The sequence below is a fragment of the Phyllobates terribilis genome, unplaced genomic scaffold, assembly GCF_046119375.1.
Source record: "Phyllobates terribilis strain yellow unplaced genomic scaffold, ASM4611937v1 Scaffold_13__5_contigs__length_258822181, whole genome shotgun sequence".
In the NCBI taxonomy this organism is placed as follows: Eukaryota; Metazoa; Chordata; class Amphibia; order Anura; family Dendrobatidae; genus Phyllobates; species Phyllobates terribilis.
In genome coordinates, this window is record NW_027362773.1 from 138,976,453 (window position 1) to 139,120,631 (window position 144,179).

At 42.7% G+C, this 144,179-nt stretch overlaps 1 protein-coding gene across 8 annotated transcripts; it reads right to left on the reverse strand.

Annotated features, from left to right (window-relative positions):
• Positions 1–19,207: 19,207 nt before the first annotated feature.
• LOC141174073 (uncharacterized) lies at positions 19,208–69,066 on the reverse strand. 8 transcript variants are annotated; one of them, XM_073658719.1, is made up of 43 exons: positions 67,373–67,464; positions 65,984–66,001; positions 63,502–63,558; positions 53,370–53,432; positions 53,180–53,233; positions 52,826–53,081; positions 52,413–52,530; positions 51,220–51,310; positions 51,034–51,143; positions 49,908–50,124; positions 49,184–49,309; positions 48,960–49,077; positions 48,551–48,689; positions 47,290–47,400; positions 47,113–47,182; positions 46,888–47,028; positions 46,566–46,730; positions 46,281–46,375; positions 45,938–46,067; positions 45,538–45,793; positions 45,297–45,352; positions 44,059–44,159; positions 43,677–43,831; positions 43,433–43,571; positions 43,237–43,347; positions 42,964–43,143; positions 42,557–42,796; positions 42,204–42,360; positions 41,481–41,609; positions 40,623–40,767; positions 39,201–39,241; positions 38,487–38,852; positions 32,794–38,086; positions 28,499–32,631; positions 27,843–28,085; positions 26,832–26,930; positions 25,662–25,702; positions 25,303–25,431; positions 24,547–24,699; positions 23,566–23,694; positions 22,834–22,888; positions 22,476–22,608; positions 19,208–19,719 (listed from the first exon to the last, which is right to left on the reverse strand). In XM_073658719.1, the coding sequence occupies exons 1-43, from the start codon at positions 67,452–67,454 to the stop codon at positions 19,479–19,481; spliced, it is 14,886 nt and encodes a 4,961-aa protein (XP_073514820.1). In that variant the 5' UTR covers positions 67,455–67,464; the 3' UTR covers positions 19,208–19,478. The 8 variants fall into 8 exon arrangements, with proteins under 8 accessions (XP_073514820.1, XP_073514822.1, XP_073514821.1 ...); XM_073658721.1 differs by having other exon boundaries at positions 28,499–32,244; positions 32,488–38,086; XM_073658720.1 differs by having other exon boundaries at positions 28,499–31,938; positions 32,101–38,086.
• Positions 69,067–144,179: the final 75,113 nt, after the last annotated feature.

The window sequence follows — 144,179 nt, forward strand, 5'->3', positions numbered from 1 at the left end:
GTGTTAAAGAGAAAGAGAAGGAACCATAAACTTGATGACCAGTGGGAGAGAGAACCCTACACTGTGTTACAGTCAAGATTTGATAATAGGAAGACCTGCCTAATTAGTAGAGACGGAGGAAGAACAACTGCAATGGTATCAAGGGACCACCTGAAGTTGTGTCCACACCTGCTAAAGCCCCAAGAAGAAGAGCCTCTCACTGAACCGGAGCAGCCTGAGGAAGAAGTAATACACACTGAATTAGGAGATTTCCCAGCAGATTGGCCCCAAATAGGAGGAGCGGTGATAATACCTGTGATCCCCGTCTTCCAACAGCCAGAAGACCCTCCGCAGCATGTAGAACCTGTGAGTGCCCCACAAGAGCCTGCTCAAGAAGAATCCCCGGAAGAAGGATCCCCGGTGGGAGCAGAGCAAGAAGGCCCAGCTAATGGTACACTTGCCAGTCCCATGGAGAGGTTAAGGCAGTATTACAATCTACCCACACATAGAACTGAAAGGGTAACAAACACAGAAACCATCCACACTCCCGTACTACGTAGATCTACACGTAGCACCAGAGGCCAGGCCCCTGCTAGGTATAGTGAATAAATAGAAAAACCTACAGTATAAATAGTTTCCCCTGGGGTACATCATAATTGTGAAATTGCCATGTATTTAATTAATGTTTTGTTTTGCCTTGCTTATGGACAATATAGGTGACATGGACACTTTTCTATTGTATTTAGTTATCCGTAAGGGTTTATATAAAAAGACTCTGTGGCTGAGGACTGTGAGCAGCCCAAAAACTATTCATGTACATAATTGCACTCCCTGGAGTGCCTTGTTACTGACCACCAAACAAAAACCCGTTTGGCGTGGCGGAAGACGTGGTCCATCACCTGGATCACCTATGCCCTGCAGCCACGCCCAGGGCCTACGTGGAGGGTTTGCGGTCAGGTACCTCATGCTACTATGTACTTTTGGTGAAAAGGACACCAAGTTACAGGACTTGCTGTAGCCATATTGTAAATATTAATGTAATTGTTATTATTGTTGTTTAACTTGTTTTTGCAAAAATGCTTCAGTCCAGGAGTACTGAGTTTTACTAGGGGGGAATGTGACGCCCTGCTGCGCATGGTGCCACAGAACCCAGAAGGGTGCACGGACGGAATTCTCCACAAGAGGCCCTCACTACATGCAAACACCTCCACCTTCCACCTCATACCAGCAGAGGGAGCCCTGATAGGGATATATAAAGGGAAGGTGGAGCCAGGCAGCTCAGTTAAGTCTAGTCAGAGTCTACAGTTAGTTTTCAGAGAGGAGCACGCAGGCTGCTGTGTGAGGCAAGCTAGGCCTCCAGCAGTCCTGAAGCCTAGTGAGGGCCCCGAGCGTGGCCGAAGGCGAGTGGAAGAAAGGAGTGATAAAGGGGGCAGAGGAGCATACCAGGCTCACCCCAGTATATATACCGGACACCGAGTCTGAGCCTACAGGGACCCCTTTACACCCAGTAGGGTTAACCGGAATCCCAGGAGGACTACTAGTCCCTGGTAAACCTGAAGCTAGACACATACAGGACCAGGAACCACGAAGGCCCTGACGTCCAGGGAAAGTGGTTACCAACCGGAGGTCCTACTTCAGAGCAACAGGTAGAGAAAAAGCAAGACACATAAGCTAGGCACAGTTGCAGGCTGGCCAGGAACTTACACAGAGGCAGACACGGATCAGGAGGCCTTATACCCGCTCCCTGGGGAGAAGTCCAAAAGTGCGCCCTTCACCTAGAGTACCCTGGATCGTATCTATCAGCTGTACCAGTAAAGGTAACGAAGCAAAACCCCCTGTCTCTGTCAGTTACTCCGGCTGCGCCATTATATCTCTACCTGCACCACAACGCCCAGCGCACCCACCATCTATCTATCTACACTGTCCTGAGGCCCACTCTACCTGTGCGGAGCTGTACCATCTTTAGCTGCCTTGTCACCTGCCTCAGAGGACTACTGCAGTGCTGGTGACCTTCATCAGACACCACAGGTGGCGTCACGAATTCTCAGAACTTTTATTAATAATTGCTACCCCTTTTGTGCACTGTCCACCCTGGGCCAGCCACCGTGATACATATATACTGTCCCCCAAACAGTAAGGCCCACGGGGGCGCGACATATGCAGGATTCCCTCTGCGCAGTCAGAACGCGAGTGGCATTACCAGACAGGCTTTGGGTGCAGGTGGAGGACCGAGAGGAGGTTGAGGTGGCAGAAGCAGTGGAGGAACTTCTAGATAAAGATGATTGATGCACAACTCGTGGGGACGGCAAGACTTGGACAGCAGCCCCTTGTCCTGCTGTCACCATAGTTACCCAATGCCCAGTCAGCGACATGTAACGCCCCTGTCCATGCCTACTAGTCCAAGTGTCTGTGGTGAAATGCACCCTGTCACACACAGAGTTTCTCAAGGAAGCAGTGATGTTGTGTGCGACATGCTGGTGTAGCGCAGGCACAGCTTTCTTTGAGAAGTAGTGGCGACTGGGCATCTGGTACTGGGGCACTGCGACGGACATAAGGTCTCGAAAATCCTCTGTGTCCACCAGGCGGAAAGGCAGCATTTCTGTAGCCAACAGCTTGCAGATGGTGAAATTCAACCTCTAAGCTTTGTCATAGCTAGGAGGAAATGGTCTTTTATTTGTCCATATCTGATGGACCGAGGGCTGGCTGTTGTGCTTAGACGGGGTTGAGTAGGGTGTCCCCGGCAAACTGTTGGTCTGTGAGGAAGATGCAGGCGGACATGTTATGTTGCCTTGATCCAGAGGTGGTGCTCTCGATGTCGGAGAGCGCTCAACACCAGCAGGTGTTTCCACTTTCAAATGAACTGACGACCTGCCAATCACACTGGCTGTTGCGGGTAAAGAGGTGGCAGGTCTGCATCCAAAAACTTGTGTGACTGCTGTCCCCCCAGTCACATAAGATGAAGAGGCCACGGATGCACAAGATGGGGCAGACGGTGGTTGGCCCGGCCCGCTAGGCCGCATTTTAACACAGTGAGCATCCCACTGCAACTTATGCTTCATATCCATCTGACGGTTCATGCATGAAGTACTCAAACTATGGATTTTTTGGCCTCTACTTAGCTTTTGGTGACAAATGTTACAGATAACATGAGTTGGGTCATCCTTTGCGATCTCAAAGAATGCCCAGGCTATGCAAGGCTTAGAGCCCATGCGACCTGAAGAGCCACCATGACTTGTGGTCAGAGGCCGAGTTGTGGTTGAGGATGCAGTTGTTGACGTGTTTCCAGTACTCCGTCTCTGTCCAGGAAGGCGCAACCTAAGCTCATCGTCACTAGCATCCTCCTCCACCTCCTCTGCTGACCTCATCAACTGGCTGACTGTGGGTTGACAGTAAGTGGGATCTCCAACCTTGTCATCATCACCCTGTGTATTCTCACACCCGTCGTCCTCAGAGCCAACCTCTTCCTGCCCTGACCGAAAAGTCAAGTTGTCGTTCCAATCAGGTATCTGAGTCTCATCATCATCTTCCTCATTGTCTCCACCAACAGGAGTTACAGTTTGGGAACGAGGGTCTACATTATGCTCAGAACCTTCTTCATATGGTCCTTGATCCGACTCATAAAGATTCTGGGCATCAGTGCAGATCATTTCCTTGTCTGGATTCACAGAAGCTCTGGAGCAGACCTCTGATTCCCAGGTTATAGTATTAGTAAACAGCTCTGCAGACTCAACCATCTGTGTTACCCCATACTCAGACGGGCAGCTGGAGACTTGGGAGCTGTGAGGAAGCAAGTGTGATTGGGGTGACACCTCTGAGGACTGGAGTATTTGTGATGTTGAAGTTGAGGTGGAGGAGAGCCCACTTGAAGGAGCACTTGATATCCGTTGAAGCACCTGCTGATTTTGTGCCTCATCTGGAATTTGTAGCGATGGGCGTGTCCGTAAGAAAGGGATCATATCACATTGTCCACGAAAAGAAGTAGACATCTTAGTTTGGCTGGAAGATGGTTTTTCTTCTGCAGATGTTACTGTTGCTTTACCACCTACCCCACGGACACAACCTTTTTTTCCCTTTCCAACATGCCTATTCCCCTTTCCACCAGCAGCAGGCCTTTTGCCACTCATTTTAGTGGTTAACTAATTGGCAACTCTGTAATTGTTTGAACAAAAAATGATGGATGGAAACCGAGCAGAGCAGAGTGGTCAAACTGTGGTACTAGCCCAAAAGGATTGGCTGCGTTAGATGCAGTAAAACAATTTTATTAAATACACAGGCGGTGTAGCTTGCTTCACAGCTAGGCTACTCCAATGACTACCAGACACTGCTACTAGGCCCAAAAGGATTGACTGGCTTAGATGCAGTAAAAAATTGGTATTAGATACACAGGTGGTGTAGCTTGCAGCACAGATAGGCTACTCCAATGACTAACAGACACTGCTACAAAAGGATTGGCTGAGCTACCTTTCGCCAAATGCTGTGAAAAACACTTGTACAGCACTGGCACAGACCTGCCTGGCAAAAAGTGCTATGAACTGCTGTAACCTAGCCCTCAAAAGGGCTTCAATTAGAACTAGTCCCTACTCCCTAAACCTATCTTTCTATGTAACTGGAAATTCGCTCGCAATTCACACAGTTATACTGTATAGCGCCCAAAGCAGCAGCAGTGCCGTCTAACACTCAGCTGCAGCAGTGAGAAAATGGTGGAGACGGGGAAAATGGCTGGGTCTTATAGGGCAAGAACATGTGACATATACAGCCAATGACACATGCCCTTGCTTGTGTGAAAAAAAAGCACTTCGCTGCGTGTGTGCACTGCTGATAGGCTGACAGACTGCACCGCCCCACTGTAAATGCGGGAAAGAAAAAAAAAAATGGAGATCAGCATTATTTCTGCAGCGATCCATCCCCTGCCCCTCCCCCCGCCCACTGTACACTGAAACTGTCTATTAACATTGATTAACAGTATTATTGTGAAAAAATCCAGTTACGCTTTTGGTGCACGAACAGTTATCGAACATAACCTCGAACAGCCAAATTTTTTGCTAATCGTTCGAGTTCGTTGAACGACTCAAACACCGCCCAAAACAGCTCAAATTTGAGATTGGCGAACAGTTCGAGTCGAACACTGCTCATCTCTACTCCTAAGGGTACATGCCCATGATCAGGAATAGCAGCGTTTTGGACACAGCGTATTTTCGCTGCGTCCACACAGCTGCATTCTAATCACGCACTTAAATTCACATGTGTTTAGAGAATCTGCTACCGCAGCACCACGTGAACCCATCTGCAGCGGCCGCTGATGTCCGTTGATGTCACGTCAACTTCCAGATTTTAAGATGTTATGGTTAGTAGGGTTCTCTCTCTCTGTCTCTCACTCCTGTAGAGTGTTAGCTCTTATGATCAGCTGGGTCCTCTCTCTCTCTCTGTCTCTCACCTGTAAAGTGTAAGTTCTTATGGTCAGTGGGGTCCTCTCTCTCTCCTCTCATCCATGTGTATTTTCCCATAAAAATTACAAGCTTTCACCGTATTGAGATTTGCACAATTTTATTCAGTGAGAATCCAATTTTTTGGGAAAGTTGGCGAATTAGAATTTCAAAAGATCCACGTTTCTCTTCTCTCTACTGGTATTTTGGACAGTATCAAGAACCACTGGCATATACTCATTATACATTACCAATCCTTTTTAATCTGTACTATCCAAATATTTTAGTACTGCATTTCAGCCCACTGCCTTTAATTTCTCTGACATAATTCTAAACATATCCATATAAAGTATCCATATCGCTCATGAGCATCTCTGAAAACTGACTTGTGCCACTATGAGAGTCCAGTATCTTGGACAACCACAGAAACTGAAACAAAAATTCTCCAAAAACATTAAAAGGATTGAACTTCTACTGCTTTAGTGTTTCCTAAGATTCAAACATTGGTAAGATGTTTAACTACTTCTGGATTTCCCATTGACTATAAACGTCCAGCCGGTCCACACTTTTCTTTGCACTGATTTAAAACATCAATGCAGTATAAGCAGTTTGCATGAGATTGTGCAGCTGAGAGGGTGTTGAGCCGGCTATCAGACACAGCCAGACTCCCCACAAAAAAGATAAACATGGTTTGTTACCATATTTACCTGTTCAATCCATATAAGCTGAACCAGGGCTTTTAGTATAAAGATTGGGAACCACTGTCAGTGCTTCCTCCTCTGGGCCCAATGGTCATGTGATCACTTAGTGCTTTAGCTGCTGAATCTTAGGCATTAATATACCAGCAATAGTTACAAGAGAAATCACCAAAAAAAATGTATTAATATGTTAAAATGCTCCTACACAAGGTATTTTAAGACCTCATGGAGGGCACAGTGTATGAAATTAATGAAGAATTAATAAAAATTTTAAAAAAGCACAGATAAAAATTCATAAGTAAAAAAGTAATACTGAGATACTGATACTGCCAGTCTGAGTTGCTTTTTCTAGCCCCACCCCTTTCAAAAATATGTCAAATATATAAAATCAATTTCTACAGAAAGTGGAATGCAAATTAACAAGTTTTCAGCTGTTCTCTGTTGTTGTAAAACAATTAAAAATAGACGTGGATTTAGTATTCTTCTTTACTAGTGTTGAGCGAGCAATAAAATGCTCAGGTGCTTGAAGCTCGGGCCGAGCTCACCGTGATACTCAGGTGCTTGCCCAATGTTAGTCTATGGGAGACCCGAGCATTTTTGCAGCGGCACCCCCGGCAGTCTGTAGAAAGCCTAAAAAGTGCCCAAAACGATAGTGACAGTGCTCAAATGACATGGGGACAGAATGGGGATCACCCCAGGAAGCATTTCTGACCCCCAGGTCACTGCTGTCAACAACGTGGTCAGAGGTATTAAGCCACTTTTAAGGGCTCACACTAAAACGTTCAAAAACAAAACTGAAACTGCTTTCCTGTGAAATATGTTAAGGAACATCCTTTCCAGGGTAAAGACTTGTGTATAAGGTAAAATAAATAGCCCAAAACAAAAATACTCCTCTACACCTTGGGCTATGTTCACAAGTAGCATTTTTTATGCATTTTTGCACTTTTGTATTGCTTTCAACCGTGACAAATGCATTCACCGGGAAATGTCATTTTAGCATTTTACAATCTTATCTGGCCATGTGCTGTGTGACACATGCATACAGTGCTGAAAAGACACGGGAACAGCATGGGGAAGACCCCTGGAAGCATCTCTGACACCCAGGTCACTGCCTAAAAGTGTTCCCATCAAAAGTGATCCTTGCCGCATCAGAAGATGCAGACTTGCAACTATCCCCGTGCAAGTTCTTGTCCTAGGGCAGTGTTCAATTGTATCTCCCCCATTCCTTGCAATGCAAGCGCAAGTATGCAGCCTGCCACCCACCCACCCCAAGGCTACAATACGATACTGCTTGCTTGCACTTGAAATTGGGCCTTTTAGGCATGTGGAGGCGGAATCTGGCCACCTCGTCATGGCTGCGTCGGTGGCCTGGTATCCATACTTGGTCCCGAGCCGCCCCGCAGTCGAGTGCCCACACACGGTCCCCAGCCGCCCCTATTTGTCCCGGTGCACCTTATATACAAGCACACATACCAAAACATTACCTGTGCCCTCTCCAGTGCATTTAGTGGGAAGGACAGCCTAACCACAAACATGTGGAAAAGTGAATGGGGCCAGGGATGGTCCATCTCACTGATGCTTTGACACTGGGTTAATATTGTGGAAGCCGGGACACAGTTGGACACTGGGATGCAAAACGTCCTTCATACATAGAGGATTGCGGGTCCTGGGTCAATCAGGCTTCAACACAGAGTTCAGAAGGTAGACAGCAGCAGTGGTCGGCCTTCTGCACAATGAGTAAATTATTCTTGATCATGAGGCCATCCATCTCCTTAGCTTTCTGTTCCTTGGAATGCAAGCGCATGTATGTAGTAGTGGCTAGGCCTGAGGTGGTCAGCGTTTTGGCGCATATCCTAACTCTATGACTCCCGTTAAAACAAAGCTTCAGGTGATGAATGATGTATGAGGTGGTGGCAAAGGAGAAAGAGCAGGAGGAACAGGGACCATTTACATCAATATCAGGCCAGTCAACCACACATGTCTTGTAGGATATGTTTCTGTACCAAAAGGAGCGGTTCGGCTACACAGTTATAGGGCATGCAGTAAGTGCAATGCCTACCAAAAATTTCGAGGCCCTCCAATGCCCCTTGGAAGTGACATGGAGGTCAGAGGGCCTTAACTAAACCGTTTTTTCCATTTATAGCAACTGGGTCTTTGGTACACTGTTGGCCTAAGCAGTGAATGGAAGGCTTTCCAAAAATTATGAGGAACTGCAATGCACCTTGAAACAGACGTGGATTACAGCGTACTAAAAACCTTCTACCCATTATTGGGGAGTGGGTCTCCCTTAGTGTTCGCTTATGCATTGAAAAGCAAAAGCTGATTAAAATTTGGAGGTAATGCAATGCCCGTTGGAAGAGTCGTGGAGGTTAGAGGTAATTAAAAACATTTCAATGCCCCTTGGAAGAGCTGTGGAGTTCAGAGTGGTTTAACAAGACGGTTTTAATGCCCCTTGGAAGAGATGTGGAGTTCACAGTGGTTTAACAAGATGGTTTTAATGCCCCCTGGAAGAGATGTGGAGGTCACAGTAGCTTAACAAGACAGTTTTAAAGCCCCTTGGAAGAGACGTGGACGTCAGAGTGGCTTAACAAGACAGTTTTAATTCCCCTTGGAAGAGAGATGGAGGTCAGAGTAGTTTAACAAGACAGTTTTAATGCTCCTTGGAAGAGACGTGGAGATCACAGTAGCTTAGCAAGATGGTTTTAATGCCCCTTGAAAGAGACGTGGAGTTCAGAGTGGCTTAACAAGATGGTTTTAATGCCCCTTGGAAGAGACGTGGAGGTCACAGTAGCTTAACAAGATGGTTTAAATGCCCCTTGGAAGAGACGTGGAGGTCAGAGTGGTTTAACAAGACGGTTTTAATTCCCCTTGGAAGAGACGTGGAGGTCAGAGTAGTTTAACAAGACAGTTTTAATGCTCATTGGAAGAGACGTGGAGGTCACAGTAGCTTAACAGGACGGATTTAATGCCCCTTGGAAGAGACGTGGAGTTCAGAGTGGTTTAACAAGACAGTTTTAATGCCCCTTGGTAGAGACGTGGAGGTCACAGTAGCTTAACAGGACGGATTTAATGCCCCTTGGAAGAGACGTGGAGTTCAAAGTGGTTTAACAAGACTGTTTTAATGCCCCTTGGAAGAGACGCGGAGGTCAGAGTGGTTTAACAAGATGGTTTTAATGCCCCTTGGAAGAGACGTGGAGGTCACAGTAGCTTAACAAGACGGTTTTAATGCCCCTTGGAAGAGACGTGGAGGTCACAGTAGCTTAACAAGACGATTTTAATGCCCCTTGGAAAAGACGTGGAGTTCAGAGTGGTTTAACAAGACAGTTTTAATGTCCCTTGGAAGAGATGTGGAGTTTAGAGTGGTTTAACAAGATGGTTTTAATGCCCCTTGGAAGAGACGTGGAGGTCACAGTAGCTTAACAAGACAGTTTTAATGCCCCTTCAAAGAGACGTGGAGTTCAGAGTGGTTTAAGAAGACAGTTTTAATGCTCCTTTGAAGAGACATGGAGGTCACAGTAGCTTAACAAGACGGTTTTAATGCCCCTTGGAAGAGATGTGTAGTTCAGAGAGGTTTAACAAGACGGTTTTAATGCCCCTTGGAAGAGACGTGGAGGTCACAGTAGCTTAACAAGACAGTTTTAATGCCCCTTGGAAGAGACGTGGAGGTCACAGTAGCTTAACAAGACGGTTTTAATGCCCCTTGGAAGAGACGTGGACGTCAGAGTGGCTTAACAAGACAGTTTTAATTCCCCTTGGAAGAGACGTGGAGGTCAGAGTAGTTTAACAAGACAGTTTTAATGCTCCTTGGAAGAGACGTGGAGGTCACAGTAGCTTAGCAAGATGGTTTTAATGCCCCTTGGAAGAGACGTGGAGTTCAGAGTGGTTTAACAAGATGGTTTTAATGCCCCTTGGAAGAGACGTGGAGGTCAGAGTAGCTTAACAAGATGGTTTAAATGCCCCTTGGAAGAGACGTGGAGGTCAGAGTGGTTTAACAAGACGGTTTTAATGCCCCTTGGAAGAGACGTGGAGGTCACAGTAGCTTAACAAGACGGTTTTAATGCCCCTTGGAAGAGACTTGGAGGTCAGAGTGGTTTAACAAGACGGTTTTAATTCCCCTTGGAAGAGACGTGGAGGTCAGAGTAGTTTAACAAGACAGTTTTAATGCTCCTTGGAAGAGACGTGGAGGTCACAGTAGCTTAGCAAGATGGTTTTAATGCCCCTTGGAAGAGACGTGGAGTTCAGAGTGGTTTAACAAGACAGTTTTAATGCCCCTTGGTGGAGACGTGGAGGTCACAGTAGCTTAACAGGACGGATTTAATGCCCCTTGGAAGAGACGTGGAGTTCAAAGTGGTTTGACAAGACAGTTTTAATGCCCCTTGGAAGAGACGTGGAGGTCAGAGTGGTTTAACAAGATGGTTTTAATGCCCCTTGGAAGAGACGTGGAGGTCACAGTAGCTTAACAAGACGGTTTTAATGCCCCTTGGAAGAGACGTGGAGGTCACAGTAGCTTAACAAGACGGTTTTAATGCCCCTTGGAAGAGACGTGGAGTTCAGAGTAGCTTAACAAGATGGTTTTAATGCCCCTTGGAAGAGGCGTGGAGTTCAGAGTGGTTTAACAAGACAGTTTTAATGCCCCTTGGAAGTGACGTGGAGGTCAGAGTGGTTTAACAAGATGGTTTTAATGCCCCTTGGAAGAGACATGGAGGTCACAGTAGCTTAACAAGACGGTTTTAATGCCCATTGGAAAAGACGTGGAGTTCAGAGTGGTTTAACAAGACAGTTTTAATGTCCCTTGGAAGAGACGTGGAGTTTAGAGTGGTTTAACAAGATGGTTTTAATGCCCCTTGGAAGAGACGTGGAGGTCACAGTAGCTTAACAAGACAGTTTTAATGCCCCTTGAAAGAGACGTGGAGTTCAGAGTGGTTTAAGAAGACAGTTTTAATGCCCCTTTGAAGAGACATGGAGGTCACAGTAGCTTAACAAGACGGTTTTAATGCCCCTTGGAAGAGACGTGTAGTTCAGAGTGGTTTAACAAGACGGTTTTAATGCCCCTTGGAAGAGTCGTGGAGGTCACAGTAGCTTAACAAGACAGTTTTAATGCCCCTTGAAAGAGACGTGGAGTTCAGAGTGGTTTAAGAAGACAGTTTTATTGCCCCTTTGAAGAGACATGGAGGTCACAGTAGCTTAACAAGACGGTTTTAATGCCCCTTGGAAGAGACGTGTAGTTCAGAGTGGTTTAACAAGACGGTTTTAATGCCCCTTGGAAGAGACGTTGAGGTCACAGTAGCTTAACAAGACAGTTTTAATGTCCCTTGGAAGAGACGTGGAGGTCACAGTAGCTTAACAAGACGGTTTTAATGCCCCTTGGAAGTGACGTGGAGGTCAGAGTGGTTTAACAAGATGGTTTTAATGCCCCTTGGAAGAGACATGGAGGTCACAGTACCTTAACAAGACGGTTTTAATGCCCCTTGGAAAAGACGTGGAGTTCAGAGTGGTTTAACAAGACAGTTTTAATGTCCCTTGGAAGAGACTTGGAGTTTAGAGTGGTTTAACAAGATGGTTTTAATGCCCCTTGGAAGAGACGTGGAGGTCACAGTAGCTTAAGAAGACGGTTTTAATGCCCCTTGGAAGAGACGTGGAGGTCACAGTAGCTTAACAAGACGGTTTTAATGCCCCTTGGAAGAGACGTGGAGTTCAGAGTAGCTTAACAAGATGGTTTTAATGCCCCTTGGAAGAGACGTGGAGTTCAGAGTGGTTTAACAAGACAGTTTTAATGCCCCTTGGAAGTGACGTGGAGGTCAGAGTGGTTTAACAAGATGGTTTTAATGCCCCTTGGAAGAGACATGGAGGTCACTGTAGCTTAACAAGACGGTTTTAATGCCCCTTGGAAAAGACGTGGAGTTCAGAGTGGTTTAACAAGACAGTTTTAATGTCCCTTGGAAGAGACGTGGAGTTTAGAGTGGTTTAACAAGATGGTTTTAATGCCCCTTGGAAGAGACGTGGAGGTCACAGTAGCTTAACAAGACAGTTTTAATGCCCCTTGAAAGAGACGTGGAGTTCAGAGTGGTTTAAGAAGACAGTTTTAATGCCCCTTTGAAGAGACATGGAGGTCACAGTAGCTTAACAAGACGGTTTTAATGCCCCTTGGAAGAGACGTGTAGTTCAGAGTGGTTTAACAAGATGGTTTTAATGCCCCTTGGAAGAGTCGTGGAGGTCACAGTAGCTTAACAAGACAGTTTTAATGCCCCTTGAAAGAGACGTGGAGTTCAGAGTGGTTTATGAAGACAGTTTTAATGCCCCTTTGAAGAGACATGGAGGTCACAGTAGCTTAACAAGACGGTTTTAATGCCCCTTGGAAGAGACGTGTAGTTCAGAGTGGTTTAACAAGACGGTTTTAATGCCCCTTGGAAGAGACGTGGAGGTCACAGTAGCTTAACAAGACAGTTTAAATGCCCCTTGGAAGAGACGTGGAGGTCACAGTAGCTTAACAAGACGGTTTTAATGCCCCTTGGAAGAGACGTGGATGTCAGAGTGGCTTAACAAGACAGTTTTAATTCCCCTTGGAAGAGACGTGGAGGTCAGAGTAGTTTAACAAGACAGTTTTAATGCTCCTTGGAAGAGACGTGGAGGTCACAGTAGCTTAGCAAGATGGTTTTAATGCCCCTTGGAAGAGACCTGGAGTTCAGAGTGGTTTAACAAGACGGTTTTAATGCCCCTTGGAAGAGACGTGGAGGTCAGAGTGGTTTAACAAGATGGTTTTAATGCTCCTTGGAAGAGACGTGGAGGTCACAGTAGCTTAACAAGACGGTTTTAATGCCCCTTGGAAGAGACGTGGAGGTCACAGTAGCTTAGCAAGACGGTTTTAATGCCCCTTGGAAGAGACGTGGAGTTCAGAGTGGTTTAACAAGACAGTTTTAATGCCCCTTGGAAGTGACGTGGAGGTCAGAGTGGTTTAACAAGATGGTTTTAATGCCCCTTGGAAGAGACATGGAGGTCACAGTACCTTAACAAGACGGTTTTAATGCCCCTTGGAAAAGACGTGGAGTTCAGAGTGGTTTAACAAGACAGTTTTAATGTCCCTTGGAAGAGACTTTTAGTTTAGAGTGGTTTAACAAGATGGTTTTAATGCCCCTTGGAAGACACGTGGAGGTCACAGTAGCTTAACAAGACAGTTTTAATGCCCCTTGAAAGAGACGTGGAGTTCAGAGTGGTTTAAGAAGACAGTTTTAATGCCCCTTTGAAGAGACATGGAGGTCACAGTAGCTTAACAAGACGGTTTTAATGCCCCTTGGAAGAGACGTGTAGTTCAGAGTGGTTTAACAAGACGGTTTTAATGCCCCTTGGAAGAGACGTTGAGGTCACAGTAGCTTAACAAGACAGTTTTAATGTCCCTTGGAAGAGACGTGGAGGTCACAGTAGCTTAACAAGACGGTTTTAATGCCCCTTGGAAGTGACGTGGAGGTCAGAGTGGTTTAACAAGATGGTTTTAATGCCCCTTGGAAGAGACATGGAGGTCACAGTACCTTAACAAGACGGTTTTAATGCCCCTTGGAAAAGACGTGGAGTTCAGAGTGGTTTAACAAGACAGTTTTAATGTCCCTTGGAAGAGACTTGGAGTTTAGAGTGGTTTAACAAGATGGTTTTAATGCCCCTTGGAAGAGACGTGGAGGTCACAGTAGCTTAACAAGACAGTTTTAATGCCCCTTGAAAGAGACGTGGAGTTCAGAGTGGTTTAAGAAGACAGTTTTAATGCCCCTTTGAAGAGACATGGAGGTCACAGTAGCTTAACAAGATGGTTTTAATGCCCCTTGGAAGAGACGTGTAGTTCAGAGTGGTTTAACAAGACGGTTTTAATGCCCCTTGGAAGAGACGTGGAGGTCACAGTAGCTTAACAAGACAGTTTTAATGTCCCTTGGAAGAGACATGGAGGTCACAGTAGCTTAACAAGACGGTTTTAATGCCCTTTGGAAGAGACGTGGAGGTCAGAGTGGTTTAACAAGACAGTTTTAATGCCCCTTGGAAGAGATGTAGAGGTCACAGTAGCTTAACAAGACGGTTTTAATGCCCCTTGGAAGAGACGTAAAGGTCACAGTAGCTTAACAAGACTGTGACCTTCCAAGCAAAAGCTGCCAAAAATTAGGACGGAGGAACTTGCAATGCTGGCAACACGGACCACGGTCACCCTAGTGGTATAATGGTGGTGGAGGCTGAGGATAGGGGGAAGAGCAAAAAACAGCTGAAATGAGGTAGCGTATACCGAAATAACACAGTGGATTTGACTTTATGTTACTCTGCTGTCATTTGGTGGTGATGAGAAGTCTGGCCCAATCCACAGCTTGTTCATTTTGATAAGGGTCAGCTTGTCAGCATTGTCAGTTGACAGGCGAGTGCGCTTATCAGTTATAATTCCCCCAGCGGCACTAAAAACATGCTCCGATAACACTCTAGCGGCAGGGTAGGCCAGGACCTACAAGGCGTGCAGAGCGAGTTCATTCCAAGTGTCCAGCTTGGATACCAAATAATTAAAAGGCACAGAGGAATCACAGTGGACGCTGGTACGGTCGGCAAGGTACTACCTCACCATCTTTTGAAACTTTCCACTCCTTGTGAGAGTACCCTGCGCCTCAGGGCCTGTAAGCTGGGTGGGTCTCCGAAAGTGTTCCCCTGTCTCTGCTGGATTGGAGTTGCGACTCTCTCGCCTGTACACCTTGGTTGAGCAACGAACTGTGACCTCTGCCGCTAGCGTGTTCAGATTGGAATTTTTTTAACAGTTCTGCAGCAAGGGCCTTCTGGTACTGTCCTATTTTTATTGACCTCTCCACCTCAGGAATAAGAGAGTGAAAGTTCTCCTTGTAGCGGGGGTCTAAAAGTGTCACCAACCAGTAATGACTGTCACCCAACATTTTGACAACACGAGGGTCACGGTTAAGGCAGCATAACATAAAGTCAGCCATGCGTGCCAGACTGGTAACAGACAATACTTCCGTGTCCTCACCAAGATGACGACTGACCATGCTCTCCTCCTCCTCCTCTTCCTCCTCCTCCTCCTCCCCCTTGTCCTCAGGCCACTCACGCTTAACCGACAGTATGACAGTTGTACAGGTACTACCGTCTACAGTGCATGATACCAGCTCCTGTTCTTCCTCCTCCTCCTCCTCCTCCTCTCCCTCATTGTCCACCAGTGCCCGTTGGGATGAGATGAGGCTGGGCTGTGTGTAATCGCCCGCTACGGCTTCTTGATCCATCTCATCATACCCTGGCTGCAATGCCTCCTCTTTAATTCTCTGCAGAGTGTTGCAAAAGACAGACAAGTGGGATTCTGACGCTAATGATGGCGTCATCACCACTCACCATCTTGGTGGACTCCTCAAAGTTTGTCAGGATGGTACATATGTCAGACATCCAGGTCCACTCCTGAGGTCTTATGTGTGGAGTCTGACCTGAATATCGACGGCCTTGTTGCAGTTGGTACGCCACAACTGCTCTCTTCTGCTCACAAATCCTTTGCAACATGTGGAGGGTACAGTTCCAACGTGTTGGGACATCACACACCAGTCGGTGTGCCGGAAGCTGCAAACGCTGCTGCAACACAGCAAGGGCGGCGGAAGTTGTAGCCGACTTTCGAAAATGAGCTGACAGGCAGCGTACTTTGACAAGCAGATCTGGCAACTCGGGGTACGATTTAAGAAACCTCTGAACCACGAGGTTAAGCACATGAGCCAGGCATGGTAGGTGTGTGATCTCGCCTCAGAGCCGCCATCAGGTTACGGCCATTGTCACACACGACCATGCCTGGATGTAGGTTCAGCGGTCTCAGCCACAGATCTGCCTGCTCTTTCACAGCTGTCCACAACTCACAAACAGTGTGAGGTTTATCACTTAAGCTTATGAGTTTCAGCACAGCCTGTTGCCGCTTGGCTGAAGCAGTACTGCAGTGCTTCCAGCTTGTAACTGATGTGGTGATATCTGAGATGGAGGCTGAACATGAGGAGGAGGAGGAGGATGATGCACAGGAGCTGTACACTGTGGGGGCAACTCTGACTGACATAGGGCCCGCAATCCTCGGTGTGGGGAGGATGTGTTCCATCCCAAGGTCTGACTGGGTCCCGGCTTCCACTATGTTTACCCAGCGTGCCGTCAGGGAGATGTACCGTCCCTGGCCACAAGCACTTGTCCACGTGTCCGTTGTCAGGTGGACTCTCCCAGTAACTGCATTGTTGAGGGCACGGCAGATGTTTTTGGGCCGTGCTTTTGTAGTGCGGGGATGGCACACCGGGCAAAATAGTGTCGGCTGGGGACCGAATACCGAGGAACGGCCACCGCCATAAGGTTGCGGAAGGATTCCATCTCCACCAGCCTAAAAGGCAGCATTTCCAACGCAAGCAGTCGTGAAATGTGTGAATTTAGGACTGTGGCCTATGGGGCGTTGGCTGCGAATTTGCGCTTTCATTCAAAGGTCTGGGATATGGACAACTGAACGCTGCAGTGGGACATGGACGTGGACGTTGATGCTGTTTCTTGAGAAACTGCCATAACAAGTGAAGACTGAGAGGAGGGGGCATCTTTGCATGCAGTATGGACAGGGGATTGCCTTGCATGCACAACAGGGGTTTTCTTACATGCACAACAGCGGAAGAAGCAGTGGTGACACCTGCTGACACGCTGACACTGGTCGCGGACCCTAGGTTTCGCCCCACAAAGTCGGGTGCTTTGCTGCCATGTGCCTGATCATGTTGGTGGTGGTCAGGTTGGTAGTTTTGTCAGCCCTGCTGATGCTGGCCTGGCAGGTGGTACAAATGGCCTTTTTGGGGTTATCAGCAGAGTGTTTTAAAAAATTCCAGACTCTGGAAGACCTACCGGTTGTACTGGCAACGTCCCTCGTGTTGGTGTTACGGGGAGCGGTTGCCCGCCTTCTGTCTGCGGCCATCACACTGCTTCTTCCTGCCTGTTGGGGTACTCTGCCTCCCTCCCCCTGTGTGCTGCTGGCCTCGCTCTGCATGTCCTCCTGTCACATTGGGTCAGTTACCAGATCATCCACCACCTCCTCCTCTTCCACTTCCGCACCACGGTCCTCCTCCTCACTTTGTGGCAATTGTGTCTCTTCATCATCCACCTCTTGTGACAAATTGCCAGCGTCGCCTTCCTCTGGCCGTGGCTGTTCAAATTTTTGGCCATCGCTACATGGGATCTCCTCTTCCACCATTTCAAGTGGAGCAGGTGAGGGGCCCAAATATGGAAATGGACCAGTGAACAGCTCTTCAGAGTGTCCAACTGTGGGATCATTTGCTGTCTGACGACACTCAGCATGGTGGGAGGAAGGAGCATCAGGGTGAGGAGGAGTATGCAGTCGAGACTCATGGCTACTAACACTTGACAGTGTGGAAGACAGACTGGAGGTAGTGGTGCCCAGGTGACTGGAAGTATTATCTGCTATCCAATTAATAACCTGTTCACACTGATCAGTTCGCAATAGTGGTGCTGTTGTGTGCTTCCCTTGTCATTCGGTCAAGAACTTGGAGCAAGATGTGGCTGTTGGTTGTGGCACATATTCACCTTGGCCACGGCCCCATCCTCTGCACGCACCATCGCCAGAACGTCCAGTACCACGTCCCTTGACACGCACCTTGCCCATTGTAAATGAAGTAAAATAGCTTACACTCGCATTATCAATGGGAAAAGGAGATTTGAACCGTGGAAGAGGAAAACCACAGTTCTAATTATCTGGCCTACACCAGAATCTTTTAAACTGATATATTTGTGTCTCAACAGTCAGCGAGACACTGAAAATGTTTTTTTTTATGCAAGAAAGGCAAAAAAGTGGATAATACAGAGATTTGAACCGTGGAACTGCTAAACCACAGTTCTTGTTATCTGGCCTACACCAGACTCTTTTAAACAGATATATTTGTGTCTGAACAGTCAGCGAGACACTCAAAATGTTTTTTTTTTATGCAAAAAGGTGGATTACACCCAGATTTGAACCGTGGGAGAGGAAAACCACAGTTTTAGTTATCTGGCCTACACCAGAATCTTTTAAACAGATATATTTGTGTCTGAACAGTCAGCGAGACACTGAAAATGTTTTTTTTTATGCAAAAAAAGGCAAAAAAGTGGATAATACAGAGATTTGAACCGTGTAACTGCAAAACCACAGTTCTAGTTATCTGGCCTACACCAGAATCGTTTAAACAGATATATTTGTGTCTGAACAGTCAGCGAGACACTGAAAATGTTTTTTTTTATGCAAGAAAGGCAAAAAAGTGGATAATACAGAGATTTGAACCGTGGAACTGCAAAACTACAGTTCTAGTTATCTGGCCTACACCAGACTCTTTTAAACAGATATATTTGTGTCTGAACACTCACATACACACTCAATTTGGTTTTTTTGGGGGGGAATACCAAAAGGTTAATAAGACCGGCATTTGTACTGCGTCTCCTATACAACCTGCCTGCCTGCCTGATATCTGGGATGGATATTAGTCCTCAGAAGGACTGTTTGTTTGATTTGGCAGGCTTTAGAGACCCTACACTACCTATTTCGCACTTTATATCTCTCCCTAACTCAGCAGCACTGACCCTACACTGTCTGATCCCAGGCGACTGTGTCCAAAATGGCAGCGCCCGGTTTTAAATACTCGAGGTGACGCTGTGCGGCCAGCCAATCACTGTAATACCCACAACCAACATGGCTCCGGCATTACAGTGACTGTCTGGCAATCCCTGCATGTTCATTGGCTCTGTAAAGAGCGCCAAACATGCAGGGCGGAGACCTGAGCTCCTGCCCGAGTAACCCAGAAATACTGGGTGCTCGCCGAACATCCCGAGTAGTGAGATGCTCGGGTGGGTACCGAGCAGTGTCGAGCATGCTCGCTCAACACTATTCTTTACATTTTTGCCCAATATCAGCAAAAAAAAAATATTGTGAAAAACAGATAGTGATAATGGGAACGTCCAAAGACAAAACATTTTAGAGGCATGAAATGTACCTGTACTATAAAAATGTGCCTGGTTAGGAATTCATTAACAAGCTCTAGTTTTTGACAAATATGAATAAATACTTAAATAGCCCCAATTTGTCCAGTAACACAATGCATCTGAAGCATATGATTGCATATTGATTTTATAGTTTAATGACATACACATATACAAGGATTGATAAGCATTAGAAAGCAAGTAACAGCATAAAACTTTTTGCAAGAAATGCTGGATATCAAATTGCATATCCATTTATATGACCTTCACATGCCTCCTTCTATCCAGCATCAGACTATCGGGTAGCAGTATGAATACATTAGAAGGGAAATCATTAGGGAATTTTTGTCAAGTTGACTATTCAAAAAGCATTATATTGCTGCCTTGCTCTCTGGTTTCCCATTCATCTTCTTCTTCGTCGAGAGATGGATTGGTATTTCTGATTTATTTGCTGTGAATCTTGAATCTCACCAGATGCGACTGGTTCGCAGGTAGCTACTGAACAGCCACATCTAATCACATCTTTGTAATAGTGGGTCTTTCGCTGACCATTGGCACATAGCATTTCTACTTCTCTGTCAGCCACCTCCAGTTCTGTGCAGCAGGAACACTTGTGATCCATTCCTTGTGATACCGCTGAATACCTGAAAAGTCATATAGACAATGTTATTAACGTCGGCTAGCCACATAGTAACCATTGGTAGGCTTTAGAGTCAAAGCGAATCGATTCATGAGTACCAGTCCAATAGCCAAGACAGTAGTTTGTGGCTGCTGAATTGGAGCGGAAGAACCACCTCTTACCTGATGGCATCCATGGTTCTTCTTTTGATTAGCCAGCATGGTGGGACATCAAAACTGTGACATGACCCACATGCAACATCGCACCAGGCCAGCTAATAGAAAGATGAGCCACAGATATCATCAGATAAGAGGTGGTTCTCCCACTCACTTCCAACAGCCACAGACCCTGTCATGGTTTATGGACTGGGAAATGTGAATCGATTGGCATCTACTCTAGTAAGTGTCTAATTAGTTTTAGAAGAATGGGAGCAGAAGAACTGCCTCATATCTGATGGCATCCATGGTTTTTCTTTTGATTTAGCCAGCCCGATGGGACATCATAGTTGTGGCGTTACCCACACGCAACATTGCACCAGGCTGGCTAGTTAAAAGAAGAGTTGTGGATGTCATCAGATAAGAGGGGGTTCTCCCGTCTCCATCAAGCAGCCACAGACCACTGTCTTTGCCATTGGACTCAGACATGTGAATAGATTGGCATCAATTCTAGTAGGCTTACAATTTGTTGTAGAAGTGGAGCAATGATTTAGATTCCAAAAACTAAATATAGACCTCGTGCACTACCCACCCATATGATTCTACTCTATTAAATGTTGTCCTCTTTTAGAAGTAAGAGTCCAACGAATAAAAGTACTGTTTGAATTTGAAAGTATATGGAGGTATAGTAGGGACTAGTGATGACCCTTTCACCGAGCACATTTGGGTGCTTCCCGAGTGTCTTCAGCATGCTCGTATATTATGTTCCCTGCGTCTGCATGATTTATAGCTGTTACACAGCCTATACATGTGAGAATTCCCTAACAGGCAATCCTGGAATGTGTTTAGGATGTGTAACAGCCATAAATAATGCAGCTGCATAGACTCAAACATAATATACGAGCACGCTGAAGATACTAGGGAAGCACCCAAGCGTGCTCGGTGAAAGGGATAAACGAGCACACTCACTCATCACTAGTAGGGACACATGAAAGCCTATAATTCCCACATTATGACTCCCACATAAACTACACTATGTCATAATAAAGTCAAGTCATCTGAGCCTTATGGGGAATCTGTCACCAGGATTTGGCAACTCCATCTGAAAGCATCATAATGTAAGGGCAGAGACCCTGATTTCAGTGATGTATCACTTATTATACTAAGTGCTGCAGTTTTGATTACTACGTGTTGAAGATCTATCACTTCTCTGAATGCTGAGCCTGCTATATCTCCACTCACACTACTGATTTTCAGCTTTCTGTGTTCACTGTGCATAGGCAAAAATCTGCCAATCAGTAGTGGGGGCGTGGTTGGACTATCTGACAGATAGTTTACTATTTCTGTAGCGATAATCGCTGACTAATAAAACAGTGATTATATCAAAACAACACTAACAAGCCCAGAAAGTATATTTTTTTAAGCATTGCAAAGTATATACCACTTCTTCTTCAGGAAATAAAAAAACATGTCTATATGTTTTTTTTTATTTCCTGAAGAAGATGTTGGATATACTTTGAAACGCGTAGAAAAAAATAAAAGAAACCGTTATTTTTGTATTATCTCTGGCGTCTGATGTTTCTTCATCATTTGGCAGTGTGGATATGGACCACAAACTTTCCTTGTTTTTTCATGCATTTTTGGTGATATCACTTCCGCAGCCTAACAACCCTGGATCAGGTCAGCATATATCGTTACGATTTCTGACACTTGTCAGCCAGATAAGACCTTATTTTTGCACAATTTTTTCTCCTCAGCCCTCTTGTATAAGTCCAGTAAGTGACACATCGCTGGAATTAGGGTGTCACGGTGGTAACTTGCATGCGTTCTCAACGCCATGCAACTCACTGCATTCAGTGCTCTGCTCCTTCCCATGACTTAGGTCCCTGTTCTTGTCCATCTCCAGTGTGCAGTCTGGTGTTCTTGTCTCATCTCTCCAGTTTCTGACCCAACTTTATACCCATTGTTTCTGACCTCTCCATTCCTGACCTCAGCTTAGTTTTGTGAACCCGTGCTGCCTGCCCTGACCTTGGACCAACTGACTACACTTCAGTCTTCGTCCCTCTCTGTTCTGCTTTCTTACTTTGACTCGTGTGTCAACTGTTGCAGGTTTGGGGACTGTCCTGAAGTGAGACCTGGTGACTACCTGCAGCCAAGCCTATCCTCACCACCAGAGGCCCTAGTGAAAACCAGGTAGTCACTTAGTCACACCCGTCCGGGGTAAGCCCATACCGTGGTGCAGTGGGTCCACATCCACCTCCGTCACTCAGGGTCTCTGCCTCTACATCATGCTGCTCTCAGGTTAGGTTTCAAAAACCTGGTGACAGATTCCCTTTAAAACTGATCTTTTATAATGGATAATTATTATGCTGGCAAATCAGATATGTTGCTGCCACATACATCTATCAGATTTTTTCTTCGAGGGAAGCAATGGGACAATTTCAACAAATGACACATATATGAAGCTCTATTACTTGGAGGTGTTTTTTTATATTTTTCAAGTAAGACAATTCATTACAAACTCTTTTTAGGGATCATGTGTATACAAATATTATACCTTGTCTCTAATATTCAAGTCTTAACTTATATGGTTCATCCATGGCTGTATCACAGTCATGTCACTTACATTGATGTTCCCATACAAGGACCTCCGCAGTATGTGAGCTCCACCTCAACTTCGCAGTTGTCTTCCTTCAGTACTGTCACGTTCTTTCTAGAGCTGCAGTTTTCAACCACTGGTTTTTCTACTATCTGAACTTCTACAAAGGAAATAGAAATGGCAATTATTGACAAATATTCACTAGCCATACTCAATCTTACTTTTCTATTGCACGTGACACTTGATTTGGAGTACTACAAACTGTTGTGGGGTTATGTTTTTTTTAATGAGTTCTGTGGTTTTTACAATATAAATAATCTCAAAATGTGATAAGACTAGCATGTCGTTATATTCTATACAGCATGTGCTTCGCTATTTTACTTGCCTGTCTTATATGTGCATGTCTGACAGCAGCCATCTTCATCATATTTAACTGTGCCCTGTGGGGAAAAAAAAAAGAAAAAAATGTATTTTTTTATCTTGTCTATGACTATGTATTATAGCAACAAATGGTTATCTCAACGTTTTGTGAAATAAGTTAAAGGGGTTTTTGCGCAACAAAAAACTGTTAGTTAAAATGATGGCTATTCCAATATTCTCAGACTCCCATTTAATCACAGTGGTTATTTGAAAATGTGTGCTCCTCCTCTTTATTATACTGGCACTTAAAAAAAGTTTTTTTTTTAATATGATGGTTCATCAAAAAATGAAGACCTGAACACCTATGATAAGCATAGGGTATAAGGTCTGATAACCTGAACCCCTATAATAAGTATCAGATTTTTGACTACCACCAAGGATAGGCTATTAAAGTTAAATTCTCTTTTAATTCTAGCAAACCCATAGCCATAGAGTTGTAGGAGAAATGCTAATGATGCCATTCTCGTCCATTCCCCATCAACCCTACATCAAAAATGAAGAACAGAAGCAAGCAGGCACAGAGGCTAGGTGAGCATTTTTCTTTTTATAAGAGCTCTAAAAAATATTTTAATTTTAAATTGGGGGGACAGAATGAGTCAGGATACAGTAAAATACATGCACAATATATTTCAGACCTAATATACAATGACAACTTCCAATATATATGGATTGCAACATTGCATATAAATGATTTTACCTCCTCGCATTTGTAGATGTCCAGCTCTTGGCAAACCTTCTTTACTTTAGTCAAAACAGGTTTACCATCTTCCTCATCACACTCATAGTAGCTGCATGTGCTGCCTTCGGGACGATAAGTTTCTCCAATCTAAAAATACAAAAAAAGGTTGCAATGGAGTATATAAATTAAAAAAATGTCTACTCACTCGGTGTTGGTGCTGTGTGGCAGCAATTCTTCTGTGGTGTGACTTGAAGCTATGGGGGCTTTACCTTGCAGCATCTGGGTCGCTCCTCCTGCTAGTACGCTATTATTTTGGCAATGGTTGCCACATGGCACCTCACTTTAAAGGTTAAAGACCCAATCATAGGCTCCTCACGATGTGACAGTAGGCGTCATACATTCTGATCCTAACGTCAACTAAGACCTCATGTTCAGTTTTCTAAATTTTTGCTTAGCCACAATAGATAAATGTACATGTTTTGGATGTGCGGTCCATGTCTCTTTTTCTATACTTTTTAAAAACTATGTTAAAGGGATGATTCACTAAGGTGTTTACCCCAGAAGTCTGACGTAAAACATCTTAATAAGTTGCAATATTTTTGCCCAACACGGAAGTTGAACAAAAATATTACGACTTTTGGCATTAACACAATAGTCCCAGCCGGCTATGTTAATCTGGCTGCGGCCATCTGTCAAGTTCATGGAAAGTTACAGCACTTTTGTAGAGTAGCTTACTCCAGAAATGTACTCTAGTCTTTGATTGGAGTACATTTTTGGCAATAGCATGCACCTGTTAAGAGAAACACCTCATTCATTAAGTGGAGTGAGCCTCGTAATGAATTATATAAATCGTAGTCCATCAAGCCCGTTCATTAAGATTGGCATGCACAAAGCAGGTCTTAATGAATCAGCCACTAAATGCATCCAACTTAATAGGATATACTAGTTATAATTCTTGTTCAGCATACATAGATTTTAGGCTTGATATTTTTCACGTACCTGGATTAAAATTTGTGAGTCTTCCTCTCCGCTTTCTCCGTTTTGGCCAGTCTCTCCACTCTCTCCACTCTCTACCTTCGTTTTCTTCATGGTACATTGCTTGGGTACACATTCACCACAGCATTCACCTTCCTTTTCAGCATATTCAAAGCCCTAATGACAAAGCCATCAAAGTAAACTTTTAAAGTAAATGTTTTTCATCTTTTGAAAGAGATGCAAGAGCAAAGTGAAGATCGAGCATATGGCTGAACTTTCACGTAAGCGCTCGAAATCAACATATATCTCATATACTGTACTAATGCCATTTAATAAACTGAACTTGGGTAAAAATGGGAAAATTATGGATATTTGCAAAGGGGTCCTGAAGTTTATTTCTGCTTTTATGGTTGCAGTTATTAATGACACTTTATGGTGGGTGTATCAGTCTCCTTGTTGTTTTTTGGATAATATGGTGGCTGATACTTTGGTTAATTGAAACCATTGATGAAAACCTGGGATGGGCTGAAACGTCTGTGATTTGGATTTCCACATGTGCATTGAATAAACTTCAAAGCTTGTGAGTGTCGGGATTCTATTTTATCTACTGCTATTTCTTCGCAAGCAACACTGCGGAAAACATAGTGTCGATCCACTTTCTTCTTTCTTTTGGATACTTTGGTTAAAACTGATGGACCTTTCATCTGAATGTATGGTGTGATGCCTACTATACAATGCCATTCTCTGGTGTGCATAAACCACAATAATATATTTACTCACCTTCTCACAGGTCTCGTCACAGACAAGCTCCTGACATGTTATTGCATATAAACCAGAATCATCTTTTTCACTCTTGGAGCACTCACATTTCTGACATACATTCTTAGCTTGTGGGATGGTGGATCCAGGCTGCGCAAAAATACAGAATGCAGGTTAAGAAAATAGTTATAAATGTTGTGTTACTATTGGTGAACCCAATTTTAGGCTGTATTTACACCAGTTTACAAGCTCAGACACTTGTACACATCTACCCACAATGAAGACCAAATTCTCAGCTTAGGTCTTCGACACTATGCAGAATTGTTCCCAGAACATTGATAGAAAGATAAAGTTGTTGTATGTTTTCGATGTATGCAAACCTTATAAATGGTATTGTCTGCTACACAGACGTCATCAGGTTCTGGAAAAGGGTAAAAAAAAAAGATTATTCAGATAAATTATTCTCTCCCATATTTTTCAAATTTAGCCAAAAGTACATTCGTCCCCATCATATTGCATAATTTGCACTTATAGATATTGCAGTATAAAAGGAGTATGTCATCATACAAAGTACAGTGAATTTTATACTTTATGGTCTATAGCTTTCACAATTTGCACTTCAAAGTTTATGCATTAAAAAAAATATTTTGCAACATGGAAATCACCATGAAGTAGACTTTCTGGCACTAATTTATATCATTCCTAACATTTAGAAGGTAACTGTACTTTGAATGAACTTCGGAGAGTAAGTTGCCATAAATAAATAAAAATGTATGTATGTTCATGAGGAATAACTCTATTTATACCCATTACAAGACTTGTATTTTCAACAATTTTCCCTTCTTTAGGCTATAAATTTAAATTTTCAATTTACTCTGAGTTAGTGGGAGGAGACTATTTTTTATAATGTCACACATACGGATGGATTCCTGCCCTTCTTCTGTAGAAAGCACACAAACAAAAGCAGTAACAGCTTGAGGGAAATTACACAGCATTAATCAATGAGCTGATCATATGTGAATCCAGCTCTGGGATGAAATAAAAGACGTGTTAGAAAGCTCAGCACGATCTGCCTATGTCTCCCTCTGACTGCTCCCTAACTCTGTTCATCACTCCTCCTCTCTTGTCCATAGAGTATGGTAGAAAATGTAACCTGACATCACAGTAAGCTAGCAGTTAGTCTTGTCTGAGCAAGACAGAGATGATCTGATTTTTCTAAGTGAATTTTGAGCTCAGGAAGCGGGGGGGAGTAAGAATTGGCTCATAAGTGGAGAAAGAAGCATAATTCACTAATGAGATATGTTACAAACTTTTTTATATCCACCTGTACTATTCATTTATGCAACATTTGTTGAACATGCATTTACCATTTATGCATAAAAATAATTTTCTTGCCATCTATTAATGGTTTCAATGTAGCAGCAGAAGCTATTTTACTCTGCAAAAATGTCCTGAATAGTAAATGGAATTAATATCTAATTTTATCTAAAATTGTAGTCATATTTTTACTGTCTTTCATAATGAAATAGTAAAAAGTAAATAGTACATACCACATAAGATGGTTGCACAACAATCACCAGGCTGCATACGTGACACCACACGATATCCTGTACTACAGTTTGGCATTTGACATTCACAAGGTGCACATGCTGCAAAGGATACAAACATGTTCTAAATACATATTGAGAAAAAAAATTGCATTTAGAGGATTTTACAGCTTTCCTAATGTCGTATTTTCTTAGTGGCATATTTAGGAGCCACCATTGATCACATGGAATTAAATTTCTATAGTGTTTTTGACTTTTTATGAAGACTTTGCCAAAAGCGATTGTGGCAACTATTAATACAAAAGTCCTATAATGAAAAGTGTTAGCATTTTATACAGATCTTCACCCAGATAACACTCATCTAAATCACTATATTTAGGAACTAGGAACAGTAATTTGAAACAAATAAAAGAACTGTGTCTTCCTAATTATCTTTGATTTCATGACATCTTGTTTTGACAGGTTGTGATGTGGTATTTAGTCTACCTAACCAGAGTAGTGATGTGCAGAATCTAATAATAATAATAATAATAATATTAATAATTGTATTTATATAGCACCAACAAATTCGGCAGCACTTTAAAATGAGCAAGCACATGTACAAACAATAGAGAAATCACAAAGTAACACCGTTCAACAGTTACGGGAGGAGTGAGGGTCCAGCTAGCAAGTTTACAATCTATAAGCAAATAGGGGGGCTCAATCTGCAGGTAATGAGCATTAAAAACCTGTGTCGTTTTAATTATGGTGCAATTACTGTGCAATGGCTCTCTCCGATCCTCATGGGACAGTGCAGGAGTGTGATTATGATTAATTTAGGTTAATTCTGTATCGTTCTTTGCATTGTGTAACATTGATAAGAAGGATCCAATGTACCCCATTTTATTTAAACACATGCCACCCACAGTAATTTCATCTGTGTGTGAGCCTACAGAATTTTACCATGTATTAAAATTACTATTCTTAGTGGGCAGTGGTTCTCACGTAATGCCAGGTTATCAGGTTTGTACTTACTAGAATCTGTTGATGTTTCAGGTTCATATGGTGTACTACTCGAAACAGTAGGAGGTCTCCTGCTTGGTCTAGTCATTGTAGGTTTACTACTGCTGACATCCTTAATTGAAGTCAAATCTTCTGAAGTGGGTGTAGATTCTGTTGTGGTACATTCCCCTAAAGACCGTTCGATATGACATTCAGTGCTACAAACTGCATGGAAGACACAGCCTTGACTATCTTTTTCTTTGTAAATAATTTCACCTGAAACACAAATTGTAAAGCATGGTTGATGGTAAAATATGCAAACACATTGCATTTAATTTCCCTATGTTTACTATGTAGGTAGACCTTAAAAAAAAGGATGGATATAAATTAAAATGGTGTTCATGGTGTTCCAAGTAGGCTGTATATATTGTCCTTAGTAGAAAGGACCCTTGAAAAGACACTTTGTGAGTAAATACTGTTCTAGTGCAAATAAAAGACAATATATGAATGGCAGATTGCTGAATTTTCTGCATTGACTAAGGTCTAGAATGTTAAATTGGAAAATGTTATCATGCACTAAATATAAACTAATTAAGTTGAATAAAAAAAGCAATTCTAAATTTCTTTATGTATAGGAAAAAAATCATAAAAAACAAAGAATTAATTGTAATTAAAATATACAATCTCACCTGGATCATATATTACATCATTAATTAGGCAGAAACAGCTTGTGGTGTGAGGTGTGCCTTTGTTTGGTTGTTCACCAGTAGTTGGCTGTTCAGGAGAGGTTGTACTCTCAGATGATGAGGTTTGGCCAGGTGTTGTGCCTGTGGTTCCTTGTTCACCTGTTGTTGACTTTTCTCCAGAGGTTGGTCTCTCAGATGATGAGGTTTGACCAGGTGTTGTGCCTTTGTTTGGTTGCTCACCAGTTGTTGGTATCTCAGACGATGAGGTTTGGCCAGGTGTTGTGCCTGTAGTTCCTTGTTCACCTGTTGTTGACTTTTCTCCAGAAGTTGGTCTCTCAGATGATGATGTTTGACCAGGTGACGTGCCTTTGTTTGGTTGTTCTCTAGTGGTTGGACTCTCAGACGATGAGGTTTGGCCAGGTGTTGTGCCTGTGGTTCCTTGTTCACCTGTTGTTGACTTTTCTCCAGAGGTTGGTCTCTCAGACGATGAGGTTTGACCAGGTGTTGTGCCTGTGGTTCCTTGTTCACCTGTTGTTGACTTTTCTTCAGAGGTTGGTCTCTCAGATGATGATGTTTGACCAGGTGACGTGCCTTTGTTTGGTTGTTCTCCAGTTGTTGAACTCTCAGAAGATGAGGTTTGGCCAGGTGTTGTGCCTGTGGTTCCTGGTTCATCTGTTGTTGACTTTTCTTCAGAGGTTGGTCTCTCAGAAGATGAGGTTTGACCGGGTGTTGTGCCTGTGGTTCCTTCTTCACCTGTTGTTGACTTTTCTACAGAGGTTGATCTCTCAGATGATGATGTTTGACCTGGTGACGTGCCTTTGTTTGGTTGTTCTCCAGTTGTTGGACTCTCAGATGATGAGGTTTGGCCAGGTGTTGTGCTTGTGGTTCCTTGTTCACCTGTTGTTGACTTTTCTCCAGAGGTTGGTCTTTCAGATGATGATGTTTGACCTGGTGAAGTGCCTTTGTTTGGTTGTTCTCCAGTTGTTGGACTCTCAGATGATGAGGTTTGGCCAGGTGTTGTGCCGGTGGTTCCTGGTTCACCTGTTGTTGACTTTTCTCCAGAGGTTGGGCTCTCAGATGATGATGTTTGACCAGGTGACGTGCCTTTGTTTGGTTGTTCTCCAGTTGTTGGACTCTCAGACAATGAGGTTTGGCCAGGTGTTGTGCCTGTGGTTCCTTGTTCACCTGTTGTTGACTTTTCTCCAGAGGTTGGACTCTCAGATGATGATGTTTGACCAGGTGACGTGCCTTTGTTTGGTTGTTCTCCAGTGGTTGGTCTCTCAGACGATGAGGTTTGGCCAGGTGTTATGCCTGTGGTTCCTTGTTCACCTGTTGTTGACTTTTCTCCAGAGGTTGGTGTCTCAGACGATGAGGTTTGGCCAGGTGTTGTGCCTATGGTTCCTGGTTTAACTGTTGTTGACTTTTCTCCAGAGGTTGGTCTCTCAGAAGATGAGGTTTGGCCAGGTGTTGTGCCTGTGGTTCCTTGTTCGCCTGTTGTTGACTTTTCTCCAGAGGTTAGTCTCTCAGAAGATGATGTTTGACCAGGTGATGTGCCTTTGTTTGGTTGTTCTCCAGTTGTTGGACTCTCAGACGATGAGGTTTGACCAGGTGTTGTGCCTGTGGTGCCTTGTTCACCTGTTGTTGACTTTTCTCCAGAGGTTGGACTCTCAGATGATGATGTTTGACCAGGTGACGTGCCTTTGTTTGGTTGTTCTCCAGTTGTTGGTCTCTCAGACGATGAGGTTTGGCCAGGTGTTATGCCTGTGGTTCCTTGTTCACCTGTTGTTGACTTTTCTCCAGAGGTTGATCTCTCAGATGATGATGTTTGACCAGGTGTTGTGCCTGTGGTTCCTTGTTCACCTGTTGTTGACTTTTCTCCAGAGGTTGGTCTCTCAGACGATGAGGTTTGGCCAGGTGTTGTGACTGTTGTTCCTTGTTCACCTGTTGTTGACTTTTCTCCAGAGGTTGGTCTCTCAGATGATGATGTTTGACCAGGTGACGTGCCTTTGTTTGGTTGTTCTCCAGTTATTGGGCTCTCAGACGATGAGGTTTGGCCAGGTGTTGTGCCTGTTGTTCCTGGTTCACCTGTTGTTGACTTTTCTCCAGAGGTTGGTCTCTCAAAGGATGATGTTTGACCTGGTGACGTGCCTTTGTTTGGTTGTTCTCCAGTTGTTGGACTCTCAGATGATGAGGTTTGGCCAGGTGTTATGCCTGTGGTTCCTTTTTCACCTGTTGTTGACTTTTCTCCAGAGGTTGATCTCTCAGATGATGAGGTTTGACCAGGTGTTGTGCCTGTGTTTCCTTGTTCACCTGTTGTTGACTTTTCTCCAGAGGTTGGTCTCTCAGATGATGATGTTTGACCTGGTGAAGTGCCTTTGTTTGGTTGCTCTCCAGTTGTTGGACTCTCAGACGATGAGGTTTGGCCAGGTGTTGTGCCTGTGGTTCCTTGTTCACCTGTTGTTGACTTTTCTCCAGAGGTTGGTCTCTCAGATGATGATGTTTGACCAGGTGACGTGCCTTTGTTTGGTTGTTCTCCAGTTGTTGGACTCTCAGACGATGAGGTTTGGCCAGGTGTTGTGCCTGTGGTTCCTTGTTCACCTGTTGTTGACTTTTCTCCAGAGGTTGGTCTCTCAGATGATGATGTTTGACCAGGTGACGTGCCTTTGTTTGGTTGTTCTCCAGTTGTTGGACTCTCAGAAGATGAGGTTTGGCCAGGTGTTGTGCCTGTGGTTCCTTGTTCACCTGTTGTTGACTTTTCTCCAGAGGTTAATCTCTCAGATGATGAGGTTTGACCAGGTGTTGTGCCTGTGGTTCCTTGTTCGCCTGTTGTTGACTTTTCTCCAGAGGTTGGTCCCTCAGATGATGATGTTTGACCAGGTGACGTGCCTTTGTTTGGTTGTTCTCCAGTTGTTCGACTCTCAGACGATGAGGTTTGGCCAGGTGTTGTGCCTGTGGTTCCTGGTTCACCTGTTGTTGACTTTTCTCCAGAGGTTGGACTCTCAGATGATGATGTTTGACCAGGTGACGTGCCTTTGCTTGGTTGTTCTCCAGTTGTTGGACTCTCAGATGATGAAGTTTGGCCAGGTGTTGTGCCTGTGGTTCCTGGTTCACCTGCTGTTGACTTTTCTCCAGAGGTTGGTCTCTCAGAAGATGAGGTTTGGCCTGGTGTTGTGCCTGTGGTTTCTTGTTCACCTGTTGTTGACTTTTCTCCAGAGGTTGGTCTCTCAGATGATGATGTTTGACCAGGTGACGTGCCTTTGTTTGGTTGTTCTCCAGTTGTTAGACTCTCAGACGATGAGGTTTGGCCAGGTGTTGTGCCTGTGGTTCCTTGTTCACCTGTTGTTGACTTTTCTCCAGAGGTTGGACTCTCAGATGATGATGTTTGACCAGGTGACGTGCCTTTGTTTGGTTGTTCTCCAGTTGTTGGACTCTCAGACGATGAGGTTTGGCCAGGTGTTGTGCCTGTGATTCCTGGTTCACCTGTTGTTGACTTTTCTCCAGAGGTTGGACTCTCAGACGATGAGGTTTGGCCAGGTGTTGTGCCTGTGGTTCCTGTTTCACCTGTTGTTGACTTTTCTCCAGAGGTTGGTTTCTCGGACGATGAGGTTTGGCCAGGTGTTGTGCCTGTGGTTCCTTGTTCACCTGTTGTTGACTTTTCTCCAGAGGTTGGTCTCTCAGATGATGATGTTTGACCAGGTGACGTGCCTTTGTTTGGTTGTTCTCCAGTTGTTGGACTCTCAGACGATGAGGTTTGGCCAGGTGTTGTGCCTGTGATTCCTGGTTCACCTGTTGTTGACTTTTCTCCAGAGGTTGGTTTCTCAGACGATGAGGTTTGGCCAGTTGTTGTGCCTGTGTTTCCTTGTTCACCTGTTGTTGACTTTTCTCCAGAGGTTGGACTCTCAGACGATGAGGTTTGGCCAGGTGTTGTGCCTGTGGTTCCTGTTTCACCTGTTGTTGACTTTTCTCCAGAGGTTGGTCTCTCGGACGATGAGGTTTGGCCAGGTGTTGTGCCTGTGGTTCCTTGTTCACCTGTTGTTGACTTTTCTCCAGAGGTTGGACTCTCAGATGATGATGTTTGACCAGGTGACGTGCCTTTGTTTGGTTGTTCTCCAGTTGTTGGACTCTCAGACGATGAGGTTTGGCCAGGTGTTGTGCCTGTGATTCCTGGTTCACCTGTTGTTGACTTTTCTCCAGAGGTTGGACTCTCAGACGATGAGGTTTGGCCAGGTGTTGTGCCTGTGTTTCCTGTTTCACCTGTTGTTGACTTTTCTCCAGAGGTTGGTTTCTCGGACGATGAGGTTTGGCCAGGTGTTGTGCCTGTGGTTCCTTGTTCACCTGTTGTTGACTTTTCTCCAGAGGTTGGTCTCTCAGATGATGATGTTTGACCAGGTGACGTGCCTTTGTTTGGTTGTTCTCCAGTTGTTGGACTCTCAGATGATGAGGTTTGGCCAGGTGTTGTGCCTGTGATTCCTGGTTCACCTGTTGTTGACTTTTCTCCAGAGGTTGGTTTCTCAGACGATGAGGTTTGGCCAGTTGTTGTGCCTGTGTTTCCTTGTTCACCTGTTGTTGACTTTTCTCCAGAGGTTGGACTCTCAGACGATGAGGTTTGGCCAGGTGTTGTGCCTGTGGTTCCTGTTTCACCTGTTGTTGACTTTTCTCCAGAGGTTGGTCTCTCGGACGATGAGGTTTGGCCAGGTGTTGTGCCTGTGGTTCCTTGTTCACCTGTTGTTGACTTTTCTCCAGAGGTTGGTGTCTCAAATGATGATGTTTCACCAGTTGACGTGCCTTTGCTTGGTTGTTCTCCAGTTGTTGGACTCTCAGATGATGAGGTTTGGCCAGGTGTTGTGCCTGTGGTTCCTTGTTCACCTGTTGTTGACTTTTCTCCAGAGGTTGGACTCTCAGATGATGATGTTTGACCAGGTGACGTGCCTTTGTTTGGTTGTTCTCCAGTTGTTGGACTCTCAGACGATGAGGTTTGGCCAGGTGTTGTGCCTGTGATTACTGGTTCACCTGTTGTTGACTTTTCTCCAGAGGTTGGACTCTCAGACGATGAGGTTTGGCCAGGTTTTGTGCCTGTGGTTCCTGGTTCACCTGTTGTTGACTTTTCTCCAGAGGTTGGTCTCTCAGACGATGAGGTTTGGCTAGTTGTTGTGCCTGTGTTTCCTTCTTCACCTGTTGTTGACTTTTCTCCAGAGGTTGGACTCTCAGACGATGAGGTTCGGCCAGGTGTTGTGCCTGTGTTTCCTTCTTCACCTGTTGTTGACTTTTCTCCAGAGGTTGGTCTCTCGGACGATGAGGTTTGGCCAGGTGTTGTGCCTGTGGTTCCTTGTTCGCCTGTTGTTGACTTTTCTCCAGAGGTTGGTCTCTCAGATGATGATGTTTTACCTGGTGACGTGCCTTTGTTTGGTTGTTCTCCAGTTGTTGGACTCTCAGATGATGAGGTTTGGCCAGGTGTTGTGCCTGTGGTTCCTTGTTCACCTGTTGTTGACGTTTCTCTAGAGGTTGGTATCTCAGATGTTCCTATAGTTTGTTGTTCATCAGTTGTTGGTCTCTCAGAGGACGATGTTTGACCCGGTCTTGTGATTATGGTTGGTTGTTCACCAGAGGTTGTTCTCTCTGAAGATGTGGTTTGACGTGATGTCGTGCTTTTGTTTTGTTGGTCACCAATAGTTGTTTTATCAGATGATGAGGTTTGACCAGGTGTAGTTCCTGTGGTTGGTTTTTCACTTGAAGTTAGTTTCTCAGAAGATGAGGTTTGATCAGGTGTTGTGCCTGTAGTTGGTTGTTCACCAGTTGTTGGTCTCTCAGATGATGATGAGGTTTGACCAGGTGTTATGTCTGGGGTTGGTTGTTCGTTAGCAGTTTGTTTCTCAGAAGATGAGGTCTTACCAGGAGTTTTGCCTGTAATAGGTTGCTCTCCAGTTATTGGTTGACCTGGTGTAGATTCACCAGAACTTTGTGATGAAAGTTCTGTAATGGATGTTGTTATGGGACTTTCTGTAATTTCACTAGATGAAGGTGAAGTAGGGTAAGGTGTTGTTTTTTCACAAGATTCAATAAACTTTTTAGAACAGCACTCAATTCTGATTTCATAGTCAAGACACTGTTTTGTTTCCCCAGATTGCTCATTGTTTTTACAAACAAATCCTTCTTTTAAATTACATTTTACATTTTGTCCAATTTCTTCATAACTTGAATATGGATGTTGAGCAGCTTTGCATTCAATTTTATTTTCAACTTCTTCATTTTTACAAACTTCAGTTCCAAAAGATCTCGACTTTTCAGAACTTTCAACGTCTTCACCGCTGATGTGTTTTGAAGGTTCATCTGTGTTAAGCCAGTCTGTCCAGCGACATTCATTCTCTCTGAATTTCTCACAGCTGGTAATCGTAGCAGGGGTTGGAGAGGTAATTTCTGTTTTTGTAGTAGAAGATGTTGTTGGAGTAGATGAAACACCTGTGGTACTGGTTGGAGATTTTGTATCACTAGGTGATGGAGATTCTGAGCTAACTGGTGATGTGGATTCTTCTGATGTAAATTCAGTTTTGCTTGTTGAACTTGTTGTAGCTAATGTTGTTTTGGGTGTGTCTTCATCACAGACCTCTGCACAACATTCAAACTGTATTCTATAATTGTGGCATTTTTCTTTATTTTTCTGATCTTTATTCAAACAGCTCAGTCCATTTTTCAGGTCACAAGTCATGGTTTGTTGATTGCCTGATATTACTGCACCTTTTTCATTGATAGCCTCACATTTAATGTTGTGCTGAACTTCATGTTGATTGCAAATCTGTTGTCCGTTAGCTTTTATGTCTTGAGCATTTTCTGCATCTCCTTCATCTTCTCCATCAACTTCTGAACTGGGAAAATTGTTGTCATACCATGATGTCCATCGGCAGTCCATTTTTTTTATACAAGCTGTTGTTGGCGATGATGTGGCAGATGTCACTTCAGATGAGGTAGAACTTGGAGAAGAGGGTACTTCAGTAATACTGACTGGTGTAGTTTCAGAGGAAGTCTCAGGTACTTTAGTGCCAGTAACTGATGTTGAATGTGGTAAAGTTTCTGATGAAGAAGGCTGCGTTATAGAAATAGTTGTTGTTACACTTGTAACTTCAGTAGATGAAGGTGTTGTGGATTCACCGCAAGTTTTCATAAAGTTCTCAGAACAGCATTCATATCTTATACTGTAGTCATGGCAGCTTTCTCCAGACTGATCTTGATTTTTACAAATCAAACCATTTTTTACATTACAAGTAGTTTTTTGAGCTAGATATTGCTCTGATGCTGTTTCAGAATGATGCTCATTTTTACACTCAATTTGATTTTCAACTTCACCCTGCCTACAAATTTCCCATCCTGCAGATTTTATTTTATCGGAATTTTCATTTTCTTCACCATTAAATTCTTTAGATGGCTTACTTTCATTATACCACTGAGTCCACCGACATTCTAATTCTCTTTCATTAGCACAGTCCTTTCCAGAAGTCAAAGCAGGTTCAGTAACCAAGCTTGTGGTAGGGCTAGATGATTGAGTTGCTACAGGGTTTGATATGGTGGATGTTACAACTGGTTCACAATATGATGCACAACACTGAACCCTTACTCTGTAATTGTTACACGGTTCTTCTTTTTCTTGATCACTGTTCTTGCAACTTAATCCACTTTTCAGGGCACAGGTTAGAATTTGTTGATTATTAGCAATTGTTACTCCATCATGATCTACAGCTTCACATTCTATCATCTGTTCGACTTCTAGATTCTTACATATTTCATTCCCTTTTGATTTGATATCTTCTGGACTTTCACTCTCTCCACCATCATTTTCATACGTAGGCTTATTCATATCATACCAGGTAGTCCAACGGCATTTCGTTTTGTAAATACATGTTGCTGTTGTTGATGTGAAAGAGGTTGTAACTTCGGTTGATGATGTTGAAGGAGGGGATGTGCCTTCTGATGAGGAAGATATATCAGGCTTTTGTGTAGATGATATGCCTGTAGACCCATGTTCAGGTAGTGTTGTTGTAGATATTCCATGACTTGTAATTTCACCAGAAACAGTTGTAGGTTCAGAAGTTTCAGTTGTTGATATTGTAGGTGTTGGCACAGATTCACAAACTTTTCCACAACACAAAACCTTCATCCTGTAGTTATAACATTTTCCTTTGCTTATTTGGTCTCTGTTTTTGCAGATAACACCATCCTCCAAACTGCATTTGAATTTTTGATTATTATTAATAATGGATACATTTTTCCCATCTATTGCTTCACATTCAACTTTGTCTTCAACTTCCCAGGTTTCACAAACTCCCCTGCCCTCAGACTTAATCCTTGCAATGCTTTCAGTGTCCCCACCATCACTTTTTGAGTTAGGCTTATTATCATCAAACCATTCTGTCCAGCGACAGTCCATCTTATATACACAGAGAGTTGGTGGTGACGGTGTGACTTCAATAGAGGGTTTTTCAGTTGTTAATGGTGTCAAAGGTGTTGATGATGGAGGTCTTGTAGAAACTTGTGAAGGTTCTGATTCTGCACTAGTTGTCCCTTGGGTTGTCATTTCACCACTGTTGGTTCCTGGTTCTGTAGTTTCAGTTGTTATAACCTCTGGAGTTTCGCAAACTTTTTGACAACATTCTATCCGTATTTGATAGTTAGAACACTTCTTTTTATTACTTTGATCTCTGTTTTCACATTTTAGTCCATATACCAGATCACAACTGTATTTTTGATTGTTATTAGCAATAGCGAGTCTGTTTTCATTTATAGCTTCACACTCTATATTGTTTTCAAATTCCTGCTTTGTACAAAGTTCAAATCCTTTAGATTTCATATAATCAATATTTTCAAAGTCTCCTCCATCACTTTTGGTATTAAGTGCATTACTATCATACCACGGAGTCCAACGACATTCCATCTTATACACACAACGTGTTGTTGGAGCGGGTGTAGGAGTTTTTGTGGTCACTTCAGATGATTTGGATGTTTTATCAATCACTGAGCTAGATGTCTCAGGTGTACCTGTCAATGTGGTTGATGGAGAATTTGAGGTTTTTTGTTGTTGTGGAGTAGTTTCACCACTTGTTCTAAGTGTTGATGTTTCTGAAGGAGTAATTTCAGATGATGCTGCTGTGTCAGTTGGATGGGATGTTTCAGAAGAAGTAACCTGAACAGGCAAAGATGTTGGGTGTTCTTTAGTTGTGGGAGATGGTGGTTTTATTGAAACAGAACTTGTTGGAGATGAAGTCTGTTCTGTACTTGTTGATGAAGATGTAGCTGTGCATTCACTGTATTTACAACATTCTATCCTCATTTCATAATTGTAGCACATTTCTGGATTTTTGCTATTAAGGCAAACTAGGCCAGTTCTTCGACTGCATGTTACATCCTGGCCTAAATCTTTAAGTTCTACGTCAGGGTAATCTTTTGCTCTGCATTGCACATTCCTTGGAGTTTTACACAGTTTGTGACCCTGGCTCTCAATATCTGTAAATCGTTCAAAATCTCCTTCATTGTTTTCTGGTTTGCCTACATCATACCATTCTGACCAAGTACAATCACGTGCCTCAACACAAGGAGTGGGTGAAACTGAAAAATATGAAAAAAGTGGGAGAACTAATTACGATTAAATACATCCAGATATAGTAAATATAATGAGAAAATATTCGCAACATTTTCTAAGAGCTTTTAAAAAGTGCAAGATTGGTAAATTAAAAGATACTGCATTAGGGTAAGGATATATGCAAACAATACAGACCGTGTAATAAATATATCTTAGCATTGTTATGCAGAAAGTAATACACATCAATCACTTCTTCTATAGTTTATATAATGCTTAACTGTACTTTCAAAGCAAAATTAGTTTAATGTTTATATGCCAATTTTGCAATTAATAAAACTAACTTAAAAAAAAAACAGTATGTATCAGCAAAAGAGCAGAATTCATGTTCAAAGTAACATAAAGCATTAATTTCTATAGACATAATACCTGTTGGCACTTCTTTTGAAGTATTAGATTCACCAGTGGGAGAAGGTGGAGTTTCAGAACTGGAAGTGGAAGTAACTGGTCGCTCTGTGCCTTTTTCACCACTCGTGCCAGGAGATGATTCAGTTGATGCAGAAGATGTTGCGGTACCTTCATGAGGAGTTGATGGTGTTGATTGTCCATCATATGTACTCGATGAAGTGAAGTCAAATGCTGTCGTTGGAGCTACAGTAGTTGAACAAGGGGCAATCATCCTTTCTATTGTTGAATTCTCTGTGCAAATGGCATGCAGACAGCCACCCATTGCATCAGATGTGGAGTAAATTATATCCCCAGGGAGAAACTCTTGGCCTTCATAGTAACAGCAGGCTTGTTTTTTTTAAAAAAAAATAAAATAAATAAAAAAACATACAAATAGTTTTAGTAAATTATCATAATGAATATTCTTTCAAACCCAATCATTTTTACGTCCTTCAGCAACTACAACAGAAATCATGTTCTGTGTAATAAATGTAGCCTCTTTCAGCTGGTTCTAATAACACATACATGCAGACATATACAGTATCGCTATAGCTTTTCAAGATAAGTAGGAGGGATAATTAATTAGAAATCATTGATTTACATATTGGCAGGATCATTTTATTGTTTCAAGTTAGGAAATGTAACATTATAAAAAAAATATCGGTTACTTATAGTATTTTTCATCATACATCATACCTGATGCTGGGGTACAGGTTCTTCCTTCTTTTGTACATGTGCTATAAAAAAACACATGTATTACTAAAGGTGTGCTACATGCTAAAGTATTGTCAATGCTAGGGTAAGCTCACATTTTCAGATTAGAAGAGCATGAAAGATGCATTGGTGTTCTTGAGACAACCCTTTGTTGAAAATGTTATGTGTGATTTTAAAGCCTTTTTTAATAGGTGCATAGTTGACACTAGAAAACCACATTATAACCAATTACTAGTTTCTTGTCCTTTTTACTTATCAAATAATCTAGTGATTACTGCATCAGATAGAGCTTTCTATAATTCTGCACACAACTAGAGATGATCAAATCTGCCAAGAAATGAATTCACCAAATTGTGCAAATTTCACAAGAACATTTCATTTGCAGCTAAGTTACTCTCTGTGAATTGAATGTTCCTAATTATGCTCTTTTCAGACCCCAGAGCATAATATATATAGGATGTAGAAAAAAAATAAACAGATATAATACTCACCTAACCACTCACCTTTCCCCCTTCCTCGGCAGCCTACCATCCAGTCCTGCGCATCTCTTCTTTTTCCATTCCCCCATAGTGCACATTCTCCTCGGCCACTTCACTTCCGGCTCAAATATGCCTCTGACATCCAGTTGTGCGTTCATTTGGGAGACGCGTGTCAAAATGTTGTGATGTTCAAAGCCTAATTGAGCCAGAAATTCCAGGCTAAAGTAAAGAAGCTGAAGAAAAAAATGCAAGACATGGTAATGGGAAAAGAAGAGACACGGAGAACCAGATGGCGGGCTGGAGGGTCGACAGAACAGGTGATTAGTGAGATGAGTATTATTTTTTTAAACAATTTGCTAAACCTCTAACGTTCAGTAAAATGGCAGCAATTTTTCAGAATTCACATTGAGCGAATTGCAAAAAAAAATCTGTATTCTAAAGAATACGGATTTTTGTAAGATTCAAGGAGAATTCAGTTCCTCTCAAATAAATTTGTTCATCTCTGGTTACAATGTTTGGCCGATCGCTCTCATTATTTATGTATTTATTGTAAGAGTAATCATATACTAATGATTCATAACACATGTACCAAAAATCCAGATCACTACAGTATACTAACAGACTCTTACTCAAGATAAAGAAACAGAGATATTGAACCTGCCTTCCACATAACGTTTATACAAGACTTTGGAACTCAATGACGTCACCGTTCAAACTAGGCTATTTCAGAGAGAAATCGAATTTTTTAATTTAAAAAAAAAAAATCAAACATTTAATCATCTCATTGCATTTTCCTGATATGCAATTTACCTGTAATAAAGGCTCTTTTTTTGTAATCAGCGGTACTAACAAAGATCAGACGTAGAACCAAAGATTTATTTATGTATTTATTAATATACACTTATACAGGCGTTAATACCCTTACCAAACTGAACATCTATTTGGACCTGGCATCTTTTCTCCTGGTTTATACTCCACTCCATATTCATCAAAACAGTTACATGATGAAACACATTGCATTGACTCTTCATCAAAGAATGGTCTATCTTCGGGACATGTAGGGTAGCAGCCTACAGGGAAAAGATAATATAGATGCAATAAAAAAAAATAGCATGTTATGCTCATTATGCTACATAATAAATGATTGTTAAATAGTACATGAAACTAATTTTTATTTAAAAAAAAAAATCAGTTTGTCAGCACAATGTTGGAACTCATTGACCAGTGACCAACATAAGATATTTAAGTCTTATTTAGTTAGGCATACTAACTTTAGGTAATAACAGAATCAATTAAAATTTTGTTAAGCTGCATATTTTAAAATATAGGGATATTTTTCATGCCTCAAAGGGTCTTCTCTTCAAAGAAAAAAAATCTGCAATATGCCAAATACAATAGGGCACATGAACATTCATTTTTCTGAGACAACATTTATAATCAACCCATGTGAAGCGAATCCACAAGTCAACTTGGATTATTTTTTTTTATATTCCCAAAATATTTCTTTGTATTTAATATATAATTTTTTTGGGAGGTTCTTGTTTTTCGAGTAATCCTAATATTATACACAAATTTCTAGAAAATCCCCTACTTGTCAATCTAAGGGAAGAGTCAGGCGGCCGTATAACTCAGACCGGGATCACAACGCAATGCTTGCATAGAAATGCATGCTGTCCCACTCGGCTCGGAAGAGCTGCCAACCAGTCCGAGCATTACGTTATGATCCCGTCCAAGTTATATGACCGTCTGACTATTCCCTAATGGAAATTAATGATACACTTACCTTCCAAGCCAATGAGTTTGTTATAGCAAACACCAGTTGGATTCATACAAGTCTTCATGCACGGAGCACCACATGCTTTGTAGTGCCATTCACAATGACCTTGTTGGTTGTAGAAATCACAAAATACGGCTGTAGAGGGAAACAGTTAAACAGAGTTTTAGCTGGCGCATAGTATTCGAAGAAGGAAGGAGTAATATAATAGACTGCATTTGTAAACTGTATAGTTTTCTCCAAATCTATGTTAATAAATGGAAAATAAAAGTCTCTTGCTACAAGTATCAACCAATCCAATTGTTTTCATTTCTATTTTGCATAGATAGTTGTTTTAAAGGGATTGGTTGTTATTGGTATAAACGTTCTGATTTTTGATTTCCCCAAAGTCAGTGGCACTTTGTATAGTATGAGACAAGTAATCCAGCTAAGATTCATGTACTTCAATGAGGAATAAGCAGCAATACTTGACTATGTGCATGGTCAAAAATCTTTATTAAAAGATAAATGTTATATGATAAAAATAAAATCATTATTATTTAATAATAATAATTTTACTATAACATTAATAATAATAATAATGAGAATTTTACTATAACAGTAATAATAATAATAATAATAATTTTACTATAATAGTAGTAATAATAATAATATTTTACTATAACAATAATAATAATAATTTTACAATAATAATAATAAAATAAAATATTTGATCGCTGTCACATCACTTACGGCAAATATTTGGCGTTCTCCAATGAATACACTGCCCTGCCTCACTACAAGCCTGGGCATAAGCTGCTACAGCAGTACACAAGCAGTCACAGTCTCCACCACTGTCACAAGCACAAGCATCGGTGACACAAGCTTCATAGTACTTCATAGGTTCCACCTGATTACAGAAAATAACCAGAAAAATATGAATTTTGTAAGAAAACCTCAGTGTTTTTAGGGTTTAGGTCGGACAAGATTTTGGTTTTAGTGTGTACAACGTAAAAAGAATTAATATTAAAATAGTTAAATAGAAACCCCCCCAAAAAAACATATTAACTGCACCAAATATTTTTAGCTATAAAAAAAGTTCTTACCAGACTATGACAAGAAGCAAATGTACCACTAGTGATGATACTACATTGTCTTTGGGACCATGCTTTTCTGTATGGGTTGGAAGCACATGTATCTGTTATTTCCACAGCATCTGGACAACTCGGAGAAATTTTCCAGCTGTTACCAAACTCAAGAACATCTCCAATTACTGACTGACTTCTGGTCATATAGTCATTGGCAGTGTTCCCATCATAGTTACCACAGAGACCACAGACTTTTCCCTGGAAGATGAAAAAGTTTGGGTAGTATGGATTTATGGAACTAGTGAATAGTTTATTCGTTTGCTATTCCAAAAAGTACAAGCTAAGAGAAGAAATAATAATAATAAAAAAAAATCTTACTGTCTAAATTTGGAATGAAAGTACTTTACTATGAGTTATATTTTCACCTGATATTTTGGATCCATCTTAACAAACATAGTGGTTTTCTTATCCCAAACCAAAGCTAAACCATTTTTTGCCTCGACCACAAGGTAGATGCCCATCTGATGAACTTTGAAGGGTTCATATATTCCAGAGTCTCTCTTAACCACATCAAACTTCTTATTATCCATTATCAGTTCATAGTTCTAGAAATGAAGAGGAAAACTTTTTGTAAGAAAAAAAAAAAATCATTATTGTGGGTAGTTATTACCTATTATTTTAGGATAATAAGCACTTACGCCAAGGAAAAGTATGATAGATTTGGAGCATGTGGTGCCTTGTGAACCGCATGGCTCATTTTCTGTTAAGATTCGGAAAGTACCTTTAGTAGCGTCGTTAGAACAATAATCCTAGAAATACGCAGAGAAATAAATTGTGAGATAGCAGTGTGATTATTATACCTGCAAACAAAAAAAATACAAATAAAACATGTACCTGAACCAAGGTATATTTGCAATTTCCATTGAAGCGATATCTTCTGCTATCAAAGGTAAGGTAGTGTCCATCTCCATACACGGCACAAGTCCCCAGGCATGTTTCTGTGGTACAGGTCCACTTTCTGTTCTTACAGGTACTGTACAATAAGGTCACAATTAGATAAAAACAAAAATAACCTTTAAAAAGTTCAAAAAGCTAAAAGGTCAAAAAAGCAAAGCCAACATGGTCTTGAGTATCTTACCAAGTGTTACATTTGACCTGGACTGTGTCTCCTGGTAAATAGTAATCACCATTGAGTTGACAAGAGCATTTTTCTTCAGAAATACATAAGTCTCTTCCCTCATCAAAAAACAATCCTTCAGGACATACACAGCCAGATACACAACCAGAGCTATGCTGTAAAATATTAAGGAAAAAAAAGATCAAACAACCTGGAACTTTATGGAGTTGAGCTGCATCTCAGATATATATCATGAAAAAGAATAATGATTTTTCTGGAGAAGTAGACAATGGTGGTAGGACCCAAACTGATCATGCACTGGCAGCTCACCGTCAGGATAGACCACCAATTTTTTTTAGCCATCAAAAACCTTTTCAAATATAAAGAATTTATAGCAACTTACACAGTCGTTATCAAAGGTTGAACAACTTTTCTGACACTCTGAGCCTTTAGCACCTGCGGTGGCATTGTCACAATCGAAGTAGACCTTCGGGTAATCACATACTGAGGAAAGAAATATATTGTAATGGTACACAAATGGATGACTACAGTTACCTAGAAATCTAGAATAACGGAATATTGAGAGACTTAGTAAGAACAAATAGTAATTACTAGGTATTATTAGCAGAAAATAATGAAAATAACAAATGGATTGGTAGAATCAATATTGGCAATCTGATTATTAAATAATATATGAAAGCTTTTAAAGAGTAGCCATCGTTTTAATTTTTTTTTTCATAAATCAATAGTGCACATGAAAGTTAAAAACGTTGTATCTTATTAGAAAAAAAGTGCTTCTTTCTCCATCTGGATTGATTTTTTTTTTTATTATGCTTTGCTTTTATAGCGCCATAATATTCCGCAGCACTTTACTGACATTGTTATCGCTGTCCCTAATGGGGCTCACAATCTAAATTTCCTATCAGTATGTCTTTGGAATGTGGTAGAAAAGCGGAGAACACATGCAAACACAAGGAGAACATACAAGCTACTTGCACTGATCATTTGCTTCCAATATTCTCAATTTATGGATAAAATCTGTCTTCAGTGAATATATCCTTTCTCATTGCTGAGATAGGAGATGACAGCTGGTGCTCATAAAGTTCTATGGGAAGCTGTAGCTGACATTTCCGGAAAACTTGCAGCAGAATGTCTGTCTGCTTCTACCTCCTCCATCTACCCATAGAATTTTAAAACCACCAACTGTCATCTCCTATCTCAGTAATGGGAAAATCTGTCTTCACCGAATACAGATTTTTCACATTTTACCTATGAATTGAGAATGAAAGATCAGTCCTGGAGGAGAAAGAAGAAGATATCTCCGATAAGATATATTACAAAATGGTTTATTTTCAGGTGTGCTATTGATTTAAAATTATGCTTACTATGTAGAAAGGATTAGTTTATTTCATTATGTTTCTTCCCTACAATAAAGTAATTACTAAAGAGTAATGGATCAATTCTCCAAACAGATGCTGGTGACCTTGATTTATTTTAGGGTATTAGCATTTGGTAACCTGTGCTATTCTTGCCACTTAAGGCCTGGTGACAACCCCAGTGGAACCACATAGAAAATGTGAACAGAATATTTCTGATACATACTAAAACAATTCATACAGAAGCCAGCAAAGCTTACATTACCTTTTTGCTCCACAGGATTTTCGCCCACACAGTCTATTTTTCCATTTGTGCAGGTGCTGCAAAAATACAGGGAAAAAAATAACAATTCCTATTACCAACGATGCTCCAGAATTATTAGAAATACAACTACAGTAATATGTAACTAAATGTCTTGTGATCTCCCATTAGGTAAATGAGAGTGATGAGATTTAATACTGGTTCCTTGTACTCTGAGGGTTTGAAGTTGAGAGTAAGATCTTACCATATTGCCCCATTTTCAGAAATGACTTCTCCAGGTGACATGTTAGTTCCCTTTTTGTAACAAGGGCACTCAGCAAGGAGAACGCAATTTCCATTGCCATCTTGGTATTTTCCATCTTCACAAATGCAACCATCAAGAATGCCAATATCATATTCACAGGTGGCATCGCGTTCACTGAGAGCACGACAGCTAGGCATGCAAGTACTGATATTGTCGCTATACTTATGACCAGGCTTGCAGGTGGTTGTGTATGATTCTAAGGGTAAAGCATTCCAATAAAAAAATATTAGCATTGTTTAGCAATATTAGCATATATTAATTTCTCTAAATCTTTTCTTTTGTGATAAGGACTACAAGAAATTTGCAAGAAAAATATGTTGTGCTACTTTGTAAAACTTACGGCAAATCTGTGTTCTCCATCCACGTAAGACAACTCCTTCTCTTGAACAGGCGCTAACATAGGATGAGATAGCAGAGCACATGCAGTCTTCTTTTTTGTTATCACAGTTGCAGGCATCAAACATGCAGTTCTGTTGAGAGATTCCCAAAATCAGTATGAAAATTATAATGTTGTAAATGTAGATATAAATCTCGATCTTCTGAGGATTTCTAGGTACGGAAGTAATTACTTTGATGGCTTTTTTAATGGTTTACCACCTTTATTTAAAAAAAAAAAGATGAAACTGATTGTGATTTCTAATCTGGAATTATTACATTGTATGTCATAAAATTTGTAGTTTTACCTTATGATAGGGTTCGGGGTCAACAGTCTTGTGGCCGCTGGCAAATGGTCCATCACTAGCCAGCAACAAATCGCAATGGTGAGATGCATATTGTTCTAAAAGCAAAATGCGCAGTTCATTTAGCTAGTGAGAAGTACCTTTGAAATGTCTTCAGACAATGGATACCAAATACTCACACATCCATCATAGTGTTAGACCGTATTATCATCATTTTCTAGAACAATTGTCAATTGTGTTGTTGTGCTATGTTATTAGTATTTATTTTCATTATTTCAAGTCACTCACCGTTTTGACCCATGAGGGAACATGGATCTTCAAAGTTGTTTCTTACATTTGGACAGTCAGCTCGAGTCTTCCACAAGTTACCAAATGATGATCCAGTGCCTTCTCTAACTCCAGCAGGAGATTCAAAATCATCGGCTTGAATTTCATTGAAGTTGCCGCAAAGACCTGCAAAGACATCAGTTTACTTAAAAAACAGTTATCGACTCTTTACAGAATTATTTTACCAGGTGGGCATCATGGAATAGTTAGGCAAACATCAATAAGCAAATTCCAATCAATGATCATCTTGATCATTGCACAAAACAAACCTAAGTGGTCTTACCCCAAATTTTGTTCATGTGTTTTGGATCAGAGTATACATAAGCTTGCATGGTGGGCTTCAATTGAACTTTGACCTGAAACTCCTTGTTCTTAGCTTGTATCATGATGTAAAAAGTTGATGAGCTGAAGATGTAAGCACTGGCTGTGAATACAAAAGAAATGTACATTATAGGGAATGACAAATGGCAGTTTTCAGTTGACCCACAGGTTTACCTATCCCACATACCGGTTTCGTGTGGCATTTGGGTGGACTTATTGTTAAAATGCATACTTCCACATTTCTCCACAGTGATAATCTGAAGAGGAAGATTACATACTGAGTTAAATCCTGAATAAAATTGCAATAAAGTCTACATTTTCCAATTCAGGTAGGGTTTCTTATTTCTGCAGGTGCCGTACTTACCTCCTTTCCGCCATTCAAACTAAGACTAATGCTCTTAAGGCAAGTCTGTGTATCTGTAGTCCCACATTTGTAAAGTTCTGCAAAAACACTAAACAGGTTGGAGTCACGTGTCTAGAAATAAGAGACAAAGTTGGTGAAAGTTATTTCTCATATTATCATATAAACTCAAGAGTATCACACACTTGACATGAATCCGATTTTGTAAAAGGTTGATATTTAGATAGAAGGCATATTAGTGCAAGGAAGGGTCAGCACTCTTATTACAAAAATCAAATTTAGGACATTTCTTTAATGCCGGTTTAGGCTACTACATTCACCATCTTAGGAAAGTAGTGCCCTTTTCCTAATATTGTTCCCACAAATCCACAATCTCAAGACAGAAGTGTCACTTTTGCATCCTATCTCATTTTCCCCCAATTTTCTTTTCTAATATGTTAGAACCTATGAAGAGGAAGAAGTTTTGCTGTTTATGAACATATGATTAAGTCCAATTTGGGATGAAAATACCTTTTTTTACACTCCATGGCAGTGGCATTGGCTTCCTATATAGTAAGTCTTTGGTTGTCACAGCTTTCTAAGCTTCATAATTCTCTTTTGTCCATTGTAAAATCAAAATAACCACTAATCAAAGTTATTTTATGAGTAATTCCCCAGCCAGAGCACTACTGAAGGACTTAGGGCATCTTTTTGGCCTTATTGGAGTTACAGGACTAGAGCGAACGGTGCCTCACAGCCTTTGAACAAGAAAAGTTGGCCTAAAGACTCTTATGTACTCACAGGTTGGCGTATCTACTATATGTTTTTAGTTTAGTCTATTGATCCTATAAGATCTTAATAAACTTGGATACGCAGTGCTATATACTGTATGTGTGTGTTATAATACATATATTCCACTTTTATCACTATGCGCAAATAGTCTCTTTTGACCTTTGGTTTCGAAATTGCATTGCTCATTTTACATTATAGCCGTAACAGCTTGGCTAAGGCTACAATCACAAGGTTTGACATTTAATTTTCATTTTTTAGGAAAAAGCAAACAGAAATAATCTACATAATTATTGAAAATAGAGATTAATTCAGTTTGTAATTAATATGTAACAGCCGAACAGAATATCAAAACGCAAGTGTGAACGCAGCCATAATGGATTTCAATGTTCAATGTCCTGTTGGCTTCATCCATGAATGAGTGCATTATCTCCATCTCCTGTTAATGTACTTTCTAGTATATTTATTGATTCTGTGACATGTCCTTGTTTAATACCTTAATTAGTGTGTATGTACAGTCTCCGTGGAAGTTGTAGCGGGTTTTATCAAAAGTGGTGATGTGAGAACCTCCTTCAAGGGCGCAAACACCAAGGCATGCTTTTTTCACACAGCTCCACTTCCCTCCATTGCATTTGCTGTTAAAGAAAATTAAAATCAGAAGCACAATAATTTTGTAATCCAAAAATATTGTTCCCTTTAATATTGTATAGAAGGATATTTTAATAAAGACTCAATTTTAGCGATTTGTTGAACTTGGTTAGGCAATATTCAATAATTATTCTAAAAATGAAGATAAAAGCTGTGAGCATACCAGTTGAGACATGTCGTGTAGGCCCTGATGTAAATGTCCCATAGGTTGAGAACCTAGGCTTTATAGTAAAGGTAGGTAATCTAGTAGTAGTTACCAGTCTTGACATTTCTCGGAATATCCTGCCCCTGATGGGTAAACATCTCCATTGTGGGTGCAGGCGCATTGCTCCTTTGGAATACAACCTGTTTTTCTGATATCATCAAACACCATTCCTTAAAAATGAAAAAAAGGCTTCAAATGATAGAACTATTTGTAGAGGCTGATATACCCGGTGGGTCAGTGTCATGTAGAAAAATATGGAAAACTACAGTATGTTACCTGCAGGGCAAACACAGCCATCTGTGCAGTGATCATCACAGACCGAAGAATGTTCAGGGTTACTACATGTGTCTGGACAGGCAGTGCCACACTCCTTGAATTGTAGATTGTATGCACATTTCCGAGCTAAAAATTACAGAATTGGCATGTTATTTCTTGGATAATTCCTGATGTCGTACTGCAGTGCACCATCATATGCATATGTAGCCCTGTTATGCCACAAGGTTTGATAACCCCCATATCCATACATTTATTAAATTATGCAATTGAATTGAATTCAGGAAGGGAAAGTTGCCTATCATCTTTCATATTCATTGGTCTCTATCCTACAACCTTACAACTCTTGTAAAACTTCATGATGAGGGAAGAATGAATCATGGGATAGCAATCACTACTCTGAATTATTAGATTTGTGTGCAGGCCAAGCTTTGAGCAAAACTCTATCACCATATAGTCTGGGTCACCAGCGGATCCTCCAGTGCAACCAAGGTCTAATGTAATAATCTGTCCCTAAAGTCCACATTTGGAGCAAAGATGTCCATATTTAAAGCCAGTCACTTGCCCCTAGTGTGGTTTTCTCATTGTTTGATTCACACAGATGACCATTGACATTTCTTGTGCCACCAGATACTCAGAATAACTAAACAAAATATATGCTTGCGAACTATAAAACGTATTGAGTCCTAAAAAACAAGAATGCTGATTTTAGTATATTCTGACTTACGGCATAATTTAGAACTTCTCCAGTTCTTTGGTTCACTACCAGCATGAGTACACTCTCTTGAATACGCAGTAAAGATGTTACAAAGACAGGTCCATGTTGTATTTTCGGTGCATCTGCACATATCATTCTCGCAGAGTGCAATGTATTTCCAAACGTCCACTTTTTTATTGCACTCGCGAAAAGGTGCACCAGTCAAAACAGATGTACAGATTTTTTTCTATGGGACATAAAAATGGGAGATATCTCAGTCTATATCATGGGAAAACAATGTAATTTCACATTTTACACTTCTATTAAACATATACTGTATATATAAATAAATGTATCACTGTGGTTCAGACTGTATAATGAATAGCATATTAAGGTACTTTTGTCTAGTTTAGACCACATCATTGATGACCTGCCTAGACTGATTTTTGAGACAAAATTTTTGCACAGTTTGTCATTTTTTAAACCATGCACATTCTTACTATGCAAATTGCCTCTTCAGAGAAGAAGAGGACTTGAGCTCTAGCGTCACTTATTGGAAGTAGCAATCCTAAAAGTCAAAATCAACCTTTTAACAAGCCTTGCCACATGACTTAAAATAAAAGGCAAACCAGAATCTCAAGTTGCAGACTTGTTTCAGGGTATTGCCCCTCATCAGTGCAAAACATGAGCTGTATGAGAAGATTCTGACTGAGATCTAAGGGGTAATGTCTCTTTTTGTGGAGAGTGGCATGCCAGTGTAAGGAGAGTTATAGACATTGCAATGCTCCTCTGGAAAATTAAATATGCAAATTGTCTATTCAAAAAGGAAGAGAATTTGAACTCTGGTGCCACCCATGTTCTTTGCTCTTGCCCATTGTCTGATGAGGTGCAAAAAAAAATATATATATATACATACTGTATGTGTGGCACAAAGCATGTACACTGCAAATTGACATATTTAGCTTAGTAAATTTCCCTCTATATGTAATAATTATATGAATCAACCTTTATTCAACTGATAAAAAGTTTAAACCTGATTGGCTGCTATTCTTTTACATCATTTAAAGGATATTTCCACCATAAGACATTAAAAATAACTTTAAATACATTATTCTGTTTTAATTGTCAGAAAACACTAAAAAGTATAGAAACTTACATCCCTAGAGCATTTTGTATCTGCTTCTTCCTTAAGATCTTCACATTTTTCTTCTTCTGGGTTATGATATTTTTGAAGGTTTCCATATTGATGATTAGTCAGATGGGCATCTAAAGAAAAGGTGAATTTAGCTTTCTAGTACATATAGTAAACATCATATCTATTCAATATCTGTATTGTACTTACTATTCATGATAAACTCATTGTACATTGGAATTCCATTATAGTCACCACAAAGACCACAGGTTTGGTTGGCGTATTTTGAACTCAATTCCAGCTACAAAGTGGAAAATTTGTGAATTGTTAACGACGTAATTTAGTAAATTAGACGACTGAAGGAATGTAGAAGAAATCCCGTAATCTGTGATTCATTTTAAATAATTTAGCAGATGTAATGCAATATTAAATGTTTGGAGAAAGTCATCAAAGATTCTGTCACACAGAGTTCCTAAGTCTAACTGGTTCTATACTTTTTTATATTGATAGTGTGACTTTCTTTTAATTATAGTCAGTGTTTAATTTTTTCATTATGACTACCAAACTGGTCTCAAGTTGGTTTTCTTATCTTTTACTTTCAGGAAAGCATAGCTCTTCACCCTACGAGATGTTTGCTTGCTTGGGGTAGCTTCTGAAGATTGAAAGTTGGACAGCAGGTTGGTTGAGATGCTAGTCCAAGCTGCACACTCATCGGTGCTGCAAGCAGCAGCAGCTTTGCCTGTGCAGCATTTGGAAGAGCGCAGGGGCAATGAAGCTGGCTGGATCCAATATTGCATTCCTTGCATAGGAAACCAGTCACCACTGATGGTGATAGCCAGTAGCATAGGCAATGAGCAACAAACTATAAGAATAAATATGCCACCATTCTTGGTAACAGAAAGGAATTTTAATAGGAAGTTAAAGCACCATTCCATTCTTTTATTGCAGCGGTGGAGTGATGCCACCAATTTAAGTTCCCTTCCCCTTGTAATATACTAACCAGTCACTGTCTTCCTCTTTTTTCGGAAGTCACAACTCAATGTAAATCTATGAGAGCCAGAATAAGGCCCGGATGAGGGTTTCCTAGACTTACACTGAGAGCTTGTGACCGTTACTTCTGACTTCCGGTTAGTCAGATGTTATAGTCGCAAGATGGTGATGTAGGACAGGAGTGGAGCCAGGAAGAGCTGAAGATGACATCTGGTAAGTATGATACTGGGGTCAGGAAACTTAAATTAGTGGCACCACTCCAGTGAAGAAATGAAAAAAAAAACTTGAGTGGTGCTTTAATGCAGCTAAAAGTAATGTACAGTAAGTAAAACTAATCATGAAAAAATGTATAATAATAATACAGTATTAAAAACTCCTAAATATAGGAATGGGTAAGCCTTTTGTTTTATTACCGTGACGGCGTCTTCTTCATTCCAGACCAATACAAAGCCAATTTTAGAACTAACTGTTTTGTACGAACCAGTCTTGAAGATTTGGGTTCCACCATTACTGAATGGCAGCTCAACCACACTGTGAAGGAATGAAATGCATTATATAGTATAACATTTCAAAATTCATTCACATTTAGTTGCTCACACAAAATAACAAGTGCAAAATGCTGTATAGGAGTTTTTCCTATAAGTGATTTAATGCCTAAACCTTCCAAAAAATATATTTATATAATACCACAATACAATAATAAAAATATAAGTGAAAGGTAGAGAAGGGTTGGATAGATTAGATTCTTAATTTACTTTCTAATTTTCCATTTCTTCATTCGACTTGATGATAAATAATAATATTAATAATTAAATCAATTACTTACACTTCATTGTTCACAATCACAGTCTCCTTCGTCAAAGAAATATCAACACCATCTATTTTCAGGTAAATGCCAAAGATAGCAGTTTCCCCGACCTCACGTTTGATTCCCACAAAAAAATCCTCATAATTGGTCTTGCAGTGACGAGCAAACTGGTAACTGCAATGGCCTTTAAAATGGAAGATGTCTCCATCAAAGGTTTTGTAGTTGTGGTTACCAAAGGTGCTGCAAATTTTTTGGTTGTGAGATGGATTCAGACCTATGGATATAAAGTAGTTGATAGAATATTAGAATATTATAGGATAGATTTTTCACAATTCACAATAGGATTTCTACCTACTTTACTTTTTCACTTACTTCGGTAAACCGGAGGAGGCGATGCGATGATGTTCACTCGCGAAGGACCTCCATCTGTAAAAAAAAAAGTATCATATAGTTAGTTGATAAGTGATACAATCTAAAAATGACAAGGCAAAGAAATAAAGGAACAACGTGATCATTAATTAATGTATACATGCATGCAATGGGGTATGTGATAATTTCTCACCAGACTGTTGCTGTACGTCTTCATCATCTTCATCTACTGGGTCTACTGTCTGCTGCATGTCAGCTAAAAAGACGACATGCATTGGCATTATCAATAATAAGTATTAAACAGTTTGAGTATTTAATTGTTGTCTTATTTCTAAGGGCGCAGTCAGACAGCTGTATAGAACAGATGAGGATCGCATCGCAATGCTCGGACTGGCCGGCAGCTCTCCTGACTCAAACGTGACAGCATGGATTTCTATTCAGCTATCACGCTCAGCTCTGGAGGCCGCCGGCCAGTTCACCTGACTGCGCCATAATACATTGCTCATCTACATTGCTCATCTTTAACCATTATGGTATATACCTACATCTATGTATGGTATTGTAATTGATCCTACACGTAAAGATGACCATACACTATAGATTTCAAACTTCCATTCGATCTGTGAAGGATGTTCATGGAGGCTTTAGATTTGTCGTTTGACATGAATGATTTTTCAAGTAACACAGCCAACATGGTAGATTAAGTTTTGGACAGAAATATGCATTAATGTGGTATTCATAATGTTGGCATCAATAAAAAACTCTGACAGGTAGGAGAAGATAGTATAAGCATGACTTTTCGGTCAGCCAAAATCTGCATTTAATGGTCAATATGAAATGAACCTGTCAGCATGATTTAACAATGTAAAGTACAGACACTGTTATACTTATTAATTTGATACCTTTGGTGAAGAGATACGCTTTATGCTTCCTGTTTAATCAGCGTTTCAAGTTTTCCTCTAATGAGATTTCGGTGCACAAGGGCAGTAGTGTCGGTAGGGTGTTCCACTTCTGCCTTGGTCCCTCCACCTGCCTCCTGTGTTTTAATGACAGGTCACTGATAATTCAGTGACCTGCTTCCTGTTTTAAATTGATGACATCATTCAACCAATATATCAATCTGTGTGAAATTTCAAACAGGAGGCAGGTGAAGGGCAGGAGGAAATGACCCTACCCATAGTCCAGCCCCTGTGCTCCGAAATCTCATTAGAGGAAAGCTTCAAAAGTAGTGATGGGCGAGCACTAAAATGCTCGGATGCTCTATGCTCGGGTCGAGCAAATTGGAATGCTCGGGTGCAACGAGCCCAAAGTAAGTCTATGGGAAACTCAAGCATTTTTCAGGTGGCACCCCCCCGCGGTCTGCAGAGGTCCTAAAAATTGCCCAAATCAATGGGAACAGTGCTCAAATGACATGGGAACACCATGAGGACGACCCCGGGAAGCATTTCTGACTCCCAGGTCACTGCTGTCATCAACGTTGTCAGAGGTATTACGCCACTTTTATGGACTCACAATAAAACATACAAAAATGAATCCAAAATGGATTTTCCTGGGAAATATGTTAAGGAACATCCTTTCCAGGGTAATGACTTGTATACAAGGCAAAATAAATAACCAAAACCAAAAATACTCCTCCACACATTGGGCTATGTTCACACGTAGCGTTTTTGATGCATTTTTGCACTTTTGCATTGCTTTCAACCAAGACAAATGCATTCACTGGGAAATGTGATTTTAACATTTTACAACCTTATCTGGACATGTGGTGTGTGACACATCATCAGACACATGCATACAGTGCTGAAAAGACATGGGAACAGCATGGGGAAGACCCCTGGAAGCACCTCTGACTCCCAGGTTACTGCCTAAAAGTGTGCCCATCATAAGTGATCCTTGACGCATGCGAAGATGCCTCCCGCCATGCACCTGTCGTTGCAGACACCTTTTACGTCCTTGTCCCAGTGCAGCGTTCAGTTGTCCCTACTCCATTCCTTGGAATGCAAGCGCAAGTATGCAGCCAGCCACCCACTCACAGGCTGCAATACTATACTGCCAAACTTTTGACAGCTGCTTGCACTTGAAATGTGGCCTTTTAGGCTCGTGGAGGCGGAAGCTGTCTACAACCTTATGGCGGCGGCGACCAGGTATTCATACTCGGTTCCCAGCCACCACTGCAACATTACCCGTGCCCTCCCCAGTTTACTTACTGGGAAGGACAGCCTAATCACAAATACGTGGACAGGTGAATGTGGCCAGGGATGGTACGGAGCCAGTCCACAGCTTTTTTTTGCTGAGAGTTGTATTTCACCACAGCCATATTCTTTAGCTTGGTGAAAGGACTTGGGAAACAATATCTACTTCAGCTGTCATTTCTCCCAGGAATTCCTCTAAAGCTGCTTTCACTTGAAATGTGGCCTTTTAGGCTCGTGGAGGCAGAAGCTTTTCACAACCACATGCCGGCGGCGGCCGGTGTCCATGCTCAGTCCCCAGCCGCCACTATTTCTCCCGGTATCGTCTCTGCCTTCAACAAGCACGGATCCCACAACATTACCCATGCTCTCCCCAGTGCACTTACTGGGAAGGACCGCCTAACCACAAACACGTGAACAGGTGTATGTGGCCAAGGATGGTACAGAGCCAGTCAACAATAAAAATGCAGCCATAGAGTGTCCAGGAACGTTCCCACACACTTTTCTTAGCCAGGGTTGCTTCTCGTCAGGGTTGGATGGGCCCACCAGAGAACCGGAGACTCCTCTGGTGGGCGCTGGCTTCTCCTTTAGTAGAGTTCATAGTGCCGAGGTGAGGCCATGATGATGATAGAGGCCACCATCTGCTTAGTTTTCTGTTACTTGGAATGCAAGCGCAAGTATGCAGCCAGCTACCCACCCACAGGCCGCAATACTAAACTGCCAGATTTCTGGGCAGCTGCTTGCACTTGAAATGTGGCCTTTTAGGCTCATGGAGGCGGAAACTTTTCACAACCTCATGGTGGTGGCGGCTGGATGTCCATGCTTGGTCCCCAGCCACCACTATTTCTCCCAGTATCGTCTCCGCCTTCCACAAGCACGGGTCACACAACATTACCCGTTCCCTCCCCAGTGCACTTACTGGGAAAAACCACCTAACCACAAACACGTGGTCAAGTGAATGTGGCCAGGGACGGTACAGAGCCAGTCCACAGCTTTTTTTGCTGAGAGTTGTATTTCACCACAGCCATATTCTTTATCTCAGTGAAAGGACTGCCATAGAGGGAAACTGTATCTACTTTGGGTGTCATTTCTCCCAGGAAGTCCTCTAATGCAGCTTGTTGCAGAAGCAATGGCAGCCCGTCCAACATCAGCTCGCACTTGTCGGTGGTGTTTCAACACACAAACATTTTTCTTTGCGCCTTTAATTTCATGACTGGAGAGTTGGGCAATGGCCTGATCTGCAATGCGGTTTGAGAAATAACTTGCATAAGCACGTCCAATCCACATTAAAAAAGCAGCCATAGAGTGTCCTGGAACCTGCCCACACACCTTTCTTAGCCAGGGCTGCTTCTTGGCAGGGTTGGACGGGCCTACCAGAGAACCGTAAACTCCTCCGGTGGGCCCTGGCTTCTCCTTCAGGAGAGTTCATAGTGCCGAGGTGAGGCCATGATGATGATAGAGACCACCATCTGCTTAGTTTTCTGTTACTTGGAATGCAAGCACAAGTATGCAGCCAGCCACCCACCCACAGGCCTCAATACTAAATTAGATTTCTGGGCAGCTGCTTGCACTTGAAATGTGGCCTTTTAGGCTTGTGGAGGCAGAAGCTTTTCACGACCTCATGCCGGCGGCAGCTGGGTGTCCATAATCGGTCCCCAGCTGCCATTATTTCTCCCGGTATCGTCTCCGCCTTCTACAAGCGCGGGTCCCTGAACATTACTGCTGGCACTTTTCTGTGGGAATCTGCTTGCCTGCTACCAGCCTGGAAAATTTCCAGTAAACTATGGTACAATGTCATGGTATTAGCACTGCAAACAGTACCAGTAGCGAAGCCATCCCCAATTTCCTTCTCGGGAATTTTATTTGGTAGACTGAGTGGCTGCCCAAATACATTAGTTTCTCACAAAGGAGCTGAACGTAGAGTGGCAGTAGGTGCAAGTTTCTCCAGCCTATTTGATATCAGAGGGTGAACAGCAGCACTGGTTAGCACTGAAGCCTTGCAGCACTGAGATCCTGGGTTCAAATCCCAGCAAGGACAACATCTGCAAGGATTTTGTATGTTCTCGCCATGTTTGCGTGGGTTTCCACCTCAGTAAAAAAGCAGCCATAGAGTGTCCGGGAACCTTCCCACACACTTTTCTTAGCCAGGACTGCTTCTCAGCAGGGTTGGACGGTCCCACCAGAGAATCCTCTGGTGTGGCCTGGCTTCTACATTAGGAGAGTTCATGATAGCGCTAACTTTGCAGCTGCTATGGGGCTCTTGAACGGAGGAGAAAGGTGAGCCCTCAGAATCAAATCCTCTGGTGGGACCAATGTTTTTCAATCTGAAACAGCTTCTCAGTGGGAGTTGTATTTCACCACAGCCATATTCTTTAGCTCGGTGAAAGGACTGGCATAGAGGGAAACCGTATCTACTCCGGTTGTCATTTCCACCAGGTTCCGCTCATTGTCACACATACCATGCCTGGCTGTATGTTCAGTGGTGAGAGCCACAGATCAGGCTGCTGTGTTACAGCTTTCAACAACTCTGCAGCGCTGGGTGGATTGTCGAAAAGCATTAAGCATGTTATCTTCAGCTGCTTGGCCAAGGCAGTGCTTTCAGCTTGAGACTGATGTGGTAATTTCAGAGATGGAGGAGGAGGTGCAGGAGCTGAATAATATGATTACATTGAGATTACTTTCGTGACTCTGTTTTTTATACTAAAGAAAGATCCTACTTTTTTTTTTTTACGTTATTTTTTAAGACAAATGCATTCACCGGGAAATGTCATTTTAACATTTTACAACCTTATCTGGCCATGTGGTGTGTGACACATCATCAGACAAATCCTGTTTCATTTATGATGGACGGACTCTGAAAGTCACAAAGCTTATTTTTATAGGGCCATCAGGCGGACCTTACTATTCTTAAAAGGCCAGCCGTCGGCCCTCGCTATTGTTAGAGAGCCATCAGCTGGCTATGCTTTGTTGTTCCCATTATTAACGAGTACGTCTCCGATACTGTTATTGCGTACGCAGTGACTGCAAGGGCTGCCAAAAACTCAACTCAAGGGTCATGGGAAAGGCAGCGTAACATAAACTCAGCCATGCGTGACAGACTGCTAACAGGCAAGACTTCCGTGTCCTCACCAAGAGGACGAGTGACCATGCTCCCCTCCTCCTCCTCCTCTCTGTCCTCAGGCCATCCACGTTGAACAGACAGTATGACAGTTGTGCAGGTTATACCGTCTATAGCGCATGAACCTAGCTCCTGTTCTTCCTCTTCCTCTTCCTCATTGTCACCCAATCCACATTGGGATGAGATGAGGCTGGGCTGCTTGTCATCACCCTGTATGGTGCCTTGCTCCATCTCATCATGCTCCGCCTGCAATGCATCCTCTTTGATTGTGAGCAGAGAGCGTTTCAGAAGACAGAGAAGCGGGATGGTGACGCTAATTATGGCATCATCTCCGCTCACCATCTTGGTGGAGTCCTCAAAGTTTTGGAGGATGATGCATATGTCTGACATTCATGTCCACTCCTGAGGTCTTATGTGTGGAGTCTGAACTGAATACCGACGGCCTTGTTGATGCTGGTACTCAACAACTGCCCTCTTCTGCTCAGAAACCCTTCCCAATATCTGCAGTGTAGAGTTCCAACACTTGGGGATATCACACACCAGTCTGTGAGCCGAAAGCTGCAAATGCTGCAGAAACATGGCAAGGGCGGCGGAAGCTGTAGGTGACTTTCTAAAATGGGCATACAGGCAGCGTACTTTAACAAGCAGATCTGGCAGCTCCGGGTTGGACTTGAGAAATCACTGAACCACGAGTTTAAGCACATGGGCCAGGCATGGTATGTGTGTGAGCTCGTCTCGCCTCAGAGCCACCACGAGGTTCCGGCCATTGTCACACACAACCATGCCTGGCTGTAGGTTCAGTGGTGTGAGCCACAGATCTGCCTGCTCTGTCAGAGCTGTCCACAACTCTTCAGCATTGTGCGGTTTGTCACCTAAGCATATTAGCTTCAACACAGCCTGTTGCTGCTTGGCCGAGGCAGTGCTGCAGTGCTTCCAGCTTGTGACTGATGTGGTAATTTTGGAGATGGAGGCTGAAGAGGAGGAGGAGGCTGAGGAGGATGAGGTGCAGGAGCTATAGACTATGGGGGCAACCCTAATTTACCTAGGGCCTGCGATCCTTGGCGTCGGGAGGACGTGTTCTGTTCCAAGGTCCGACTGGGTCCCGGCTTCGACTAAGTTAACCCAGTGTGCCGTCAGCAAGATGTACTGTCCCTGCCCACAAGCACTTGTTCATATGTCCGTGATTAGGTGGACTTTCCTGGTAATTGCGTTGCTGATGGCACAGCTAATGTTTTTTTGACATGTGCTTGTGTAATGCGGGGATGGCACACCGGCAGAAATAGTGGAGGCTGGGGACCAAGTACCTAGGAACGGCCGCCGCCATCAGGTTGCGGAATGCTTCCGTCTCCACAAGCCTAAAAGGCAACATTTCGAGCGCAAGCAGTCACGAAATGTGGGAATTTAGTAGTGTGGCCTGTGGGGCGTTGGCTGCATATTTGCGCTTGTGTTCCAAGTACTGAGATATTGAAAACTGAACGCTGCGCTGGGACAAGGACGTGAATGTGCTTCCTGATGCTGTTACTTGAGAGTGTGCAATGACAGGTGCAGGGCAGGAGGCATTTATCATGCACCATGAAAAGGGGATTGGCTTGCACGCACAACAGCGGAAGAAGCAGTGGTGCCACCCACAGACACTGTTCCTGGACCCTGGGGTTCGGCCCACAAAGTCGGGTGCTTTGCTGCCATGTGTCTGATCATGCTGGTTATGGTCAGGCTGGTAGTTTTGCCACTCCTGCTGATGCTGGCCTGGCAGGTGGTTCAAATGGCCTTTTTGGGGTTATCGGAGAGTTTGTAAAAAACAACCAGACTCAGGAAGACCTAACAGTTGTACTGGCAACTTCCTTTGTGTTGGTGTTACGGGGAACGGTTGCCTACCTTCAGTCTGCGGCCACCGCACTGCTTCTTCCTGCCTATTGGGGTGCTCTGCCTCCCTCCCCCTGTGTGCTGCTCTCGTCGCTCTGCATGTCCTCCTGCCAGGTTAGGTCAGTTACTATATCATCCACCACCTCGTCTTCCACTTCCGCACCCTGGTCCTCTTCCTCACTTTCTGGCAATTGTGTCTCATCATCGTCCACCTCTTCTGACACTTTCCCACCGTCGCCTTCGTGTGACCATGGTTGCTGAAATATTTGGGTATCGCTACATACGATCTCCTCTTGTCCTACTTCAAGTGGAACGAGTGAGAGGCCCGAATCTATAAATGGAAAAGTGAACAGCTCTTCGGAGTGTCCAAGTGTGGGATCAGTTGTCTCTGGGCACTCGGCATGGTGGGAGGAAGAAGGTTCAGGGTGAGGAATATGCGGTCCAGACACAGCTACTGAGACTTGACCGTGTGGAAGACAAGGTGGTGGTGGTGGTGGCTAAGTGACTAGAAGCATTATCTGCTATCCAACCAATAACTTTTTCACACTGCTCTGTGTTCAATAGTGGTGTTCTGCGGTCCCCTATTAATTGGGACAGGAAGGTTAAGCAAAAAGATGTGGGTGTTTGTTGTGGCACAATTTCAGCTTGCCCACAGCCTCGGCCTCTGCATGCACCATCACCATCACATCCAGTTCCCCGTCCCTTGCCACGTGCCTTGTCCATTTTAAATGGAGGACAATATCTTCCACGCTCACTACAAATGACTGAACTTGGAGTGAACTTATATGTGATCTGTGTGACGGACAAACCACAGTTTTAAATACCTGGCCTGTAGGTAACTATTTTGAACAGCAAACTGGTGTCAATAGCTTCACTGACACACTGAAATTTTTTTTTAATGGAGGCCAGAAATGGCACTATTTTCTGAAAATGTATATGTGATCCGTGCAATGGACAAACCACAGTTTTAAATACCTGGCCTGTAGGTAACTATTTTGAACAGCAAACTGGTGTCAATAGCTTAACTGACACACTGAAAAAATTTTTTAATGGAGGCCAGAAATGGCAGTATTTTCTGAAAACGTATATGTGATCCGTGTGACGGAGAAAACATAGTTTTAAATACCTGGCTTGTAGGTAACTATTTTGAACAGCAAACTGGTGTCAATAGCTTCACTGACACACTGAAAATTTTTTTTAATGGAGGCCAGAAATGGCAGTATTTTCTGAAAACGTATATGTGATCCGTGTGACGGAGAAAACACAGTTTTAAATACCTGGCCTGTAGGTAACTATTTTGAACAGCAAACTGGTGTCAATAGCTTCAATGACACAGTGAAACAAATTTTTAATGGAGACCAGAAATTACAGTATTTTTAGCGCAATTATATGTGATCGTTGTGATGGATAAACCACGGTTTTAAATAGCTGGATTTTTAGAGCTGTAATATGGAAAGGACCTGGCTGTATTTTGCAGTGCGAACAAGCAAATGGCTTAGAAAAATGGTGTTCTCTGGATTGCTTTTTAAGCAAATAATGAGGATTAAGATCCAAAAAAAAATATTTCTGGCCCCTGAGACCTGCGCCTATTTCTAGAACTATCCAACAGCAGCAGCAGCAGAAGGCAAAACTGAAATGGAGCCTCTCATGCTATATTCACTGCAGTCTGCTATATACCCTGCCTGCCAATATACACTTGCTGCCTGATATCTCTGCAGTTGGATTCGTCCTTAGAAGGACTGTTTGTTGAGATGGATATGTGTCTCTAATATAGTTTGGTACACCTACACTAACTAGAAACAAGCAAATCTCTCCATAGCTCAGCAGCACCTCTCCCTACACTGTCTGATTCCGGAGTGACTGTGACGAGCATGGCGGCGCCAGGTCTGATACAGACCTGATGACGCTGTGCGGCCAGCCAATCATTGTAATGCCACAACCAACATGGCTGCGGCATTACAGTGAGTAGCAGACAATCCCTGCATGTTCATTGGCTCTGTAAAGAGCGCCAAACATGCAGGGAGGAGACCCGAGCTCCCGCAGAGCAAACCCGGAAATACTCGGCGAGCTCTGAGTATCTCGAGCAGTGAGATGCTCGGACGAGCACCGAGCAGTAGCGACCATGCTCGCTCATCACTATTCAAAAGCTGATTAAGCAAGAACCATAAAGCGAGTTTTGTCACCAAAAATATAAATTTAATATGAATAACAGTTTCAGTATGGCCATGTCTGTACTTTATATTGCTAAATTGTGTTGACAGGTTCTCTTTATAAAGCTAGCTGTAGATGATGATGATTAGAAAATACATCTCCAGATCTTTGCTAACTAGCAAAAAGTTTTCCCACCTGTTTATGCTTCCAGTACTTAAAGTAGTGGCCTGATTTAGAAAACTAATTTCCGAATTCCTTATTAGAGAATTCTATAGGTTTGTCATTTAGTTCCCACAGTATAGGCGATAAATGGTTACTGGGAATCCCACCATTGTGACCCCCACAATCGCTAGAACAAGTGTCCTGTGTTATTCTTTCAACTACACTCACTAGACCATGGTGAGAAGTTTAAACAATGCAAAAATAAAAGTTGAGTGTATTTTCTTATCAGCCCTTTTTGGTTCAAGTAGAGCGGCAGCATCCAATCTCAATGGCTATCTCCTGACCATGAGGAGCAGCAATGGTGAATCCAAAATCCCTGTTCTAGTGATTGTGGCGATCATAGCTATGGGGCCACCAGTGAACATACACTTAGTCTGTGTATAAGTGATAGATACATATGGTGAAAATCCCTTTACTAGACATTGTAGTACTGAGTTCTCCCATTCCAGTTAAATTGAACATGTGTTGCTACAATCTCCACAAATTACAACTGATCACTGGGAACCCAAAGTCAGAAGATATTGTAATTAGTTTATGCTTAGGGAACCTATCTGATCAAAATGGCTTATCCAAGGGGTTACCCCCTTTCACTCAATTTTTCTATGTTTTACAAGAATCAATGCAAAAATGCAGTTTTTATAATTGTTTGATTTTTTAATGTGTTATATCCCCCATCATCAGAAATTCATATATCTCTCTATCTGTACATACTGCATACATCTATCTCAATCTACAAAATCATGGTTGCAAATATGGCAAATGAGTAACAAAAAAGTACTTACATGGATCAAAATCTTGGAAATTAAAGTTTTCATAATCTTGCTCAACAGAATCCCAATCTTTTTATAAAAAAAAAATACAAAAACAGAGAAATATTAAGACACGACATGATGAAAAGTCTTTATCTTCCTTGTCCCTGGAGAGAGCAGAGCAATAATCAGTATATTAGCTGTTACTATCATTAAATTGACAATAATAATTCTCTTTTGTTACTTCTTGATACAATTTCTATATCAATCCTTACAATTAACTAAAGAGTACTGGAATGATTAATACAGCAAGGAATATGTCACAATATAAATAAATAAAACCATAAATGCCAAGTGATTATTTTGTTTGTCTTGGCATTGAATGTACACATCAAATATATCATTAATTAGGTCAATATAAAGAGGTCATAAACGCAAACATAGGTTGCTAGCTTACGTCTGATTAAGTAAAGCAGCACAGATCTCTGTTTCTGAAATATCCTATTTCCCACCATACTGGAGCTGACACTCCTCCGGCTTTCAGAGGACATGCCTTGCTGCAGCAGTGCTACCCCTGTACCGTCACCCCCCTCATCCGCCAACTTTGCAAACTTTATGGGGTGTGCCAGATCAGGACTAGCCTTTCTGGCACTCTTCCCTCTAACCCCCCTTCTAACTGTCACCCAGCTAGCTGCCTCACTGTCCTGCAGCTCCATACTACCACTCTCCCCCACATCTACCCCAGTGAGCAGCTGCTCAGTGAGCAGCAGACTCATTTCGATATGGTCAATGGATCTCAGTGTTGCCAGCTGCTCTTTTAGATCCAGTACCTGGGCTTCCAAATGCACAACGAGCTTACATCTCGCACAGCAGAATGCACCCACGACCGGCTGTTCAAGGATTGCATACATGTGGCAAGATGTACACTGGATAGCATTGTCAATAATGGAGCTCATTTCCTAATGGGGATTGCACTAGACAGAAATGTTAAGTAAAAAGAAATGTAAAGAATTAATAAAATACAGAAAGCAATTCTGTCCAAATTCCTCCCTTCCAAACTCCCTGAATCCAAAGTCACTGAAAAGCAAGTCACACACTTACTTCCGTTTGCACTTATGCTACAGTCACACTCAGCTCGTTCACACTCGCTAAGGAAGAAGATTTAAAGAGTTTTTTTTCCTCTTTAGCAGCAATCCAGCTTACAGCTCATTGCACTTCCAAAGGACTGGATGCCTCAACCAGCTGCCCCTTATAAACCCTTAATTATGACCCCTCACCCTTAATTAACCCCTTGTGAGTATAGCTACACTTCAGGATTTAAGTGCAATGTAGTTAACCCTTAAACACACAGGTAGTAAAATAAGAGACTGTAAAACTGTAGAGAAAAAATAAGTTCTAAAAAGCCCAATAAAACTAAACAGGTAGAAAAGCACTCAGCAACTAACAGCAATTCACACAGGTATTTTCTGCAGGATTCCCAATTACCTATTCATTGAAAAACAAGTAACAATCTTACTTCCGTTTGTACTTACACTCCAGTCACACTCAGCTCGTTCACACTTGCTAAGGAAGAAGATTTAAAGAGGGTTTTTTTTCCACCTTTAGTAGCAAGCCAACCTACAGCTCAATGCACTTCCAAAGGATATTGATATAACAGATGTCTAACCACAATAAACTTACATGTTAATCGAGTAGTTAAGGATTGTTGCTATCTATATAATATCCAAAGCTAGAATATTTCCCAAGGTAACTTATCCAAACTATATCTTAAGAGGCAAATAGGACTAAGTAACTGTTAAACAATGTTTCAAATAACCTCTTTATATAAAGAATAGGTCCCCAACCTATGGTTGGGAGTCACATGTGGCTTCCAATCCCATGATATATGACTCTTAGCTGTCTGAAAGCTGGGTGCATTAGAGAAGGTCCTCAGAAGGTGACTTTTCTGAGTAGCACCACATAGAAGAGCAGATTTGAATGCTCATATGCAGATGGAGGACAGTGGTAGGATAAAAATGGTAGGTTGAGATAGGATGATACTGACAGTTATAGAGGTGGTTGAAGCTCATTGCAAAAGTGTATTGACTGTGCGTGATGCAAGAATATTGAATAATGGAGGTAAAATGGGAACCTCTAGATGTAAGTATAGAGGTGCCTTCTGTGGTTAAACTTTGGTTGTCAATATGCCAATAATAGGGGTCTCTGGGTGTCAGTTCTGGGGGGGGAGGTTGTGGCTCATGACCATCGTTCAGAGATGAATGTGGCTCTCAAGGTAAGATAGCTTGGGGACCACTGATATAGGGTATGGTGGGCTAGCAAAGGGTTGTTTCCAAATTAGAACCTATTTTCTATGAATTATAACATAGCCGTGCAGGCACACACAATGCTCTTGTTTCATGGAAACTATCAATGTATAAAAGAGGGTATAAATGTAAATATCATAAATAAATATGTATGTTTCACCTTGTAAGAATTCTAAAAACAGATGAAAAAAATCAAAATCAAAATATCTCACCTGAAACCGTTCTCTGACCTGTAGGATAAACAAGATTAAAAAAAAAGTATTAGGAATTAAATAAAAATAAAATATTATAATGAAATGATCACAGAAACAATCTTTTTTGGGGATCAGTTTGAAAATGTATTAAATATAGTGGTTGATGAAAACCACTGGTTCAATTGTTAAACAATGCTTCCACCTTCACAGCCAAGCTTTTCATTACAACACAACTTTAGAAAAAGATATTGACTGCACATCCTTATTTTATACATTGATGTAGAACAGTTAAACAAAATTATAAAAAAAAAAAGAATGGAAGATTCTTAATTAACAAATTGATCAAAATGGGTGAGAACACTGCCACGTCATGATGATCTCTTTGAGTGCGTCCATACTTTATCATCACTGTATGATGACCATCATTGCTGCAATAAAGCACCAATGCAGCTAAAATCAAAAGTATAGTAACTTTTCGAAATAGTCATCTGAAAATCACTTACCATTTTGTGTCTACAGTTTCTATGAAGCCTACAAACAAACTCAGTTTAGTCTGATTTTGTAGCCACGTCACCACTTAGGTATTCATTACTTCTTAGTGAAGTATTGAATGTAAGAAGTGGGGTGCAGATGGAAGGGAGCATGACTGCAAGATCAACATTTGTTTTATAGTCTTATACCATAAAGATCATTCTGCATAGGGGCTGTAGACATAAAACAGTAGGATATTTATTTACTATGACCCTATAAAAAGTTATTTCGTAATTTGATTTTTTTTATTTTAGCTATATTGGAACAATAAAAAAGCTTGCAAAATTGACATATCTTTACCCTTGCAGCCTTTACCCTTGTCCCGGTTCCTGTTTGATTGGAACACCTGCACAGAATCTGTAAATTCTCTTATACTTGTCTACACCCAATCCTGCATATATAGCCTTTGCCAGCTGATATAAAGATATTAGATTGCTTTATATCCGCTGTTGCTTTAATTACTGTAGTTAGTTACATTCTCATATCTCTGGATATAAGATGATTATCGTACTGTTAGCTCACTGTAATCCTTAGCATATTTACTTAGCGCAGTGGAACATCTTTGACAATGTACTGATGGTTTTGAACTTTTTAAACCTGAGTTTGCATAAGGAAAAAACAAACTTTGTCTTTCTATATAATCCACCTGAGATTTGACTAGTTAAACACTGCTAATCCAGCATTATTACAATCTCATCATTGTGTATTTTCTGCATTGGTGTAATGGCTCATTTCATCCCATGGGTCTCATAGTTTAATATCTAATATTTTCCATACTTATGCTATATTTAAAGGACCCCTTCTACTTTTTTTTTTGTTGTCCCCTCCATTAGCCATCAGTAATGTATGTACAGTATTGGTCATGAAAATACTTACTCATTGCAGTCTTCTTCCGTTTACAGCGCCGCTCCAGTCCTCTACTACTTCCTGTGATCTCAGCTGTGGCCAGTCGGCTCATACACTGTTATCTATGTGGATCAAAAGTCACTTTCTCAATATAAGTCTATGAGACTCAAGACAAGCCTCTCATAGACTTACTGTACATTAAGAGAGGAACTAATGTTTCACTGTGTGGCCAGCAAGACAGAGCTGTGGCCACATGGTGCAGAAGATGACCGGAGCAGTGCTGAAATTGGAAGAAGATGGTGATGGCATAAATGTTTTGATGCACACACTGTATATACAGAGCTGATGGTTAATGAAGGTGCACTAAAAAACCTCTGGAGTGGTTCTTTAATCTACTTTTTCCAATTCCACAGCTGTCCAAAACTGACTACACATGTGTTGATGTTCCGCCCGATCTGCTTCTTTTGTATGACAGATGAATATATGTTTGAAATTAGCAAGGAAAGGCAGACAAAGAATAATAATTAAAAAAATTTTGAATTTTAGATGTATATAACGAATTTGTGATGATATTGTCCAGCCCCACGGTTGACAAGAACCGACATTGAAGACTGGCATGAAACTCCTGTTGCAGATTAAAGGTACTGTCTAGTGAACGGTGGTTATCACTTATCCATAGGATAGTTGATAATGTACAGACTTTAGGGTCTGACTTGAGGGACCCCCCCCCCCCCACCATCGATCACCAGAATGAGGCACTTTAATCCCCATTACAATGAAACTGCATAGCACATGCTTAACCACCGCTACATTCATTCTCTATAGGACTGCCAGAAAAAGCTGAGTGTAGCACTCAGTTTATAGAGAATAAATGTAGTAGTTGTATCCTAAATGATCTGTGAGTTATCACCTATTCTGTAGATACCTGGTAACTTCTTTCCAATGGTGAATCCTAAATGATCTGTAAGTTACCACCTATTCTGTAGATGCCTTGTAACTTCTTTCCAATGGTCAATACTGCCTAAATTAAGGGTGAACATTGAATGTAGACTTTCCAGATGTCCCATGCAGTATACATTATTTGTAACATCTCTCAATATGTGACTCAACAAACATAACAGATTGCTCAGCAATCAACGAGTCAACATTATTGTACTAGAGAAGAAACCATTTTGCTTAGATATTTAGCCATATTACCTAGAGTGGTTAGTATGGAGAAATGCCAAACATTGAACCCTATTCTCTGTAAGACTTCTCGCCTAATTCAGATAATTTCTGTGTTTTTTTTTTCAATTAAAAAGAAGAATTGGTTTCTCGAAAATACATCTTCTAAAAGGTGGAAACCAGACTTGTAATATTTAGTCTGTCACGTTATCACTTCACAATATCTCCCCAAAATATGTTTTAATTCCCAACACAGGCATTGGACTTTGGAAAAAAAATGTCATAAACAAGGACCACACAAACTGTGTATCAACTTCCTATTTTACTAGACTAAAGCTTGTAATCATTTCAATCATACCGAAATATACTATTTTACCACTGGACACTTACCTTGTGCATGGATACAGGTAAGAAATAGCAGGAGGCTTCCTATAGATATCAATAACCTCCTATTTGTCCCCATGTTGCGTGCAGTTCGGTTACTGGACACCGAACTGGGGGTTGTTATAGGAGGAACAGATGACAGGAGCCTTAACTGATCCTTTTATAGAGTAAGTCTAGATATGGTGGTGATATATTTGTATAAAAACGGGGTGGAGTCAGTGTGGTGGATATTGGCACTGCCAATGTATGGGATGTCCTACTGTGTTGGGGATAATGACTACGGAGAAACTGTCTAGGGATGTTTGTATTATGGGAGGTGGTTTGTTTAATGAATGAAAGACATATTGAACCTAATTAGTGAACCTTACAAGAAAATGTATCTACATTGCATTGACTTTGTAAATTTCGAATGACCGTTTCTATTTGGCATATACAGAGAAACCTTTACAAAATGACCACCTCATTGAGAATATCACCTTCATCTCAAATATTATCATAACAGGATATGTGCAAAAAAACGTACTCAACTTATATAACTGCTAATTCCCACACAGCTCCCGTGACTCTCCTTATATGATACCAGTCAATTAGAAATATAGAAACAACTCAACTTAGCTCTTTGACAACTCATAGGTGTGAAGCAAATGGTCCATGTTTTGTTCACCTTGTTATTGTGTGTAACTTTAGACTATATTTGTATTAAGGCTGCTGTTTACTGTTGGGTTTATTACTATTTTTGAAAATAAGTCAGAGATGGAAATGTTAGTTTTTATTATTCTTACTGCCCACAAAAGAAGATATATCTACATAGATAAAGAAGATAAAAACAATCCTTTATAGCAACAACAATCTACTTAAGAAGCATATATTTTATCTTACCCCTTAAAAATTCTCGCCACGTGACTTAGGATATATAGCAAAGAATCTTCTCCAAAGAAAAAAGATATCGAATTGCAGACAGCGGTTCCAGGGTTCTTGTCTACCAGTGGGAATTAGACAAATAGATGGCTGAGTGGAGGTCTATTAAATGCATGTATATATATATATATATATATATATATATATATATATATGTATATTGTAATGCAGCAGCTTGCTAGCATTACTGTAAATGATCCAGGATGTGTTTTACCTGACCATGTACCTTCCCCTTTAACTGACTGGTCACATGACTGTGACATCACACAGGTCTTGTATGCACAGTAAAGGTCTGTACACATGACTGGGACAGCACACAGGACCTATACACACAGCTGACTGATCACATGACTGTGACATCAGCAAGGTCCTGTCAGTATGGGTGTATGTGTGCACAGGATATATAAACCCCGGAAAAAATATTCGTGGCCCCGCCGAGCCGCCGCAAACCAGGTTTGAGTGCGACGATAATCTTCGCGACCCCGCCGAGTTTCCGCAAGATGCTTTAAACTTCGTGAGCCCCGTCGAGCCACAGCAAACCAGTTTTGAGTGCGACGTCAATCTTCGCAACCACGCCGAGTTGCCGCAAGATGCTTTATCCACACTCGTCATCCTGTGCCGTTGACGCTAGCAACCGGGCTGTCGTTGCTGCTAGCAACCGGACTGCAGTTGCCCGCATCCTCGAACCATATGTAAGGCAGCGCTAGTCATCATAATGGGGGATACTCGCTGCACCGGGTCAATTAAGGCACATAAGCAATGTCCTTCCGATATTTCACAATGCAGTTTATTATTTCGTCATAAACCGCTAATCACATAGTCCATCTTAGTATACGCCCGGCATGTTTACACCTATCACCTCCGGGAGCTTCTCAAGTGGCAGACCGGCATATTACACACATCACAATTCAAGAGCCAAGGGGCACACAGGCCCACTTGTCCCAGGTTACAGCCTACGGCAAGGTAATAAATTATCAATGTCCATAACACAGTCCATGTAACAAAGTGTATTACCTTTGCCGGGTTTAGTTTCTGCAGTCCGTTTATTCCGCCACCACTGTGGCTTTGCGGCTTTCCCAGGTGAGGGTCTCTAGCCGTCGTCCCCTCGTAGGCTACTGGTATGTCTTCCACACTTGACATCCAGCTTGTGCCTTTCAGGGTTCTTCACCAAGCCGGCTCTTCCTCAAAGGCCACTGACATCCACGCACAGGATCCAGGCTCGGCCTTTCAGGCTGCCAGGCTTCACTCTCGGCCTCACTAGACCTCTCACAAACGGTGTTCCACACACACGGAGCACAGGCCTCACGCCTCACACCGAACACACCTGTCTCCAATTACCGGGGTTTATATATCCTGTGCACACATACACCCATACTGACAGGACCTTGCTGATGTCACAGTCATGTGATCAGTCAGCTGTGTGTATAGGTCCTGTGTGCTGTCCCAGTCATGTGTACAGACCTTTACTGTGCATACAGGACCTGTGTGATGTCACAGTCATGTGACCAGTCAGTTAAAGGGGAAGGTACATGGTCAGGTAAAACACATTCTGGACCATTTACAGTAATGCTAGCAAGCTGCTGCATTACAATATATATACATATACACGGCTGAAAAAAAAGGGAACACTCAAATAACACATCCTAGATCTGAATGAATGAAATATTCTCATTGAATACTTTGTTCTGTACAAAGTTGAATGTGCTGACAGCAAAATCACACAAAAATCATCAATGGAAATCAAATTTATTAACTAATGGAGGCCTGGATTTGGAGTCACCCCCAAAATTAAAGTGGAAAAACACATTACAGGCTGATCCAACTTTGAAGTAATATCCTTAAAACAAGACAAAATGAGGCTCAGTATTGTGTGTGGCCTCCACGTGCCTGTATGACCTCCCTACAATGCTTGGGCATGCTCCTGATGAGGTTGCGGATGGTCTCCTGTGGGATCTCCTCCCAGACCTGGACTAAAGCATCCACTAACTAATGGACAGTCTGCGGTGCATGTTGGTGGATGAAGCGAGACATGATATCCCAGATGTGCTCAATCGGATTCAGGTCTGGAGAGTGGGCGGGCCAGTCCATAGCTTCAACCCCTTCATCTTGCAGGAACTGCTGACATACTCCAGCCACATGAGGTCTGGCATTGTCCTGCATTAGGAAGAACCCAGTGCCAACCACACCAGCATATGGTCTCACAAGGGGTCTGAGGATCTCATCTCGGTACTTAATGGCAGTCAGGCTACCTCTGGCGAGCACATGGAAATGCCACCCCACACCATTACTGACCCACTGCTAAACCGGTCATGCCGAAGGATGTTGCAGGCAACAGATCGCTCTCCACGGCGTCTCCAGCCTCTGTCACGTCTGTCACATGTGCTCAGTGTGAACCTGCTTTCCTCTGTGAAGAGCACAGGGCACCAGTGGCGACTTTGCCAATCCTGGTGTTTTGTGGCAAATGCCAAGCATCCTGCACGGTGTTGGGCTGTGAGCACAACCCCCATCTGTGGATGTCGGGCCCTCATACCACCCTCATGAAGTCGGTTTCTAACCATTTGTGCAGACACATGCACACTTGTGGCCTGCTGGAGGTCATTTTGCAGGGCTCTGGCAGTGCTCCTCCTGTTCCTCCTTGCACAAAGGCAGCTGTAGCAGTCCTGCTGCTGGGTTGTTGCCCTCCTACGGCCCCCTCCTGATGTACTGGCCTGTCTCCTGGTAGCGCCTCCAGCCTCTTGACACTACACTGACAGACAGAGCAAACCTTCTTGAAACAGCTTGCATTGATGTGCCATCCTGGATGAGCTGCACTACCTGAGCAACTTCTGTGGGTTGTAGAGTCTGTCTCATGCTATCACGAGTGTGAAAGCAAAACCAACATTCAAAAGTAACCAAAACATTGGCCAGAAAGCATTGTTACTGAGATATGGTCTGTGGTCCCCACCTGCAGAACCACTCCTTTATTGAGGGTGTCTTGATAACTGCCAATAATTTCCATCTATTATCTATTCCATTTGCACAACAACATGTGAAATTGATTGTCAATCAGTGTTGCTTCCTAAGTGGACAGTTTGATTTCACAGAAGTTTGATTTACTTGGAGTTATATTCTGTTGTTTATTTTTTTGAGCAGTGTATATATACAGTACAGACCAAAAGTTTGGACACACCTTCTCATTCAAAGATTTTTCTGTCTTTTCATGACTTTGAAAATTGTACATTAACACTTAAAGCATCAAAACTATGAATTAACACATGTGGAATTATTTACTTAACAAAAAAGTGTGAAACAACTGAAAATATGTCTTATATTCTAGGTTCTTCAAAGTAGCCACCATTTGCTTTGATGACTGCTTTGTACACTCTTGGCATTCTCTTGATGAGCTTCAAGAGGTAGTCACCGGAAATGGTTTTCACTTCACAGGTGTGCCCTGTCAGGTTTAATAAGTGGGATTTCTTGACTTATAAATGGGGTTGGGACCATCAGTTGTGTTGTGCAGAAGTCAGGTGGATACACAGCTGATAGTCCTACTGAATAGACTGTTAGAATTTGTATTATGAAAAGAAAAAAGCAGCTAAGTAAAGAAAAACGAGTGGCCATCATTACTTTAGGAAATGAAGGTCAGTCAGTGCGAAAAATTGGGCAAACTTTGAATGTGTTCCCAAGTGCAGTTGCAAAAACCATCAAACGCTACAAAGAAACTGGCTCACATGAGGACCGCCCCAGGAAAGAAAGACCAAGAGTCACCTCTGCTTCTGAGGATAAGTGTATCCGAGTCACCAGCCTCAGAAATCGTAGGTTAACAGAAGCTCAGATTAGAGACCAGGTCAATGCCACACAGAGTTCTAGCAGCAGACACATCTCTACAACAACTGTTAAGAGGAGACTTTGTGCAGCAGGCCTTCATGGTAAAATAGCTTCTAGGAAACCACTGCTAAGGACATGCAACAAGCAGAAGAGACTTGTTCGGGCTAAAGAACACAAGGAATGGACATTAGACCAGTAGAAATCTGTGCTTTGGTCTGATGAGTCCAAATTTGAGATCTTTGATTCCAACCACTGTGTCTTTGTGCGACGCAGGAAAGGTGAACGGATGGACTCTACATGCCTGGTTCCCACCGTGAAGAATGGAGGAGGAGGTGTGATGGTGTGGGGGTGCTTTGCTGGTGACACTGTTGGGGATTTATTCAAAATTGAAGGCATACTGAACCAGCATGGTTTCCACAGCATCTTGGAGCGGCATGCTATTCCATCCGGTTTGCATTTAGTTGAACCATCATTTATTTTTCAACAGGACAATGACCCCAAACACACCTCCAGGCTTTGTAAGGGCTATTTGACCAAGAAGGAGAGTGATGGGGTGCTACGCCAGATGACCTGGCCTCCACATTCACCAGACTTGAACCCAATCGAGATGGTTTGGGGTGAGCTGGACCGCAGAGTGAAGGCAAAAGGGCCAACAAGTGCTAAGCATCTCTGGGAACTCCTTCAAGATTGTTGGAAGACCATTTCCGGTGACTACCTCTTGAAGCTCATCACGAGAATGCCAAGAGTGTGCAAAGCAGTCATCAAAGCAAAAGTTGGCTATTTTGAATAACCTAGAATATAAGACGTATTTTCAGTTGTTCCACACTTTTTTGTTAAGTATATAATTCCACATGTGTTAATTCATAGTTTTGATGCCTTCAGTGTTAATGTACAATTTTCAAAGTCATGAAAATACAGAAAAATCTTTAAGGTGTGTCCAAACTTTTGGCCTTCTCCAGGATCCAGCGACGTTGTGCTCGGTTTCTCAATGACGATACCGCAATTCCGACTAGCCGGCTAACTCTATACGTGATTGGAAGTGGCTTTTATAATTTAAGTCTGAGAAGCGTCAGAACGAGACTCCAATGGTTTATATTGTAAAAGCCACTTCAGGGTCACGCATAGAGTTAGCAGGCTAGTCTAAGAAGGGGAGCAGAACAGTGCTGCATCCCAGAGAAAGTGGCAGTAGGCAACTAAATTAACACACTCACACTACACTAGGATTGATATTACCACCATATAGCTCCCCACATAGTATGATGCTCCTTCCACAGCATTATGGTATCCATGGCCCCCCACACAGTATGATGGTGTCACGGGTGTATCAGAGGTGACAGACAGTCGCCCTGCAGTTGTTTGCAGGAGATCTCTACGTTTGGTATTACAGACATCTTCTTAGATGAGAGGCTGTCTCTAGGACCTAGCGGCTACCTCCCTCTTGTTAATTAGCTCTGGCCTTGGTGTATAAATGCCTGGTGTGTCTGAGAGGGAAGTGCCGGCTATATTCATTTCTACATTCATTTTTGTACTTGTGAGGCTTTGGCAGGAGAAGTGCTTCATCCTCTCTGGAGCTTGAGGCCATATGCACATTTGGAGTCGTCTAAAGTTAACCAATTCCCCCCTTGTTGTCTATAGAGTTTAGCGGAGATCGACTAGTGCTCATCTCCTCCCATCCCTAGCCTTAGCCATACGCCAGGGAAAATCAGGGTGAGGCATGCGTTGGTGATTGGTGCAGAGCCAATATAGGGACGGTAGGTGAGACAGGGTGACACTAGTCCAGACTAGGAGGTCTCCACTTCCCCCTTTCCCTAGTGTCTGGGCTCCCTTTCCCTCTTCTCTCTGTGTTGCACTAAGTCTTTCCCACAACTGGGGTGATGAATGGTTCTCACACAGCCCCAATACAGTATGATGATCCATTGCACAGCCCCAAAACTGTATGATGGCCCCCCCTTGCAGTCCCACTACTGAGTGATGGTCCCTCTCACAGCCTCAATACTGTATGATGGCCCCCTCACAGCCCCCTGTAGTATTATGATCTTGCTCACAGCCCCAATACTGTATAATGGTCCCCTCAAAGCCCAAATACAGTATGGTGATCCCCTCACAGTCCCAATACTTTATGATGGTTCCCCTCACAGCCCCAATAATGCATTATATCTCCCCTTATATAATGACCTGTGTCTTAGTATCAGCTTCATACTCCTAAGGCTGAGCGGGGAGACACAGCAAACTTTTTTGTAATGGCACATGTGGATGGAGAAGCTGGACTATAACCTTCATAATCTAGGTTAAAAACAATATGAACAAATACCCTACATTAATTAAATAAATAGTGATAAATAGCATAGGGTATTTATTTGACACTATTTTGATCAAAAAAGTGTAAAAGCCATCCCACCTCGCCAAACTGTACCCAATCATGATGGTCCCTAACTCTTGTAGTTCACCTCGCTATGTGTCAGCAGACCTCAAAATAAACGGGGGCAGAACAAGATCAAGACGTGATTGTATATACAGGGGTGTGGTTCCCCTTTTTCCTATGTAGCTTTCCACGGGCGGGTGCAAAACAGCCAGGTCTGCGTCCTGCTCTGCATTTATCTATTTTGAGGTGTGCTAACACATAGTCTGGTGAACTAAAAGAGTTTGGGACCATCCTGATTGGGTTTACCTTGTCGCGTTATTATGGCTTTTACACTGTTTTGATCAAAATAGTATCAACTAAGTACCCTATGTTATTTACATGTACTATTACTATTTATTTTTTTACTACAGGGTATTTGCTCATTTTGTCTTAGGCTATGTGCCCATGATGCAGAAATGAAGCAGAAAATTTCTGCAGCATTTCTACATCTCCCTGGCAGAAAAAACGCATGCAGATTGTGCATGCGTTTTTCCTGCAGAATGCATGCGGATCCACATGCGGGTTCACATGCGTTTCCGCATGCAGATTGACAAGCGCTTTCCAGGCGATAGCATCACTTGGAAAGTGCTTGACAACTAGGTCACACTGTATAAATCCATGCAAACAGCATGGATTTATACAGTGTGAACCGTAAAAATTAAAACAAATAAAGCTATACTCACCCCCAAGGCCCCTGTGTGTGCAGCAGCGCTCGTTCCTCTCTGGTTCCTGGATGCCGGCATCTCGCGAGACAGAGCGGTGAAGGGCCTGCGGTCACATGACTGTGACGTCACCGCAGGTCCTCAAGCGATGCCGGCATTCAGAGAGAAGACGCCGGACAGGTGAGTATAAACTTTATTTGTTATTTTATTCTTTTTTTACAGGTACAATGGTACCCAGGTCTGGATGAGAGTCTCCTCTCCTCCAGAACTGGGTACCATCCGCACATAGAAACGCATAGAAGCCGCTTGTAGAAATGTACAGTCACGGTTTCTGTGCGTCTCAATGCAAGTCAATGGCGGGAGTTCCGCTGCGCTTCCGCAAAATTAAATGACATGCTGCGGATTTTTGTACGCAGCATAAACGCTGCGGAAAAATCCGCAGCATGTGCATAGAACATGCGGAATCCCCTTGGGGACCATGGGGTGCGGATTACCTAGCGTTTCACAAGCGTTTCCGCTGCGGAAATTCCGCAGCATAAACGCTTGAAAAACGCTACGTGGGCACACAGCCTTAATCCTAGGTTCTGTCAGTTAAATAGCCACAGTGTGAATGTACACCTGCACATTGCACTTATACCAAAATGTGCTGTAGCTCATTTCTTTGGCTTTACCTAGACAACCTGAATGGGCTACCACCTCATGCTACCAGTACTGACAAGGACCCTAGAAAAATTGAAAAACCAAGGAAGAATCAGCGATGAAGAACATAGAGGGAGTGGCCACCACTTGGAACACCATTCTCTTTTTAGGGGTTGACTTGTGTTGCCTCTTCAGTGCTCCTTTTGTCACTCTCATTAGCACCAAAGCAGGTGAAACTGATTCACATTCCCTTATGCTTAATAACTGGACAGATTGACATCCCTGAAGTTTCATTGGCTTAGAGCTAAACTATGATGCTTAATAGTTCCCTTAATTTTGTTTTCTAGCATTCTAGGTCGAAAAAAATAATTTTCTTATCTTATTTCCTTGTAAATATGCCTGCTTTATTCTTCGGCATTTTTTTTTATGCTGTTTATACTTTCACCGTGAGAAAAAAAATTCTGATGTTTAATATGTCAACTAAAGGCTGACGTTTCTTATAAACATCTGATATTTGCTAAAGAAAAGCAAAAATCAGATTGAAGTCATGGAAATTGTTACAAAATTCTCAACCACAACTGTTAACGTCACAACATCTGAAGTATCATACAAGCTCCAACTCTACACAAAGTCCATGATGACTTTCTATTTGATTTACTGTACAGTGTATTATGTAAACACATGAAACGAAAAACTATAAACCACTGCCACAATGTCCAACCGGAACAGACTTTTCTAACATTATAGAACCCTCAATTGCAGACTACAGTGTAGAGGTGGACATACCTGTGGTGCAACCTGTGTAGACCCTCAGGGACCTAAGAGCTAAGAAGATGAAATTGTTCATTATGAGCTATTGCACAGGGGTCTTTTTCTGTCTGTGTCCACCACTGCTATAGTGTTCTGTGCATGTTGGGTCAACTTCATCCATGACGCAAAATTTTACACCTACATTAGCTGAATACCAGTATATACACGGTGTACTTGCACCGGTCTTAAGCTGAGTTTTGAACCTATCTAAAGAAATGTGCATGGCTCAACACATAAATAAAAATATATATTTTATTACACAAAAATTAAAAACAATAAGGTAGACATACATAGTCAGACATGTAAAATTCTATGGATAGGTGAATAATGACTTTACACTCCCAGAAAAGAGTAGGATAAATCAGTACAGGGATATATTATATATAGTCTCAGCATTGAATACGGATACTCTAGTGAGAATACGAGCTCAAAATAATCAATACAATCTAGACAATATATGGTAAATGTATGGGAGATAATAATAAAGGAATGATGTTACATGGTTATAATGATGCACAGTGGTCAAGCAAACTTTAGCAATCAGGAAAATGCACCCGAAGCATGTTTCGTATCAAGCTTCATCAGGGCGTGTTCTGAATCATCAGGTTGGTGGATAGTGTCATTCACAACAGTTAAAAGACCCGAAGAAGGACTTAGAGATTTAAGAGCTCACTTATTGTGTCGGGATATGCCCTCAAGTCAATTGCAAAAAGCAATGATCATTTTAGATGGTAATTGGCAGACTTATCTTTATGAGGTCTGGGCTATACTGCGACTTTTTGTAATGCTACTGATTGATTTTAACTATTTAGCTATAGCTGTGGTCCAGAGTAGTTCATTGATTTGTATGCAATTGCTTGGACTGCTGCTGCCGCTTAATAGTTAAAATAAGTCAATAGCGCTACAAAAAGTCTCAGTGTAGCCCAAACCTAACTCTAAAAAGATATTTTCATCTTAGTAGGAAGTTGAGTACATGCGTCACAAAGAAGTATAGTGTCAGAAACTCAACTACTCCCATCCCAAGAACAATAGTCACAGTACTGATCTAGGCTTTGTCCTTGTGATACATCTCTGCCCCTCCATAATTGCTTCCAGTCTTTGTTTACAATCAGCCTGCATTTAACCACTGCAACTAATCAGTGGCTTCAGTAGTCATGTCCCATTCTACAAGCATTCCTGCTGATGACGCCAGTAGTACTGATTGGCTGCAGCGGTCAACTGCATGTAAATAAAGACTTAAAGCACCGCTGCAAAGGCAGTGGTGGTTAACTGGGAAAAACACTAAACAAGCACAGTGTCATTTGCTTTTTTATTACATTGACAACAGTTTCATGTTTTTAATTGAAATGTTGGATAACCCCTTTAATTTTGAACATATATTTAAAGGGTTTGTTTATTTCTGATTTAGAGCTTCAAATTCTCAAATTACTTGTACACAGCCATAAATATAGTGAAAAAAAATCTTGCTGTCAGGGACCCTACTGCAAGAAACTTCCTTCATATGGATTTTGTAGTATCGGCATCTCTGCCCCCTGACAGGCAGAGACGCCGTCCCTCTTACCGCCGCGCTCCCCGCCCAGCGTCCTCCGGCGCTCCTGCTTCTGCTGCTGCCGTCCTAAGGAGTCCCCGGCCAATGGCCGGAGGGCCTCTCGTATAAAAGGCACCTCCTCCGAAATGGAGGTGCCCATGCAAGGTTGTAGCTTTGTGTGTAAAACTCTGCTTCAGCCCTCAGGTCCCGCTGCTAGCCTGACTACCAGTCCAGTCCGCCAGCTTGACTACCAGTCCAGTCCGCCAGCTTGACTACCAGTCCAGTCTGCCAGCCTGACTACCAGTCCAGTCTGCCAGCCTGACTACCAGTCCAGTCCGCCAGCCTGACTACCAGTCCAGTCCGCCAGCCTGACTACCAGTCCTGTCCGCCAGCCTGACTACCAGTCCTGTCCGCCAGCTTGTCTACTCTCCAGCCCGACAGTCTGTCTACAGTCCAGTCCGCCAGTCTGTCTATGGGCCCTGCCCGCCTGCCTACCTGTCAGCCTACCTAGAGGCTCCTGCTTGTTACCTGCTGTGTCTACCAGCCAGCCTACCTAGAGGCTCCTGCTTGTTACCTGTCGTGTCTGCCAGTCCGTCTACCCAGATCACCCATCAGCCTGCCTGCCGTGCTCATCTGCTGTACCGGTCAGTCCCTGCCTTCTGACCCGTGGGAGTCACCTGCTCTCATACAAGGTCTGGCCCAGAATAGCACCTGGTCCCTCTGCTTGGTCCTTCCCTGGTCACGGAGTCGATAGAGCCGCCGTACGACCTTGGTCAGTCCGAGTTGATACCTAGTTACGCCCCTCTGGTCCCTCCTTGCACCGCATCACAGAGGTTCCACCACCCAGATCCGTAACAGATTTCTTTGCATTGAATGTGTGAATATGTGAAAAATAAAAGTATTACGATATGCCTGAAGAAGGATCCTATTTGGAGCTAAAATACATTGTACATTTGTCCAATCAGATCTCTTCTTGGAAACAGAGTGAATTTGTTGAATCCCTTTGAGAATTGCCAATAAAAGCTGCTGTATGTCTCCCACATATTAAACCTATAAGGAAGGTGTCACACGAAGTATAGAGAGAACCCAGTGCATAACGACTAAAAAAGGGGAGGAAGCCCTACAACTAGGGAAAGGGAGAGTGGAGACCCCTAAACAGATCTAAACAACAAACCCTAACTCCCCTATAGACCCTAAATGGGTTCTGCACCTATCGCCAAGCAGGAAACCTGGCCCTAGCTGACCCTAAGGCTAGTCCCTAGGTAGGGAGCGAGAGGGGTGAGCACTAAGTCAGCCCCACTACAAACTAGAGTACACACACAGGAAACAAACATGAGAATACACATAGCACCAAGATGACACCAGAGAAAGCTCAGCAACTATCCACAAAGAAGCTCAAAGGTAGTTCTAGACGACTACTAAAATCCCAGTCCTGAATAGGTATACACGCTATCACCAGCAACTCTCTGAGGATCTGAGTGTATTTAAGGACACAGCAAGGAAAGGCTGATTAACAGCAGAAAGGTGGGGACACCTCAGGGTCCTAAAGGGAAAGGTATAATCCCCAAGCAAGGTGAGGATCACCGCTAGGTCCTAAAGAGAGGAAACATAAAAGGATCAGGGAGATGTTTGTAAGGCCAAATGCAGTGACCTACTACAGCTGGACACTGTATGACTTTCTGTCAACCCTGACACACCCGTGACAGAAGGGGAATAGGCCAATCTCAGACATCTTTTGCAGCTGCTTATTTTCCATGAGGATCAGGTCCGTCAAGCCCAGGAATCAGGACACCCTGATACACATTAGAGTATTGTCCAGTCCCATCAAAATCTAATTTGTGCTGTAAAATAGACATGAGCAAAACTTTTGAAATCCGACTTCACAGAATTTTCCCCAAAAATCAGATTTTTGGCAAAAGAGTTTGCACAAATTTCTAGAAAGCATGTAATTGCTCATAAAATACACATGGGAGAGAGAAGGAAAGAGAAAGAGCTTACATTCTGCAGGAGAGAGAACCTAGCTGACCATAAGAGATTATATTCTACAGAAGAACGAAAGAGAGGTCGCTGCTCATCATAAGAGTTCAAACTCTAAGGGAGAGAGAGGACCCTGCTATCCATAAGAGCTTACACTCTACAGAAGAGAGAGATATAGGACCCCACTGACCATAGGAGCTTACACTCCACAGGAGAGAGAGGACCCCCACTGACCATAAGAGCTTACACTCTATTGGGAAGCGAGTACCCTGCTGAACATAAGAGCTTACACTCTACAGAATAAATAGACTTACCCAGTGACTCTGGAGATGAAAAACGACTCCACTGGGAACCGATGATCTGTGACGATCCAGGTACTGACCACCATTGTGCAGGGTATGATAACCCGCTACATGTCATAGTTGCAGAGCATTGTGGGGAGACCCGTGCAGCAGCGCAAGAAAACATTAGCTCGTTCTCTTATGCTTCAGCAATGTGGGAAATGATGCCGGGCAAGTTTTTTTTTTGCAAACAGGGAATCGAATTTAAAAATGTTTGCATTTGCATGACGCCATGAATTTCAGGAAATTGGACACAAACTTGATCTTCCAAAGTTTAGTCCGCTCATCTCTAATGCATAGGCAACTTTGGGCTCTGTATCCATCTACTTTGTGTTATCTGTAGATAACACAACGCACAGCCAGTTAAATTGTACAAAAGATTCAAGTAGCAAATGAAATATACCACTGCTGTATATCGGGGTCAGTAGTGAATCCATTATAGGTTTTGATGGGACAGAACACCCAACTAAACCTCAAAGCAGAGCCCCAATGGCAATGGCATATGTAAACATCTCCTGAATGTCACCAATATGAAAGTAGACAAAACCTTCAAATATTTGAATTATTTTATTAATAAAGGCATCCTAAATAATTTAACACATTTGATTTTGTATGCAGTAATTTCTTATTATTTTTTTACTTGTTCTAATATGTATATTGAAGCTGTTCGGACCCTACACTTGCGATGTCTTGACTTGTGTAATCATAATGTCTTCATGTCGCTGATTTATCCGGTAAGCAATACCTCGTACTGTTGAAGTTTTCCCGAGGGAAAAATTGGCTCTCGTCAGGGTGTTTCTAAGCCTCATGTCGTTTACCTTGGCTTTAAGTCGTGATCTGTGGTTACAGGAACAAATTAGTAAAATGTAAAGCAAACACATAAGATATGGATCACCGACAAATAAATATTAATTTGAGATCATAATACAAGAGGTAAAGGTTCACTATATCGTCAGAAGGATATTAACCACTAACTCAAATGCAAAAGCCAATAGGAAAAAAATACCTTTTTTACATACAATTTATCACTCGACTTTCTTATTTAAATCTATTTTTACTAGTTTTGTTAAAAGTTTACAAACCAATGGCGTCAACCTGTTGTCTTACAACCTGAAAAATCTCTTATGATTCCATCAAAGTAATTTCAAATGTTATACTATGGCACATATAATGCACAAAACAGTCCTTATCTGAAGATAAAAAGAAGATGAAATATAAGTTATGTAGCTTGTAATGATGCAAATTATGTTTTTTTCAAGTATTCTCCTACCTCTCCCATAAATTCTCATCATATTGAAATCAAATCCTTTGCATCATCATAAGCAACAAAGATTATCTTATTTGCATTAAAGTTTCAAATTACAGCAATTATCCAGGATTTTGGAGTCTTTTTCCTATAGGGCTAAGAATTTATCGGCAGCTACTTGTTAACCACTTGCCTGTTCTGATCTATGAAGATCTCTCCAGGCTTAAGTGACGATTTTCCTGCTTTCTTTGACTGCATATCAACATAGCATCTCTTTCTCCTACGGTCTACTCTTTCAAAGAGCTCAAGCACACAACCAATTTTCTTGTATATGTGCTATCTGTGGTTTTCATGGATAGCATTCGTACCAATGATATTCTATGGGACTATGCACATGTCCAATTTTTTCCATTGCACCGAGTGGTCCACAGAAAAAAAATTGAGACATGTCCGATTTTCATCCAGGCGTCAGATCAAAACTGACCATGTAAGTCTATGGGTCCATGAAAAAATTGGAGTGCACTTGGATAACATCCGATTTTCATGGACAGTCAGAATGGAGACGGTGGTAAAGCTTTTTTATTTTACTCTCTACGTTCAAGAAAAACTGAAGCCACTCTAATCAGAGTCTGATCAAAGTTTGATCAGAATAATAAGACAGTTTTAGTTGGATGTGGAAACATCGGTCTTGTGAACCTACCCAAATACAGTTGGGAAAATAAGTATTTCAGACACTGCCGATTTTGCAAGTTTTCCTACCTACAAAGAATGGAGAGGTCAAGGTCTGTAATTTTTATCGTAGATACATTTTAACTGTGAGAGACGGAATCGAAAAAAAAAATCCAGAAAATCAAATTGTATGATTTTTACATAATTTATTTGCACTTTATTGCATAAAATAAGTATTTGATACAATAGAAAAACAGAACTTAATATTTGGTATAGAAACCTTTGTTTGCAATTACAGAGTTATTGATCAAGTTTGCTCACACTGCAGCAGGGATCTTGGCCCACTCGTCCATACAGATCATCTCCTGATCTTTCAGGTTTCGGGACTGTTGCTGGGAAACATTGAGTTTCAGCTCCCTCCAAAGATTTTTTTATTGGGTTCAGGTCTGGTGACTAGCCAGTAGAGATGAGCGAATGTTTCAATATTTGGTTCGGATTACGATCGTCGAATCTGCAATATTCGCCGATTTATTAGTTGAATATTCCCTGAACATTGCCGAATGCCATAGGATTCAATGGGGGGCAAAAACAAACGCATATGCAACACCTTTAAACAGGCCCAAAAGCTGCCAAACACATCAAATTAGAGGTAGACACCTGGAAAGTGCCATCAATTGACCCAGAGTACAAGTACTATAATTATTATTATTATTATTACAGCGACATTTATTCCGTGGCACTTTACATGTGAAAAGGGGTCACCGTAGGTGACTCACCGACTGGTACAAGAGGAGAGAGGACCCAGCCCGTGAGGGTGCAAAAACACTCTACAAAGGATGGGTGAGGATACAGTAGGTCAGGGTACAGCTAGTCAGGCAGCGGTATGCTAGAGTGAGGGTTACCACAGATTGTACGCTTGTCAGAAGAAGGGGGTCTTCAGCTTCCTTTTCAAGGTTTCCATGGAAGGTGACAGTCAGATGTGTTGAGGTAGAGAGTTACACAGTAGCGGAGATGCACGGGACAAATCTTTTATGCAATTATGACAAGAAGAGATAAGAGGGAAGTAGAGAAGGAGATCTTGGAAGAATGAGAGGTTGCGTGCAGGTAACTAGTACAGGGAGAGTAGGTCACACATGCATGGAGGAGATATGTTTTCAATAGCTTGGTATGCAAAAGTTAGGCATTTCAACTGGATTCTCTGGGCAAGAGGGAGACAGCGCAGGGATTGACTGAGGGGAGAAGCCTGGGAATAGCGGGGTGAAAGATGAATTAATCGGCCAGCACAGTTTATTATAGATTGGAGGGGTGTGAGAGTGGTAGAAGGGAGGCCACAGAGCAGGCTCTTGTAGTCGAGGCGGGAGATGATGAGGGCGTGCACTGGTGTTTTTCTACATTCATGGTTGAGGAAATGCGAATCCCCGAGATACTTTGGAGTTGGAGTCAGCAGCAAGTGGAAAGGGCTTGAATCTGACGTTTGAAGGACAGATCAGAGTCAATCTTGCGGGACTGGGGAGAGTGGGCAGTCATTCACTTTGATGGATAGGTCAGTTGGGGGGGGTGAATGAGATGATGGAAAGATGATGCATTGAGTTTTATCCATGTTAAGTTTTACAAATCTAGAAGAAGATAAAGTTAAAACAGAGTACACACATTGTGGGATTCTGGTTAGTAAGGAGGTGATATCAGGTCCAGAGAGGTAGATCTGTCTGTCATCAGCATAGAGGTGATACTGAAAGCCGTGAGACTATGAGCTGTCCCAGGCCAAAAGTGTAGATGGAGAAGAGCAGGGGTCCTAGAACTGAACCTTCGGGGACACCGACATATAGGGGGTGAGATGAGTAGGTGGTGTGTGAGTGCGAGACACTCAATGTCCTGTCGGTTAGGTATGAAATGATCCAAGACAGGGCCAAGTCTGTGATGTTGAGAGATGAGAATCTGTAGTAAGAGGGAAAAGTCTACTGTGTCGAAGGAAGATGACAGGTCTAGGAGGAGGAGGACAGAGTAGTGTTGCTTGGATTTGTCAGTTAGTAGGTCGTTGGTGACTTTAGTCAGGGCAGTTTCAGTGGAATGGTGCGGTCGGAAGCCAGATTGTAAGCGGTCAAAGAGGGAGTAGGAGGAGAGGTGGGAGGAAAGTTCAAAATGGATGTGTTGATCCAGTAGTTTGGAGGCATAGGGGAGAAGTGAGATGGAGCGATAGCTAGACATAGGATGGGTTAAGGGAGGGCTTTTGGAGGATGGGTGTGATTGAGGTATGTTTGAATCATGAGAGGGAAGACACCAGTTGTTAGTGACAGGTTGAAGAGGAGGGTTAGGCTTGGGATGAAGACTGTGGTACAGTTTGGAATAAGGTGGGATGGTAATGGGTCAAGTTCATAAGTGGTGAGATGTGATTTGGATAGTAAAGATGATCTTCCGTGATGGCGGAGAAGCTGGTTTTTGAGGAGGAGAGTTGAGTAGTTATGAGGAGTCGCTGTTGGGACTTTAAGCAAAAGCTTAAAAGCTTTGCTCTACGTTGTCAATCTTCTGCTTAAAGAATGAGGCTAAGTCTTCAGCTGAGATGAGAGGATAGGAGAGGGAGAGGGAGCTGGTGGACAGAGGAGGGACTTGAAAGTACTGAATAGCTGTTAAGGGTTGTGAGACACGTATGATATGAGAGATGAGAAGTAGGTCTGTTTTGCTTCAGTGAGCAATTGTGCAGCATTTTGAAAACTTCTGTTACTGGACTCCACTCCCTTTCTTTGGCAGTCGCACAGCAGTACGCCTTGTAGATGAGGGGCAGTAAGAACATGTGCTCCAGTAGATGACAAGCGCTGCATCAAGTGGTTTCTGCTCCTCTTGCTCCAACTTAACATCATACACAGTACAGTCCTCAGAGGTGGCCCCCCAATTACCCTTAATTTCACCCATGTCACAACTCTCCAACCGCCTAACTAACTGTGGGGAAGCACAGATGGGAGAGTCTGCAGAGCTATTCACACATTCTATTCCGGGGCATCAGAGGTCTGATCCAAAGCTTCACAGACTCAAGAGGGGGGAAGCATGTGCAGCGATGCCCAAAATATTTTTTTTTGATCCGGGCCCGGATGAAGTAGGGTCCAAAACGAATCCAAATCCTCGTCACCAGACGTTAACTCCGGGGCTGGGCATGGTCGTATTGGAGAACGAAATAAATACACACCAGAACATGGAGAACTAAACTAATATACAACAGGGGTTGGAAAACTAAACTGCTAAACAGCTAGGGTTGGAGAACTAAACTACTACACACCAGGGAATGGAGAACTAAACCACTTGACACCAGAAGATGGAGAACCAAACTAATTGACAACAGGGGTTAGAGAACTAAACTATTAAACAGCTAAGGTTGGAGAATGAAACAAATACACACCAGGACATGGAAAACTAAACTAATAGAAAACAGGGGTTGGAGAGCTAAACTAATAAGACAACAGGGGTTGGAAAAGTAACCGACTAAACAGCTAGGGTTGGAGAACTAAACTACTACACACCAAGGGATGGAGAACTAAACCACTTGACACCAAGTTGTCACTAGACAGCAAGTGTTGGAATCCGCAAGGCTTGCGGGACAAACCTCTGTATCTAACACTTCCTCCAGTGCTTCTGCCTCCTCCATCTCCTCTAGGGCCTCCACCTGCACCCTCAACGTCTGCCTTACTGAGACACACATTCCAACAGTGCAGAGAGAATCCCGCCCACTTCCGTACTGCACAGCCAGGGCTCACTGCAATCAGGCAGTGTTAAAATTAATATCCAGTGAAAGGCACGCCACGATTTGGTATTAGCACCCAGATCCAGAAGCGAAGCCATCCACAATTTCCATACCTCAGGAATTTTATTTGGTAGACTGGCTGCCCAAACATTAGTTTCTCACAAAGAAGCTGAGTGGCAATAGGTGCAAGTTTCTCCAGCATAACCAGTTTGCTATTGTTAGATATCAGAGGGAGAAAATAACTGAGCTATGCCAAGGTGCTATATTGCATCTTAAGTCTTATAGACTGCACTTGCGGCCTTACATTCTACAGGATGGTGGGGAAGGAGACAGTAGGTTGTGGAGTTGCATTAGCTCCGGTGATGTTGAGGTGGCAGCGAGGCAATGGCAGGCTGTAGGCTGTCTTGAAGAGATGGGTTTTCAGCATCTGTCTGAAGGATCCAAATGTGGTGGCTGTGTTGAGGCACAGAGTTCCAGAGGATGGGGGATATTTGGTAGAAGTCTTGGAATCGATTGAGTGAGGAACAAATAAGTGTGGAGGAGAGAAGGAGGTCTTGGGAGGACCGAAGATTGCGTAAGGGAATACATCGGGAGATTAGTTCAGAGATGTACTGAGAAGAAATGTTATGGGTGGCTTTGTACGTCAGTGTTAGTAGTTTGAACTGGATATGCTGGGCAATTGGGAGCCAGTGAAAGGATCTTATAGATTGCAATCTTATAGATTGCTGGAGCCAGTCCACAGTAAAAAATAAGCCATAAAGTATTTGGGAACCTTGACACAGACTTTTTTTAGCCAGGGCTGCTTCTCGGCAGGGTTGGACGGGCCCACCAGAAAACCGGAGACTCCTCTGGTGGGCCCTGGCTTCTCCTTCAGGAGAGTTCATAGCGCAAACCTTGCAGCTGTTACGGGGCTCTTGAGCGGGGGAGAAAGGTGGTTCCTCAGAATCAAATCCTCTGGTGGGTCCAGTGTTTTTCAGTCTTACACTGCTTCTCGGTGACAGTTGTATTTCACCTCAGCCATATTGTTTAGCTAAGTGAAAGGACTGGCATAGAGGGAAACTATATCTACTCCGGCTGTCATTTCTCCCAGGAAAGTCCTCTAATGCAGCTTGTTCCATAAGCAATGACAGCCCATCCAACATCAGCTCACACTTCTCGATAGTGCTTTGACACAAAAAGATCTTTCTTTGCGCTTTGAGTTGGGCAATGGCCTGATCTGCAATGCGTTTTGAGAAATAACTTGCATAATCAAAGCCATGGTTTAGGCCACTCAGGGTGATCATTAAGCGAAACACATACAGCTTTCCCACAGACTGAAAGAGGGGTATGAAAACTTCAGAGAAGGCCAAGACTTCCCTGCCCTCACCAAGAGGACAGCTGTCCATGTTCTCCTCCTCCTTCTCCTCCTCATTATCACCCAATCTGCGTTGAGATGAGGCTGGGCTGTGTAGTATCACCCTGTATAGTTCCTTACTCCGCCTGCAATGCCTCCTCCAAGCATTTCAGTAGATAGAGAAGCAGGATGGTGACGAAAATTATCTTGGTGCAGTCCTCAAAGTTTTGGAGGACGGCAAAGATGTCATCCTTCCATGCCCACTAAACAGCTCTTATGTGCGGAGGCTGACCTGAATTCCGACGGGCATGTTGAAGCTGGTACTCAACAACTGCCCTCTGCTGCTCATAAATCCTTCCCAACATCTGCAACATTGGTGAGCTGGAAGCTGCAAATGCTGCAGAAGCACTGCCAGGTTGGCAGAAGCTGTAGCTGACTTTCTGAAATGGGCACACACGCGTTGTACTTTCACAAGCAGCTCTGGAAGTTCTGGGTAGGTTTTTAGAAACCTCTGAACCAGTATGTTGAGCACATTTAGTGCTCTCTCGTTACTAATGTGTACCCCTGTATGGAGAACAATATCAGCACCAAAGAATTAAAAGATGAAATATAGCCTGCTTTATATACCTTGGTACTAAGAAAAACAATTTCGATTATATCTTGTGTACCCCGTGACAACAATATCTGCACCAAAGAATAAAATTCACTAGAATAGAATTAGTATAATGATGACCAACAACTCTTCCACTACAGCCAACCAAGCAGATGGAGACCTAACCAGGAGTGTTCACATTTCAAAAAATTAGGGCCTGACACCACTATTTCTGGGGCGAACTAATTGGAGATGGCGGAGTTCAATCTCTTAGCTTTGTCATGTGTAGAAGGAAACAATCTTTTACGTGATCACAACTACGTGACCGAGGGCTGGCTGCATTGCTGAGAGAGGGTGCAGTACGGTGAACTGGACAAACTGCTGAACTGTGAGTCAGGTGCAGGTGAAGATGTTACGGTGGATTGAGAAACATGTGGTGTCCGAAACAAACACAGCAGGCATGTCCGCTTCCATTACAGCTGACGGTCTCTCACTAAGGCTGACTGGAGCAGGTAAAGAACTGGAGGTTCTGCGGTCAGAGACTTGCACGACAATACTTGGCATGGTAACAGAGGAGGAGCATATGCAATTAATGGGGCAGCTGATGGTTGTTAAGGTTCGCTGGTCCTCATTTTATCACAGTGAGATTGAGGGGTAAAGAATGTTGAGTGTGCATGTGAAGGTTCATGCATGTAGTAGTCAAATTATTGCACTTCTTCCGTCTGATTTTTTTCTTGAAAAGTTTGCAGATAACGTGAGTTGACTCATCCTTTGCGGTCTCCAAAAAGGCCCAGGCTAGCCAACCCTTGCCATCCCTGCGAGCTGCAGACCTGCGACCGTTGCTGGCCACACTGTGGCTAAATATTCAGTGCTCATCGCGGTTGTATCACTCCGTGTTTGCGCCGTAGGACACAACATAACCTCCTCGTCTTCCTCTTCCTCCACCTCCTCAGATGAGCTACTCAGCTGTGTGCCTCTGGGTTCACACCAAGTGGGATCCAGAACCTCAACATCATCCAATGTGTTATCCCATTCCTCGCCCTCCTCCTCTTCTTGCCCTGACAGCACAGTACAGTCCGCATGACCCTGAGGTATCTGATTCTCTTCAGGATCACATCTCTCCACCCAGGGGTTAATGTCTGGGGTCGAGGGTCAGGAAGCTACTCGGACCCAACTTTTTTTTTTCTCCTCTATAGAGAACAATATTTGCCCCAAAAAATTATAAGCTCAGATGTAGTTTGCTTTCTATACCAATTTTGCGATTATCATGTCTGTGTACCCCGATGTGGAGAACAATATCTGTACCAAGGAATTAAAAGATGAAATATAGCCTGTTTTAAATTCCACAGTAGAAAGAAATCCAATTTCTATTTTATCATGTGTGCCCCTGTGAGAACAAAATCTACATCAAATAATTAATTTCAATAGATTATAACTATTATAATGGGGACAGACACCTATTCCACTACAGCCAACCCAGTAGATGGAGATTCAATCAGGAGTGTTCCCATTTCCCTAAATTAGGGCCTAACACCACCAAAGTGGTATCAATTTCACCAGAGTAGAAGTAGTTTAATGGAGACCGAAACCTCTTCCACTACAGCCAACCTAATAGATGGAGACTAGTGTTGAGCGATACCTTCCGATATCAGGAAATATCGTATCGGATTGGATCGGACCGATACTCAAAAAGTATCGGATATCGCCGATTCCGATACCGGAAAACAATGCAAGTCAATGGGACACTAATATCGGAATGAAAATAAACCCTTTCTTTCCTTGTAGGTTAATTCTACATGAAGTAAAACAACTAAAAATAATGTAGAATGTATTATGCGAAAAGCCGGCAATTCATCAGCGCATACACCGGTACCCGACAATTTACAACAGAAAGAATAGAGCTTCACACATAGATTAGATAGATAGAAACATGTCAGTCACATATATATGAAGTACAGTGACAGTGTTGCTTACTGTACTTGTCATTTAGTGTAAAGGATTTATTTAAAAAAATAATAGTGTTTTCATGCACCGTCTCTTTAAAAAAGCCGGCCGGCAATTCAGCATCTGTACTCGACAATTTATAACAGACAGAATAGAGCTTCACACATAGATTAGATAGATAGAAACATGTCAGTCACACATATAAGAAGCACAGTGACAGTGTTGGTTACTGTACTTGTCATTTAGTGTAAAGGATTTATTTAAAAAAATAATAGTGTTTTCATGCACCGTCTCTTTAAGAAAGCCGGCCGGCAATTCAGCATCTGTACCCGACAATTTAGAATAGAAGGAATAGAGAATCATACATAGATTAGATAGATAGAAACATGTCAGTCACATATATATGAAGTACAGTGACAGTGTTGATTACTGTACTTGTCATTTAGTGTTAAAATAAAGGATTTATTTAAAAAAAAATTGGCGTGGGGTTCCCCTTAATTTTAGTCTCTAGCGGAGGTTAAGCAGACAGCTGGGGCAGATGTTTGAAGCCTGGGAAGGGGGTAATACCCACGGAGCTTCCCAGGCTACTAATATCAGCCCCCAGCTGAATACCTAGCCCTTACTAGCTATTAAAATGGGGGACCCCCCAAAAAAATGACGTGGGGTCCCCCCTATTTTAATAGCTAGCAAAGGCTAGGCAGACAGCTGGGGGCTGATATTAATAGCCCAGGAAGGGAGCCATGAATATTGGCCCCCTCCCAGGCTAGAAACACCAGCCGTCAGCCGCCCCAGAAATGGCGCATCCATAGGATGCGCCAATTCTGGCACTTAGCCTCGCTCTTCCCACTGCCCTGTAACGGTGGCAGTGGGGTAATAGGGCTGGGGTTGATGTCAGCTTATAATGCCAGCTGACATCAAGCCCAGGTTAGTAATGGAGAGGCGTCTATAAGACACCCCCATTACTAACCCCATAGTGAAAGTTAAAAAAAAAAACACAAACACCCAGAATAAAGTCCTTTAATTGAAATAAACACACAATTCTTTATTGTTCTAAATTAAAAAATACTTACCATCACGCCCATTCCAGCTGAAGCCAACGATCTCCTGCAATAAAAGAAAAATAATAAAGCAACCTCATCCTTACCTTTCCATGGTTCCCACGACGGCTCCAGCTCTGCTACATTGAGATGACAGGCTGGACCACAGCAGAACGCTGCCATCCAGCCTGTCATCCCGCAGACACTGAGAAGCGCAGGCATGCTTGCGCTCCTCAGTGTCTCTCTGTGACGGCATCCAGATGAGCCGACAATGAACTCGGCTCACCTCATGCACGTCACTGACAGCGTGGGAGAATTCTCACGCTGAAGCGCTGAGTGCAGGAGAATTTTCCCACGCTGTCAGTGACGTGCATGAGGTGAGCCGAGTTCATTGGACTTGACCTCACCTCATGCACGTCACTGACAGCGTGGGAAAATTCTCCTGCACTCAGCGCTTCAGCGTGAGAATTTCCCCACGCTGTCAGTGACATGCATGAGGTGAGCTCATGTCCAATGAACTCAGCTCACTTCATGTACGTCACTGACAGCGTGGGAGAATTCTCACGCTGAAGCGCTGAATGCAGAATTTTCCCACGCTGTCAGTGACGTGCATGAGGTGAGCTGAGTTCATTGGACATGAACTCGGCTCATCTTTATGCCGTCACAGAGAGACACTGAGGAGCGCAAGCATGACTGCGCTTCTCAGTGTCTGCGGGATGACAGGCTGGATGGTAGCGTTCTGCTGCGGTCCAGCCTGTCATCTCGATGTAGCAGAGCTGAAGCTGTCGTGGGATCCATGGGAAGGTAAGGATGAGGTTGGTTTATTATTTTTCTTTTATTGCAGGAGTTCGTTGGCTTCAGCTGGAATGGGCGGGATGGTAAGTATAGTTTAATTTAGAACAATAAAGAATTGTGTCTTTATTTCAATTAAAGGACTTTATTCTGGGTGTTGTGTTTTTTTTAAATACTTTACTAGAAATTCATGGTGGTCATGTCTAATATTGGCGTGACCCCATGAATTTTGGGCTTAGGGCCAGCTGATAATGCCAAGCTGGCCTTAACCCCTTTATTACCCAGTGAGCCACCGCACCAGGGCCCTGGATGAGTTGGGTACAGCGCCAGAAGATGGCGCTTCTATGAACGCGCCATTTTCCGGGGCGGCTGTGGACTGCAATTTGCAGCGGGTGGGGCCCAGAAAGCTTGGGCCTCCCTGCGCTGCGGATTCCAGCCCCCAGCTGCCTAGTTGTACCTGGCTGGACACAAAAATAGGGCGAAGCTCCACGTATTTTTTTTTTTAATTATTTCATGAAATTCATGAAATAATTAAGAAAAAAAGGGCTTCCCTATATTGTTGTGTCCGGCCAGGTACAAATAGGCAGCTGGTGGTTGGGGGCAGCCCGTTCCTGCCTGCTGTACCTGGCTGGACCCAAATATAGTGCGAAGCTCCACGTCAATTTTTTTTTAATTATTTCATGAAATAATTTTTTAAAAAAAGGGCTTCCCTATATTGTTGTGTCCGGCCAGGTACAAATAGGCAGCTGGTGGTTGGGGGCAGCCCGTTCCTGCCTGCTGTACCTGGCTGGACACAAATATAGGACGAAGCCCCACATCAATTTTTTTTTAATTATTTCATGAATTTCCTGAAATTAAAAAAAAATTGACGTGGAGCTTCGCACTATATTTGGGTCCAGCCAGGTACAGCAGGCAGGAACGGGCTGCCCCCAACCACCAGCTGCCTATTTGTACCTGGCCGGACACAACAATATAGGGAAGCCCTTTTTTTCTTAATTATTTCATGAATTTCATGAAATAATTAAAAAAAAAAATACGTGGAGCTTCGCCCTATTTTTCTGTCCAGCCAGGTACAACTAGGCAGCTGGGGGCTGGAATCCGCAGCGCAGGGAGGCCCAAGCTTTCTGGGCCCCACCCGCTGCAAATTGCAGTCTGCAGCCGCCCCAGAAAATGGCGCGTTCATAGAAGCTGGATGCTGTACCTGGCTGGCATACAAAAATATGGCAAAGCCCACGTCAAAATTTTTGGGAAAAATTAATTAAAAAATAAATAATAATTTAAGGACTGCATCTTTATTAACTCCTCAAATGTCATTTAGTGTTAAAATAAAGGATTTATTTAAAAAAAAAAATTGGCGTGGGATCCCCCATAATTTTAGTCTCTAGCGGAGGTTAAGCAGACGGCTGGGGAAGATGTTTGAAGCCTGGGAAGGGGGTAATACCCACGGAGCTTCCCAGACTACTAATATCAGCCCCCAGCTGAATACCTAGCCTTTACTAGCTATTAAAATGGGGGACCCCCCCAAAAAAATGACGTGGGGTCCCCCCTATTTTAATAGCTAGCAAAGGCTAGGCAGACAGCTGGGGGCTGATATTAATAGCCCAGGAAGGGTGCCATGAATACTGGCCCCCTCCCAGGCTAGAAACACCAGCCGTCAGCCGCCCCAGAAATAGCGCATCCATAGGATGCGCCAATTCTGGCACTTAGCCTCGCTCTTCCACGCTGCCCTGGTGCGGTGGCAGGGGGTAATAGGGCTGGGGTTCATGTCAGACACCCCCATTACTAACCAAAAAGAAAAAACACACTACACCCAGAAAAAAATAATTTATTTGAAATAAAACACACCATTTTATTTAATTTTTAGTTTACTAAAAAAAAATAGTTACCTGTCCACGTTCCTGCGCTGATCTCCCATGCACAGCTGTCACATCTGGAGATGGTGACAGCTGTGCATGGCTGCTGTAAGTTCACACTGCCAGGAACACGTCCGCTCCCGGCAGCGGGAGCCACTGACTGAGGTCACCGGAGTGCATTCAGTCAGCGCAGCTCCGGAGACCTCCTTTAGGGCACTGCTGCACCGTGGGAATTTCTCACGATACAGCAGGGCCGTAAAGGAGTTGACCGGAGCAGCGCTGCCTGAACTCCGGCGAACCCGCTTATGCAATGATGGGGCTGCTTTACGGCCCCGTCATTCTAGCGGCGGCAGCGGTTCAGAGCGGTCACATTCTATGTGGCTGCTCTGAACTGGAGATCTTCGTGGGACACTCGTGGACTACTACGGAGGGGTAAGGATAAGGTTGTGGTTTATTATTTTATATTTTATTACAGGAGATCGATGGCTTCGGGGAATTAGGTGTCTAGGTGAGTATAGGTGTAGTTTTTTATTTTTTACTTTATTTTAGGTGGCGATCGGCGGGGACAGGTAATGTATGAACTAATTTATTGTAGGTAACCACTGGCCACCTATGACATGTATTTAAAATTTATTGGGGACCCAGTAGGGCAATTTAAATAGCAGGATCAGGCTGATGGGAAATACTGCTCCCATCGAGCTGATCCTGCTGGCACAAGTGGACGGGGGACAGACATAGGCCGATGGGAGTAGTAGTGTCACATCGGCCTATGTCTGCCTGCACGCACACACCCGCACACATCGCACAGACACCGCGCACACACACCCGCAGACATCGCACAGACACCGCGCACACCCGCACACACCGCGCACACCCGCACACATCGCACAGACACCCACACACCAATCATGACGGGTCTGGGAGGTGAGGCTGACCTGTGCGACCGTGGGAAAGTTCATGTGAGTTCATGCAATGCAGTCAAGCATGAACTCACATGAACCCTCTGAGGGCACCGCGGCGACTTCAAATGAACAGCTGATCGGCATCACCTGATACCTCAGCTGTTCATTTGAAATAACCGGCGGGAAAGCGCAGCACAGAACGGGAAAGCTGGCGGTGAAGTCTTTTCACTGCCGGCTTCCCCGCCCGGGTCCTTCGCTCCCCGCTCCTTGGTGCTGTGCTCCCCGCCCGGTCCTAACTTACGATCGGGATGGGAGGTGGCGAGGGGAGCGGAGGATCGGGGTGGGAGGCTGCGGGGAAGCAGTATGGGGCTGTGTGATTGTTTAAAAGCCGGCGGCTTTTTACCGCCCACCGGCTTTTAAACAATCAGGAGAATTCTCCCATGCTGGGATGGCATTCTGATGACAGGCTGGATCTCAGCTGAGCGCTGCCATCCAGCTTGTCATCCTTCAGAGACACTGCAGAGCGCAGGCATTATGGGAACTTCCGATTCCGGTATTCGATATTGTAAAAGTATCGGAATTAAGTATCGGAATTCCGATACCGCGAATATCGGCCGATACCCGATATTTCAGTATCAGAATGCTCAACACTAATGGAGACTCAATCAGGAGTGTTCACATTTAAAAAAATTAGGGCCTAAAAACATCAAAGTTGCATCAATTTCAGTAGAGTAGTAGTAGTATAATGGGGACCAACACCTCTTCCACTACAGCCAACCCAGTAGATGGAGACCCAGTCAGGATCCTCCATATTTATAAAAATTAGTGGCAGACACCACCAAAGTGGCATCAATTTCAGTACAGTAGAAATTGTAGAATTAGGAACAACACCTCTTCCACTACAGCCAACCCAGTAGATGGAGACCCAATCAGGATTCTCCACATTTCCAAAAATTAGTGGCAGACACCAGCAAAGTGGCATCAATTTCAGTACAGTAGAAATTGTAGAATTAGGAATGACACTTTTTCCACTACAGCCAACCCAATAGATGGAGACCCAGAGTTCTCCACATTTCAAAAAATTAGGGCCTAAAACCACCAAAGTGGCATCAATTTCACCAGAGTAGAAGTAGTTTAATGGGGACCGACACCTCTTTCAATACAGTCAACCCAGCAGATGGAGACACAATCAGGACTGTTCACAGTTAAAAAGTTAGGGCCTAAGACCACCATTTCCGATACCAACAGCTTGGAGATGGTGGAGTTCAACCTCTTAGCTTTTTCATGTGTAGGAGGAAACAATCTTTTACATGACCACAACTACGGGACAGAGGGCTGGCTGCAGTGCTGATAGAGGGCGGAGTATGGTGAACCGGACAAACTGCTGGACTGTGAGTGAGGTGCAGGTGAAGATGTTAGGGTGGATTGAGAAACATGGGGCGTGCTCAGTGAAAAAAACAAAGCAGGCATGCCCGCTTCTGTTAGAGCTGATGGGCTCTCACTCAGCCTGACTGGAGCAGGTATACAACTGGAGGTTCTGCGGTCGGAGACCTGTGTAACAAAACTTGGCATGGCAACAGAGGAGGAGGAAGAAGCAGCAAATGCGTTTGATTGAGTGGCTAATGGTTGTTTATTAAAAACCAATTTTGAGTTTATCATGTTTGTGTAGCCCTGTGTGGAGAACAATATATGCACCAAAAAAATAATTTCACTGCAGTATAACTATTATAATGGAGACCAAAACCTCTTCCACTACAGCCAACCCAGCAAATGGAGACCCAATCAGGATTCTCCATATTTACTACATTTAGTGGCAGACACCAGCAAAGTGGCATCAATTTCACTACATTAGAAATAGTAGAATTAGGAATGACATCTCTTCCATTACAGCCAACCCAACATGTGGGGACTCAATCAGGAGTGCACCATCCTCTCCAGTCGTTCAGCACATGTCAGACTAGTACTCTGTTGTGCTGGTGCACAAGCTGATCTAAAAATATGTGAAAGGACTTACAGAAATTGCTTCTGCCAATTTACACTACTGCTGCTAATATTTATGCGTTGACGAATTGACGTGCCAGAGGTTGGAAGTGTAGAGCTGCGATGCACTCTGTGTGCCTCACTGCTGTCTTGGGGAAAACCTATCTTAAGCTTGTGTTAAAGCATGTTTCGATACTCCAGCATTCGTGGGTACCTTTTCAGGGCGGGAAGCATCTGGCAAAATTTACTTTTAGACATGAATGTAACAGAGTGGCAACCCAGTAGTCAGCACTATTTCAAATCATAACTATATGGGGATCATGTTGCAGATAGTGCAGCAAGAAGGCACTCATATGTCGGGCTCTTCCATAAGGTTCAAGCCCATGCTGTGTTGGTGACTGGGTAACTCTAATGCTTGTTTCCTCCATCCCCTCCTGCCAAAGATGAGAGAAGGGATGATTATCCTCTTCATCTTCTGACTGTTGCTCGCCCATCACCTCTTCCTCTTCCATTTGTCCCTCACATCTTGCACCTTCACTAACACTTTTTCTGGTATCACCAACCCCCCTCGATCACAGTGAACCACCCTCCCTTGGCACCCTAAGATGTCCCCTAGTGTATGACGTTAGTAACAGAAGAAATTATTTTTTAGTGTGAATGAGGCCTGTATAACATAGGAGATATGCTACGAACAATTTCAAACTGATATGTCCCCTACTGTATCAAATTACTAACAGAAGAAAGTATTTTTAGCGTGGATGAGGCTTGTATAACATATGAGATATTCTCCAAACTATTTCATACTGACATGTCCCCTGCTGTATAACGTTAGGAATCAAATAAAGTATTTATTACTGTGGTTGAGGCCTGTATAATATGGAATATATGCTCCAAGATTTTTCAAACTCAGGTCTAGCCGGCTGTATCATGTTAGTCACAGCAAGCATAGATTTTTTTACTCTGCATGAACTCTGCATACAGCTGAATTTCACCGCCACTAAAGGACTAGGTGGCTTATAGCAGAGTGTAACACGTTTGCGACAGAGAAAAATCTTTTGTGGACTCTGGCTAGCAACAGAAAAAATCTATTTTTTTACTCTGAAAACAGCTGAAGTTCAACACCACTAAAGTAGTAGCTGGCTTATGGTAGACTCTATCACGTTTGCGACAGAAAGAAATATTTTTTGGACTCTGGCTAGCAACAGAAAAAAATATATTTTTTTTACGGTGCATACAGCTGAATTTCACCCACCAAAAATGACAAAGTGGGCTACTATAGCTTGCACTATCACATAAATGAAAAAAAAAGTTTTTTTGTGCTCTACACTCAGAAGCTCATCAGAGTATGCATACAGCTGAATTTCAAACCCACAAAATCAAAAGGTGGGCTACAAGGGCTTGCTTACTTGCTTTATCACATTAGCAAGTGAAAAAAATAGATTGAAGGGATTCTCATGCATACAGCACAATACAAGCAGTGCACAATACAGTTCTATGCCATGGGCCCTGCTGTTTCTGTCTAAATCTCAGTAATTACACAAGAAAAAAAATGTGCTGCAAGATCGATTTCACAGGTACACAGCAGAGGACTTATCTACATTATCTGACTTCCAAACAAGCGCTCATCTATCTAGCTAATATCTCTCATTAAACAGGAGCACACTGAGCAGCAGCATCTATCACCGGTGACATGACTAAAATGGCGCTGAGGAAACATGTCCGCTCTTTATTCAGCAGCCAATGGCAGAAGCCCTTGTGTCTGGACAGTGTGGATGCTTCCTGCGCTCTGATTGGCTAGCCACGCTTTGCTCACTTAAAGTTACAGGAGAAAAAAAAAAAAGATTACAAGCGCGCCGCTGCTCTGACCTCTTCTGAGCTCTCCTCAGCCCCTCCACTCATCTAACACGTCCCCCCGCTCATCATACACAAGCACTATGCTAGCCAAACTCTTAAAAACACTGTAGTTGCCTCACAATCATGTTCCCGCATTTATTTGCCGAACATTACTGATTTTCCCATTTTAAGTAAAAAAGCTCGCCTTTCCGATCATGAATCCGAATGTGCCACATTCGTGCCGAATTTAACTTTTGAGATCAGATTTCGAACACATTCGCTCATCACTACTTGCTAGGCCACTTCAGGACCTTGAAATACTTCTTTCAGAGCCACTCCTTAGTTGTTCTAGCTGTGTGTTTCGGGTCATTGTCATGCTGAAAGACCCAGCCACCACTCAACTTCATTGCTCTTACTGAAGGAAGGAGGTTGTTGGCCAAAATCTCTCTATACATGACCGCATCCATCCTCCCTTTAATGCAGTGCAGTTGTCCTGTCTCCTTTGCAGAAAATCACCCCAAAATATGATGTTTCTTCCACCATGCTTCATGGTTGGGACAGTGTTCTTGGGGTTGTACTTATCATTCTTCTTCTTCCAAACACGGCGAGTGGAGTTGATACAAAAAAGTTCTATTTCGGTCTCAGCTGACGACATGACATTCTCCCATGCCTCCTCTGGACCATCCAGATGGTCATTGGCAAACTTCAAATGGGCCAGCCCTGAACATGTGCTGGAATGAGCATGGAAACCTTAGGTGACATGCAGGATTTTTATCCATGATGACGCAGTGTGTTACTAACAGTAATATTTGAGACTATAGTCCCAGCTCTCTTGAGTTCATTAACCAGGTCCTCCCATGTGGTTCTGAGCTGATTCCTGACCTTTCTCAGAATCACCCTTACCCTACGACGCGAGACTTTGCATGGAGCCCCAGACCGATGAAGATTGACAGTCATCTTGTGTTTCTTCCATTGTCTAATAATTGCGCCAACAATTGTTGCCTTCTCAATAAGCTGCCTGCCTATTGTCCTATAGCCCATCTCAGCCTTGTGCAGGTCTACAATTTTGTCCTTAGACAGCTCTTTGGTTTTGGTCATGGTGGAGAGGTTGGAGTGTGATTGATTGAGTGTGTGGACAGGTGTATTTTATACAGGTAATGAGTTCAAACAGGTGCAATTAATACAGGTAATGAGTGCAGAGTAGGAGGGCTTCATATAGAAAAACTAACAGGTCTGTGAGAGCCAGAATTCTAGCTGGTTGGTAGATGATCAAATACTTACCTTATGTCATTCAGTAAAATGCAATTTAATTATTTTAGAATCATACAATGTGATATTCTGTTTTTTATTTTTAGATTCTGTCTCTCACAGTTGAAGTGTACCTACGATAAAAAATTACAGACCTCTCCATTCTTTGTAGGTGGGAAAACTTGCAAAATTGGCAGTGTATCAAATACTTATTTTCCCCACTATAGCTAGTTTGGAGGAGTAGAAGAGTAGCTTGACCTCCAGAGCAGCAGGGGATGTAACTAGTGAGTAATAGTTTTTACTTTAGAGCACCAATCTTCAGTTTAAGGAACTTACAGAAAATCCTGGATAACCACCATTTCAACCAATTGTATAAAACAATCATATCATGCTTGTTCAATAAAGACAACACAAGTCTAACTTAATTCTTGTTTAATTTGTCAAACTTCAAACATCTCTTTAAAAAAATCCAAAATACTTAAAAATAATAAAATAACACTATTAATTCCCAAACATTTTTTTTTCAATACTTCCCAGGTTCCCCATTGATCTTTTTTCATATTCCAACTGAAAGGACATGTAAATTCTGCAGTCAATCACTGGTTGCACCCGTGACCAATATGTCAGCAGCAGAGATTGGCGGCAGTAGATATACATCTGTCTCATCTGAGCAAAGTGTACAGAGCTGGAATAGGTAAAGACAACATCCAGATACAAGTCTGTACTCCTAGTAGCCGCAACGGTTAGTAGAAGAATGATAAGAACACCCCGGAGACTTAGTTATGAGTCCGGTAGGCATGAAAATATGGATCCCCTTGGCTCTTTTCAGCCCTTTCAGCAGTGACTGATAAGTTGCTGTGTATGAGTGCATGCATAGTAGTCTTTAATCGCTGTAAGAACGATCGGGAGAGTCAGGGAAAGTATTTTTAAGAACATACTAAACTCATACCTATGACTCTTATTCTTTCGGTGCACCTAGTAGCAAAATGGAACATTTTTGTGCTTTTTTGGCTACTAGAAGTACTAACTTGAAACTGTAATGTAAAGGGAGTATTCATCTTGAAGATCCACTTTATAAGCCACAACTCTATACTTTATCTGTGTCCTGAAAAACAACATTTTAGCTTTCGTTTCTTCTAAAACAATGATGAGCATTAATCTCATAAATGGCCATCTTGGACCATACTTGGTTCTCCATTATTTGCTCATTTAATCCATTGTGTTATTTTTCCTGCCAGAAATGTAATTAGTTAAGCCATGATAGAGCTTGTTTTCTCAGCGCTAAAGAAGGGAGGTCAAGCATTACAACCTCCTATTACTATTTATCGATGTGACGCATAATTGGAACAATGACCAAAACCACTTACAAAGACCCTGATCGGACTTAAAGAAGAAGTAACAATAACAATAAAAGAGCAGAAAAAAATTCAAAAAGTCCCCAAAATATATCTGACCCAATATATACTAGATATAAAACATCCCAACAAATATTAGCTAGAGGAAGTATAGAAGTAATAGTGACTCCTTGGTCCTTGTACCAAATGGCCATTTTGTGGAGGCAATGTTATTGACTTTAAATTACACCATCAATTGCTATCTATGTTATCTGCCATAATATTTTTTTAAGTGACATCAAATAATTTTTAATACTTTTACATATGGTTGCTTTATTCCAGTTTGTAGTAACATTAGAAACTACACCCTTTAAATTGAACACAACATCAGAAATGAAGACAAAATGGAACTATATTTCCAGGTCTCCCTTACCCTAAACTACACTCTTTTTGCCCTATGTAGGCTCCAGTCACTAGAAGCTGCAGCAGTTTTCCTTTTCTTCCGTTTCTCACCATCCCACTTGAAAGACTTTTAGGGTATGTGCACACGATGCAGAAATGAAGCAGAAAATTTCTGCATCATTTCTGCATCTCCCTGGCAGAAAAACGCATGCGGATTGTACATGCATTTTTCCTGCGGAATACATGCGGATTCACATGCGTTTCCACATGCGTTTCCGCATGCAGATTGACAAGCGCTTTCCAGGCGATTTTAGCATCACTTGGAAAGTGCTTGACAACTAGGTCACACTATATAAATCCATGCAACCAGCATGGATTTATATAGTGTGACCCGAGAGAATGGTAAAAATAAAAAATAAATGTATACTTTACCCTCTGATGGCCCCCGGTGTCCCGCTCACTCCGTTTTCCCTTGCCGGCAACATTGAATTGAAAGACCTGCTGACGTCAGCGTCACGTGACCCGTCACATGACTCTGACGTCGGCGCAGGTCCTTCAACTCACTGCAAAGTACCAGGAACCAAGCAGGAGCGGTGCGCGGGCCGACAGAAGGTAAGTATACATTTATTTTTTATTTTATTCTTTTTTTACAGATTTTTTAATGGTACCTGGGTGTGGATGAGACTTTCCTCTCCTCCACACCCGGGTACCATCCGCACATTAGAACGCGACCAATAACGCAAGTACAAATGCAGTCTTGCGGTATTGGCGCGTTCTAATGCAAGTCAATGGCGGCGAAAACGCCGCTTTTCCGCAAAATTAATGGACATGCTGCGGATTTTTGAGCGCAGCATAAATGCGGATTTCCATTGGGGAACATTGCTGCCCTTCTACCATGCGTTTTTAATGCGTTTCCGCAGCTTTTCCGCAGCTGCGGAAACGCATAAAAAACGCATCGTGTGCACACAGCCTTACAAGCAAAAATCGTTACCTGATCACTCACTGAAAACAGAGCTGAAGACTGAAGACAGAGGTAGAGAAGTAGCCGATAAATATAGAAAGGACCTAGAGATAAGCAAACAGGGCCGCAGGACCCAGGTCCAATCTCCAGGTCAGTATTCCATGGCCCCTGGATTGAATCTCTGTGAACCGACTCCTACCTTGCAAAATCCACGGCTCCTCTTCGGATTAGTCAGCTTGACGCAACATTGTTTGTACGTCATTCTGTAAAAATTATATTGAACCAGGCTAGCTAATCAAAAGAGCAGCCGGGGATGCATTCAGGTAGGAGGCAGTATGCAGGGCTCCGGTCCACCAGCCAAGGAATATGGACCTGACTGCTGGTGCTGTGTCTAGCGAATAGATTTGCTCAATTCTAAATGGGGACATTTTCTCTAATAATGAATAGCACAAAGTTTCTTATCTTCTCTTGTCCTATTGATCATAAGATGAGACATAATATAGTTTTTACATAATTAGCGAGTGGGAAAGGATGCTGGACTGAGTTTAGTCCACAATGTTAAATGTAAGTATTTTGAGAAATAATTGTGCGTTTAGCTTTATTATATATCCATTATAAAATATGCCAAGGGTGAAGAATGTGGAAAAATAACTTTGGGCTTTAAATGGAACCTTCCATGTCAATATTGTTACATTAATTAATAGACATGAGTGGCACGCAGCCAATACCACACTGCAATCAACAGATGTGTCAAATATGTACATGACTACATTTTAATAAGTCTACAGACACACCCAAAAAGCAAAGCTCTTGTCAAGCTTAGTTACAATTCCAAGAAAAGGAACCAGTAGTAATCATGGCATCAACAATATTTAAACATGAAAGCAAGAAACCAATGACCCAGACATTTATTGATTTTGCGCTTATGTTTCTTCCTCCTTCCTTTTTCTAAGAAAGATGATTTTTTTTCCTTTGGTGTAGCCAAATAATGGCTTGTTTTTTATAGGGCTAGTTGTAGTTGTGAGTGATACCATTCAGTTTATCATATAATGTACTGAAAAATGAGGAAAAATCCAAGTAGGGTGTAATAGTAAAAAAAAATACAATTCTGTCATTGTTTTTTGGTGTTTTGCTTGTACAGCCTTCATTGTGCAGTAATAATAATAATGATACCAAACATACCTTCTTTCTCCGCTGTCAGATGCCTTCCTTGTCGGCAGCATTGTGTCTTCATTTCCTCCCTGTCAGCAGTGTTATGTCTCACCAACTTCCATTTTTGGCAACATTGTCACAAACCCTTTGGCAGTGTCCACAACATAGTTGCCCCACACCTTCCCCACTGTCTGCACCATTGTCATCCCACCCTTTCCCTACTATCAACAGCATTGTCACTCCTCCCCCATTATCCACATCATTGTATACTCACTCCTCCCCCATTGTAGCCCACACTTTACCACCCCTCCCCAGCTTTGTTCCCCCACTTTTGCACCTCTAACCCATTGTAAGCAGCATTGAGCCCACTTTGTCCCACTGGCAGCAGCATTGTGTCCCAACTTTACCATGCTTCCCCAACTGACAGCATCATTGTAGTCTCAATTCCACCCGTTCCTGATTGGTAGCAGCATTTTGGACTGTGGAGAATATGATCACTTATGTGAAAATTACCTCCACAGTGTTGCCTCATCAACATCCAGCCTCAATGGTGATGCCATCCGCACAGTTTAGGAAGCAGTGCTTTAAAGTCCCTTTTCCAATCTACTCAGAGATCTTCTTTCTAGCTTTGCATTATAGGGAGACTGACACCCTCAAAACATTCATTAACCATTTGTACAGGAATGTAGGGGGCTTAGCCTCTATCGTACCTGTAGGATAGGTTTTACTGGTTAAGTGGCCAGAAAAACAAATATTAATTTTGTATGTAAATGGCCAAGGGCTCAGTGTCCCGTTATGCCCCTTCAATTTGTATACTGAGCACTTTATCATAGCTTGAACTCAATCAGAGCCTAGCTTTGCTCAGTGTGACTTATCGCTGGCATCATCAGGAAGAGGTTAATACATCACTAAGTAATTATTGATGCCTTATGAAGTGCCCCATCTGACTTTTTTCAATCCTAAGTATATTCTTATGGAGTTTTTTTAGCTGATCCTCCCCAAAACCCTCCTCCAAAACCACTTCATAAACTCTTCTTATTACTATAGGAAATACACTTCGCTGTTCCTACGAAAAGTTTTGGAACTTTCTATTCCTCGTGGGGTGCTGAAAAATGCCTTGTGGAAAAAAAAGTGCATGTCAATTCTTTTAAGTAGATCCTGATGAAAAGCTTCTCAAATTAAGCAATGTGGAAACAAAAGGCTGCTACTTGGACAATCCCTTCTTAAAGTACTATACTCACCAGCAGTGGCAGACAAGGACAGAAAAGGGCCCCCAGGCAGGAATAGTATAGAGGTCCTTTGCAGTCCAAAAGTCCTGTCTATTACAGAAGCTGCCTACTGCTTTGGAAGTCAAAGTGGCCCCCTTACCTCTTGAGCCCCTAGGCAGCCACACAGGTTGCACCAATAATATAACATTTTAAGCCAATTGAGCAATGCAGCTATTCAGAGGCTGCTAATCTGCTGCAATTTGCTCACTACCTTCGGATTTCCATGTTTCGCCCTAGCGAAGTATGAGTGAAGCAGTCCATTAGTGGCCAATGATTGGTTGCAGTGCTAACATGGTAAAACAATTTTGTGCAAGCCTCTGGAGATCCAGTGCTGATATCACTGGAAGGGCGCCGATGTGGGAGGAGAGTATCTGTTATTTTTATTTAACACTGAGGAATATGGTATTTAAGAATGGATTATCTAACTAGTGGGAAAAAAAACTCTTCCAAAACTCTTAAAAAATGTTTAGGAATTGTTCAGGAATATAAAAACTTCCCAAAAAGGAGTGTTTCCCAAAACAATTTTCCCTTAAAAAACTTGGTTTTGCACACCTCAAAAATCTTTGTGTTCTGTTGCTTAGTATGATCCATAATCACTTTCCTCATTCAGACGATCAAGCGCATGCAATGCACTATTCCATTGTGTTTTTATGTCTCAGATCAACCAGTGTAAAAGCAGACTGTTAAGTTGCTGCAGTTCCTGCAATGTGTTATTAGCCACATAAGATATTATGAAATGCCCAGACATTCTCCCAGCAATCGCTACCAACTTCTTAAAATTGCCCAAATGTAGTCCAGCTGCAATGGTCCTGTCATTGTTGATGACTACTTTGTCTAGTTGAAGTTGGCGGGTAGACAGCAAGTGGGAATATGCCCTCTACTAAAAGACAACCTCTCCAATTTTTTAGGCGAAATGTTTTCTCTGCTTTTTAGCACCAACATCACTCCCCTCCTCTTCTAAAGAAATCACTTATTCTTCATCCTTATTTGGTTCTGACTCGCCCCCTGGGCCAGTGCTGTAGTGCGGCGCGCGTGCGCGCGGGGGATACCTGGAGCCGGATCCGATGGGGGTAGTAGTCTTCGTGTGGCGGTGACCCGGTCCGCGCCCAGGGTGGTCAAACTAAGTGGCGGTTATTGGTATGATGGTATTAGTGTCCGACTACGCCACCCGTTGAATGCGGTTATGAAACCGCCGCTGCAGGGCAGACCGCTGAGGCCGGTGGTATAGGTGTGCAGCAATGTTGATATAACCCCCAACGGGAGAGGTATGGCCTCAGGGCAGCGGATGTGGATGATGTTGGGAGTGATGGTGTGGATGTCCCAGCACTAACGGTGCGACAAGGAAGCACGGAAACGCGAGGGTACAGTTCAGGGCCTTTACTGATGGTACAAGGCAAATTCCCCCGGGAGTACTGGCTAGTAGTTGGGGCCTGGTTAGTCTGCGAGTAAGCCGGAGTTCCCCTGGCCAGGTGGAGTTGTAGGCCTTCCCGTTAGTCTGTACCCTTCCTGGCTACCCTGCTTTCGGCAGTTACAAGTAGCCCACGTCCCTGGGTATACCGTGTGGTGCTCACCCGTATGGCTGGTGACCTGGGGCCTCCTGTTAGCCTCCGCTCCGGGATGGCGGTGCTGGTCCCTTCGTTGTGACTGAGCCTCCGGGCTTTTATGGCCAGAGGACCTGGAATCCCCTGCCGGATGGATTCTGCTGCTGGGTATATCTTAGTCCCCACAGCCTCGGACTCCTGTGTCCGGTTTTAGTACCTTCTCCCAGGGCGAGCTCTGCACAGCTCCAGCCCCTGGCGCTTCTCCTTGGCTCCTACAGAGCTCCTGATGTCTATCTGTCCCTGTTTCTGCGTGTCCAGACCAGACTCCGTCTCTGTCTGGAACTCCTCTCCCTCTAACCCTGCCTCAGCCCCAGTTTATGTAGGGGAAGTTCTTCCCCTCCCAGGACTGGGCAGGAGGTGTGGTATGCTTAGGATTCCTGCCCAGGAGACCTCCCACCTGCTCACAGACGTAATACTGCTATTACCGTGGAAACCAGACCCCTGGGGTGCCACATTCCCCCCTAGTGAAATTCAGTACTCCCGGACTAAACATAACAGGGTATAAACAATAACAATTAAATACATGAGATGGTCACGGCGTGTCCGTAACCGGGAAGCAATAAGGGTGTCCATTTCACCAAAGAACAGGGAGCCGTAACCAGGTAGGGGTCTGTCCTGCCCCGAGTCTTTAACAGTCTTTAGTCCTTTCCTGGGTTACGCTCCAAACATATTTACAACAGAGTTCTGGTTACTCACTGTCCATAACCTGTCAGTCCATATAAAGAAATCTGTAACTGAAAAACATAATTAGCAACGGCTACAACAAAACAGGTAAACATAAAATAGTTAAAGCAACTAGCCAACTTAGATTCTCCAACGTACGGGCTTCTGGCCTCTGGTAACCCTAGTGGACCTACGGAGCTCACTAACTGGTCCTGCACTACAGGGTGTAGGAGGTGTTATGGGCAGGCTGGGCAGCTTTCTGCGCACTGTTTGGCTCACTAGGGGCACGGCAGGCTCACTACTAGCAGAGGGTTGATCCTCCTGTACTGCTGGTGTGGACTCTTCTGCCTCTTGGGCCGGCTGCTCTTCCAGCTCTACTGGTTCCTCTGTAGGCACTTGCGGGGCTGGCTGGAGAAAGGTGAGGACGGGTACCACGACAGCACCGTTTACTTGTGTCCAAGACCGGGGGAAGTCTCCGAGTACAGTCCTGATCATTTCTTCCCTTTCCTCTGCGGGTCGAGGGTTTTCTTGATCTTCTTCTTCAGGGTTTTGCAGCTGCTCGGGACACTTCTTCAGGTGGTCTCTGGAGACAACGGCTGTGGTTTCTCCTCCATCCTTACTGATCACGCAAATCTTTGGGTTCTCATGGCTTGATGGCAGTACGGTGTACGGGTCCTTCTCCCACTGGTCGTCCAACTTGTGGAGCCGTCTTTTCCTCTTCAAGACCTGCTCTCCAGGTACCAGGGGAACAGCGGGAGCATACTGATTATAAGCCCTCTCTTGCCTTTCTCTAGCTTGAGACAGACTTCGCTCCACGCTCTCCTGCACTTTCCGATACTGCTGCTGCCGTCCTGTATCCCAGTCTGCCTCTGGCGAGGTGTCCTCGGGCGTCAGGACTCCCATATCCAGGTCGATAGGCAGCTTACCAGGTCTCGCTCTCATTAGGTAAGCCGGGGTACAGTTGGTAGAACCTACAGGGATGTGGTTGTATAGGTCCACCAGATCAGGCAGCTTCTCAGGCCACATACTGCGTTCTTCCAGGGGCAATGTTTTCAGGAGGTCTATCACCACCTGGTTCATCTTCTCGCAGAGTCCATTAGTTTGTGGGTGATAGGGCGTTGTTCTTCTCTTCGTGCAGCCATACAGGTTGCAGAACTCCTGGAAGACTTCCGCTTCGAAGGCTGGCCCTTGGTCTGTCAGCACTTGGTCCGGGTACCCGTGTGGACGGCAGAAGTGCTGCTGGAAGGCTCTAGCTGCTGTTTGAGCCGTTAAGTCCTTGACCGGGACCACCACCAGGAACCGGGAGTAATGATCTACGATTGTGAGGGCGTAGACATACTCAGATCTGCTTGGAGCCAGTTTCACATGGTCCAGGGCTACCAGTTCCAGTGGCTGTCAGGTGATGATGGGCTGCAAGGGAGTCTTCTGGTTGGCACGGTCCTTCCTTCTTAGGTGGCACGGTCCACAGTCTCTGCACCACCTCTCGATGGCTCCTCTCATGCCTACCCAGTAGAACCGTTCACGCAATAAGAACTCCAGTTTCTTCCACCCGAAATGTCCTGCTCCGTTGTGGTACGCCTCCAGAATCATAGCCGCGTCTCGTCTGGGGACCACTACCTGCCAGGTCAACTCATGTGTTCGAGAGTTAACCATTCTCCGGCACAACTTCTCCCTGTAGAGGAACAGCCTACTTTTCTCCTTCCACAGTTGCTTAGTCTCCTCTGGGGAGTCTGGGTTCAGACTGGCATCGGCTTGGGTCAGCATTTCCTTCACCAGACGGACTGCAGGATCACTGTCTTGCGTCTCCGCCCAGTTGTAGTGGGGCAAGAGATTGAACGTCGCGGAGTGCCTGTCCTTCACACGGTGGGAATACAGGGTAATCCCATGACGGTGGAATGCAGGGAGCTCAACTTCTTCCAGATCTTCTGGATCTTCCCCTACGTCCGGTAAGTTCGGCATTCTAGACAGGGCATCCGCGTTGGCATTTGAGCGTCCTGCCCGGTATTTGATGGTGAATTCAAAGTTGGACAGGCGAGCCATCCATCTCTGTTCCAGAGCACCGAGCCTTGCAGTGTCCAGGTGTGTCAACGGGTTGTTATCCGTGTACACGATGAATTTGGAGGAGGCAAGGTAATGCTTGAAACGTTCGGTCACTGCCCACACTACTGCCAGGAACTCCAGCTTGAATGAGCTATAATTCTCAGGGTTCCTCTCGGTGGGTCGTAGCTTTCGGCTAGCGTAAGCGATTACCCGTTCTTTTCCTTGCTGGATCTGGGACACCACGGCTCCTAGCCCGATGTTACTTGCGTCCGTGTGGAGGATAAAGGGCTGGCTGTAGTTTGGATATGCCAGGATTTCTTCCCCCGTGAGGGCCATCTTCAGCTGGCAAAAGGACTCCTCTTCCAGATTTTCCCACCTGAAGGGCGGCTTCTGGTTTTTGGCTTTTCGAGATTGACCTATCAGGAGGTCCTGCATAGGGGCTGCCATTTTGGTGAAACCGGGAATGAATCTTCGGTAGTAGCCTACCAACCCGAGGAACTGCCGCACTTCCTTTATGCTGGAGGGTCTTGGCCAGTCCTTAATCACGGTGATCTTATCAGGGTCAGGAGCCACTCCGTCAGCACTCACCACGTGTCCCAGGTATTGCACCTTTGGTTTCAGGACGTGACACTTGGAGGGTTTCACCTTTAGGCCGTAGTTTGCCAGAGCTTCGAACACTTCTGCCAGGTGTTTCAGGTGGTCCTCGTAGGTCTTGGAATAGACAATGACATCGTCCAGGTATAACAGGACCGTCTCGAAGTTCCGGTGTCCCAGACAGCATTCCATCAACCATTGGAAGGTTCCTGGTGCGTTGCAGAGCCCGAACGGCATGCAGTTAAATTCGCTGAGACCCATCGGGGTGGTGAATGCGGTCTTCTCCCGGTCTGCCTCTGCTACAGGAACCTGCCAGTACCCGCTAGTGAGATCCAAAGTAGAGAAGAAGTTAGCAGATTTTAATGCAGCTAAGGACTCTTCTATCCTTGGTAACGGGTACGCATCTTTGTGTGTGATACGGTTGACCTTCCTGTAGTCTACACACATTCTCATAGTGTTGTCCTTCTTTTTCACTAAGACTAGTGGAGCTGCCCAGGGGCTACAGCTGTCCCTGATTACCCCAGCCTCCTTCATGTCTCTAAGCATCCCCTTGGCGTGTTGGTAGTGTGCAGGGGGTACGGGTCGGTATCTCTCCTTTATGGGAGGATGGTCTCCCGTGGGGATGTGGTGTTCTACCCCCTTTACTCGCCCGAAGTCTAACGGGTGTTTACTAAACACTCTCTCGTACTCTTGAACCACCCAATAGACTCCTTGTTTCTGGTGTGAGGGAGTGGAGTCAGTACCCAGATGTAGTTGCTGACACCAGTCCTCCACTGGTTTCTTAGAGCCGTTACCTTCCTCTGGTTGAGATGGAGGCAAGGGTTCCACGGCCTGTACAGAATTCTGGTTTATGGTGAACAATTTAGCTAGCGTGGCATACCGGGGCAGGTGTACTTCTCTCTCACCGATATTTATGATGCGAACGGGCACCCTCCCATGGCATACATCGACCACCCCCCGTGCTGTCAAAATGGTGGGCCTACTGTCTGAGTAGACGGGTTCTACCATTGCTTGGTAGTCTCTACCTCTTAGACCAATAGCTGCCCGGCACCAAATCATCATCTCACTTTTGGGGGGCATGGCAATAGGGAACGGGTCACACATTCTCACGCTACCTATCTCACCACCAGATAGTTCCACCTGTTGCCGCTTCATCAGTGCCCGGATCTCTTTTTGGAGCACACGCTGCTGGCCGGAACTGGCGTTCTTGGCAACCTGCTGTAAAATGAGAATCACCTCTGCAAGACAATTTTCAATTACATTGGTTCCCAGGGTGATTCTAGGGTGACTCTCATGACGGTCTATGTCCACTATAATCAGTCCTTGTGCCGCCAGTTCGATTTTACCGATTTTAATGGTCACCTCCTTGAATCCCACCTGCGGCACGGGCTGACCATTGCTGGCGATGATACTCAGGTCGTCGTCTGGGTAGCGGGTTATGTCCGAATCATTCCAGTACTGCTTGAAGAGCACGTACGGGATGGTGGTGACCTGTGACCCAGTGTCTAGTAGGGCACTCATAGGAATGCCATCCAGTACCACAGGCAAGATTGGACGTCCCCCTACGTATTTATCACGCCAGTTTGATGGGCCTGATGGTCTTATGCCTGGGGGTTGGCCCTCTACCCCAGGTTGTGCCCGTTTAAATGACAGTACCTTGCCACATGTCCGGGTTGATTGCAGCGGCGGCAGATGGGTCGTCCGTCCTCGTTGTATCTGTCGCTGGGTCTTCCTCTGGCCGGTGGGGTCCTCCTTGGTCGGCGCCACGGGATGTCCTCCGGTCCGGATGCCAGCTCGATCTTCCCTGCAGTAGAAACCTGTAAAGACTGCACAGTTCGGGTTAGCGCGGCAACGCTTTTAGTTAGCTCTTGGACCTGATGGTGCAGGTCTGTAGCCGGGTCACTGTTTAAAGCCTGCGCATCAGCTCCCACAGGCCCTGCAGACAAGGGCGCCGTCTCCTGGTGATAAGTGATAGCAGGGCGCCTGTGGGTCACAGCGCCACCTGCTGCCGGTTCTCGGAGCACCCGGATGGCTCTGTCCTTGAACTGTGCAAAGTCCAGGTCAGGGTCCTGTAAGGCCATTGCCCGCAACTGGGTTCGGTGGGCATTGCAATGAATTGTTCAGTCAACAGCTTATCTTCATTTCCCACGCTGTCAGGGTCTGCCTGCTTAATGGCTCTCAGGGCCTCTTGTAGGTTTAGAGCATAGTCTCTTATACTCTCATGTGCCCGTTGTTTGCACCCATAAAATCTTAGTTTTATTTCGGCTGAGGTGCGGGTGTCAAATGTGTCTTTCAGCCGGGTTAGTATGTCTCTGACAGTCCTCTTCCTCCCAGGTGGCCAGGACTTTACCTCCCTTTGGGCTGCCCCGATTAATTGGGCCACCAGGATGCTCACTTTTTGCGCCTCCGTGAGGGGATACACCTGGAAGAGGCTATCCAGCCTTTCTCTGAAGTCATTTAGGGTATGTGACTTCCCTGAGTACTGGGGTAGCCAGGCTGCCCCCGGGATATAGGGCATGGTGAAAGGCATGACCGCAGCAGCGGTGGCGCTGGCGGCGGCTGTGGCAGTGAAGCTCTCCTCCGTATCCGACATCCTCCTCCCCCCTAGTGGACCGTGGCCTACCTTGCGATGATCCTCTTCCGTAGGCCGCGGCTCCGCAGTCGATCGTCAGGGTTGAGGACCTTCCGTCGCGCTCCTGTGACGTCGGCGTCTGCTGGGCTCCTTCCAGGACCTTACGCAACGTCCGGACGTGAGGCGGGGCTTCAGTTCTCGCGGGCTTTCGGAGTCCACGCCCCTCTTCTTCCCACGCGGCGCCCTCAAGATGGCGTCCAATGGCGGGAAAACTCCACGGATGGCGGGAAGAAGGCAGAAGATGGCGTCGGATGGCGGGAATCGGCTCCAGATGGCGGGAAACGACTCCGGACAGCGGGAAACTTCACCACAGGTAAGTATAAAAGTCTCTTTTTTCAGGCACGCAGTACCCGGTGGTTGCGGGCACGTAATCCTGCCGACTACGCCAAAGTTGACTCGCCCCCTGGGCCAGTGCTGTAGTGCGGCGCGCGTGCGCGCGGGGGATACCCGGAGCCGGATCCGATGGGGGTAGTAGTCTTCGTGTGGCGGTGACCCGGTCCGCGCCCAGGGTGGTCAAACTAAGTGGCGGTTATTGGTATGATGGTATTAGTGTCCGACTACACCACCCGTTGAATGCGGTTATGAAACCGCCGCTGCAGGGCAGACCGCTGAGGCCGGTGGTATAGGTGTGCAGCAATGTTGATATAACCCCCAACGGGAGAGGTATGGCCTCAGGGCAGCGGATGTGGATGATGTTGGGAGTGATGGTGTGGATGTCCCAGCACTAACGGTGCGACAAGGAAGCACGGAAACGCGAGGGTACAGTTCAGGGCCTTTACTGATGGTACAAGGCAAATTCCCCCGGGAGTACTGGCTAGTAGTTGGGGCCTGGTTAGTCTGCGAGTAAGCCGGAGTTCCCCTGGCCAGGTGGAGTTGTAGGCCTTCCCGTTAGTCTGTACCCTTCCTGGCTACCCTGCTTTCGGCGGTTACAAGTAGCCCACGTCCCTGGGTATACCGTGTGGTGCTCACCCGTATGGCTGGTGACCTGGGGCCTCCTGTTAGCCTCCGCTCCGGGATGGCGGTGCTGGTCCCTTCGTTGTGACTGAGCCTCCGGGCTTTTATGGCCAGAGGACCTGGAATCCCCTGCCGGATGGATTCTGCTGCTGGGTATATCTTAGTACCCACAGCCTCGGACTCCTGTGTCCGGTTTTAGTACCTTCTCCCAGGGCGAGCTCTGCACAGCTCCAGCCCCTGGCGCTTCTCCTTGGCTCCTACAGAGCTCCTGATGTCTATCTGTCCCTGTTTCTGCGTGTCCAGACCAGACTCCGTCTCTGTCTGGAACTCCTCTCCCTCTAACCCTGCCTCAGACCCAGTTTATGTAGGGGAAGTTCTTCCCCTCCCAGGACTGGGCAGGAGGTGTGGTATGCTTAGGATTCCTGCCCAGGAGACCTCCCACCTGCTCACAGACGTAATACTGCTATTACCGTGGAAACCAGACCCCTGGGGTGCCACAGTTCCAGCTCTGTATACCACACAATTATAATATCAGTCACATTGTCTGAGTTTTTGGAAATGCACTGGGCTTCTTGCCCTCTCTCCTGATTCCCATTACCAGATTTGCGCTGCTTCTGAGTGTTTCTACAATTACGGCTGTAAGTGCCGCTCCAAAAATGGCTAAGGATTAGTGTTGAGCGAGCACTAAAATGCTCGGGTGCTCGAAGCTCGGGCCGAGCTCGCCGTGATACTCGGGTGCTTGACCTAAGCAACGAGCCCAATGTTAGTCTATGGGAGACCCGAGCATTTTTGCAGCGGCACCCCCGGCAGTCTGTAGAAAGCCTAAAAAGTGCCCAAAACGATAGTGACAGTGCTCAAATGATATGGGGACAGCATGGGCATCGCCCCAGGAAGCATTTCTGACCCCCAGGTCACTGCTGTCAACAACGTGGTCAGAGGTATTAAACCACTTTTCGGGCTCACAATAAAACGTTCAAAAACGAAACTGAAATGGTTTTCCTGTGAAATATGTTAAGGAACTTCCTTTCCAGGGTAAAGACTTGTGTATAAGGTAAAATAAATAACCAAAAACAAAAATACTCCTGCACACCTTGGGCTATGTTCACAAGTAGCATTTTTTATGTGTTTTTGCACTTTTGTATTGCTTTCAACCGTGACAAATGCATTCACAGGGAAATGTCATTTTAACATTTTACAATCTTATCTGGCCATGTGCTGTGTGACACATTCTTACAGTGCTGAAAAGACATGGGAACAGCATGGGGAAGACCCCTGGAAGCACCTCTGACACCCAGGTCACTGCCTAAAAGTGTGCCCATCAGAAGTGATCCTTGCCGCATCAGAAGATGCAGACTTGCAACTATCCCCATGCAAGTCCTTGTCCCAGGGCAGTGTTCAATTGTACCTCCCCCATTCCTTGCAATGCAAGCGTAAGTGTGCAACATGCCACCCACGCACCCACCCCCAGGCTGCAATACCATACTGCTAGGTGGCACTTGAAATGGGGCCTTTTAGTTTGGAGGAGGCCGAAGCTGGCCGCTATCTCATGGCTGCTTAGGCAGCGAGGTATCCACACTCAGTCCCCAGCCGCCCGGCGGCCGGGTGTCCACGCTCGGTCCCCAGCCGCCAGGGGGCGGCCTGGTGTCCATACTCAGTCCCCAGCCGCCCCGCAGCCGGGTGTCCACACACGCTCCCCAGCCGCCCCTATTTCCCCTTGGAACATCCCCCGACACATTTTTCTTAGACCGGCCTGCTTTAGGGCAGCATTGGACGAGCCCACCAGAGAACCAGACTCCTCCGGTGGGCCCAGGCTTCTCCATCAGGAGAGTTGAGAGTGCTAAGATGAGGAGCATGATGATGATGAGAGCAGTTAGCATCTGCTTTGTTTTCTTGGAATGCAAGCGCATGTATGTAGTAGCGGCTAGGCCAGAGGTGGTCAGCGTTTTGGCGCATATCCTACCTCCTCCGAGGATTGCTGGATGTTTTCCTGCTACTATCCCAGTTCTATGACTCCCGTTAAAACAAAGCTTCAGGTGATGAATGATGGATGAGGTGGTGGCAAAGGAGAAAGAGCAGGAGGAACAGGGACCATTCACATCAATATCAGTCCAGTCAACCACACATGTCTTGTAGGATATGTTTCTGTACCAAAAGGAGCGATTCGGCTACACAGTTAAAGGGCATGCAGTGAGTGCAATGCCTAACAAAAATTTCGAGGCACTCCAATGCCCCTTGGAAGTGACATGGAGCTCAGAGGGCCTTAACTAAACTGTTTTTTCCATTTATAGCAACTGGGTCTCCTGTACACTGTTGGCCTAAGCAGTGAATGGAAGGCTTTCCAAATTATGAGGAACTGCAGTGCCCCTTGAAACAAACGTGGATTACAGCATACTAAAAATTTTCTACCCATTATTGGGGAGTGAGTCTCCCTAAGTGTTCGCCTATGCATTGAAAAGCAAAAGCTGACTAAAATTAGGAAGAAATGCAATGCCCATTGGAAGAATGGTGGAGGTTGCAGTGGAATAAAAAGACAATATCAATGCCCCTTGGAAAAGTGGTGGAGGTCGCAGTAGCTTAACAAGATGGTTTTAATGCCCCTTGGAAAAGTAGTGGAGGTAGCAGTAGCTTAACAAGACGGTTTTAATGCCCCTTGGAGAAGTGGTGGAGGTCGCAGTAGCTTAACAAGATGGTTTTAATGCCCCTTAGAGGAGAAGTGGAGGTCGCAGTGGAATAAAAAGACAATATCAATGCCCCATGAAAAAATTGGTGGAGGTAGCAGTAGCTTAACAAGACGGTTTTAATGCCCCTTGGAAGAATGGTGGAGGTCGCAGTAGCTTAACAAGACGGTTTTAATGCCCTTGAGGAAAGAGGTGAAGGTCGCAGTAGCTTAACAAGACGGTTTTAATGCCCCTTGGAAGGATGGTGGAGGTCACAGTGACTTAACAAGATGGTTTTAATGCCCCTGAGGAAAGTGGTGGAGGTCGCAGTAGCTTAACAAGACGGTTTTAATGCCCCTTGGAAGAGTGGTGGAGGTTACAGTAGCTTAAAAAGATGGTTTAAATGCCCCTTGGAAGAGACGTGGAGGTCACAGTGGAATAAAAAGACAATATCAATGCCCCTTGGAAGAGTGGTGAAGGTCGCAGTGGAATAAAAAGACAATATCAATGCCCCTGGGAAAAGTGGTGGAGATCGCAGTAGCTTAACAGATGGGTTTTAATGCCCCTTGGAAGAATGGTGGAGGTTACAGTAGCTTAACAAGACGGTTTTAATGCCCCTTGGAAGAGACGTGGAGGTCGCAGTGGAATAAAAAGACAATATCAATGCCCCTGGTAAAAGTGGTGAAGGTCCAGTAGCTTAACAAGATGGTTTTAATGCCCCTTGGAAGAATGGTGGAGGTCGCAGTAGCTTAAAAAGATGATTTTAATGCCCATGAGGACAGTGGTGGAGGTCGCAGTAGCTTAACAAGACGGTTTTAATGCCCCTTGGAAGAATGGTGGAGGTCACAGTAGCTTAATAAGATGGTTTTAATGCCCCTGAGGAAAGTCGTGGAGGTCTCAGTATCTTAACAAGACGGTTTTAATGCCCCTTGGAAGAATGGTGGAGGTCGCAGTAGCTTATCAAGATGGTTTTAATGCCACTTGGAAGAGTGGTGGAGGTCACAGTAGCTTAAAAAGACTGTTTAAATGCCCCTTGGAAGAGAAGTGGAGGTCACAGTGGAATAAAATGACAATATCAATGCCCATTGGAAGAGTGGTGGAGGTCGCAGTGGAATAAAAAGACAATATCAATGCCCCTGAGAAAAGTGGTGGAGGTCGCAGTAGCTTAACAAGATCGTTTTAATGCCCCTTGGAAGAGACGTGGAGGTCGCAGTGGAATAAAAAGACAATATCAATGCCCCTGGGAGAAGTGGTGGAGGTCGCAGTAGCTTAACAAGACGGTTTTAATGCCCCTTGGAAGAGACGTGGAGGTTGCAGTAGCTTAACAGGACGGTTTAAATGCGCCTTGGAAGAGCCATGCAGTACAGCATCTTAAAAACATTATTCCCATTATTGGGGAGTGGATCTCCCATAGTCTTTTCCTATGCCTTCCAAGCAAAAGCTGCCAACAATTAGGAGGGACAAACTTGCAATGCTGGCAAACAAGAGCCATGCAGTACAGCATCTTAAAAACATTATTCCCATTATTGGGGAGAGGGTCTCCCATAGTCTTTGCCTATGCCTTCCAAGCAAAAGCTGCCAAAAATTAGGAGGGAGGAACTTGCAATGCTGGCAAACAAAAGCCATGCAGTACAGCATCTTAAAAACATTGTTCCCATTATTGGGGAGTGGGTCTCCCATAGTCTTTGCCTATGCCTTCCAAGCAAAAGCTGCCAAAAATTAGGACGAAGGAACTTGTAATGCTGGCAACATGGACCAAGGTTACCCTGGTGGTATAGTGGTGGTGGAGGCTGAGGATAAGGAGAAGAGCAAAATACAGCCGAAATGAGGAAGCGTATACCCATGTGTGGGTGTGAAGCGGTGCATGGGAATACACCTCCCGAAATAACACAGTTGATTTGACTTTATGTTACTCTGATGTCATTTGGTGGTGATGAGAAGTCTGGCCCAATCCAGCCCTTGTTCATTTTGATAAGGGTCAGCTTGTCAGCATTGTCAGATGACAGGCGAGTGCGCTTATCAGTTATAATTCCCCTAGCGGCACTAAAAACACGCTCCGATAGCACGCTAGCGGCAGGGCAGGCCAGGACCTCCAAGGCGTACAGAGCGAGTTCATTGCAAGTGTCCAGCTTGGATACCCAATAATTAAAAGGCACAGAGGATTCACAGAGGACGCTGGTACGGTCGGCAAGGTACTCCCTCACCATCTTTTGAAACTTTCCACTCCTTGTGAGAGTACCCCGCGCCTCAGGGCCTGAAAGCTGGGTGGGTCTCAGAAAACTGTCCCAGAACGTTGACAGTGTTCCCCTGCCTCTGCTGGATTGGAGTTGCGTCTCTCTCGCCTGTACGCCTTGGTTGGGCAATGAACTGTGACCTCGGCCACTAGCGTGTTCAGATGGGAATTTTTTTAACAGTTCTGCAGCAAGGGCCTTCTGGTACTGCCCCATTTTTGTAGACCTCTCCACCTCAGGAATAAGAGAGTGAAAGTTCTCCTTGTAGCGGGGGTCTAAAAGTGTCACCAACCAGTAATGACTGTCGCCCAACATTTTGACAATGCGAGGGTCACGGTTAAGGCAGCGTAACATAAAGTCAGCCATGCGTGCCAGACTGGTAACGGGCAAGACTTCCGTGTCCTCACCAAGATGACGACTGACCATGCTCTCCTCCTCCTCATCCTCCTCCCCCCTGTCCTCAGGCCACCCACGCTGAACCGACGGTATGACACTTGTACAGGTACTACCGTCTACAATGCATGATAACAGTTCCTGTTCTTCCTCCTCCTCTCCCTCATTGTCCCCCAATGCACGTTGGGATGAGATGAGGCTGGGCTGTGTGTAATCGCTCACTATGGCTTCTTGATCCATCTCATCATACTCTGGATGCAATGCCTCCTCTTTAATTGTCTGCAGAGAACGTTGCAAAAGACAGACAAGTGGGATGCTGATGCTAATGATGGCGTCATCGCCACTCACCATCTTGGTGGACTCCTCAAAGTTTGTCAGGATGGTATATATGTCAGACATCCAGGTCCACTCCTGAGGTCTTATGTGTGGAGCCTGACCTGAATATCAACGGCCTTGTTGCAGCTGGTACTCCACAACTGCTCTCTTCTGCTCAAAAATCCTTTGCAACATGTGGAGGGTAGAGTTCCAACGTGTGGGGACATCACACACCAATCGGTGTGCCGGAAGCAGCAAACACTGCTGCAACACAGCAAGGGCGGCGGAAGCTGTAGCCGACTTGTGAAAATGAGCTGACAGGCGGCGTACTTTGACGAGCAGATCTGGCAACTCGGGGTACGATTTAAGACACCGCTGAACCACGAGGTTAAGCACATGAGCCAGGCATGGTACGTGTGTTATCTCGCCTCGCCTCAGAGCCGCCACCAGGTTACGGCCATTGTCACCCAAGACCATGCCTGGATGTAGGTTCAGCGGTCTCAGCCACAGATCTGCCTGCTCTTTCACAGCTGTCCACAACTCACAAGCAGTGTGAGGTTTATCACCTAAGCTTATGAGTTTCAGCACAGCTTGTTGCCGCTTGGCTGAGGCAGTACTGCAGTGCTTCCAGCTTGTAACTGATGTGGTGATATCTGAGATGGAGGCTGAACATGAGGAGGAAGAGGAGGAGGATGCGCAGCATCTGTACACTGTGGGGGCAACTCTGACTGACATAGGGCCCGCAATCCTCGGTGTGGGGAGGATGTGTTCCGTCCCAAGGTCCGACTGGATCCCGGCTTCCACTATGTTTACCCAGTGTGCCGTCAGGGAGATGTACAATCCCTGGCTACAAGCACTTGTCCACGTGTCCGTTGTCAGGTGGACTCTCCCAGTAACTGAGTTGTTGAGGTCACGGCAGATGTTTTGGGACACGTGCTTGTGTAGTGCGGGAATGGCACACAGGGCAAAATAGTGTCGGCTGGGGAGCGAGTACCGTGGGATGGCCACCGCCATAAGGTTGTGGAAGGATTCCATCTCCACCAGCCTAAAAGGCAGCATTTCCAACGTAAGCAGTCGTGAAATGTGTGAATTTAGGACTGTGGCCTGTGGGGCATTGGCTGCGAATTTGCGCTTTCGTTCAAAGCTCTGAGATATGGACAATTAAACGCTGTGGTGGGACGTGGATATGTACGTTGATGCTGTTTCTTGAGAAACTGGCATAACAAGTGAAGACTGAGAGGAGGGGGCATCTTTGCATGCAGTATGGACAGGGGATGGCCTTGCACACACAACAGGGGGTTCTATCACACGCACAACAGCGGAAGAAGCAGTGGTGACACCCGCTGACACTGGTCGTGGACCCTGGGGTTTTTCCTCCTCAAAGTCGGGTGCTTTGCTGCCATGTGCCTGATCATGCTGGTGGTGGTCAGGCTGGTAGTTTTGTCACCCCTGTTGATGCTGGCATGGCAAGTGGTACAAATGGCCTTTTTGGGGTTATCAGCAGAGTCCTTAAAAAAATTCCAGACTTTGGAAGACCTAAAGGTTGTACTGGCAATGTCCCTCGTGTTGGTGTTAAGGGGAACTGTTGCCCGCCTTCTGGGTGCAGCCACCACACTGCTTCTTCCTGCCTGTTGGGGTACTCTGCCTCCCTCCCCCTGTGTGCTTCTGGCCTTGCTCTGCATGTCCTCCTGCCACGTTGGTTCAGTTACTAGATCATCCACCACCTCCTCCTCTTCCACTTGCGCACCACGATCCTCCTCCTCACTTCGTGGCAATTGTGTCTCGTCATCGTCCACCTCTTGTGACAAATTGCCAGCATTGAATTCCTCTGGCTGTGGCTGTTCAAATATTTGGGCATCGCTACATGGGATCTTCTCTTCCACCACTTCAAGCAGAGCAGGCGAGGGGCCCAAATATGGAAATGGATGAGTGAATAGCTCTTCAGAGTGTCCAAGTGTGGGATCAGTTGCTGTCTGACGACACTCGGCATGGTGGGAGGAAGGAGCATCAGGGTGAGGAGGAGTATGCGGTCGAGACTCACGGCTACTAAAACTTGACCGTGTGGAAGATGGAGGTGGTGGTGCCCAGGTAACTGGAAGTATTATTTGCTATCCAATTAATAACCTGTTCACACTGATCAGTTTGCAAAACTGGTGTTATAGTGTGCTTCCCTAGTAATTCGGTAAAGAAGTGGGAGCGAGAAGATGTGGCTGTTGGTTGTTGCACATTTTCACCTTGGCCACAGCCCCGTCCTCTACAGGCACCATCACCAAAACGTCCAGTTCTACTTCCCTTGCCACGCGCCTTGCCCATTGTAAATTAAGTAAAATAGCTTACACTCGCACTATCAATAGAAAAAGGGTAATTAAAAGGAGATTAGAACCATGGAAGAGGAAAACCACAGTTATATTTCTCTGGCGTACACCAGAATCTTTTAAACAGATATATTTGTGACTGAACAGACAGGGAGACACTATTTATTTATTTTTTTACGTAAAACAGGCCAAAAGCTGGAGAATACAGAGATTTGAAACTGTGGAACTGCAAAACCACAGTTCTAATTTATTTGCGTATACCAGACTTTTTTAAATAGATATATTTGGGGCTGAACAGTCAGCGACACACTCAAACTGTTTTTTTTATGTAAAAAAGTCCCAAGTGGATAATACAGAGATTTGAACCGTGGAACTGCAAAACAACAGTTATAGTTATGTGGCGTACACCAGACTCTTTTAAACAGATATATTGGTGTCTGACCAGTCAGGGAGACACCATTACGGGGTTTTTTTACGGCAAAAAATGCCAAAAACAGGATAATACAGAGATTTGACCCGTGGAACTGCAAAACCACAGTTATCTTTTTCTGGCCTACACCAGACCCTTTTAAACAGATATATTGGTGTCTGAACAATCGTGGAGACACTATTACTGTTTTTCGTCACGGAAAAAATACCAAAAGCTGGATGATACACAGATTTGAACCGTGGAAATGCAAAACCACAGTTATATTTTTCTGGCCTACACCAGATTCTTTGAAACAGATATATTGGTGTCTGACCAGTTAGGGAGACACTATTACTGTTTTTCTTTACGGAAAAAATACCAAAAGCTGGATAATACAGAGATTTAAACCGTGGTACTGCAAAACCACAGTTCTATTTTTCTGGCCCACACCAGAATCTTTCAAACAGATATATTTGTGTGTGAACAATCAGGGAGACACTATTACTGTTTTTCTTTGCGGAAAAAATACCAAAAGCTGGATAACACAGAGATTTGAACCGTGGAACTGCAAAACCACAGTTTTATTTTTCTTGCCTACACAAGATTCTTTTAAACAGATATATTGGTGTCTGATCAGTCAGGGAGACACTATTACTGTTTTTTTTTATGGCAAAAAATGCCAAAAACAGGATAATACAGAGATTTGACCCGTGGAACTGCAAAACCACAGTTCTATTTTTCGGACCTACACCAGACTCTTTTAAACAGATATATTGGTGTCTGATCAGTCAGGGAGACACTATTACAGGTTTTTTTTATGGCAAGAAATGCCAAAAACAGGATAATACAGAGACTTGACCCGTGGAACTACAAAACCACAGTTCTATTTTTCGGACCTACAACAGACTCTTTTAAACAGATATATTGGTGTCTGACCAGTCAGGGAGACACTATTACTGTTTTTCTTTACGGAAAAAATACCAAAAGCTGGATAATACAGATATTTAAACCGTGGTACTGCAAAACCACAGTTCTATTTTTCTGGCCTACACCAAAATCTTTCAAACAGATATATTTGTGTCTGAACAATCAGGAAGACACTATTACTGTTATTCTTTACGGAAAAAATACCAATAGCTGGATGATACAGAGATTTGAACCATGGAACTGCAAAACCACAGTTATATTTTTCTGACCTACGCCAGACTCTTTTAAATAGATATATTGGTGTCTGACCAGTTAGGGAGACACTGTTACTGTTTTTCTTTACGGAAAAAATACCAAAAGCTGGATAATATAGAGATTTGAACCATGGAACTGCAAAACCACAGTTATATTTTTCTGGCCTACACCAGAATCTTTCAAACAGATATATTTGTGTCTAAACAATCGGAGAGACACTATTACTGTTTTTCTTTACGCAAAAAATACCAAAAGCTGGATAATACAGAGATTTCAACCGTGGAACTGCAAAACCACAGTTATATTTTTCTGGCATACAACAGATTCTTTAAAACAGATATATTGGTGTCTGACCAGTCAGGGAGACACTATTACTGTTTTTCTTTGTGGAAAAAATACCAAAAGCTGGATAATACAGAGATTTGAACCATGGAACTGCAAAACCACAGTTATATTTTTCTGGCCTACACCAGAATCTTTCAAACAGATATATTTGTGTCTAAACAATCGGGGATACACTATTACACTTTTTCTTTACGGAAAAAATACCAAAAGCTGGATAATACAGACATTTGAACCGTGGAACTGCAAAACCACAGTTATATTTATCTGGCCTACACCAGACTCTTTGAAACAGATATATTGGTGTCTGACCAGTCAGGGAGACACTATTCCAGTTTTTTTTAGGAAAAAATGCCAAAAACTGGATAATACAGAGATTTGACCCGTGGAACTGAAAAACCACAGTTATATTTTTCTGGCCTACACCAGACTCTGTTAAACAGATATATTGGTGTCTGACCAGTCAGGGAGACACTTTTACTGTTTTTCTTTACGGAAAAAATACCAAAGGCTGGATAATACAGAGATTTGAATCGTGGAACTTCAAAACCACAGTTATATTTTTCTGGCCTACACCAGAATCTTTCAAACAGATATATTTGTGTCTGAACAATCACGGAGACAATATTACTGTTTTTCTTTACGGAAAAAATACCAAAAGTTGAATTATACAGAGATTTGACCCGTGGAACTGCAAAACCACAGTTATATTTTTCTGGCCTACACCAGACTCTTTTAAACAGATATGTTGGTGTCTGACCAGTCAAGGAGACACTATTACATTTTTTTTACGGCAAAAAAGGCCAAAAACAGGATAATACAAAGATTTAACCCATGGAACTGTAAAACCACAGTTATATTTTTCTGGCCTACACCAGACTCTTTTAAACAGATATGTTGGTGTCTGACCAGTCAAGGAGACACTATTACATTTTTTTTACGGCAAAAAAGGCCAAAAACAGGATAATACAAAGATTTAACCCATGGAACTGTAAAACCACAGTTATATTTTTCTGGCCTACACCAGACTCTTTTAAACAGATATATTGGTGTCTGATCAGTCAGGGAGACACTATTACAGTTTTTTTTTACGGCAAAAAATGCCAAAAACAGGATAATACAGAGTTTTGACGCGTCGAACTGCAAAACCACAGTTATATTTTTCTGGCCTACACCAGACTCTTTTAAACAGATATAATGGTGTCTGACCAGTCAGGGAGACACCATTACTGTTTTTCTTTACGGGAAAAATACCAAAAGCTGGATAATACAGAGATTTGAACCGTGGAACTGCAAAACCACAGTTATATTTATCTGGCCTACACCAGACTCTTTGAAACAGATATATTGGTGTCTGACCAGTCAGGGAGACACTATTCCAGTTTTTTTTAGGAAAAAATGCCAAAAACTGGATAATACAGAGATTTGACCCGTGGAACTGAAAAACCACAGTTATATTTTTCTGGTCTACACCAGACTCTGTTAAACAGATATATTGGTGTCTGACCAGTCAGGGAGACACTTTTACTGTTTTTCTTTACGGAAAAAATACCAAAGGCTGGATAATACAGAGATTTGAATCGTGGAACTTCAAAACCACAGTTATATTTTTCTGGCCTACACCAGAATCTTTCAAACAGATATATTTGTGTCTGAACAATCACGGAGACAATATTACTGTTTTTCTTTACGGAAAAAATACCAAAAGTTGAATTATACAGAGATTTGACCCGTGGAACTGCAAAACCACAGTTATATTTTTCTGGCCTACACCAGACTCTTTTAAACAGATATGTTGGTGTCTGACCAGTCAAGGAGACACTATTACATTTTTTTTACGGCAAAAAAGGCCAAAAACAGGATAATACAAAGATTTAACCCATGGAACTGTAAAACCACAGTTATATTTTTCTGGCCTACACCAGACTCTTTTAAACAGATATATTGGTGTCTGACCAGTCAGGGAGACACCATTACTGTTTTTCTTTACGGGAAAAATACCAAAAGCTGGATAATACAGAGATTTGAACCGTGGAACTGCAAAACCACAGTTCTATTTTTCTGGCCTACACCAGACTCTTTTAAACAGATATATTGGTGTCTGACCACTCAGGGAGACACTATTACTGTTTTTCTTTATGGAAAAAATACCAAAAGCTGAATAATACAGAGATTTGAACAGTGGTACTGCAAAACCAAAGTTCTATTATTCTTGCCTACACCAGACTCTATTAAACAGATATATTGGTGTCTGGCCAGTCAGGGAGACACTATTACAGTTTTTTTTAAGGCAAAAAATGCCAAAAACAGGATAATACAGAGATTTGACCCGTGGAACTGCAAAACCACAGTTATATTTTTCTGGCCTACACCAGACTCTTTTAAACAGATATATTGGTGTCTGAACAATCAGGGAGACACTATTACTGTTTTTCTTTACAGAAAAAATACCAAAAGCTGGATAATACAGAGATTTGAACCGTGGTACTGCAAAACCACAGTTCAATTTTTCTGGCCTACACCAGATTCTTTTAAACAGATATATTGGTGTCTGACCAGTCAGGGAGACACTATTACTGTTTTTTTTTTACGGCAAAAAATGTCAAAAACAGGATAATACAGAGATTTAACCTGTGGAACTGCAAAACCACAGTTATATTTTTCTGGCCTACACCAGACTCTTTTAAACAAATATATTGGTGTCTGATCAGTCAGGGAGACACTATTACTGTTTTTCTTTACGGAAAAAATACCAAAAGCTGGATAATACAGTGATTTGAACCGTGGAACTGCGAAACCACAGTTATATATTTCTGGCCTATACCAGACTCTTTTAAACAGATATATTGGTGTCTGACCATTCAGGGAGACACTACTACAGTTTTTTGGCAAAAAAATGCAAAAAACAGGATAATACAGAGATTTGACCTGTGGAACGGCAAAACCACAGTTATATTTTTCTGGCCTACACCAGACTCTTTTACATAGATATATTGGTGTCTGACCAGTTAGGGAGACACTGTTACTGTTTTTCTTTCTGGAAAAAATACCAAAAGCTGGATAATACAGAGATTTGAAAGGTGGAACTGCAAAACCACAGTTATATTTTTCTGGCCTACACCATAATCTTTCAAACAGATATATTTGTGTCTAAACAATCGGGGAGACACTATTACTGTTTTTCTTTACGCAAAAAAAACCAAAAGCTGGATAATACAGAGATTTGAACCGTGGAACAGCAAAACCACAGTTATATTTTTCTGGCCTACACCAGATTCTTTAAAACAGATAAATTGGTGTCTGACCAGTCAGGGAGACACTATTACTGTTTTTCTTTGCGGAAAAAATACTAAAAGCTGGATGATACAGACATGTGAACCGTGGAACTGCAAAACCACAGTTCTATTTTTCTGGCCTACACCAGAATCTTTTAAACAGATATATTGGTGTCTGACCACTCAGGGAGACACTATTACTGTTTTTATTTACGGCAAAAAATACCCAAAACAGGATAATACAGAGATTTGAACCGTGGAACTGCAATACCACAGTTCTATTTTTCTGGCCTACACCAGACTCTTTTAAACAGATATATTTGTGTCTGAACCATCAGGGAGACACTATTGCTGTTTTTCTTTACGGAAAAAATACCAAAAGCTGGATAATACAGAGATTTGAACCGTGGAACTGCAAAACCATAGTTATATTTATCTTGCCTACACCAGACTCTTTGAAACAGATATATTGGTGTCTGACCAGTCAGGGAGACACTTTTACTGTTTTTCTTTACGGAAAAAATACCAAAAGCTGGATAATACAGAGATTTGAATCGTGGAACTGCAAAACCACAGTTATATTTTTCTGGCCTACACCAGAATCTTTCAAACAGATATATTTGTGTCTGAACAATCAGGGAGACAATATTACTGTTTTTGTGTACGGAAAAAATACCAAAAGTTGAATTATACAGAGATATGACCTGTGGAACTGCAAAACCACAGTTATATTTTTCTGGCCTACACCAGAATCTTTTAAACAGATATATTGGTGTCTGACCACTCAGGGAGACACTATTACTGTTTTTATTTACGGCAAAAAATACCCAAAACAGGATAATACAGAGATTTGAACCGTGGAACTGCAATACCACAGTTCTATTTTTCTGGCCTACACCAGACTCTTTTAAACAGATATATTGGTGTCTGACCAGTCAAGGAGACACTATTACAATTTTTTTTACGGCAAAAAAAGTCAAAAACAGGATACTACAGAGATTTGACCCATGGAACTGCAAAACCACAGTTCTATTTTTCTAACCTACACCAGACTCTTTTAAACAGATATGTTGGTATCTGACCAGTCAGGGAGACACTATTACTGTTTTTTTTTACGGCAAAAAATGCCCAAAACAGAATAATACAGAGTTTTGACCCGTTGAACTGCAAAACCACAGTTATATTTTTCTGGCCTACAACAGACTCTTTTAAACAGAAATATTTGTGTCGGAACAATCAGGGGACACTATTACTGTTTTTCTTTACGGAAAAAATACCAAAAGCTGGATAATACAGAGATTTGAACCGTGGAACTGCAAAACCACAGTCATATTTTTCTGGCCTACACCAGAATCTTTCAAACAGCTATATTTGTGTCTAAACAATCGGGGATACACTATTACTGTTTTTCTTTACGGAAAAAATACCAAAAGCTGGATAATACAGAGATTTGAACCGTGGAACTGCAAAACCACAGTTATATTTTTCTGGCCTACACCAGATTCTTTAAAACATATATATTGGTGTCTGACCAGTCAGGGAGACACTATTACTGTTTTTCTTTACGGAAAAAATACCAAAAGCTGGATGATACAGATATGGGAACCGTGGAACTGCAAAACCACAGTTCTATTTTTCTGGCCTACACCAGAATCTTTCAAACAGATATATTTGTGTGTGAACAATCAGGGAGACAATATTGCTGTTTTTCTTTACGGAAAAAATAACAAAAGCTGGATAATACAGAGATTTGAACCGTGGAACTGCAAAACCACAGTTCTATTTATCTGGCCTACACCAGACTCTTTGAAACAGATATATTGGTGTCTGACCAGCCAGGGAGACACTATTACTGTTTTTCTTTACGGAAAAAATACCAAAAGTTGAATTATACAGAAATTTGACCTGTGGAACTGCAAAACCACAGTTCTATTTTTCTGGCCTACACCAGACTCTTTTAAACAGATATATTGGTGTCTGACCAATCAGGGAGACATTATTACTGTTTTTTTTTACAGCAAAAAATGCCCAAAACAGGATAATACAGAAATTTGACCCGTGGAACTGCAAAACCACAGTTATATTTTTCTTCCCTACACCAGACTCTTTTAAACAGATATGTTGGTGTCTGACCAGGCAAGGAGACACTATTACATTTTTTTTTACGGCAAAAAATACCAAAAGCTGGATAATACAGAGATATGACCCGTGGAACTGCAAAACCACAGTTATATTTTTCTGGCCTACACCAGACTCTTTTAAACAGATATATTGGGGTTTGACCAGTCAGGGTAGCACTATTACAGTGTTTTTTTATGGCAAAAAATGCCAGAGACAGGATAATACAGAGATTTGACCCGTGGAATTGCAAAACCAGAGTTCTATTTTTCTGGCCTACACCAGACCCTTTTAAACTGATATATTGGTGTCTGATCAGTCAGGGAGACACTATTACTGTTTTTTTTTACGGCAAAAAATGCCAAACACAGGATACTACAGAGATTTGACCCGTGGAACTGCAAAACCACAGATCTATTTTTCTAACCTACACCAGACTCTTTTAAACAGATATATTGGTGTCTGACCAGTCAGGGAGACACTATTACTGTTTTTTTTTTACGGCAAAAAATGCCCAAAACAGGATAATACAGAGTTTTGACCCGTCGAACTGCAAAACCACAGTTATATTTTTCTGGCCTACACCAGACTCTTTTAAACAGATATATTGGTGTCTGACCAGTCAGGGAGACACTTTTACTGTTTTTCTTTACGGAAAAAATACCAAAAGCTGGATAATACAGAGATTTGAACTGTGGAACTGCAAAACCACAGTTATATTTTTCTTGCCTACGCCAGAATCTTTCAAACAGATATATTTGCGTCTGAACAATCAGGGAGACACTATTACTGTTTTTCTTTTCGGAAAAAATACCAAAAGCTGGATAATACAGATAATTCAACAGTGGTACTGCAAAACCACAGTTCTATTATTCTGGCCTACACCAGACTCTTTTAAACACATATATTGGTGTCTGACCAGTCAGGGAGACACTATTACAGTTTTTTTTACGGCAAAAAATACCAAAAACAGGATAATACAGAGATTTGATCCGTGGAACTGCAAAACCACAGTTATATTTTTCTGGCCTACACCAGACTCTTTTAAACAGATATATTTCTGTCTGAACAATCAGGGAGACACTATTACTGTTTTTCTTTATGGAAAAAATACCAAAAGCTGGATAATACAGAGATTTGAACCGTGGAACTGCAAAACCACAGTTATATTTTTCTGACCTACACCAGACTCTTTTAAACAGATATATTGGTGTCTGAACAATCAGGGAGACACTATTACTGTTTTTCTTTACGGAAAAAGTACCAAAAGCTGGATAACACAGAGATTTGACTCGTAGAACTGCAAAACCACAGTTATATTTTTCTGGCCTACACCAGACTCTTTTAAACAGATATAATGGTGTCTGACCAGTCAGGGAGATACTACTACTGTTTTTCTTTCCGGAAAAAATACCAAATGCTGGATAATACAGAAATTTGAACCGTGGAACTGCAAAACCACAGTTATATTTTTCTGACCTACACCAGACTCTTTTAAACAGATATAATGGTGTCTGACCAGTCAGGGAGACACTATTACTGTTTTTCTTTACGGAAAAAATACCAAAAGCTGGATAATACAGAGATTTGAACAGTGGTACTGAAAAACCAAAGTTATATTTTTCTGGCCTACACCAGACTCTATTAAACAGATATATTGGTGTCTGACCAGTCAGGGAGAAACTACTACTGTTTTTCTTTACGGAAAAAATATCAAATGCTGGATAATACAGAGATTTGAACCGTGGAACTGCAAAACCAAAGTTATATTTTTCTGGCCTACACCAGACTCTTTTAAACAGATGTATTGGTGTCTGACCAGTCAGGGAGACACTTTTACTGTTTTTCTTTACGGAAAAAATACCAAAAGCTGGATAATACAGAGATTTGAACTGTGGAACTGCAAAACCACAGTTATATTTTTCTTGCCTACGCCAGAATCTTTCAAACAGATATATTTGTGTCTGAACAATCAGGGAGACACTATTACTGTTTTTCTTTACGGAAAAAATACCAAAAGCTGGATAATACAGAGATTTGAACCGTGGAACTGCAAACGCACAGTTATATTTTTCTGGCCTACACCAGACTCTTTTAAACAGATATATTGGTGTTTGTCCAGTCAGGGAGACACTATTACTGTTTTTCTTTACGGAAAAAATACCAAAAGCTGGATAATACAGAGAATTGAACAGTGGTACTGCAAAACCACAGTTCTATTATTCTGGCCTACACCAGACTCTTTTAAACACATATATTGGTGTCTGACCAGTCAGGGAGACACTATTACAGTTTTTTTTACGGCAAAAAATGCCAAAAACAGGATAATACAGAGATTTGATCCGTGGAACTGCAAAACCACAGTTATATTTTTCTGGCCTACACCAGACTCTTTTAAACAGACATATTTGTGTCTAAACAATCAGGGAGACACTATTACTGTTTTTCTTTACGGAAAAAATACCAAAAGCTGGATAATACAGAGATTTGAACCGTGGAACTGCAAAACCACAGTTATATTTTTCTGGCCTACACCAGACTCTTTTAAACAGATATATTGGTGTCTGAACAATCAGGGAGACACTATTACTGTTTTTCTTTACGGAAAAAATACCAAAAGCTGGATAATACAGAGATTTGACCCGTAGAACTGCAAAACTACAGTTCTATTTTTCTGGCCAACACCAGACTCTTTTAAACAGATATATTGTTGTCTGACCAGTCAGGGAGAAACTATTACTGTTTTACATTATGGAAAAAATACCAAAAGCTGGATAATACAGAGATTTGAACAGTGGTACTGCAAAACCACAGTTCTATTTTTCTGGCCTACACCAGACTCTTTTAAACAGATATATTGGTGTCTGACCAGTCAGGGAGACACTTTTACTGTTTTTTTTACGGCAAAAAATGCCAAAAACAGGATAATACAGAGATTTGACCCGTGGAACTGCAAAACCACAGTTATATTTTTCTGGCCTACACCAGACTCTTTTAAACAGATATATTTGTGTCTGAACAATCAGGAAGACACTATTACTGTTTCTCTCTGCGGAAAAAATACCAAATGCTGGATAATACAGCGATTTGAACCGTGGAACTGCAAAACCACAGTTATATTTTTCTGGCCTACACCAGACTCTTTTAAACAGATATAATGGTGTCTGACCAGTCAGGGAGATACTACTACTGTTTTTCTTTACGGAAAAAATACCAAATGCTGGATAATACAGAGATTTGAACCATGGAACTGCAAAACCACAGTTATATTTTTCTGGCCTACACCAGACTCTTTTAAACAGATATAATGGTGTCTGACCAGTCAGGGAGACACTATTACTGTTTTTCTTTACGGAAAAAATACCAAAAGCTGGATAATACAGAGATTTGAACAGTGGTACTGCAAAACCAAAGTTATATTTTTCTGACCTACAGTGCTGGCCAAAAGTATTGGCACCCCTGCAATTCTGTCAGATAATACTCAGTTTCTTCCTGAAAATGATTGCAATCACAAATTCTTTGGTATTATTCTCTTCATTTAATTTGTCTTCAATGAAAAAAACACAAAAATAATTGTCCTAAAGCCAAATTGGATATAATTCCACACCAAACCAAAAAAAGGGGGTGGACAAAAGTATTGGCACCCTGTGAAAAATCATGTGATGCTTCTCTAATTCGTGTAATTATCAGCACCTGTAACTTACCTGTGGCACCTAACAGGTGTTGGCAATAACTAAATCACACTTGCAGCCAGTTAACATGGATTAAAGTTGACTCAACCTCTGTCCTGTGTCCTTATGTGTACCACATTGAGCATGGAGAAAAGAAAGAAGACCAAAGAACTGTCTGAGGACTTGAGAAACCAAATTGTGAGGAAGCATGAGCAATCTCAAGGCTACAAGTCCATCTCCAAACACCTGAATGTTCCTGTGTCTTCGTTGCGCAATGTCATCAAGAAGTTTAAAGCCCACGGCACTGTGGCTAACCTCCCTAGATGTGGACGGAAAAGAAAAATTGACGAGAGATTTCAACGCAAGAATGTGCGGATGGTGGATAAAGAAGCTCGACTAACATCCAAACAAGTTCAAGCTGCCCTGCAGTCCGAGGGTACAACAGTGTCAACCCGTACTATCCGTCGGCGTCTGAATGAAAAGGGACTGTATAGTAGGATACCCAGGAAGACCTCACTTCTTACCCCGAGACATAAAAAAGACAGGCTGGAGTTTGCCAAAACTTACCTGAGAAAGCCTAAAACGTTTTGGAAGAATGTTCTCTGGTCAGATGAGACAAAAGTAGAGCTTTTTGGCAAAAAGCATCAACATAGAGTGTACAGGAAAAAAAAAGAGGCATTCAAAGAAAAGAACACGGTCCCTACAGTCAAACATGGCGGAGGTTCCCTGATGTTTTGGGGTTGCTTTGCTGCCTCTGGCACTGGACTGCTTGACCGTGTGCATGGCATTATGAAGACTGAAGACTACCAACAAATTTTGCAGCATAATATAGGGCCCAGTATGAGAAAGCTGGGTCTCCCTCAGAGGTCATGGGTCTTCCAGCAGGACAATGACCCAAAACACACTTCCAAAAGCACTATAAAATGATTTTTAGAGAAAGCACTGGAGACTTCTAAGGTGGCCAGCAATGAGTCCAGACCTGAATCCCGTAGAACACCTGTGGAGAGATCTCAAAATGGCAGTTTGGAGAAGGCACCCTTCAAATATCAGGGACCTAGAGCAGTTTGCCAGAGAAGAATGGATAATACAGAGATTTGACCCGTGGAACTGCAAAACCACAGTTATATTTTTCTGGCCTACACCAGACTCTTTTAAACAGATATATTTGTGTCTGAACAATCACGGAGACACTATTACTGTTTTTCTCTGCGGAAAAAATACCAAATGCTGCATAATACAGAGATTTGAACCGTGGAACTGCAAAACCACAGTTATATTTTTCTGGCCTACACCAGACTCTTTTAAACAGATATAATGGTGTCTGACCAGTCAGGGAGATACTACTACTGTTTTTCTTTACGGAAAAAATACCAAATGCTGGATAACACAGAGATTTGAACATCCAACATATTATCCGAAAGAATCTGTTCCGAAAGTTCTTCCTTAGCACCCAGAGTGCTGTCTCATAGAAGACAAGGCAGCTCACAGTCAATAGCGGTCAGTGATGTCATTGATGATATTAAAAGTCCCCAATTTAAGAAGATTAAATGTTAAGATGGTGTCAGAGGAAGAAAGTACAGAACACTAGCTGATCCTGACCAGATCCTATCAGTTTTAGTCATAACATCAAACAAAAAAGAGGGAAGTCTGCACCACCTATTAAGACAGTTACTGACCCCACCTGTTAATTATGGGCTGAATACAGTCTGTATATATGATATGCGGGTGCCAGCTTGGAAGAATTACAGAAAATTCCGTTAATATAGTAGATAATTAAGCTGCACTCACCGTCTTCATATAGTAAAAAGTCCTTTATTTCATCTTGTCATAAAAAACAGTAGAAAGCAGGGAGTGCGGGAGAGGAGAGGACTACAGCGGTTTCGCGCTTCTGTTAGCGCTTCTGTGGGTCCGAGTGAAACAAAGCGGAAACACATTACCTTTAACGCCCTCTGTTTGTCCGTATCAGAGAACACATTCATTCCATTACTACAAAAAGTTTCCCAACGATTTATTTCCCACGTGAGAGAAATCCATAATGCTGAACCCCAGGTACTTCGATAGGCCGGCTTACAGCATGTTAACGCTCCCTCTAGAGGCGGCAATCGTAACAAACTCTTGCTGCAGAGAGAAGCAAGGTGGATTTCTCTTAGAAAAGCCACCGGCCCAATAGGGCTTCATGACCAATCTGATTACTCAATGTTTTTATAGATTTTTAATTCATGCACTGTTATTAATTAATCATCACCTGTTAAAGGTAATGTGTTTCCGCTTTCTTTCACTCAGACCCACAGAGGCGCGAAACCGCTGTAGTCCTCTCCTCTCCCGCACTCCCTGCTTTCTACTGTTTTTTATGACAAGATGAAATAAAGGACTTTTTACTATATGAAGACGGTGAGTGCAGCTCAATTATCTACTATATTAGCCATAACATCATCATGCTGTGACATGTAGTCTACAACGTCCTCCCATCCATCCTCAATAATACACATGCTGGAGGTAACAAGGGAGGACAATTGTTCCCCGCTTCTGGTAGTGCGTCTAGCAGGACAACTAGTGCCGACACTGCTGCTGCTACAAGCGGCTCCCACATTTTTAATGCCGCTACATGTGGGTATTTTTTACATCACATAACCCCACCCATTGTCACTCTTTCTTTTACCAGAAATTTTTAATACACTAGAAGAAAGAGAGTTATTTGGTTTTTAAAATGTTATGTTGCATTTTTTTTTTCTTCTTAAAATTTTCTCTATTGTTTCTTTCTTACCAAAATTTTCCTGTCCAAAAAAGATGCAAACAAAAACTGCTAGGAAAATGCCCAAAAGATTAAAACAACAGACAGCTGCAATATTGGGGTGGCATAAAGACAAATTACACCCCCCCTCCACCCAACCACAGGCCACACTAAATGCTCGTGCACATGACCGTGACACTCGGACCAATGTTACGGAATGGGGCCGTGCACATGTCAAATTTTTCCTTGGATAGAGCCGGAAAAAATTGCAGCATGCCCAAGTTTGATCCAATATTTGGATCGCACTCGACCATGCAAGTCAAGGACTGCACTCGGATGACATCTGAGTGAAGTCTGAATTCCACAAAAAGGAAACTTTTTTCTCCATCTTCTCCTCATCTGAGAGAATTGGATCACACTCTGATCAAATTCTGATCTGAGTGTGATTTTCATAATTGACTCGATTCACTCGGATGAGAGAATATACGGTCGTTTGATCCTAGCCTAGAAGTAATTTATTCCTGTTCATTTTCCTTATTTAGTAGTATTAAAAGAAAAAACGACTGTGACTGACTCTGACAAAATGTGCATGTTACACATGAAACTGTATAACTCCACCCCCATATCGCTAGTGTTGTTGTAATTGACTGGGTATTTACCTAGCATTTTTTGTCACTCCTTTTTGGGAGGTGAAAACTGTGCTGAAAAAAACAATAAAAAAATGCTTGACAAGTGGCCAAACGATTATAGCAACAGGCTGCAACAATATCAGGGTGCTGTATAGTCAATTGCACCAATAAAACATGTCTGCAAATCAGTTCTGTATGTGACACGCACAGTTTGTGAGTTAGTCAATCACAGTAAAAAAAAAAATCTTTCAGCAACATTGGGTGACTGACTGAGCCAAAATGAACAAATGCAAAAAAAATGGAGCAGCACTGTTGCAGACTAAGAAAGCAGCTCTCTGTCTGCCTCTGCCTTAAGTCCTCATTCACACATCAGTATTCGATCAGTATGTTGCATCAGTGTTTGTAAGCCAAAGCCACGAGTGGAACTTAGAGAGAAAATCTATAATTGAAAGATTGACACCTGTTCTGTGTTTTGGAGATACTCCTAGTTTTGGCATACAAATACTGATGAAATACTGATCAAAACACTGATGTGTGAATGAGGCCTAACACAGTATCAGGCTCAGTCTCCCTATTAATACAATTTGTATTATTCTCTTTTCTTCACACCCTAATCTTCATTCCTGACAAACACTATTCTATGCACTACATGATGTTTCTCTTCCTATCTTTATAATTGAATTCTGATTCTGACATCACATCTCCTATCCACATTCTCCATAAAATGGCTGCAGCATTTCCTACTTTTGCTTTTATACAGGCTATAGAGCAAAACTATGAAGCAGAAAAAAAGCGCAATAGGGTTTTATCTGATTAAAAATGAGATATTTGATAAGGTTATGCTAATCTGGTTAGGTTGTGGTCTCACAATACTGTAAAGGCTTAAAATCCAGCTGTTGCCAATCTACGGGTCATTAGAAAGGAGACCATTTCTGGTGACTACCTTTTGAAGCTCATCAAGAGAATGTCAAGAGTGTGCAAAGCAGTCATCAAAGCAAAAAGTGGCTACTTTGAAGAACCTAGAATATAAGACATATTTTCAGTTGTTTCACACTTTTTTGTTAAGTATATAATTCCACATGTGTTAATTCATAGTGTTGATGCCTTCAGTGTGAATGTGCAATTTTCATAGTCATGAAAATACAGAAAAATCTTTAAATGAGAAGGTGTGTCCAAACTTTTGGTCTGTACTGTACATATCTAAGATTTTTTTTTGTCCTGAATAAGAAGTTTGTATGCTTCGAAACACGTTGACAAAATAAAACAACCGCAATCCTACTTGTGTGGACCTGGATTTACCATTTCAACTACCAGCAGCACGGATCATCCGCAATCTCCTATGTTTTATACAGGCTATGACTCACAATGCGATGGTAACTTCAAGGCATTATTGAGAAGTCTGGCCGTGCCGGAGGTCACGTGACGTTTTTTTTTCCTCTTGTCCTCTCACGGGGTGGTTGTCGTTTTACTTTATTTAAACTAAGCGAAGAGCAAAGTATTCAAACTTGACTTCAGCAAATTTCTAAAAAATGTATATCCCTAAGATACCCGCCTTGATGCCCGTTTTTGTGCCACCTTTATATGTTTTCTAGTGTATTCTCCTTACTCCATTGTATTATTATGATCGTTTTTGCTCATTGTTAATATTGTAAAAATCAAAACGGACATTTTTTGACAATAAGAATCAGCTGAATAAGACGCTAGCTTCACCATTGTTGTACTGCATGCTTGCTTATTCCTTTGTAGCAGGCAGCCTCTTGTGTTTAAATGTAGTGTTTTTTTACAAGTATTAATCACCTCCTGAGGGACAGGCTGCCGGTCACCAGCCCCATCCTCAGTACAAAATAAGCTTGGGCCCTCTGTTTAGCTGTGGGGCACTGAGTCAAAGCATGGCTTCCCACCTCCACGGAGAGATAGTGCAGAGTCCTGCGCTCCTGCTACTGGTCTCACTGGTCACCCACCACCACTTTACAGCCGCTGATCCGGTGCTGCATGCTCCAAGATCCTGGCCTGAAGTTTATAAGCGTAAGTGTACACGTATATACGCGTGGTTTACACTATGCATAGAAATTGTTAGATTGCAAAGGTGCAGATTTATATACTTATATAGATGTACAAGTTTGCATATATATATATAAATGCATCTATATATATCTTCATATATATACATATATTGACATATGAATAAATATATATAGATGTATATGTGTATGTTTCTACAGTATTTATTGGAGTGTATCTGTCGATCTATGTCTGTACCTTTAAACACGTGTCTCTATGTATGCATATATAGATGTGTGCATGTATCTACGTATATATAGATATACATGTGTGCATATATAGATGTATATTTGTGTCTTTATATATTTATCGATCGATAGATAGATACTTAAATGTAAGTGTGTATTTATATTTTGTATTTCCATGCTGATATGTCTATGTCTTGATGTGTGTAGGTGCATTTATTTATGTACAGTACATGTGTATAGAAATGTCTATGTATCTAGGTGACTGAGTATAATTGTGTAATGATGACACTTCTCATGTAATCACATTATGTAGCTTTATTAAAATTATATATTAGAATTATTTATTTCAGTATTATGTGTAAATACATATATAAATAGTATACATGCATAGCTAGCTTTTGGGGACAAATCCCACCAAGGACAACATCTGCAAGGAGTTTGTATGCTCTCCCCGTGTTTATGTGGGTTTCCTCTGGGTTCTCCGGTTTCCTCCCACACTCCAAAGACATACTGATAGGGAAGGTAGATTGTGAGCCCCGATGGGGACAGGGATGATAATGTCTGTAAAGTGCTGTAGAATTAATGGCGCTATAAAAGTAAGTAAAATAAATAATTAAATGTGAATGTGGTGTAAGATTGCTTATGCATATATGTATACATGTCTTTGGATATATATATAGTCGTGTATGTGTATGTTTATTTATAGATGTATTAGATATGTATGTTTCAATTTTATATGTGAACATGTAGGTGTATATGGGTTTGTATCTATGTGATAATTATATATATATATATATATGTGTGTTTGTATTTATTTGCTTTTATAGATGTATACAATTGAATGTGTATATATATATATATATATATATATACATACATATACATATATATATATACATATATAAATAAAATGTATGTGTGATTTTAGAAATCTTTCTGTGTATATGTATGTATGTGGCTGAAGATGATTATGTAATGAACTATTTAATCATAGTATGGAGATATTTTATTTTACCATCATATATATGTATTATTTCTGATATTACATTTTGGTTTATTAAAGATATTATATTTTGTCACATGTCACTATTTAATTGCTGTGTAGCATCATATGTATATTTGTATATTGTGTATTTCTACTAGATCCATAATACATTACCCGTGTTGGAGCTCAAGTTGTCTGAGTTTTTTTGGATAAGCATTATTGTATAGTATGTATGACTGAAGAGTATTTATATTAGATCAACAATACACTATTATTGTATGTATGTATATATATATATAAACTGTACAATGATAGTGTATTGTTGATCTAATAGAAATACACAACATACAAATAAACTCTATAGATAGTGTTACATTGGCATTGAATATTTAAATATAACAAAATCTAAAATCTTAAATAATACTAATATACAATGATAAAATAAAATATCTCCATACTGTGAATAAATAATTATACATTACACAATCTTACACAGCCACATTATAGCATTATTATCCAGTATGTATGGCTGGGATGTTTATGTAAACATATGTATGTATGTATCTATATATATAAATGCATATATTATTTTATGCGTTAATTAGATGGGATTTAATCTTTGAAACTCAAATTCACCAGATTCAACGATTTGTTTCCAAAAGAGTTGATTCACAGTGTATCGCAATGACTCCAATTGCCTTGAAAATAATTGTGTAACCCTCTTAAGTCTCCCAGGACTTTATTCGACTCCTTTCAAGCTCTTTAGCACAAACACATCCTTAGTAATGTCAAAGTAATCTCACTGTAAAGACGAATGGTAACCCAGTAGCAACAAACAACCCCAACAGAGTGCGCCTATAGACTTTTCCTTTTTTAATGAAAGAACTGTCCAAAAATTATCCCTCTTAGTCATTTGTGATCAGACCATCTCGTGCAGAACACTGACTCTAACTGACAGTGTTACTGTAAGAGGTAACATCATCCTGCTGTGACTGAGAAACATGATGTGCTATATATTCCATAAAGCCCTCTACTTCCTCACCATTAAATACTCTTGCTGGAAACAAGTAAATTATTAGCATTTCGTAGTTCTACTACCCAGATGACTGGTGTCAGTAGTGGTGGTGCTTAGACTGCTGCTAGTAGCTCCAACATTTTTAGCCTTTGCATGGGAATTTTTTTCTTTTACAATGCATCGTCAATTGTCAATGACACTTTTTCTTTATATGCATTTTGTACAGCACTAAAATTACTTTTTGACAATCTTTTCAACCCCAATTATTCAACCCCAGCCAAAAAGAATGTATCTAGAAATGTTAGGTAGGTAAGTGAACATACAGAAAACAAAATATGGTAGCAAGTCATCTTATAATTGTGCAAAGGGAGACATGCACAGTTAAATGTCTACATTTTTTAACAAAATACAGCCTCCTTCCCAAAAATTATAAATTAAGAAATTATAGGTAGGTATACATCCAAAAAAACAGCACCTGTGACATGGTGCTGCACTGATGTGCTAGGTGTGGGTGTAAAACTTGACTAGTAAAAGAAATGTGCAAAAAAAAATTGCTTGCGACACACACACTTTGCGAGATAGGCAGTCACACTTAAATGTCTGGATTTTGAGGAATTTTCACAGTTTTAAAAAACAGTTATTCCCCCCATCCTCAAAAGAATTGCACAGGATATGAAAAATCTCAGTATAGTCAGTCACTACAGAAAAGTGGCTAGCAAGCACACTGTCTCTGACTGACACTGATTTCAGAATTTTCGTTTTGTGTGGCTTGCTGATGCTTTCTAGTGAATTAAGAATGAGGAAAAAATGTGTAATTGTAAATCAAATGCAACAGTACAAATACCAGCAAAACAGTATCACTGATCAATTACACCGAGTCTGGCACTTCTGCTGCGACCTCTGCTTTCCCTCCTTCCACTTATCAGTTGAATCTTTATGTTACTCCCAGACTACTACACTAATTTTCTTCAGTGTTGCAGTTGTACAACACATTACTGTCTGGATTATTTGTCCAATCTTTAGAGCTTTCTCTTACTATCCCTATTTCTGAGCTATGAGCCCAGACCAGACATGTAACTAGATTCCTCTTGGCACTAGTGCAAACTTTGAACTTTCTTCTCCACCAGCATGTTGGTCAGATGTACGGACCCCTGTAGCATTCTAGATCCTTTAAAACAGTATGTGTTTACCCCCCTATCACAGAAAAGAAAAAAAGAATACAGATAAAATATCTAAATATCACGGAAAGCACAACAATAAGATCTTTTTCAAAGAAACACTTCAACGTAATACAGTCATATAGATACCATATAACAAATATTATCACCAAATGTAAAATACACATTATAGCACATAAAATGGATAAATACCACCACACCATGGTCATATGTTATCAACTTATAGTGTCTGAATATGACCAACGTCCTGTTATTGATCAAAATTCACTATACCAAAACAAATATAAAAATAATACCACATAATAGGGATAAATAATAGGGACTATACCGAATAATAGCACCATACTGATCATTAACAAGAATACAAAAAGCAATATAGACAATAAAAATATATATAAATTGATCTCCTCTTCATTTTTGAATATTAAGGGCATAATATAAAATTGGGAGAATTTTACAAAGGAAACTACCAAAGGATTGAATAGGATAAATAGTACAAATACAGAGGATTAAATTATATTATAAGATCACCAGGAAACATATAGGAGATTATGCAGACTCGTGGGTAAAGCATGCAAATAACTTGTAAGTAAGTGGCAGATTCCCTCTTTTTTGGTTGCAAAATCAGATAGTGGTGGGCTGCACATGCAGGTACACTACTGATTATGGGGGACTTTATCTGTCCAGATATTGACTGAGGTCATAGTTCTGCTTCAACTGCAAAGAGGAGAAAACTTCTCAGCTTTTTGGAAATGTCACTGTTTAAGAAAATCTTGGTACCAGTGACCACAATATGATTTCATTTTGCTTATATTGTAAAAAAAAACATATTTAGACGGGGAGGGCAAAAATACTTAAAGGGAATCTATCGGCAGGCTTTTGCTATGTAATCTGAAGACAGCAGGAGACTGAGGCTGAAAACACAGATTTCAGGGTTGTGTCACTGAGAAAAGCATACATGGCTGCAATCGTGCAGGCAGGGACTGATTTATGCTGTCATGGTTTGGGCACCATGAATTGATTGACAGATTTCCTTTAATATTAATAAAATTACTAATCGGGGCCACTAGATGGCAATGAGGGACCAGTTAAATTTGAACACAATAGAAGGTTAATGCACACAAAGTGCCTCCAGGTGGCGCTAAAATAATGCTAGAAGAAGAAAAAATGGCTTGAACAAAAGAATGAAGTTTTATACGAAATAGTGTTGGTGAGGTACAACATTAATAGTACACGCAGAGAAAATCACTTTGAGGCTAAGTTCTGACCTTTGTTAATACTAAGGATTTTCATAAATTTTTCTGCACCAATAACAGTTATTATTTTTTCAATTATTTTATTTTTTTTAATTATACATTTCCTATGATTCCCAACCACAGACTGTACTTCATAGGCGTACAAAAGTGGCAGACATGCGGGCCTTTAAAGATCTCCCTGGCTGCCATGTCAATGCCAATGTGACACCCCAGGGGTCTGGTTGCCACAGTAACGTAATGTTATGTCTGAGAGCAGGTGGGAGGTCCTTTAGTCAGGGATCCTGTGCATGCCACACCTCCTGCCCAGTCTTGGGAGGGGAAGAACTTCCCCTATATAAACCTGGGGCTGAGGCAGGGTGAGTGAGTAGAAGAAGAGAAGAAGTAGAGACAGCATAGGAAGAAACAGCAGTTACAAGGAGTCAGGGGCTGGCAGCTGCAGAGTTCGCCCTGACTAAGAAGACTTTTTACCGGACCCGGAGTCCGAGGCTGTGGGGA

Excerpts from the sequence above, each read along its gene's own strand:
- LOC141174073 (XM_073658714.1), bottom strand. The coding sequence starts at position 67,454 with ATGAGCCGACTGGCCACAGCTGAGATCACAGGAAGTAGTAGAGGACTG. Across the intron at positions 45,794-45,937 it reads ATGGAGAACACAGATTTGCC|AATCATACACAACCACCTGC; the intron begins GTAAGTTTTACA and ends CTTTACCCTTAG. Across the intron at positions 24,700-25,302 it reads GTGACGAGACCTGTGAGAAG|GGCTTTGAATATGCTGAAAA; the intron begins GTGAGTAAATAT and ends CTTTGTCATTAG.